The following is a 111,025-nucleotide window of genomic DNA, read 5'->3' on the forward strand; positions in this document are numbered from 1 at the left end:
TCTTGGGATTGGAGTAACGGTAGATGAAAAAACAAAGTATATGTATAAATTAACTGTGGCTTACCACCCACAGACTCACGAAGCAGGCACTTTGCCACTCTACGCCTCCAACTCCAAGTAATCATTTCCTTTCTTCACCACACTGTACTTTGAAAAACATTCTAAATTTTTTTTCCTACCAGCTAACAATTCAATTTTTTGAGCCTTCAGTTCCCCAAGGAAACCAGTTTAACTTCCTTAAATCAAGTTGCTACAGGGAGCCAGACAGTTTGAGTTGATGAAAACTGCACACAGTGTAATGCAATAAAGCTCAGAAACATGTCTCGATCGTAATAAAATAAAACTTATTCCTAACACCGAGTTAACAATTTCTTACGACTGTTATTCTTAAAAGCTATACATATTGATTTAAAAAGCACTAAAATGTTAATGACTTGCCAGCTATATGTCAGTGAATTCCTAAAAAAAAAACTATTTCAACACGACTCTTTTGAAATAAATCCTTAAGTCTGAAGATCTTACGTGCCAGTTCAGCTTCCCTGTAAAATCCTCATCTTGTGCCAGGAGGGGCTCTTGTCTATTGCTACTGCTTTTGATGAGTTAGGAAAAAAAGCTAAATACTGATCTTCCTGATCACCATTTGATACCTTGGATAGTCAGTTTCCACAACTCCGTTTCTGCACCAAGCTAAATACCGAGAATGATCTCAGCCTTCATTCCAGTTGAAGGCTGAGATTCAGCCTGGCACAGCTAAGCCACTGAGCAAGGGCAGAAACAATCACACATTCAAAAAAGTCAAAATAGCTACTGGTTTGGAATTAAACATAGTCTTATAAAGGTGGTAAATACTAGAGGGTTAGAAAAGTCTAAAGAAGTCAACAGTTGAGATCTGGCAGATTGCTCTCAGTGGGCTGGTAACAAAGATTCGACTAAAATGCAGTTGACTTGGCTACATCTAAATAAACGTACAAAAAGGCATTTGTGATAAAATACTTTTCTTTGATTATCATATTGAATGTTTATGTGCTTAGATATTACCCTAGATTTGCAAATGGAATGCTCTTGACGATTTTATATTAAAATTTAAAGCTTTATAAAACGCTATTTGACTTTCATAAGGCTATAAAATAAAGCAGAACTGTGTATTTTGGCACGGCTTTTCCAAACTAATTTTAAAAAGAATAACTTTCTTTTTTTAGCCCCATTGGGAAAAGCAAGTAAAGGAGGAGGAAGACAGAAGAAAAATAGAAAACTCCTCAGTTACTAACATTTTCATTGGGTCATTAAAAAATTAGAACAATCCCAAAGGGCAAAGAAGGAGACTGACTAAAACCGGAAGAAAAAAAAAAGGAGAGCTCTGTAACTGCATATAGTCATTTCTAGCTGTGGCAGAGAGAGCAGCTTGGATCTTCTTTTCCTCTCCCTTCTGCGGATCCCCATCTCCTACCAATTTCCCACGGTTTTGTAGTCCATCTCCCCCACATGCTTCCCCAGTCCCTCACAACTCAACAGAAGCAGTGCTGCTGCTTCCCACAGACACAGACAACAGCTCTTTGGGCCAACAACAACTTCTTTAACTCATACTTTGTGTGCTGTGAATTACACTACGCTGGCAAATAAACCACGCAGATATGAGGAGAAACGTTCCCGGCCAGCGAGTCTCTGATTTCTAGATTTGGCTCTTTATCCCTTGTACAGTCCAGATCTCAGGAGACCCTTTCTCTTAATATATTTTTTTTCCTCATCCTGGCCTGGCATTTGTCTTTTTTCCTTTTGACTCTGACAGCTTCTTCCTTCAAGATTCCAGGGTGTTAGCAGTAAGGGTCACTAAAAGGATGAAACAGAGAAATTCCTGATTCGCTGTTTCAGCACAAGAACTTGTCTGGGAAAAGCAGCAGCTAAAAACACTCATGAAAAGCTTTCTCTGAGGTTCTGTAGCCCTGGCTAGAGCAGGAGGAGGGGGAGTGTGAGAACTGTGCACATTCACTTCAGAACCAAGTGTTGAAAGTGATTTGGGTATTCTATGTTACAGCCAAATCCTTGTAGATTGTAGCTGTTCAGAAAGCCCCTCAGCATGCACACACTGGAGTTAGGCAGAGCTCAGCCAGCTTTGGATGGAGCAACCACACAGGCAGCAGAAGGCATTTTCCTGTCTCTGTACCAGAGTACCTGCTCACAAGGACTATTAAACTGCTTTGAAGAACACCATTTTTTAGCTGGACAAAACTTATCTTTTTAATCTTCCTCTTATAAATGACTGCAGAAAAGAGCCTACAATGGAAGGCGTGGAAAATCTAAATCCAAAGAGCTATCTTGTTGAAGACATAATTGGAAAATTTGGGGCAATTTGAGTATTATCTGACAAAAATACTCTTGCCTATAAGAAATAACATTTCATAAAATATTGCAGGCTAAACTACGAACAGTCTCAGGCTCTGACTAAGCCGCAAAAAGCATGAACAATGGAGGAGCTGGAAATTTGGAGATGATATTGTCAGAACAGAAAATAGTTTGGCCAAAGCAACACACAAAGATGGATAAATGTAGAAGGATGGGAAACTGGACACAAAGCTGAGAAAGCCAAAGACTCTCTTCAGGATAATGTGAGTACACACACATTCAGCTGTGAGCAGCAACAGGAATGGAACGGGATCAGCCCTTCTCAGTCTAACACCTCTGGGTTTGGACCAGTCTTCAGAAGGTGCCAAGGAAGGCGTTACTTGGAACCTCAGAAACTTCCTCCCTATATCAGTTCCTTCTTTCTAAACATTCAATAACTCCCAAAGAGGGAGACACCATTAAAAAAAGGGAAACTGCATCATTTATTGAGTGTCAGGGCTTTTTTTTGTTTTTAAACTGAAGTGAAAAGGCTTTAGTTAATCTCACTAGGAAAATGATATATTCCATGTACATTTCCATGGACTATTCCAGACAATATTTTGTATAGCAGCCCAACACAAATGCCCTACTTAATTTGGTTTGCTTTGAGTGGAATGTATATTACTAAAAATTAAAAGCACTTTTTCAAGCACTGCTTTATTTTTTTTTTTTTTCTTCCAAAATATCTTCAATGCTTTTTTTCCCCTCAGTGGCAGCATGTCATTAACAGAAAGTCTTAAAAAAAAGTCTTGTATTTCATGAAAATTGATAGATCTGTTTAATCTGCCTTCGAAGAAACAAATTTTCCACCCACTTTCAGGGGAAAACCTACGAGCAAACAGTAACCCTAAGTTGAGAAACTGACTGTAGCAGGGAAGCATTCACTTTCACAGTCTTTCAAACTATTTGCAGCTCAGTTATTTCTTGAAAGAATTCAAAAATTGTTTTAGTTTACATCCATAACTTGTTTGATAAAAACTTGCTGTAAGATTCAACCTTGCTGAATGCACAGCTCTGAAGCAGACAGGCAGACTTCTTTAACTTAAAAAAATAAGTCAAAATACAGAGGCCAGGAATGCACTTTTCCTCATCTACAAGGGATAAAGGAAAAAAAAATTAGATTTAAGTTCTGGCCACAGAGTTTTTTGGTGGGCTTTTGTTGTTGTTGTCGCTTGGTGGTGTTTGGGTCTTTATGCTTGGCCCTGTTTAGTTTGTTTTTTTTTTTTTTTTTCTGAAAAGATCATGCACCCTTAAACTACCAGCAAAATATTGCTAGATATGCGTTAGAGTAATATAGTTCTATGTCAAGTTCTATGCCTAAAGATTTCTTTATATAATTCTCTACACCTGCAGCCACAAACACAAAGTTTTAGGTAATATAGTCAAGTTTTAGGAGTACTAGCAAGACATGGCTACTTAAATCTCATCTACGAAACATGAATAAAGCAGTTTTGTAGAGGTTATGTTTAAGTTATAGAGTCACAGAATAGTTCATGTTGGAAAAGCCTTCTAAGACCAACCAACCCACCCCCACCATGCCCAACAACCACATCCCTCAGTGCCACATCCACACGTTTTTTGAACGCCTCCAGGGATGGTGATTCCACCACCTCCCCGTGCAGCCTGTGCCACTGCCTCACTGCTCTTTCTAAGAAGAAATGGTTCCTAATATCCAACAGATGTAAGTCTGTGGCAGACAGTGACTCCTACACTCCTCTGCCCACCACAAGACATTTTTCAGCCAAGTAGGGCAGAATACTGAGAGCACCTATTACACCAGCTGAGGTTGCCCTCTTTGCTACACTTTCTTCATGAAAAGGAAATTAAACGCTGTGCACGCTGACTAGGCTATGATAGGACTCTTAATTGTGCTGAAAAAGTCCTCCTAGAGCCTCAAAAATGAAACCTACAAAGCAAAACCCAACAATGGGAAATTGCGGCCAAAGAAGGCAGCCCGACGCCTAATGACAGTACTCCAGAGAAAGGAGACCTACAACCCATCCAGCCTCAGCGCCGGGCCGCAGCCTCAGCCGGCTCCCAGGGGCGCGGAGGCCGCCGCCCCGCCCCGCCCCGCCCGCGGCTCGCGCTGCCCTCGAGCGCCCCCGCGCGCAGCCGCCGGGCTCCCGCCCGGAGGAGGGCGGCGGGCAGCGGGCAGGTGCGCGGCGGCGGCTGCGGCGTGAGGCAGCGTTGGGGCCGCGTCTGCCCGCCGCCCGCCCGCCCCGCCGGCCGCTCCCTGCCGCCCCCGCGGCGCGCCTCTCCTCGTCCGCCGCGCCCTCCCGGCGGTCGGCAAGGCGAAGCCCACTCCGGTGCCCGTCGGCGGGTCCGTGCCTGGCGCTCGCCTCCCCTCCGCGGCACAGCAGCCCCGCTCAGCCTGGCCACCATGGCGCGCGGGAGGTAAGCGAGCTCCTTCACCTCTCCTCCGCGGGGTTGCGCAGCAGCCGGCTCTCACCCTCCCGCCTCCGCGGCACCCGCGCGGGAAGAGGGCGGCGGGCGACTCCGCCGCGGCCGGAGGAAAAGTTGCGCCGCGGAGCGCGCGGTCCTGTGCGGCCGCCGGTGGGGCGGGTGTACTTCCGGGTTCACACCTTTTTTTCCCTTCGCCTTCGGGCCGCCCGGAGGGGAGCCGCCGCGCAGGTGCCGGGTGGTGGCGGCTCCCTCCCGGGCGGGGCGGGGTGTGGCGGCGCCGCCCGCCGGGAATTGGGAACGGCGACCGCTGATGGACGGCGCCTCGCGCGGGGGGCAGCCGGGCCCGGCGGGGCGCTGCGGCTGCACGACGCCAGGGGGCGGCCCTGCCGCGGCATGGGGGGGGGGGGGGAGGCCGAGCGGGGAGCGCGCGGTGGGGGGCCGCGAGTGCGGGCGGCGGAGGGGCCGCCATCTTGAATGGCTCCCACCGCTCTGCGGGCGGCACGGGGTCGGGAGTGCGGGGAGGGGAGGGGGAGGCGCGGGAAGGGCGGACTCGGCAGGTAACGGTGGCGATGTGAACAAATAAAGCGCGGAGTGCCGCCGGGCCGCCTGGTTCTCCGCGTCTGCTCTCAGGGCTGGGGCGGGGGCGAGGCGGCCGCTGCTGCTGCTGCTGGGGATGCGCGGCGGTGCTCAGCCCGCCCTGCCTGCTCGCGTTTCGGCATGCAGCCGTGTTCGGGTACAGCGGTTGGGCTGTGGTAAATGACGCAACGTCAGGTAAACAGTGGGCTAATTGAAAAAATAACAGCAGCACGTGTAGGTGTTTTGTCCAAGGTATTACGAATTATGGCATGGCTCATGTCAGCCTATGAATCTGAGAACTCCAGGTTTGTGTTAAACCTCTTTCTGCTCTAACGTGAGGGAATTACCCGTTGTAATCTGATGAACATATTGCCCTGAGATGTGGTACATTCATGACATCCCTTCCTTAGCTTGTGTGTAGGTGTGAGCACATGGCGTCCAGCCTTTGAGCAGCAGGGAGGGCACAGCATTGCCGCGTGCCCATCTCTGTACAGATGGCACGCTGCTCTCTCACATGCATGTTCTGCTCCCTTTTCTTATAGGCCATGTGTTGGGGTTGGGTTTTCTCACCCCATAGCCTGCTTTGGTATTTCACCTCTTGCACGCAAGCACCGTGAACACTCAAAAGAACAGAAAAGCATCTGTCGTGAGCAACGTTGGTTGACAGGAAAATAATTGTAGTTAAGTTTGGTTGTAGTTAAGTTCAATGTAATCGTGTATAGTTTCAGCAGCATTCACATATAATACTGTATGAAAATGCAGTATTGCATGTTGGGTTCATTCCTGTAGTAGGCATTGTTTTACAGAACTACAGTGGTCACTTATTTTTAAAACATACTTCAAAAGCTCAAAAGCAAACTTGGTAGAGTTTGTAAAGAAGCAGAGCTGCGAAGCCTGTTTGGAAAACAATTTATAAGATGTGCAGGTAAGCCACGGTGCTTCAAAGAGTGACAGTGTGCTGTCCCCTCAGTACAAAGCAGTAATAATCTGTAGTGAATTAAATTGTTGCCTTAATAATTAATACAGCAGGAAGCCCTGTTGCCTTTACTGTAGTGAAGCAAATGCTGTGGGTAGCAGCAAGAGCAGTGCCTGGGGCTGGTGTTGATGCTGTAGCAGAGATGCAGCTGCAGTAGTGCCTGTATCGCTATGGCAGACAGCGGTCCTATTGAAAGCACGTTCTGCAAAGCGCGTGTGCCTCCATCCCGGTGTCGGCAGAGCTGTGCTTTTTTTTCTTTTAAATCTGAAAACGTGTTTTCTGGCATGCCTTAAGAAAAGAGGAAATAGTGGTAAGTACGTGAAGAAAGAACGCAGGCTCCCTCCGTCCTAGGCCCGAGCTCTCGCTGTCCTACTACCGCACGGACACAGCTGGCCGCCGGTCGCGCGAGCCGCTGTTGGCAAGGAGAGCCGCGTTTGGGCAGCGCCGCGGCGTCTCGCACGGTCCCGGCGCGGCGGGCGGGAGGCACTCGGTGCCCGCGCCGCGAGCTGCCGGCTGTCGCTGGCCGCAGTGCTGAACGCCGCCCGGCCCGGCCCGCGGCGCCGTGGGTGCTGTGCGCGGCGGGAGGGCGGCCGTGCGGGGCGCGCCAGGGCCGCGGCACGGAGCGCACCGCCGGCAGCCGTGTTGGAGCGCGCCGTGTCTCTGCGGCGCGGAATGCTGGCGGTGAGATCGATCGCGGAGCTTTCTTGTTCGGAGAATGAGTCCTTCCGGCAAGAGAGATTTTTATGTAGACAACTTACAAAGAATAACGTTACTTACGCAAAATGGAAGTGGAGCTGAAGCTGGCCACCGTGCAGGAGATTGCCGTTCGCTGCCTGTAACCGCACGTTTGGTTTATGAGAGGACGTTCTGAAAGCTGATAGCAAACCAGCACGTAGTGATGGGAGTGAAATAGCTGGTGACAGCGCAGAGAAAGCTCGGGCAGGCAGGTATCGGTCAGCAGCAGCATACACAAACACAAGGGGCTTCCCTTTCTCTCTGTAAAAAGGGACATCATGTTTAGAAAGATGTGCAACCCTAAGTATTATATTTTTTTATTTTTTCTCTTTAATGTGCTTAGGCATCTCCAGGGCAGTTTGAAAAAAAAAACAAAACAACAAGGTTTGCTGTTGTTTTGTTTTTTTTCCTGCACACAGACAAGTGTTCACTCACTGTCATTGCATGCTGGCTGTTTCCAATGCAGCTGTGTGATTAAAAAAAAAAAAAGCCACTGTGGCTTGATGCATAGGTGTTAAAAAAAGGAAAACAACCCGTGAGGTTGCGTATGAGAGGACAGAAATGTAAAAAGTATGCTGCTTTTTTAGCATTTGGCTTCTAAAAATAGAACCAATTGATATGCAAGGTCTTCGAATTAAAGGTCAAAGGTGACAAACCAGGACAAAGGTCACGCAGCTCATTTTCAAGCAATCAGTTTCTGGTTTTTTCATGGTTGAACAAAAGCTTAATTATACAGAAAAGCCGGGGCTGTGATATTAACTAGTCGATTTTAACAGAGAACTCGGGGTAGTTTTGCACTATTCCCTCCTTTCTGTGATGTGCTTTAATACTACATACGTGCTGCTGATGCAGATACGAGTTTGACTGCATCAATAAACGGCTTTAAACGTTTAATGTTTAATAGTTTGTTGTTTGTATTTACAACTCATACATGAAAACTGAGACCAGAAACTAGCCACTTCCAGTAATCTCAGTGGAAAAAAGTCTGTCCCAGTGCTATGTACTACAATTTCAATGGAGTTAGAGTGCAGGTATTTGCATTTTGGGATTGGTGCCTCTCTCAATGATTTCTAGCAAAGCGCTTCCAAGAAGTCCAGCTTGTGCTCTGCAGCATTTTGCATGGCAGTGGGCAGTAATTACATAGACCTGGAAACTGTTCATTTAATTACCGTGTATATGTGCTTGTCATTTTGCGATGTGCAGCACCGTATTCTTTCACTAACTAAGACTGAATTCTATTTGAAGGTATCGTTTCAGTACTTTTATTAATAAGACCACATATAAATCAAATCATATTTCCTGAACGTGTTTAATAAACATTATGTGGGTAATACTGGATATATGTTTACACCACATGCAGTATTGCAACATACGCCCATAAATTTCACTGTTAAAATTTGCATCCTCCCTGGTATTTTTGTATCCCATTACACCTGTCCTATTTTCTTCTTGACACTCAGTCTCCTGCACCTACTTTGATGTGTGCACTGACTTTTTCAAAGAGCTCGTGACTTTTCAGTTATATGCCACCAACATCCCTATGTAGTTTTTTTTCTGGTTTGAATTTATGAGCTGGCTGTACCAAAATGTATAAACAATGGCCACTGCATTACTGTATTTGCTTGGTTAAATGGTGAGTCAGAAGGCTGCATGTGTACAGCTACTGTTCCTTCCAGTTAAAATCAGAAAAATGCAGTGTGCCCCCCTGTGCAATCCATGCTTCTGGGAAAAAATGATAGTGGTGCTTAAAATAGTGAGCTTCTGTTTTCCTGTTGTAACCTTTGGTTTGCCTGTTTCATTCCTTGCTGAATCTCTGTATTCACAGCAGTATTTGCTCATTGCACTTTAAAATACAAATAACAGGGGAAAAAAAAAAAAGATCTCTATTAAAAGCTCATTCTCAAGTATTAACTCAGCGATCCGAGAAAAAAATAATGTAATGGCGTGTAACAATAAAATAGAAATATGTGCAAGGGAAAGGATATGCCACAGGTTCCGTGTAAGTTCCATAAAAACAATTATTAGCATAATGTAGAGTATTATTATTATACTTCAGCATGGAGAGGAGGTTTGAGCAAACCATGCTGAAATTATTGTACAAAATCAAACCAAAGTCTGTAGAATCTTTTCTTAATACAAGTCATTGTAGCACAGTTGCTTTCGATGGGCTGGTGTTAAACTCCTGGTTGGTGAGAGTGCTTTTGTACTAAATGAAAATTATAAATTATGCAGTTCATTACTTCTAAACTTGGTTAAACAATGGTTTTACATGGAGAAAAAGCATACAGAATTCTGGGTTAAAACTGTGATGTTTTTACATCAGACAGGAATGATAGACATTCAATTTGGTGTAAGCTTGGAGAATGGGGAAAAAAGGTTTTCCTTTAACTAAAAACTCAAATATTGAATTTGCCTTCTTACCTTTGTAGGTGTACACATCTTTCTTCCTTTAGCCTTCAAAATATCTCTCTGCAGGGCTTTATTTGTATTGTTTTGTTTGCAGAGAAATTTTATTCTCTGTCTGTGAACTTAGAAATCAATGTAGTTTCTCACACACAAAAATAAGTACAATATCTGAAAAACATACTGATCTACCAATAGATTTAGGATTGTGGCTTTTAAAGTTGGTGGGTTTTGTGGTTTTGTTTTTTTTTTACATAAAAGGAATTAGTTTAAAAGTAATAATGATTAAAAAAAAAAATCAGTCTGAAAGCAAATGAATGCCATCAGAAGGAAGGTTGTTTCTCATGATTTCATTTGCTTAGAAGCATACAGGACCTACAGTAAATGAATTTGTGGCAATTTCAAAATGCCCATGGTAACCATGAGTGGGATCAAAGCGCTGCCAACAAAAACGAAGCAGGAAAAGCAGCAGTAGGAGAGGTGTTGGTTGCACTTTTCTTAATCATGTATTTTGAAAATGTTGTCTTTGAATCTTATAAAACATGAGCTGCAACATATTTCATTGGTTTTTATGAAGTAATTACTGTTTGGCTGCTTAACCTTTGTACAGCTAAATGCAGACTGCATGAAATGAAGGATTAAATAAATGAAATACTCCTAAGAACTGGGGTTATCCAGTGCCTGTTTTAAAATATATATATATATATTGTTCAGGACATTCCTTTAGTATATATTATTAAAACTCTAAGTTAGATGAATCCTAAATACTTTAATGCAAAAATACAGTCCATATGAATATAACAGCAGTATTTCATTTTAAAGAGAAATCCTATTTCCTATATCCTATAAAAAAAAATTGCATCCTATTCAAACTGTAACTATCCTACATCAGATCAGTTACAAAATAGGACCCAATGAATAAAAACTGGGTTTTTCCTAGCTATTGTTTAGTGAATTTTCTTGAATCAGCAGTTTTGAAGTATTTCAGCATTGATGCTTGGAATTCTCACATGTGCTCAACATGTACTCTCTCGCCAATATTTTAAATAAATTTTTGCCTAGACTAAATTAAATTGTGAGAACATCCACATATTTTTTACCGGTGTAATTCCATAAGGATACCGACAGCTGAGCATCCATCTTCAGGAGTCTTTTGTTGTGCATTTCATTCTCACTATTTTACATAACGAAACGAAAACAGAAGAAGAGTTAAAACAAGGAGAACTCCCCAGGAACATATCCATTATTTAGAAGTCCACATTAAAGAACACAGGTGAAAATTCTTAGAACAAGTTAATTCAGAGTGTAAGGCAATGCTCACTCATGATTTCTGAAGCCAAAGTACGGTGAGCACAGTGCTTCAGCCAGCAGCCAACAACTGTAAGCAAAAGATAACAATTTTTTGATTGGTTAAAAATACAGACAACAAATTGGTTATAAAGTGTGTTTTCTAACTTAATAGAATTTGACCAAAATAAAAATTTAAAACAGTAAAAACAGATACTGCATGCTCCTCCTATACTTGGGTTCTGTATATAGAGGTTTTAAATTTTGGATGTATTTTGTAGCATTCATCCATTTAAGCCTTTACTGCTGATGAGCTCTGCTAAAGAGCTCCCTTAACAGTGCATGTTTTCCCCTGTTCCTCGTTTGTTACAGCATGAAGTATTGCTAGTTTTCTCCTCCTTCCCTCACTGTAGGTAGTGCTTAAAGTAGCCATTCCTGGAAAAAAAAAAACACAAAAACTTGTGGCTTTAAATCAGTCTGCTTGCTATCACTGCCTGTGAAAGAAGCAGGGTTAGCCTCTGAAATTTCATTTTTGACTTATTTTTCAAGGAAACCACATAACTTATTTAATGGAGTAACTATGTATGTCAATTTTACTTTCATCTGAGGAAATTGCATTTCTGAATCTCTCAGGCAGCAAACTTCCCCACACTAATGGGTTTATGATGTGAAAATCAAAACACTGCTTAGCAAAGAGACTTTTTAAACAAAATCATGTATAAACTTATTGATCAGTGGAAGATAGCAGTAAGAAGTCATAAAAAAAAAATAAACGATACAAGCTGCTAAGCAAGTTGAAAAGCAAGCAATGTGCTACTTGTAAAGAGGTGTGGATTGCTTTTGATGTCTATCAGTACATCTTTAATTGTTTTGCAATAATTCCATATGGTGTTCAGCTGCACCTGTATCCTTCTGCACACTGTGAGTGCAGAGCTGGGGCTGCTTTCAAATAGGGAACCTTTTTTTCTAAAATATCTTGCTGTTTAGAACTTAACTCCTAAAAGTCATTTATTATACAAAGTTGTAAAGTTCATGTAAATGCCAAAATAATTTCAGAACTAACAAGCATAAGTGTTTTCTTTCTTTTATTTTGTACAGTATAAGGGGGTGTAGGAAAGTTGGTCATCAGTCCTTTCAGAGCCCAGCCTGCTTCCCTTTAAGTCAGTGACTGAATTCTTGTAGATTGCAGTGGGATGCAGCAAAATACATACTGCTGAGTTTTTCATTTAAGCTGTCTGGATTAAATGAGTTCCTAAAATGCTCAGGCTCTTCCATACTAACATCCCTGGTGGTAAGTTCTGTGCATCTTACTGGGAAGTTATTTAAAACAACTACTTTATAAATAAATAGATAAAATTGCATGTCCTTCCTTCTACTTAATAATGTGGTATGTTTATGTAGTATTTTCAAACATGCAGTGCTTAGAAAGGCTTTGGAACACTGATAATGGAAAGAAGAGTAACGTGTTTGTGCTGTTTTCTACCACAGTTTTTAAGAACTGTGCTTTATTTTTAGTCCTTTCATAAACGGAGGCAGACTTCACGTCAAAGCCAAGAACAGATCCTTTACTCTATGCTTGCATATTTCATTATGTTGCATAAATAATGCAAGTAAATCCGAAAGACACAAAAGCCACATAGCCACAGGTTGGCTGAACAAAGAAGCAAACACAGAGATTGGACTATAGTGCTTGAAGGTGTAAAAGCAGGGTTAGGTTCAATGTAGAGCACAAGTCCACACAATTCTTACGAAAAACCCAGTTATTACCAAGGGGGAGGGGCAGAATTTGCTTTCTGCTGTCATTGCACAGAAAGGAAAGACAGCGCCACACCATTTTCCAATTCCCAGCATTGTAAGGGACACAGAATGATTGGGCTTGGGGGGAAGAGGAAGCCTGAGAAATTTGATTCTCATTTGTCTTTGATAATTCATCTTCTGGCTTTGCTCACTTCTAGTGGAATATTCTTCCCTCCCACTCAGGAAAAACAGGGGTCAAGCCACACTCTTCCATAGTGAAAAAGACAAATCTTAGATTTCTCTAAAAGAAAAGAGAATCCGTCTTACATCTAAATAGGAAGATACGTGCTTTGGTCGCATTTTAGTTAAAGTAGATTAACCAAAAGGTAGGAAAGGGTGACAAGTGGACAAGTTTGTAGCAGGTGAGTTTGTGCATGCTCCTGCCTCTTCACCTTTCTTGCTTTGAACAAATTTGGATAGCCTGGCTCACAGGATTACACAAACCCAAGGTCTTTTCCTCCATGCTTCCCGCTGTCTGTGATACTTGGTTTCTGCATGGTATTTTATTGTACAAACTTACCCAGGCCTCGCTCAGCTAGGTCAAAAGTGTACTTTCCATGGAGTTTTGGTAAAGCTAAACATCTGTACTTTTGTGAATAATTCTGTTTGGGATGTAGAATGTAGCTTTGTTAAAATTACACTGTAATTCTCTATCTGATTTAACTGAAAATATTTTTCTCAAAATGGCACTGAGTTACAGTTTTGAAAGGAAAGATACCAAACAATGTCTTTTTTATCACTTTTTAATATCATGTATCATGTATGACTGAGCGCTTAATTTGTACTATTTACACATAGGAAAGACAAGAGTCACTTGTTCTTAAGTTACCTACTAGCTTTAAATATTGATAAAGGGAAAGAACAGCTTCCACTGCCCTGCAAATCTGTGTCTCTTCCTTCTGTTGCCATCAGATGCACAGCTTGCTTGAGCGTGGTAAAAGGGAGGATGCTTTTAAGGATGCTTTAAAAAGAGAGACTCGGCTGGTTTTCATGCTATGTCTTGGTTATCTCCTGGCGTTTCTGATGAGCTAGGTAAGTCTCACAGCCCGTACGGTTACAGGTCACTTCACAGAGCCAAGTACCGGCATTTTATGGCCTTTTAATGAGCCGTTAAACTGGAGAAGAGGTAATTAAATATGGAACTCGGTACAATGTACACAGCACTGACTCCAGCTCTCTGATTCTAGGTTCCTCAGAAGACGATGAGGTCATTCAAGAAGGTCTCCTCAGGCTCAGGTCAGTCCTTTCTGTAGCATCTTACATGGCTCGTTTTGTATCTGTGAAACTGCAGTTTTGTAGTACTTCTGTCCCACTGCCTCAGTTCATTTACTTTTCTGAAAGAATCATTGGTTTCATCCACAAGCTTCAGAGTTCTTGCTTGACGTACTTTGAATACGACAAGTAAACCATTCTATAGAGGAAGTTGATTTGGCGTAGCATACCTTTGGGTACCTGCTGTAAAGTATGAGCCCAGATGCTCAGGAGCTGCCACAAAGGCGCGCTTCCCAAAGGCTCTGCTCAGTCGCTAAGATCCCAACTCGGCGAACTACTTCCATGGCGCCTTCGAATCGCTGCTGCGGTGGGACGCTGCCTTCTCCCGCCCCCACGGGCTCTCTCCCGGGCGCCCGCCCGCTTGCCGCGGAGCATGCGCGGAGCGGGAGGCGCGGAGCTCCCGCGGAGGGGAGCTGCGCCGCTGAGGGGCGGTGGCTGCGCGCTCTCGGCCCGGCTGAGTCCCGTAAGCCGGCTGGGATGGGTTCCCACCTGTGTGCGCGCCGAGGCACGCGGGGACTGCGTGGAACGGCGCTCCGGAGCTGAGGGATGCGTGCTCGGCGTCGGCGGACGCCCCCAGTCGCCCCCATTAGGGACACGGGCTGCCGCGCGGACGGCTCCCGGAGGGCGCTGCTGTCTGCCTGGCACTGGCGAGCGTTGCCTCCGCGCCTCCCGCCTCGGGACAGCCGGAGCGCAGCGGAGCTCGTTTAATTCGTTTCATGGTTAGAAAAGTTTCTCGGGGGCCGTTCGTTAAACGCCACCTTCCCGCCTCTGAGGGGAGCCGCTTTTTCTGGGGGCGTCGAATGGAGAATGGAAAGCGGCGCTCCGCGTGGGGGTGTGGCGGGGCACAGCCGCCACCTCAGACGTCCTCCCGGGGTGTTGGCGACGGAAAGCGGGTCCCGGAGCCGTGGAGCCGCTGCCGACAGCGGAGCGCGGCGGGCGGCGCAGAGCCTGCCCTCGGGCCGAGCGCTGCGCGGCGTCTGTGCGCGGCGGAAAGGAGGGAGCGGCTTCGGGCGCCTAGGTGAGGCGTTTTGGCGGGAAGAGCCGCTGCCTCGGGAGCTCCACCGCCATCACGTCGAGTCCCGCGGGTGGGTCGGGAGCTGGGCCGCGGGGCCACCTGAAACCGGCCCGGCGGGCAGCCTTCCGTCTTTGATCTCTTTAGTGGATCTTCCGGGCTGAGCGAGACCCGGGCCCGGGGTCCCCGCCCTCGGAGGCTCTGCCCTCTACACGCTGTCGTTCCCCAGCTCTCCGGGGCAGGGGGCGCTGACCGGCGTAGGGCAGGAGGGCGGCCCCGCCGACCCCCGCGGGGAGGGGCTTTCCCCTCTCTGAGAGGAGGACGGCTCGGATGCAGCGAGGCTGTAGCCGTGGCTCCGCTTCACGTGCAAGCCCGGGGTTGGTTCGGAGGCACGAGGAGTGCTGCCGGGTTTGTGTCGCTTTTGCCGTCATTGTCGATGTAGTTCTGTGTGGGTTTTCGGGGGGGAGGAATGGGGGGGTGTCTTTTTTTTTTTTCCTTTTTTTAAGGATAGAAGTAATCGGAGTTAGGACTTTAAAAGTTTTAGGAGTGTGGCGATTAAACTATCGCCGCTGGTTATGTAGTTTCAAGTGGGCTCGCAGTGCGTTTATGCAGACAACGATCCGCTTCCTGTAGTTGTCTTTATCCAAATTAGCATCTCTGTAGCGAAACGAGAGGACAGAAACACCTCTGTGCCTGCGGGCTGCTGCCATTCAGCTAACTTCGCCCTGACCCTCTCTATGGGCTTCTTCCCGTTTATTCCCTGGGCTGCCCGCCCCCTCCAACGGGAAAAATTAGGGCTGATTCTCAGCGAATGGGTTCTGTGAGGGCATCGCTGGGCGGTGCTCCGCTGTTCTTTCTTCATTCTTTTCTTTTTTTATTCTCTTTCTGTTTTCTCCCTCCCTCTCTCTCCGCAGCCCCCCGGCTGCCACAGCTCTCTCTCAGCACTTGAAAGGCCGATGTCCCCGCAGGAAATGAGTGAGCCGATAACATCTGACACCGCCGCCCGGTCCGGTGACCCCGACCTTAATTCCACTAATACTGGAGGCCTGAAAATCGCAGGAAAGTCTCCTTGCACGTACGCTCCCCCGTTTCACAAAACCTGCATTTATTTTGCAGCGTAAAAACATCACAACAAATATAAGTGCGGTTACCAATCCCTCGTTTTTATTAATCGAAAAAACATCACATAATTAATTTTATTTTAAATGGAAGGTACTGAGCAGGGACGTTTTGGAACATTTGATGGGCTTGAGCAGCTTTTGTGCCTGTTCATCTTACACGCTCCCATCCGAGGGGTCTTCATTGCCATGTGTATGGAGTGTTTTTTGAAAGAGGGGCAGAGGGAGCTCCTAATTTTGGGTCGTTCTGCTGCTCTGGGAGTGGTCTCAGACACTTCCAGCCGGTGTTGTAAGCATTTTTCCCGCAGGTGACCTGAATTTCTCCTCCATGGCTGAGGTTTCACGCGCGTTAACATCTCCTATATTTGTTACATATACAAATCGTCACGGCCATAAGATCCAACCATATAAAATTACAGAGATTTAATATGGTAAAATAATCGCTGTCGCACGGAGGGAGGAGGCTAAGAGCAGAGGGGAGCAGTGCTTGGAGCAGCTCGGCGCAGGAAGCCGACCGCAGAAGTAACCTCTGGGAAACGTCCGGCTGGAGGCTGCGGAGGAATTCAGGGCTGCAGCCCGCTCACCGCTGCCGGCTCGGCGGGGGCACCGAGGGGTGCGGACGGGTGATGGGAGAGGAGCGGAGCCCGAGGGGCGGGCGGCGTGGAAAGGGCGCGTGACGTGGTGACACGCGGGTAGGCGGCGAGAGAAAGCAAAGTCTCCTTTCGTACCTCCATGTCTACCTTTACTACGGAGGAGATGAGAGTGATGGGGAGCGGCGCGGCGCGCTCTTTCTGCGCGTTGAAGCCCGGCCGCGGGCAGCGCACGGTGCGCCCACCTGCGCGGAAGCACGGGGCCGCGCCCGCCCGCCTGCAGCGGGAATTTAGCGCAGCAGCGCCGGTCCGCGCTGTCTGTTCTCTCTTTGTCTTCCTTCTCTCGCTTTTTTTTTTTTTTTTTTTTTTTGCTTTTTTTTTTTTTTTTTTTCCGCCTTCCTCTCCAGCAAATCCTTTGCAGTTCCCCCTCCTTCTCTTTCTCCCCCCTCCCCACCGCGCTCCTGGGGAACAATCGCCGCCGCCCGAGGTTCGCTCTCCCACCAGCCCTGAAAACCGGGCTCCTATTTAGGAAGTCATTAATCACATCCCCTCCCCCGGAAAGAGATGGCGGAGAAACCTGTGAAGCCCAATGCCTCCCCCCATCCCCCTCGAGGAGCGCTCCGAAGGGCCGAGCCCGGCGCTCCTCAGGTGCCGCCCGGCCCCGCAGCTGCCGCCCGTGTGCTCCGGCCGTGTGCACGTGTAGCACCGCGGGTTCCCGCACGGCACCGCGCGGCTGAGCTGCCGAGAAGGAAAAAAAAAAAAAAAGGGAATGAAAAAAAAAAGCCGCGTTGGAAATGCCGTGTTCATTCATAAATTATTTCGGTGTGTCAGGCGCGTAGAGAAGGCGATTGGCTGCTGCAGCTTCTCCCAACCCCTTCAGGACCCGATGCGAAATTAGTAGCGAGAAAGCATGTAATTGGCAAAGTCACGTGTGCGCGGGGGGCCAGAGACCGAGCGCCAGAGAAAGGGAAAAGGCAAAAGGGGGAAAGCACGTTGGACCATGCGAGCGAAATTGGGGCTCGTGCAGACGCAGGATGTTGGGTTAAAGCAGAAGAGCACTTCGATCCAAAGGGAAAGTTTTCATCTCACGAGTTTGGAGCAGAGGGCCCGTGGGGCAACATGGCCGAAGGTTAATTTTCTTTTTCTATTGTTTTACTCCGGTTTCGTTCGCTCGCTCCCCCCGCCCTCCCTTACCCCCCCGCCCCGCATTCCCCTGTTAGCGGCCCGCGCACGGGGGCCGCCGCGGTCTCATTGTTCCGGACCGCCGCGGACCGCCCCCTCCCATTCAGCCCCGAGCGGCTCCCGGGGGCCATTGTCCGCCGACTCCGTCCGCCCGGGCCCCGTCCCGGCGGCGGGATGAGAGCGCGCCCCTACACCTGTCCCGGCCGCCGCCCGGAGCGCGTTCCGTGGAGCGATGGGCACACGCTGGGGAGCGGCGGTCGCCGCGCCGCACGTGCCGTAGCCGGCAGTACAGCCCCCCCCGTCCGCCCGCGCCGCGCCAGGAGGGACTGATTGGGCCGGGAGCCGCGCTCGGGAAATGGGATCGGTCTTAAAGCAGCAACACCCAAGTAACGTCCGAGGGCCGGGATGGGGCCGCGGATGGAGCGGTGGTGGCGAGAGGGGTCGGGCCGAGGCTGAGCCGAGCCGAGGCCTCCGGTGGACGCGTTTTGAGAGCTGACTGCCTGCTTCCTTACTCAGCAGCAAACGGGCTTCTGCCGCAGCTTGCTCTCACCGCGTTTCGTTCGCGTTTCTTTCTTTTTTTCTTTCTTTCTTCTTTAGTAACTAATTTACGCGTTGGCCAAAGGATGTTCCCAGAATTTAACTCCTCTTTGCATCTTTCTCCTTCTCTCTTCCCCTGCCCCCTCTCCCTCAGCAGGGGCGAGTAAAGGCGGTGAGGAGCCCGTGCGGCTGCCGGAGCACGAGGAGGAGGAGGAATCCCCGCTTTGGCACGGAGCCGGCCACTGCAAATGGTTCAATGTGAGGATGGGATTCGGGTTCATCTCCATGAGCAGCCGAGAGGGAAGCCCCTTGGAGTCCCCGGTTGATGTCTTTGTGCACCAAGTAAGAGCCTTTTCTGTCTTTTCTCCTCTTTGGTTGGGTGCAGCAGGGCTGTGGGCTCACGCGTAGGCAAGTAACGTGGCTCCCTCGGTATTTGGGAGCATCCGTAATTACAGAGTTGCCTTGGGTAAGTTCAATGGACAGCGTGCTGCTGGGATAAATGGCTTGTTGGCTTGTGCTCTGCAGCTGGAGATGGTTTTCCTTGGAAGTGCTTAAAAGCAGACTCCCGAAAGAAGAAATAAATACACTTTTCGTTTAGGTAACATTTGAATGCGTTTTAAAACACTGATTGTAAACCTCGAATTGCTTTTTAAAAGCGCATTTGAGATCAGTCAGTGAAATTAAGACATCGTTACGGTGTTGTTTTGCAGTAATTCAGGCCTGAGAGTGTCCCAGTGGTGCTACACTGGAACGTGGGGTTGCTTTGGCTGAGTTTTAAATACTCCCTTCCAGAAAAAAAAAACCCCAAACCAACCACTGCAGTGATGACAAAGTGAACCAAAAGCTTTCTAAGGCTTTGGGGAAGAGGCCTGTGGCTACTGGTTTGTTTCTAAGCACATCAGCGTGAGTGTGAGCACTTATGGCAGGGTGCCTTTGGATGGAGGTTGTCCACAAAGCTGTGACCCCAGAGGAGCTTTTCCCACGTTCAGTGGTTTGTGGAAAAGGTGCATGCAGATTTTCCTGGGTCTCGAGTGCTCAGAGCCCATATGAGATGGGCATGGGACCGTTCAAGGTTAGCCAGGGGCATGCCAAGGAGGCAGAAAGGCCCCTTAACTTTTGGCATGGTTGTCCATTTTCTATGACATTTGTATTGAAGGAGAGAGGGTTGGTTCATGAGGGGACAGCAGTTCCATTTCTCTATTCTGTTTGGTGTCTGTTTGTGCTGTCTTTCACCAGGCTTTCTCAAGGAATACGTTTAAGGGTGACTCAAATTTGCAGGCAGTGCTGCTGTGGCATGTTGTGTTCTTTGTGACCTCACAGTGTTACGCATACCCTGTGCTTAAGCTCTTGGCAATCAGTATCAGCTGTTTGCACTTGGAATTATGGGCCAAGCATGGAATTAAATAGTGAATTTATTACATCGTTGCAGTTCTGACTTTGTACTGGCATATAAATGCCTTCTCACTTAGCTACTGCTATTTTGCTTTTTTCTGTTGTTGTTTAAACTGAATTAACAATATACTTAAATAAGAGCATTCTTCCTGCTTCCCCCCACCATCTTCCCTTCTTCCCACGTTTTTAAGTAACAGCATTTGTCTTAGCAATTCCATAAATTTACTTCATAGATAAATGAAGGGGATTTTTTGTTTTTTAATTTTTTTTTTTTACTACATGTTATTGAACAGCAGCAATATTAATAAAAAGATACATTTGGAAACAGTGATATTCTTAGAGCTGTGAAAATGCAGAAGAGTTGATAACATGATGCAATTGAGTAATGCTGGGCATGGTGTACTGTCTTACAATGTACAGTAGCTGTAGAAAATAATAAAAAATTAAAAAAAAAAAAAACAAAAACAAGCATAGTGAATGTGGAGTTCTCTGTTCTGTTGTTTCCTCTCCCTGAAAGGATGCAGTTTTCTAGAGGCAGGATATATTAAAAGTATTTGTTGACACTTCAGCAACTTACAGTTTATCAATATTCTCAGGTTGTAATGCCAAATGCAATGAAAAATGGCTTCTTTCACTGTGCATAGGCTGTGTGCCTCAGTCCTTTTGAGCATTCCTCAGAGATATGCCTCAGGGAATTTATTAACGTTCTGCAAGGGATTGCTCTCTGAACAAAGATACGTTCCTCGCTTTTTTTTTTTCTTTCTGTCAAAACCTGCAGTGTGCATGAACTTCATATTTACATTATCTTCCTTCCATCAGTTAAAAGTAGATGTTTTTTTTTCTAGTTAAAGAGATGCAGAGAAGCAGCATCTACTTTGGTTCAGAATACAATTTAGATAATTTGTATTGGTGTACGGATTGCCGTGTGTTAGCTGCTGCCTGACCGATGGTGCCAGTAGCAGCCGGCGCATAAAAATGTCTCTGAAAAATCAGTGAAGTTATTTTACAGTACGGCTTTTACAGCAGAGTGGGTTGCTTGATAGGACCCTATTCTTACTAGCTTCATTCATTTGAAAAATTTGCTCATGCGAACTGTTCCTTTCAAGGCAAAGATGTGAGTTTATTAATCTGTTGAAGCAAAATATTGCTGTTAGAAACTGCTTTGAAAACAGTTCATCATTTAAGCATGCACGCTGTTCTGTGTGCATTCACCCTTCTGCAATGTTTCTAGCTACTACAATAATTTTACAGAATCAGTTTAAGTAGAGGAAAGAAGCCTCTACCTTGCTACAAGTCAGATTAAAGCTAGCTTGAAACCTGCAGCAATGTTTTCATTGCTTCATCTTTACCTTTTCTTGGTAAGATTATGTTCAGCTTATGAGATCTTGCTGTGAGCAAAAACTGCTTGGATGTTGAGTCAAAATTCTTGTAATAGTTTAAGCTCATTATGCCCAGTTTTTTGAGCTTGCAATGAATGATTTTTCTTTCTTCATGGAGTTAAGCCTTGGTTGTGTGCAGATTGCAGTCGTGTTTTTGTAGCATCAGTGCTTCACTAATTACACAATTATATTGATAACTATTTTTAGCAGACAAGGCTTGTGTTGAAACCCCCTCTTCTTTTTCACTCAGTGAAAATTCTGGTCGTAGAACAGCTGCAGCACTGGGTTTTTAACTCTACCTTTTAAGTCCTTCCTACAGTACTAATCATTGTGATTGATTTTCTCCAAACTACCTTTAGGTGGTTGTTACCATTCGGGTAATGAGGTACCTGCAGTTAGATGCGTTGTTTCGGGCAGAAACATGTCAGTGATTATATATGGGCGTCTGCGTGTTTGTGCAATGTATATAAGGCATGTCTACAAACATTTACTCTCCTGCTCCCCCTCCTCCCTCTCTTTTTAAAATAGCTTTATTCTGATGGTTTATATTTTGTCATGCGTTAAGGTTATTCAGTATGGTATAAAAGTACTTTTAAGACAAGCCAATGACAGTGTGCACCTCACTGAATTTTGTTTGGAGTTTGTCATTTTGGACTTTTAATAGGTTAGCATGGAGTGAATAATATAGCTCACTTCTCTTTTGTGATGGGATTCTGCACAGAGTCGTGTGAACAGCTCTTGCTAAATTTTAGATGATTTCTTTGTCAAGGGGTGAAACAGACTGGAGGAGGGAAGTGAGTGCAAACCTTCTGTTATGCACATGCAAAAAGTCTTCACTGCTGAGAACTAAGAAGAATTTAAGCTTTGATAGAAGAAAGATGTTCAATTGCATGTTCAAAATTGTACAAGCAACTTCAGTAAGTGTAACTTGCTAAATTCTGGCAGCACAGTGTAAATGCTGTGGATGTTTTCTAAGCGTGTTTTGTATAGATTGCTAGAGAAATATATTTTTCTTTAAGCACGAAGCACGTATGTTAAAGATGATACTGAAGAGTAGGGTGCTGAATGTAAATAGATGGAATTAAATGTTTGTGAATTTCAAGGGTTGTAATTTCATGTTCTGAGAAATGTGTTTTCTCAAGATGGGGTGGGTTGATGAGTTTAGAACATGTTTTCTTGGACCTGACTATAGTCCAAATTCTTTCCACATTGAGAGTTTGATCTAGGATTTCTCAACTGGGACCTTAAACGTGATCCTTCTTTGGGATCCTCTTTTATGAGATGGGGAGAGGAAGGAAGGGAGGAGCAGCATGCAGGAGTCGGTGTATTTTGTTTTCTCATTAAAAGAAACATGGCTGGTTTGAAATTTCTCACTTTCATCTGAACTTTCTTATGGCTGCTGCAAGTTACTGTTACTGCAAGATCTGATAACAATAGGAGACAACCTTTTTTTTCTTGCAGTGAGTCTTTCTTACAGTGTTCTGAACTGCACTGTTGTTTGTAGGTTATAAGTTTTGTTCTTGTATGTTACTGTTGCAAGTACCTGTAACAAAAGAAAGAGGGAAAATTACTGAGCCTGTTCAACTAAGATGCATAAGCAGTGCCTAAAAACTCTTCCTTTAATTTGGCAAAATGTTCTTTTTGATGATGAATCAGACGCCTCATCTTTAAAGTCCTCATATTTTTTAGCCACAGTTTAACTTCTTCTAAGATAAGGTTGAACGTGGCATAATGCATTTAGCACTGACTTTTTCAATTTCTATGACACATGATTTTGTGCTTTCACAAGAATGATTTCATTTATCCAGCGTATATTTTCCATTACTGCATCATCGTGGTAGGAGCCTGCAAAAGCTACTTAGTAGTTCAGAGTAACTGGAAGTTCTGGGCGAGCAAGAGGGATCAATATTACCTTGCTGCTTGTTGTTAAATGTGACATAGCAGTGCCCCCTTTGAAGTACAGAGGTTTCCATGCAGAGTCTTTTGTTGCAAACTTGACTTCTACCAGGGTCCAGGCAAGCCCAGTTCTAATCAAAACAAAAGTGACTAGCAGGATTTAGAGAGGGAAGCTGAGGAAGGAAGTGAATGCGGGGTAAACGTGTCTGCAGTGAGCACATGTATCAGAGATCCGGCAGAGATGAGACCTACTCTGAAGGTGTGTGTGTTCAGCAGACCCACCGCACGTAGAAGCTACGATGGGAGCTGGAGCCTCAGCTTTGGTGCCTCAGCAGGCGAGGCACAACACAGAAGACTCTGAAGCGTACAGAGAAAGTTAAATTACGTGGACTGTGTGTTTGTGGTGCACTGCAGCACAGCATTGTTTGGAATTTCTTTATTTATTTTGCTCTTCGACTGCTAATTAGTGCAAGTCCTATGCTTTGAGTCCTATCTATGGATGCATAGACAGATGGCAAAATACTTCACTAAGAGCTTGAAGATTTAAGACAGTTGACTGAGGAAACTTTTGGTATTGAAGTTATGGAATTGCCATCTGTGAAAATACCTTCCAGATTTCATCTATTTACATCTAAAACCAACGTTACAGTGCATTTTTATCTGCAGATATATATAGTACTTAAGTGAAAAGTTCCATTAAATCTAAATGGTTTAGGGCCAGATCAGATTTTGCTGAACAAGTTTAAACATTGTGTTCACAAGGAAAAATTATAAATGCTCTACAGACAGGGGCTTGCAGTGGAACTATTTTATCTTAAGAGAAATTTCCTTCTTTGACAAACAAACCCTTCCAGACCATGCTATCCTTTTCTTCAGGACTGAGGAAACTGTGCACAGGGGTTGGGGTGCTGGGAGGAAGAGGATATTTTGTCTGAGGCACAAACAGAAGATACCAAAGCAGATATAGGAACTAAGCTAAAAGGAAATGGAATTGTCAAAATGGGAAGAATGTTATCCTTGTCCTAGTTTGCAATCAGATTCCTAAGGCATTAAGTACTTCTAGACCCATTCTGATTTTTGTTTTACACAGTTACAACTTATACTTCTTAGACAAGTGTTGTTTTACTCGTTGTCCTTACGTAACCCATTCCAGTAAAGGCTGTAATCTTTCCCTGGTTACATCTGTGGAAGCAAAATTAGGCCCATGGAGTTTTCAAGAGGTGTATAAAAGTGAATATAAAGACTTAAGTAAGATGTTAGGAACCTAGGAACTGGAGAATAAAGACCATTTATGATGCTTCTCAAAAAAGGGTAGACTGTTTATGTTTTTCATTCTCTGCATTTAAGGGTGCTCTTACTACTTTTTAAATCAGCTGAAAGCTATCATGGCTAATACAAAGTTACTATAATCAGCTCTTATTAAGGGACAGTTATTTTCCCTGGACAAGAAGCTTTTACTTGCTGGTTATCGTTGGTAAAATAATGAATCCTTAAATAGCTTTGTATCAGTCATCACCTCTCCATGGTGGCCTGGGAGGTGGTTCTGATTGATTGAATGTATTTAGTGGGAAAAAAACTGATGTCCAGAATTTTTCTAATTATCCTGGATGTTCCTGGCTTAAAATGAGGGTTAACTTCCTGGGAGATGGCTAGAGTGAATTCCAGATCCCACCCCAGAGATGGCTCAGCTGCTTGCATAGCAGCTGTGGAAACTGCTGCGAGTCTTACAGTCTGCTGTATTAAGGGAAACTGGCACTGATTTTGATTTTTCTTAACATGCAAAGCTGTAACATGCAGCAGGTCAGCAGCTGCTCTGCAAGCAGCTGAATTGTCTTTGCAGTAGCAGTGTGGTGAACAGGTGGAGGTTGAAACTCCTACAGCCACCCTTCTTGGCGGGGGTCCTACAGCCACAGTTTTACATTTGGCGGCGCTACTGCTTAAATAAGCTTCAGGAGCTTTTATAGCACTCTCCCTGTTGGGCTAGCATAAGTGTTTGTGAAGCTGTATGGTGAACAGGCTGAGGAAATGTTATTCACATCTGATTCTCATCAGTTTTCATACCTGAGAAACCCCTTGATTCCCACAGTTAAGTGTAGGCAGTACTGGCACTGAGGAAGGGTGGCCAGGATGCAAACAAAAGCAGTTATGAAGTTAAGGTGAAGGTAAAAGTTTGAAGCTACTGTTGCAGAAAAGTGGATGAAACTGCAGTGTCCTCTGGTGCAAAATAGCAGAATTAGTATTATCTTCAGCAGTGTAGTGATAATGAAAGTCTTAGTGACTTCTCAAGAAAATGGACGCTGTGGGTACTGGAATGGGTACGAGTTTGAGTTCCCCTTGGAAATGGAATATTTCAAGGATCTTCTTTGGGCTCCACTTCAGATCAGTTGCTTTTTTTTTTTTGTGAACTTTTTGTTTGCTTTTGTTTTTTACTATTTACAGGTAAGCTCTGACATTGAAATGTAATGAATGCAGTTTTATGGTGATGACAATAATGTGTGTTTCTTTTATGAAACAGAAGTAAAACAGTAGGGGATGTTCATAATAACTTGGGTGTATCTTTTTAGCGGATAAATAAGAGCTGTGATGAAATTAATTATGAATTCCTTCACAGTCTGAAAAATATAGCTTCCTAATTAGTTATCTTGTGTTTATAACTTTGAAAGTTAAAGATACCAGTAATTTAAAAGTTGTATCTCTGAGAGTGTGAAGTATATTTTGGCTCTCATGTCATTACAGTACTCAAGAAAATCACACATACTTCTTACTCCAAAGATTAGTGCTAGAATTACATTTCAGGAAGGAGGGCAGTGGGAGGTGTGCTTTGGGCTGGCTAGCATCATAGGCAAGTATTTTCACCTGTTATAATTATATCTGAGTGACTACATGTATAGTCAGTATTTGAAGTATCAGATTATGTAGATGAATTCATAAGTAATATTCCATCAAATACCGCATCATACATTCTGCAATAGCAAATATGAATATAGCCAACAGCAGCTTTCCTCTCAAAAATAATCTGTTCTCATCCAATTAGTCATAGTAATTTACAGATATGCAGTGTTGAGGGATGTTTTTGTCCTAGATTGCTTTTACTAGAGTACCACTTGAGGCCACTTTGATATTTGTATTATAGAACCATAAGGAATGAAAGTTATAAAGTCATGTACCAAAATAAACTCTGGATTGAAACTGAGGGTGAAAAAGGATAGTCCTTGTGTTCTGTAGGGAGGCTATAACAAACACGAACATGGTTGTTTTCAAGTACAGGTGCCTTCAAAATCTCTTTATAGTGTACCTGCGCTATAACTTTTAAAGGTATTTCATTTTATAACTGTTTTTCAAGTTAGTAACCGAAATCTCAGTTGTTTTTATGAGCGTTTGTAATAATGCTATCTTGGTAGAAATAGGGTATTTTAAAATGCTCCTTCTGACCACGTGCAGTATTTTCTTTATATTAGACTAATTCTATTAGTAATACAAGAAATAGATAACTTTCTTAATCTAGAATGTACCTGAAAGACACAACCTGACTTCCTTAGACTTTATGAATAGACCACTGACTACTGCCAGTACTTAAGGGAGATTGCTGCTTTGCGCTGCTAAATTACCTGGTCTGAGGCACGCAGGTTGTGCGTTCTGAGAATTAGCCACTTGTTAACGGAAGTGGAGTAAGATCAAAGAATCACTGCCATTCCTGCTCACTGCAGGCTGTCTCAGATACAGAGTGTATATATATGTGTATGTGTGTATATATGTAGCAGTTAATACATCAGGTGAATACAAATTCAAGAATGTTTTCAACAGAAAAGACAGAAACTCGTCCTTAATATAATTGAATTATTACAACCCTTCTTTTCTTGGGGAAATTACAGTGCTGGTGGGGCAAACTCTACTCAGTCTTCTCATGTGAAGTGGTCCCATTGACCTGTGGGACTTGTTCAACAAACTGGGCAGCAATAGGGGTGGATTTTAAGCGAATCATATGAATGTTCTTACTGGAAGTATTTCATTTCAGTGGTTGGTTTTGTTTTGTTGAATGCACAAGCGTGCTTTTTATGCTCCAAAACTTGAGGGCCATGCTAGGGCTTGCTTCAGTTCTGCTTAATTAAAAGTTAAATTCATAGAATCACCAAGGTTGGAAAAGACCTTCAAGATCATCCAGTCCAACCGTTCACCTATTCCCAATAGCTCCCACTAAACCATGTCCCTCAGCACAACATCCAGCCTTTCCTTGAAATTATGCAGCTTAAGTAATGTATATACATGAGCTTGACAATTCTGTAACTTGTACGTAATTTTCACAATAAGCTCTTTTTGGTAATGTGAATGTATAATATTTAATGGCTTGCATAGCTAAATTGACTTGACCACTGCTCTGTCAAGCTACTTCAATGCAAAGTTCTTGGGCTGATCATCTGTCTAACAATTTATTGAAAAATTGTTCAGTCCTAAGCCTTTCCATCATAGAGGAAAGTGTGGTCAAATAAATATGTGAAATGCTCTGGTTTTAAAAAGAGCCCTTACTATGTGTGCTCACAAGCTCTGTTGAAGGGGAATTAAGTTCACTCATTCAGCTAAAGCACCTTGGAATCTTGAACAACTATTCAGTAATCCAGAGAAATTTGAGGCCACCCAAAAATCAGAGGCTCTGGTCTTATGATTTCTTGCAGGGCTAATAGGATGCAGGAGGTGCTGGAAAAAAGAAATCTGAAAAACTTTGTAACTACAGCACCTGTTCACAAGAAGGATGGGAACCCTCCAGGGGTTTGAAGGCACCCCTTCAAACATGCAGATCTCCTGCCTAGGCATAAGGATGGGCACTGACTTACAAAGAAGTAGCTGAATTCCCTTTTCAGAGAGGTGGGAGTGGGCAGCTGGGGAGTACAATATAGTCCTCAAATATCTGTGGATGCATTTAGTCAAAAAGTTTCCATTTCACCACAGTGTTTAACAGCTCTCCACTGCAGTAATTAAATTCTCATTTGGCTATGCCAAATGTTTTGTTTGTCTGCCCTGTTGCTTCTGTGTTAGTTAAAGAAAGCATGTAACATTTTTAATAGATGTTTTACATGAATCAGAATCACTTTTGCTTAATGATTTCACTTAAGGTGTTTTGTTACAAAACTGTTTTATGGTTAGGAAATGTAGGGTGGAAGTTAACCCTACAAGGTGGGGACTGTGAATGCATGGTTTCTCATATATGAGAAGTTTGTCTGAACTGTGGATGTTAATTTAACTAACAGGACACTGAGCAGTGCATCCTGAGCATTGTATGTGCTTCTGGTCAAGAAATTAATGCAACACAGAAACAAAGATAAGAGTGAAATAACTTGTTTTTAACTGGCTTGAGGAATTAGTGATTAAAAAAAGACAAACATTAATTGTAAGGTGATCTGGGTTAAAGGCAAATACGTGGAAAAAGAGTTCACTTGTTTTTGAATTCTGCATGTCACTGTTGACTTTATCAGCACTACGCACACAGAAATAATTGTGGGATTGGGCTGTAGGTGGTAAAGAGCAAAGATTTTATGAGGTACACTGTCAAGTTGAAACTTGTATTCAGGATTTTCAGACAGAAATATGGTACTTAAGAAGAATAAAATCTGTCATCCAATTTTGAAAATTTTTTATCTTGTGTTAATTTGTGTTTCTGGTAACATTTAACACAGCAGTAAATACTACAGCTTCCTTTTTATTTGCATGGCCAAGTAGTTCTCCTGGGCTATAGACCATTATCTGCATCGAGAAAGAAGACTATCAGATTCTCCTGGTGGCAGTGCCACCTTGGCCTCAAAAAGTTGTTTGGGTTTTTTTTTGGTTTTTTTTTGTTTTTTTTTAAAGCAAAATCTAAATATGATGATCTATCCAGTAGGAAAATGCTTTACATTTATTTAAATTCAAAACATTCCAGTTGAAAAGGTTCCATTAAATTTGATCTATTTTTATATTTTTTCATCAGAATTTAGCAAAGAAGTTTATACAAAATAAAAATGTATTTGACATCTTGCATTCAATGATTGTTTAGCATTTTTGCAAGACATCAGTATCCTTGTTACTTATACAGCAATATAACAGTATAGCTGATGGATTCTTTTTCCTCAGAATTGTTACATTAATCTTCATTAAGCAATTCTGTGTTTTTGGGGTTTTGTTCCATTTTTGTCGGTTGTCTCATTCTTTTGCTATAGCAGTTTTTTTTTCAACTGAAAATGATTGCAGTCTTACTGGAAACCGATAGCCAACTCCATGCATGCTTACATGGATTTATTGCTAACTTTCTTCACACTGAAAAATGGTCATCTGAGGAAGAACTATTATTTAACTGGAAACAACTGTAAATGGACCAAGGTTATGTTAAAATGGCTACAGTTGGAGCAGTGTCCTTCTTCAAAAATTATTTTGGTGTTCACTGCTTCATAGTGTACTCAGTGTTTAAAGTTTTGTGATCTATGTATAAATAGTTGTTTATACGAGTCAGTAATTGTTTCTGTCAGTACTGCTCTCGATAAAACAATTCTTTGCTTACTTATAATTTGTTTTCCATGTATCTGTAATTTAATATAGATTCTTTATTAGTAATATGAACCTCTTAGAAAACAAGGGAATTAAAACAGCTTTGACCACAGTATATGTCGTGAAATGCACCTATGGTATATTTTAGCTTCTTGAGAATTATTGAGGCAGTAGGCATGAAATAATTTAGTTGTGTTATAATATTTCTGGTTTTAGGACAATGAACATAATCTACATGGTAAATTGTTAAGAACTGGTAAACCTTTGCTTTGTTTCTGCTTTGTCCTCCCTCCTTCTACTTGACTTGCATTTTAAAAGTACAGGATACTTTTGAAATACTTCAGGGTCCAATTGTTACTAATATTAAGAGAGTAAGTGTTGAGCCTGGTGAAATCGGTGGCAAAATGGTCAAGAAGTTACTGTAAGAACAATTTTTCTCAAGGATTTTTTCTTTCCTGACAGTTTTGTTTGGGAGATTAGATACATTTATGTGATCAAACTTTTCTAGGTGAGGTTGGCTGTGGTTGATTTTTGTGTCTGCCAACTATCATTCAATATAGATGTTTTTACTAATGTTTGCTAGTGTTTCACAACCTTTAAAATTATCCCAAAGGTAATTATATAATAGCAAATGAAGTGCAGTATATTTGAATAATAGTCATTTCTAATAACTACATTTTTATGAATTTACCACGTTACTGAATACTCTTCTAAATTTCATGTAGCACATTAAACTGAAAAGCATGTTAAGAGAAATGTGACTGCTTTTATTTACACCTTACATGACTGAAAATATTCCACTGACTTCCTTTGTTTCTTTTCACCAGGGTCTTGGTTATTTTAAGTATAGCTTTCCAATTCTATGGACATGTTGAAATTCCTGGCATTTCAGGTCTGAAAGAGGATTAACCTGAAGATATTCATTTAACTGAAAATATGTAAGAGAATAAAGAAGTGTACAGGTTTTTTTCCACAGAAGTTAGCATGTAGAAAGTTTGTCATTGTTTCCCCCTCCTCCCCCCCCCCCATCCCCTCTTTTTTTTTTTTTTTTTTTTTTGATCTTTTAAATGTGTCGGTATTTAATTTGGAATTAATCTGATTTGTTTGAATTTTTAATAGTCTTACACATTGTTCCTGTGTGCACACTTGCATGTAATTGTCACACAGTGTAAGATGAAGTACAGAAAAAGCAAATTATTTGCTTTTATTTATTCTGCATGGAAGTCAGTTTTGAAACAAATATACATGCTAAATATATATGAAATATAGTAATCTTCCCTTCCTTTAAAAAAAAAGTTGGAAAATCTGCTTATTGTAAAAGACGTATTCAGTATAGAAAATATTTTGTGGGAAAAGAGCTACTGAGATTTTTGAAACGTTCAATTTCCATCATTTGAACAATTTTATAAAGAACTTCATGGTAACAATGTTATTCAAATATTACTATCACAGAGCTACATTCAACCTTTAAGAAATCAGAAAAATGAGTGGATGTGCAAAATAAAAATATTCATTATGAATTAGTACATGAACCCTTAAAAACAAGGCTGCTATGAATACCTTTGTCTTTTACTGCATTAGTGCCTATTTCAAGAAGTATTTTTAACAATGTAGGTCAGTTTGGGTTGTGCCGCATGAAGGAGTGGCAGAGACCAGTGCTTATTGTCACAGTGGTCTTCAGATTTGTCGGTCCCCTTCTGGATCAGTGCATTCCAAATCCGCGTAATGAGGATCCAGAAGGGGCAAGAAATACAGATTCTGAGTTTCAGTTTTTCTACTTGCTGTCAAGATTTGCCAGTCAGACTGCTGTGCTGCTGTTGGTGCAGATGGATGAAAGAAAGCCTTTGGTGCTGTCAGGAATTCTGTATTTTCTCCTGTTCTCATTGTTTTATTTCTCATGGACTGAGTTGGTAGTATCCAAGCAGTGCAGGTTGCCTCTGACAGCATGGAAGTGGTTTGTGTGGAGCTGCTCTGTTGCGAAGGGGCTGCAGGATAAAGGCTATTAGCACCTCTGTTTGTTTAAAACACCCATGCATGGAGGAGCTGCAAAAATGTGGGCTTTTTTTCTTTTTTTTCCTTTCTGGTCTGAGATCATCACTGTGACCTGTCAACAACAGCAAACCGCTACCAAATACAAGGAGCAACGCAACTGAAAATGCTGTTGTTGTCAGCTGCACCTCTGTAAAATTAATCCGTCAGTTGATGGGAAGACGGAGGTGATCCCAATCTGCTTTTTCATGCCAGCAGCCAAACAGGCAGGCAGACTGCTGTGTTAGTGCTTTTAACGAGCAATACGACTCCATTACCAATGTTAACGTCTAGCTGAAGGAATTCAGCTATATTAACCAAACGGGCACTAGAAGCAAGGCGCATTCCAGCTCTGTGGCTGGGCAGCCCTGCGCGTTGGTTCCCCTCAGGGCCGCGGGCCTGAGCCTCCTTAACGGTCGCCCCGTGCGGCGCAGGGGGGGCACAGGGCAGGAATTCGCGCCCTCCTGGCTCAGGTTGCAGCCCTCCTGCTCCAGCCGGGGTCAGGCTGCTCACCGCCGTGTGCTCCTCGGGCCATTTGTAACTGCTCCTCTGCCTGCAGCTAATGGCGCTGCTGATTGATGGACAGGATTCACAGATTTTCTTTTTATTAGCCTCTTAACACGGCCTAAATCGTTTCTTAAAACAAAATTAGCACATAGCACAGAGCTGGAAGTGTGGTTTAATATTTTTGAGAATCTAAACGGCGGGGCGTCAAGGCACAGCAGCTACAGCCTGATGTTGTCCAAGGGGCCGGGGCCGTGCCGCTGCAATTAATGGATTTAATGCTGCTCGTTCTTTTCTGAGCCCTAACACTCGGGCCGTCTGCCTGCTGCTGCTGGAGAGGCACACCTTTTCCCTTCTGCGTGGCCAGCTTACGGCCAGCCACTGAGCAAATCAATCTATTGACAGCACCAACTGAAGTCATGGCCAATAGATAGCAGCGCCTTTGTGACTACCTCCATTTATTTTCTATTGGTTGCCGCTGCTCGTGCTAGCGCTTACCACCAAGGCAGCGTCTGTGTATTTTAGGGTCTGTGGAAGACGTGAGCTGGGGCTGCCGGTACCGGTGGCCGTGCCCAGGCCCGCGGGGCTGCCCACCAAGATGGCGGCAGCAGGAGCGCCCTGTGGCTCCGGCTTTGACACGGACGCCCATGGGGCCTAACCCTGGCCTGGGGCGGCTTTTTGGCATGCGGGCCCCGAGCGGCTAGCGCCAAGTTTTGTTCTCCCTGCCCCCTTCCCCGGCAGAAGGGGAAGAAAACGCTTCTTTTTCTTTCGCTGCTGTCGTCACGTGATTTCCCTTCGTCAGTCACGGGGGGTGGGGGGCGAAGGTGAAGCGGAGCGGGGCGGGCAGGGGAGAGGCGGCGCGGCGTTCCTGCGGCTCCGCGCTCGCCGGGTCGCGTGCTCGCGGCGCTCGCCGTAACGGCCGTTGCATCAGGCGGCTCCGCGGAGCTGAGACCCGCGCGCCCCTCGGGCGGCTCCGTGGGGCCGTGCCGAGCTTTGAGGGGAGAAAAGATAAAAAGGCAGAAAGAAACGCGGCTTTCCCTACCACCTAGCCGCTACCTAGTGCCGGGGAGGCCAAGCCACCCACCTAGCCCCGCCGGAGAGCGGCGATAAGCGTGTTTACGGGCGGGGGGATGGTGCCGTCCTTTTTTTTTCTCTCTTTTTTTCCTCCCCCCTCCCCTCCCCATTCACATTGAAACCTACTTTGAAGACGCCAGCACAAGCGCCTTTTCACGAGCATATGAAACCAGAGAAGGGTTACATTCGTTGGCGGCTGTGTGGACGTTCAGGGAGAATGCTCAGTGCAGAGTTAAATGTAGATAACGAAAAAAGTTAGAAATTTGGTGATTTTTGCAGTAAATAGGTGGATTTTCCCCTCTTCGTGATCAAACCGAACATGGTAGCCAGGAACATGCCGTGTTGGTATATCTGTACTTAAACAAATAGTCAGAATTGTAAAACACCCGTTTTTACCAAGAACTGGTCAATTCTGTTACAACTTTTAAGCTGTTTCCCCTCACGGCTTAAAATTTCTCTTCAATTCAGCTCCAGAATGTTGTAACATGACAGCACAAATGAGGGCTTTGCAAAATATCCAGCAGAATTATCTGCTTTTGTTTGTTTTGAAGGAGAACACAGTCCCTCATGCTACAAAGTCATTCAGAAAGATTAATGATTGTAGGATTCCAATCTTGCAAACCCTTGTTCTTTGAAAGAAGAACTGTTCGTGTAAATAAAGGTTTCAAGATTAGAGCCTTAAATGCAACTTTTATAACTTAACCCCTTAAAAAATGGTCTGCTTCAGCCTGGCCTTGGGCAAAATTTCACATGGACTCAGTGGGATTTTTTTTGTCTGTAGAAGGACTATAATTTCACTGTTTTTTGTTGTTGTTTTTATTGAGGAATTGTTGGTCTGTTAGTTCTTTATTTTTGAAAGTAAGGAAGTGTACGTATGCATATCTAGATTTCACATATCACATTTAAAAGGCATACATTCACGATCAACAGTTTTGCAAAGGAAGTATAATGAAGCAATCTTCATTAGTGTGGGTCTCAGGATGCTGTTTTTTTCCATCCGTGTTCATGAGTTGTGTAAAGTTGTTTTGCAGGTTCTCCAATTGTAGTTTGTGATACGTTAGTATGACAGAAAAACCCTTTTTAGTTTATGTTTGAAAAATTTAAAAAATGTATTTTCTGGCTTTGAGTAGTGTGCAGTGATTCGCTGCTTTGGGGTAGAATCTCCTGTGGAATGAGTTTGATGTAATTCCATTGATTACAATAAAACTGTGTCATTTGCTGCTTCCTCCCCAGCCAACTCTCTGTAATCTCATCTGTTCCTTCTGATAACATTTTTGTTTGCAATTTTTTTAGATTCGCATGTTACCAAGGAAGTTTGTGCTGACAGATCTCTAGGCTCCTTTTGGTTGTTTCAAAATACACTCTTGCAGGGATTAAAGGTTGCTTTACTTGTATGGTTGGATTCAAATAGGTGACGTGCTTTGTGAAAGTGTTTATCAAGCAGAGGTATTTCATGCTTCAGATACAGATAATTTTGCCTTGGGTTTTCTGTAATTTTGATCAATTCATGTATGGTGCAGATTTTCAGTTAAACATAGGCTTGTTTTACAAAATGCAAGGATGTTTTTACTATAACTGGATAACTGGTTAACTGGAATATTTAGGCAACATTACATTTAGAGTTGGCAACTTGTTTTAATCTTTCTTTGTAACTTTTTTTTTTTTTAATGCTGATTTTGAACATTGCTTTTACAATCTGCAAAGTGATGGAAAAGCTTTTCAAAAATCACAAATCTCTGGAAGTGCATTGTCACTCCATTTGCTGGTGCTTTAATGACATTTTGGTTGATACACATCCAGGGTTTTTTTCATTCCCATTTTTGTGAGCCCCAGAAATATGCTGCAAGTTTGTTTGTAAAGAAATTAAGCCTTTCTATTAATTTTGAGGGAAAAAAATAGTGGCTGAAGATATAATACTGTTTTAGGGTTGGTTTTTGTTTGTTTTATTTTTTGTTGGTTTGGTTTTTATTTCATTTGGGATTGGTTTGTTGTGGTTTTGGTGAGTTTCTGGTTTTTGATTGTTTAGGTTTTGGCTTGATTTCTGTTTTGATTATTTTTAAATGTATTTCTCCCCTTGAACAAAACCTATGTGTGTTTTTAACCATGCAGTTTCAGTATTCCCTTAAACCATCTCACTGTAGACTTACGCTAGAAGCAGCAATCCCACCCTTTCCTCTTCCACATGCTCACACTCTTGTGTCAATTCCAGTGCCCTGTTCAGCTGCAGGAGGAATTACAACCCATTGCTTTTTGACTTGAAAAAGAGTCATTCAGTTTGCATGTTTAAATTTAATTTGTATCAGCAAGCTCCTAGGATTTTCCTTTGTTATACAAAGACTTGAGGACAGCAGTGGATGTATGCAGCTTGAAAGAAGGCCAAATGCTACTGTTCCACTTGTTTTTGGGGCAGTGGCAGAGTACAGCTTTCAAGGCAAAATTATATGGGAGGACTTGTTTACGTGAACTTTGTTTTGTTCTAGTGGTAAAACTCACTAAGCTAGGTAAAAATGGCAATTCTTCTGAATCATGTTTTGTACAAAAGAGTTCCCTTAGTGACCGCTGGAAGAGTTGGAGGAATTAAAGTCTTGGGAGAAGACCAAGGGCTGAGCAAGTCTGCTCGTGGAGGGATCTTGCAGAACCTCTGCCCTTCTGGTGGCTCCTTAAAAGGAGGCACTTGCAGTCATGCCCTACAAACAGTAGGAATGTCTATTTCTGTAAATTTTTTTTAATAGAAGTATTTGTGATTGAGTTTCCTTTTGCCGTGGGCAACATCCAACTTGTGAATGCCTGCTCTCATATAACTAGCAGACACAACTAAACTGTTTCCCTTGACTGTTTATGTTGTTTGCATAATATTAGAGCCAGGCTCAAGTTAAATTCCCTTATTCTACATGCTTTAAACTGTCCTTTTAAACAACCAGCACCATGTTAAACAAGCCATCGTCAGCTTCCTTCCTGATGTCTAAGCTCTGAAGTGACCTATATGAAGTGTTTTTAAAGAACTACTTCTTAGGCACAGGTACATGTTTGCCAGTAATGGTATTTGTGTAGTGCTGCACAGCAGTGTTTCTCTGTGCCATACCTACAAAGTTACGTCTCTCACTACACCGCACTTGGCTGACTATCAGGATGCTGAACCGAGTTGTGTGCAGGTGTGCCTTGTGCAGCAAGTTGCAGGGTGGACTCTTAAACTGTGAGAGTAGGTAGGACTGGCTTCTGCCTATGAGATTCAAGTTACTGAATAAAAAGCATTACATATATGTTAAAGGAGCTGTTAGCTGTTATTTCTCAGCGTTGTCTGTGCCGTGCCACCAAGTCAGCAGGGGCAGCCACTGCCTGTCTGGTAGCAAACAACCTCCTAAGCCTGGCAGGGAATGCACAGCCACTGGCAGTGGAGGGAATAAGAGATTTGGCAGCTCTTTGCCCCATTGCTGACCACTGGGGAAACAGCTGAGTGTGGCTGGTTTGAATTGATAAAGAGGATGCCCTGCAGTGTTGGGGAATGCTTGTCATGCACAGGTGGACCACTGCTGCTGAGTGGATCCTTTAAGTACAACTCTATGTTAATAGCATTTGATCAGAACCTTACTCATGAAATGGTCTTTCATGTATAAAATTATCTATGGGTTCAGTGTGTAACTGCTCTTCCTGTAGGTGCAGCTGGGTATTTATTTTAGAAGGAAAAATTGGCATAAGCCATTAAAAAAAAAATGCATTCAAGCTACAACTTGTAATTATGAGGAAATTGTTAACCTTTTCAGTAACATTTGGTTATGGCATAGGATATGGGTTGATTAAAGTCACTTGGAACTTTCTGTTGCAAGCAGCAATTTGTGTGCATTGTGCACTGATGTTAAGTACCCACTCCAGGTGGATCGCAGCTGTGAACAGTTACCTTAATGCAGGACTAACCAAGAGAGGTAGGGCTGTTTCTGCCATACAGATAAGATGGAGGGGTATGTCAATGTTGAGTCTGTTATAGCAAATTGAATTACTTGGCACATTATTCAAGCAAAGACTGAGTTAAGTGAGCAAAATACAATTTATCTTTATTTGTTCTTCAGATTGTTATTGATTTCCAAATTTCAGGTAGTTAGAGTAAGTAACCACAGTGACATCAGCTGTACACGATTTATCCTGTTTTCATTTACTGGGGGAGGATGCAGTGAAACAGATGAAAAACTTAATGCAAGAAATGCAGCTGTTTATAAATGTATTTTTAATGGAAATGTTAACTGTGAAAGCCATGTTAGATATAACACTGACTATGAAATGTAAATTTAGTTTTGATTTGAGGGTATTTGTATAGCATAGACATTACCTTATTGTTCCAAATGATTCAATATTTACCTTTTCTCAGCAAAAAAATGTATGAATCTCTAATTTTACAAAGAAAAAACTTCATAAACTATTTTGTCTCCATCGGCTTAGCAATTGTGGGGCAGCATTTTATGATGAATTCCTGATTTATTTATTCTTACTTGATAAGCACTCCTGGAAACGTTGTGTTGGTGAGAGAAGGCTTATTTTCCTCACCACCTATTTTAAAATTCTTGAGAGTGATAAGGAAACCTTACCTCAGTTAGAGCCGTGCAAAGTGCTTGCTGTGCTGTAGGCATTTTTGCAGGCTTTCCTTCATCTTCTGATGGTGCCCCTCCTCCATTTTGTTTTTGTTTTCCACGACTTTTCTGGTTGTGCTCTCTCTTGACCCCTCTGTGTGAGCTTGCAGCCACACAGGACACTGGCAGGATCAGAGAACACCACTGTTGAACTAAAGAGTGAATGCACAGTCAGGAAAGAGGCTGCCAAGGTAGCAGGAAAGTGAGAGTCTCTTATTTATCCTTAAAATGACATCCTTAAAATGAAATCTAAAACGTGCTTTTAAGCTAGGGCTTGAGGTTTTGTACAGATTATCACAGTTTTAGTACTGAATGATAGCAAGGCTATTTGTAAAAGATCACCAAGTAGTTTATCTGTTCAGTGTCTCTGTTGTTGTTTTTTTTTTTTTTGTAACATCTTTTGTGGTTTATTACTGCAATCCAGAAAAAAATAATAATAATAGTTAAAAGCAATCTATCTGAAAAGGTAACCAGGCTCTAAATTGAATGATTATTTCATTTCCAATTTTGAATTTTCTACAGCTTTCCAGCAATTAAAGTAAACTCTTGGAAAACATGACACCAATTTAGATACTAATCATTCCTTTCAAATAAATGCCTTTTATATTATCTGTTCCTGAGAACAAATGCCTTATTTGTCCCTTTCTGGTCTGTACCTAAACTCGCTTTTTCATCCACAATTTGAAGTCAATTTAGTCTCTTTAATAATGGCATTTAAAAACTGTCATACTTAACCTATTTCTTGGCATCAGTAATTTGGGCTCTGCGTTCTATAGAATAGTGCATTCACTTAGAAATATCTTCTTGTATCTTTTTTGTGGTAAAGTGTATTTACACCGTGCCATCTGAGAAGATGAGCAAGCTGTTTCAAGTTGTTTTAGAGAGTTTCTTCAGCTGAACAGGAGAAATGTACATTTTTCTCGTCCTTGAATCTCTGAAGTCACATTCATCTTTTGTCTGACTTTCATCTTCCCTTTGATAGGATTTTAGAAGGACCATTTGTTAACCATGTCAGCTACCTGAATGCCAGGGAATGTATTGTGAAGTTAGCATTGAATTTCCATCTTTATCAGTCATGAGTTTCCTGGTACAGTGTGAGGAGGCATTCACAAATTTTGTGAAGCAGGCATGGTATCTGTTCTTAGAATCAATCTCTTGAATACTGTGTTGCAATGACTTATAAGTAAGCTTTCAATAGGAAATAAATATATTGCATTAGTTTGCTATTTTCTGTATGTGTCAGTCTGCTTTTTACAAGTCTTGACTGTGGATTCAGTTTCTTGGTAACTGCTTGTGGATTACGTTTAAAAAGCTATGCAGATATTTCTGAGATCCAGAGGCAAGACGGGATTGTTGCTGAGCTGCGCTCACAGACGCTGGGGCACAAAAGGGCACAGGTTCTTGCTTAAATTAAGGCATGGATGATCTGAATGTAGTTGCTGCAAGCAGCTGGCTGATTTATAGCAGAAAGTCTTCCTTGTTTACCAAATCAGTGATGTTCTGCAGGCATTAAAACTGCATCTAGCATAAAGAAAGCAGGAACAAGCTGAGACAGCGGCATTTCAGCCTCCGTGCTCTGTGAAGAGTAGCATGGTATTCCTTACCAGTTTTTCCTCTTTACTGTATAAGGCACACCTGGCAGAATAGCAGGTGCTCAGCATCATTCTGGTCAGGAGTCTGAGCACAGCCAAGCTGCCTGGTGGGGAGAGATGGGGAGGGATGGAAGGTCATCAGACAGATGCTGGGTGATGCTGTGCCACTTTGCTTCAGAGCCAGAGAATGACCTCGCTAGGTGCAATGTGTCTGTCAGCAGATGTAGTCAGGAGCTTGGGATAAGGGTATTTTCTTTTAATTCATTTATTCCTTACCTTTCTGATTAATAATAGAAGATTGCAGAGATAGCCTGTGGATATTCTTCTTTCCTTTCCAAAAGGATTAGGTAACAGTAAATTATAAACAATATGGAGTCCTAGAGTGGGTGGGTAAACCCATGCAGGGTTTAGTTTGTACTTGTTTAAGGATAGCTTTGCAATAGGTTTACTCCATGCAAGTGGGATAGGGGCATTTGGGAAGGTAGTGCCATGCTGCTTTTTGTCAGCTGTGTGGTTTTCAATTGGTTTGAACCACGGGTGAAACTGTCCTGAGTTGCATATTGCTTGGTATGATTGAGTGAAGTACTTATGCAATGTGGGAGGTAACAGCAGTTCACTAAGTACACATGCAAATGCCATGTGTGGATGCACTGACTCATGTTAATGTAATTACCTCATTGTAATTGAGTTAAGTACAATTGATTTAACAGTAGTGAAGATGAGCCCACAGTTACAGTCTAAAATGTAAGTTCATATTTGATCTTCAAGGTTTCTGATATCTGCAGGAGGTTGCAGATTTCCTTTGTAATATAGTAAATGTAAAATATTCCTAACTTGAGCCATACCCGTGGTCCAAGTGGAACTTACTCAGGACGGTGATTTTTCTTTGTGTATGTTTTCAAAATCCTGGGTGAGCTATAGGTAATACACGTTTTGCAGTGGGAGAAATCAGCACGTTGTGTGTACAGCACTGCTCTGTCTGCAGGCTGAGTTTGGATACTGATTAGTATCTGTGTGGGTTTTTTTGGGGGGTGAGGAGAGTGAAATCTGTTGGCAGTAATTTTTAAGACCCGTGGTTCAGTGCTCAGTAATTGTGATGTTTTTCTCAGAAATATTTTTCATTCTTGCTTTGTATTTGTTTTTAACTACTATGAAGCTCAGCTCTTTACTGAGACTTATGCCAATGGCAGTTACCATCTCTCATTCAGTATGCTAGCATTTGCTAATCCATGACGTTAAGTTAAGGCAGTGGGTTTGTCAGTGGCAGTGTGAAGGTGGTAGGAGGAAGGGACAGAAAAGAATGAGCATTGTGATTCATCTGCTGTTGAGTAATGAAGTTAGGACATTGTATCAGATGTGAATTGTATGAAATTGGTATATTAATACAAACATTTATTCTCCGGTGAAATGTGTTTTTACTTTGAAAATCTCATCTAGAGAAGTCTGTGCTTCTCTTCATAATTATTGACAGAAGGATTCTGTTAGAAATTCCAGATTTTCTGTGAACTGTTCAGCCCTTTCCTTTTGAATTCTTAACATAGTTTATGACTGTTTTAATGAGACAGCCCACAAAGAAAAGCATTTTAAAATTGTCTTTATTTATTAAACTTTGTCTGTCCTTTAAAGGTTCAGGTGACTGGTACTCTGAAGTTATGATGTGACATTAGAGTTTAGCCTGTTTAGGAGAGCTGCCGCAGAAGGAACAGTCTTTAGTCTTTTTGCACTGGCCCAGACTCTCATGAGACAGGCAAGCTGTACCTGTTTAAAAGTGTTATTTGTAGAGCTAATTTTGTATGGTGTAGCTGCTTAAACTGATGATGACTCAGGTGAATGCTGGAGTTGATACACAGGAATTGCATCTGGAGCTGAGAAGAGCAAAATGGAGTGACTCCCTTTTACTGAGAACTTAATTATTTAAATTAAAAATGACTTTAATAAGTTTACATGAATAATTCTAATATTTTACTTTTACTGTCAGTATAGAAATAGTTTCTGAAACTAGGTTGCCTGTATATATCTGCAGAGATATCCATATCCCTGTCATTGTCCATGTGTAATCCTAGAAATTTCATAAGATTCAAGCTACTGTATAAAAGCCAAGCATTTTTGTTTCATGAGCAGCTAGTTTGTAATTTTTACTTCTATTTTTAAAAACCAGAACATCATATTTAACCAAAAAACTTATGTGGGGACCTTCTTGTAATGGAGCAAAAGCCAATAGCATCCAAGTGTTACAAGCATCTGTGAGTAGAACATGTTACAGTGTAAAAGGTAACTATATAAGGTACTATAAATCTAAACACGTTATTAATCATATTTCAATTTCTTTATTAGAAATTCTTGTCAAGCACTGATGTTGAAGCATGTTAAAGAAGCTAAAAATATGCCTTATAATTAGAATACGACTGAGTCAGAAGGTTTTCAAGATTTGGGGGCAGGCTGTATCAGGAGCTGCGCAGCGCTACCATCTGAGGCAGAAAAAGTACATGGAACAGATGTAGCAAATGTTCATATTCATGCCAGGTTTTTAATGCGGTAGTAGGTAAAGTCTTTCAGATCTCAGAGGAGCATCGCTGATGGCCATCTCTCTAGTAGTAATAGTGTCAGCTCTGAGATGTGGTGAATGAATCCCCCTTTGGCTCGGCGGGGGTTTGGAGAGCTACTGGAGTGCAGTTAGTGCCGTGCCCTTTTCACCAGGCAACAAATGACTGCTGCTGGTTTTGACTCTGAATGTGATAGACCTTCATTGCGTGTGGTATCACTGAAGGAGCGATGGTAGATCAGCTAAATACATGGAAGAAGGAGGCAGCAAATCACAGGCAAAGCTGTGAACTCTGTGAAGCAACTCTGCCTGCACAGGCAGCATTCGTGGAGCTGGGTCTTCCAGTTCTGGAAAACAAGAGATCTGGAGATTTTTGACTAAGGACAGACCTTAACAAATACTGCAGTACAGTTCTAACAGCACAAATCAGTCCTCATTTTTACTGTCTGAGCAAGCTTTTCAGTCAGTTTACATTATGTTAATTAAGGCTGAAAATAACACTACTTGGCAGTGCATCGGTATCTATTTGGTAGTTTATTGTTCAACTCTTCTCAATCCACACTTGAACTGAAAACATGAATGCTTTAGTCATATTCATTCTTGCCTATTCAGCTGTTCTAGTTTCAGTGACTTAGAGGAGAGGGAAGCATGGGGTGTGGAGAGTCATGCATCCTGCAGCCCTGTGTCTGTGGCCACGGTGCCTCTTTGTGCATTTTGGTGTCCTGTCTGCCAGGAGCTCTTCTCAGAAAACTCTTTCAAGTTTCTCATTGTTAGCTTCAGGGACTTGATCCTATGGAAAGAAAATCTGAGTAGTTAATCAAGCTAATTTGTGTTAACTTTAAAAATCCTAACTTTCTTATTTTCTTATTAACTTGTCTTAAAATTTGTTACCTCAAAAATATCTTACCAGTCTACAGAGCAGTCATTTGTGCACCTGATTAATCTGAAGGTGTTTCTTGAATGAAATATTCCTGTGTCCACAAAACAAAGCCAGCCATAAGAAGTCCCACAAGGTATATGAGCTGCAAAAATTTCACAAGTGACCAGCCGTGAATGTGAGCTTATGTTTTCCTTTTTTTCTTAATGATTATTCACACGACTTAATGGTCATTTCTAAGTGATCTGGGGGATACAGAAGTACTAAGTAGCTATAACGAGAGAAGCTGTTTTGTTGATTTTTTTCTTAAGAGCCACCGTGTGGCCACCATCCAGTTGTAGTGCTGCACAACAGCCAGCTGTTTGTGCATGGTGAGCAGCTCCTGTAGTCTCATGTGTGCACCTCTGTAGTCATGGTGTTCACTGACGCTAAAAGTGGAGGTGTGAAAGTGTGGTTGTCTTCTCCAAGCTGCATTGCTGTGACTGGCTTCTGGGATTAGTGCAGTTCTTTAGGGGTACAGCCATTAATAGTGTATTTTTTGATTGTTCAGAATGCCAAATAGATTTACTGGGTTACATTTGTGAACAAAAATGCTCTACCACAGAGTATTTTCTTAGATGGTGTTTGTATGATTAGAGATGTATTTTGTTATCCAAAATGGGTGGAACTTTTTTTTTTTTTCCAGAGGAGATCTTGAGCTAGCTTGGGTATCAATACCTTATTTGTCATTTAGTCAGTGACATTCTCATCTGCTCATCTATGCCTTTAATCCTGCACATGTATTCTAAGAGAAAGCAAGATTCTCTGTTGTTTATGTTCCCTTCTGGCTAAAGCAGATCTGTCTGCTCCCCAGCTCATCTCTGTGCATCAGTGTGCAAGCAGGGCTCTCAGGCCTCATCTCTTGGCAAGAGGAGAATGTGCAATCCACATCTGTATTTTCTCTGTTTTGTTGTATGCAGCCTAGATGACAACTGATAGATCCCAATCCACCCCTTTCATATCCATGGCAATCTTCTGAGTCGTGTGGAGACGGTCTTTCCCAGGCAACAAACAGGACCTGAGGAAATGGCCGCAAGTTGTACCAGAAGAGGTTTAGATTAGACATAAGGAAGAACTTTTTCTCTCAGAGAGTGGTCAGGCACTGGAATGGCTGCCCAGGGAGGTGGTGGAGTCACCGTCCCTGACAGTGTTCAAGAGGCGTCTGGATGAGGAGCTGCGAGATGTGGTTTAGTGCTTGTGGTAGCAATGGTGATGGGAGGATGGTTGGACTAGATGGTCTTATTGGTCCTTTCCAACCCTGTGATTCTGTGATTCTATAATCTTTGACTGAGTGAGCAAAATGTCACTTAAAGTGAGTGCGGAGATAAAAAAAAAAAAACTGTGGCTGCTCTGTTCTCATCACAAGCACTTACATTTATCTTCACTAATTTGGCTTTGTAGTGCTTTCAGGGGTTTAATTGAAGGGCAACAGTAACAGTTGTTATTGTTGTTAGCCAGTGGGACTGTCACTTGAGTCCATAACCGTCTACTTGCTACTACTCAAGGCTGTTAAAAATAATTTTGGGAAGTGTTGTGGTATTTTTGGATGTGCTTATGACAGTGGTAACAGATCCTCCGTGTGTGTTGACTCTTAAGCATTTAGCATGTTCCTACTGGAGGTCTTCAGGTTATTTCATGTAGCAGTTTCATCTACTGTCTCCTGAAATTTCACTTAGCAAAAGCTGAATCATTCCCATACATAGCTTTTTTTTTTTTTTCCTGGGTTTTACTTCATTGCATCTCCAAAGCTATTTGTTGCTAGAACTGAAAGTCAGAAACTGCATAAATGGATGCTTACCTGTTCAGATGAATGTATTGCTAGAGTTCGTGTAACCACAGTTTAAGTAATTGCTCAACAGCCTTCCTTCTCCTGGTTCTGTTAGCTTCTTCCCTAGGTAGGCTGTCTTTGGAAACTGCTGGTGAGGGGGCATTTTAAGCCTTCAACTATTTTATTTATTTAATTTATTTATTTATTAAAATCAATTTATTGAAATAATTGCACATGTGTCTGAAGACATTAATATACAGCAGAGAGGCCCCTTGCCCTGAAAGTATTGAAGGTGCTGGGCATGTGCATCCAGTGTAGGTAGGTAGTGCCTGGATGAAAAATGCCCTTGTGGTTCAATACTGCAATGTATCTGCTCTCCAATAGCATAATGTGTACAAGAGATCTAGAGCTAGCTTTAAATTGCATGTATATACAAGTGCATAAGAATTGTGATAAGGGAAAGCTGAGTTTGTATAGTCAAAAAGAAAAACTGTAGAGGGCTCTGAGATTGAAGTTGCAGTTGAAACTCCAACCCCATTTTATTTATCACAGTTTAATTCATATTTATCGAATTATGTGATCATCTCCCAGCATCACACATTGTGCTTTGAACCACACATGATTTTATCTGCATGGTCTGACAGTGATAGTAAAAACGGGAATGGTTTTAAACTAAAAAAGGAAAGATTGAAGTTGGATGTTAAGAAGAAATTCTTTACTCGTGTGCACTGGCGCAGACTGCGCAGAGAAAGCTGTGTACATCCCATCCCTAGAGGTGTTGAAGGCCAGGTTGGATGGGGCCCTGGGCAGCCTGATCTCATGGTTTGTAGCCCTGCCCATGGCAGGAGATTGTAACTTAATGATCTTTAAGGTCCCTTCCAGTCCAAACCATTCTGTGATTCTGCAGTCTTACATGGCTGTCACTGAAAAGTCCAAATAAAGAAATAATACATTGAATTTATTGTTTTCACCCACAATTCAGCTATGTTTCTTGCATGATAGTTACTATCTGATGTCTCTCTGGTTTTAGCCTTTGAAGCTTTCAAACAGTCCAATGAAAAAGGAAGCTTGGAATTTGTTTGCTTCTAGTATTAAAACCAAACAGTCAGGGAGCAGGCAACTTTGATTGGATTCATAAAGGAGTAGTACTGATAGAAACTGTATTATTATTTTTTTCTTTGTCCCTTTATGGTAAGTTAGTTTTTTGGGAGGTTCTGAGCTGTTGATGGAGGGGAGGTACTGCAAAGTCAGTGTCCCTGCCTTGTGATATCTTGGTCTGAAAAGGGATGGTTAGGACAGAAGATGTTTTCGTGTTGTTAGTGGAGTAGAATCTGCACTGATGATTGTAGAAAACTGAGTATATTGCACATGGTGTTGGGGCCCTACAAAACACCAGGCTCTAAATAAAGAAGAAGAGGAGGGTCTGCGGCTCAGGTCATGACATTGAAAAGATATTATCAAATGATGGAAGTAGACCATATGTTTGTGTGTGGAAGAATTTCTGTTGTGGAATATTTGCCTTGTAATTACATCAGAACTAATCACTTGCCTACATTTCATAGCATAGCAAACTCACAAAAGCAAACAGATTCAGAGTTAGAGGCTAATGATTCTGGGTCTCCTCTTCCCTGTAAGTATGTATGAGAGTTGTGCTGACAGATTGCAAGAGGAGTTGGCCTTAAGGAATTCCTTCAGATCATTGTACTGCTGCTGGTCTGACCCGCTTTCAGGAGGCTTTGTGAAGCATTTATGTTCGTTGGCTTAGCATGGTACAACTGGGGTGTAAATTGACAGATTCAGTATTGGAATCTAAAGTAGTATTTAAGCAGTCTTGCATTATGTAATCTGAGCAGAAGCACGCATTACTGTTAGTTGATTAATGCGGCATATGCATGACACTCCTATTTCACAATTGCTTCCTCACAAAATACAGTTTGGTAGTGATATTATTTTAAAAGTCAAAAATTTTAGGTGTTCCTGAGTACCACAGTACCTCTGGTAATAAGGTTTATCCTTGGCAGTAAAAATCTTATCTTCTCCAATAAAGGACTCTAATTTCTTCCATTTGCTTTGGACAGGTTTTACATTAAATGCTGTTTTCCCATTTGTATGGTGGCAAATTCAGAGGTGCTTCATTGAAACCTGGGAAGAGTTCTTTGTTAAGAAACAAATGAAAATCAAACTGGTTGTGCTTTGGTAACAAAATGTCTTCCTCCAAGAACCAGCAACTTCCATTAGCTTTTAAAATGCAACTATTTAGATAACTATCTCACAGTGAAGTTGTAAATATGCGCCAGAGTAATAAGTTAAGTTAATTTTCCAATCATCAACATTATCTCCTTCCATTGCTATGTATTTCTAAAAGTAATTTAACTTGAAGTCACCCCCTCATTTCCTGTTAGGTCCAGACCGTTAGACATTTATTACTGGTTTTCATTTCTCCCTAGTTCTTTAAGTATGATGTGCTTAGATGATCTTCCACTCTCTGTTCTGCAAAGAAAGTGTTGAAGGTTTGAAGTATAAAACAACCAGATGCTCGTTCTTCTTCAAAGACAACTGTTGTTTTATGCAGGTATTGATTAGGTCCTTCAGATACTTCTGACTTTTTTTATTACCTCTCTGCTTTATGAGCAATTACTTTCTTGCCCCACGTTTCATCATTTCTGCCTGCATTAAGTTTTGGTGGTGAGTTTGACTTTTGGTAAATAAATATTCTAAGCAGTATTTTACTTTTGTTTCACTTGCGTATTGACATTTTAATTGAATTAAAAAAAAAAAAAATAGCAAAAGTAGATTCTGAGTTCCAAATGATTTAACAATCCATGTATTTGCTGGTGATAAGCCATGCCCGTATGATTTGTGCAGGACCTTGTGCAGTGCAGTGTGAGTCCTCAGCAGGTGTTGAGGACATCTGTACTATAAAAGGAAGAAAAACATTTGCCCAAAAACTCGAGAACAAGTTGAGAGAGGTTCCTTTTTACAAGATAATGGATTTTTATCTCTCGATTGCTTAGGGCATAGTGACTCTCAGTTGGCTGAAGTATCGTATGTGCTTGCTTACTTTCTCGCTCCCTTTTTCACAATATCTTTCAGGCAGCTTTTTTCTTTCTGAAGAATTAGAAGAGGTTGTTCAAGCATGGAAGGGCTTTACACTAATGCAACTGATGGTGGCTTTCAGAAAGCATCCTCCTTGTTGAGGATATGGATTTTCTGAGGTGAGGATCCACAAGATTGGTTTCATAAGTCTCTCAGGCTGTACTGTTCAGTTTAGGGCCTGGTGGTGGTAGTGTGAGGATACGTAAATGACCAATGAATCTTTGGAAATTTGGTCACTCCTTTGTTCCTCCTATCCAGACAGGATATGAATGGTTGGTTCTTTGGGCTCCAGTCCACAGATAGGTGGGACCAGCCAGGGTAAGGGAAGACGAAGGAAAAAAGGAGGTGGTAGCAGAGATGGACTTCTGCTTCTAGGGCCTTAGCTGCACCTGTGCTTTCACAGCCTAGGAAGAGAGACAAATTTGTTCATTAGCTTTGAGAATCAGTAACCTCTGTAACAGTTGGCTACTGACGATCCAGGGATGGGTTTGAGCTTGAATCTCCAGCCAGGCTGTTGCCCCAGCTCACTCCTTGTAAGCTTCACCTCTTATCTTATGATAGGGCCCAGTCCTTCCATTGCCTTATGCTCTGCCTCTTGACCACTTCAAGGTCTTGAGATCCAGCAGGATCCAGCCACATGCATCTTGTTCAGCTCCATCCTTTCCCACTTCTCCAATCCTACCCAACTTACTGTTCCCAAATAAGATCCGTTCTGTCCATGGTATGTTTGGCTTGTAACCAGTTTAACCTGCCAGCATCGCCCCTGTACTGTCTACCCACAAGCTGCTTTTCCTTGGTAGTTGGTAGTTAGCTGTTACACCACGCTTCAGAAAGAAGGAGACAAATGATAAAGTTTTGGTATGTTGTGTGAGAACGTGGTGAGCTGAACCGTCTCTGTACTAACACGTTAAGTCATTTGTAACAAACGCTTGCTTTCATGTGTCAGTCTGTGGCTACTGTAATTGCCAATTGTGAAACACAGTCTTCTCACATAAAGTTAGGACACAGAAAGGCCTTTAAACCTCTTTGCTTTTTCCTGGTATTATTTTTCAGCCTTGGTTGAAATGCAATTTAAAGGTTAAGGACAGCTTCACAGAGATTGAAGTTAAGGGTTTGCAGTGTGAAAATATGGCTCTTTTCCAAGACACTTCTGTGCAGGAAAAGGGAAAGGTGCATGTAAGGAGATCCTGTTACACTTGAATTAGCACAGCACAGTCTGGGCCTGATGTGTGTTTTTTTTTTTTTTAAATTATACGTAGTCTCTTGAGATGATAGGAGGTGGCAAGGAAGTGCTTTATATGGCTTTATATATGGCATAGGGATTGTCATTGCCATGCTAGGAAATGAGTAGAGAAGCACAGGAACGAAGGCTGTAGACAGAGTAGGGCAGGCAGGGAAAATGAGTGTGCTGCAGCTGCTTCTGAAAATATGGTTAATGACACCGAAGAGTGTAGTAAATCTGGAGGAAGTTGTGGTTTAGTTTTTAGGTGAAATAACTGTACCATTGACTTAGTGCTTTCTACAGGAGCAAATTCTCAGCGCGTGGAAAATGCAGCAAAGTATGTGGGTTGTAAATTGCACCTTCCTGTGCTCTTGCAGTTCCATCTATGCTTATGGGACTCTGTGTTGAAATTGGCTGATTTCTAGATCTTTTAGGGGACGACTGTGTTCGCACTGTATTTGATGTATTTTTAACAAGAGTGAATCATAGCCATATTGTGTGCTGTCTCTCACCATTAAACTCATGGGAGAAGTGACAAAAGGGAGAAAGCTCTGTTAGATTCACCAGGCAGATTTTGGTCCATTTGTATCCCCCGTAGAAGAAATGAGAGAACCAGACTTAGTGGTACTCATGGATTTTCTGGTGTTCCACATGGTTTTTGTTTGTTTTTTGGGTTTTTTTTTGGTGTTTCAAAGAGTCTTGATGCAGTCCCCTACTCCGAAAGAAAAGGCCCAGGACTTATTGTGGCACGGCCATTCTTCTGGTAATGTGAAAAAAGCTGCAATAACTGCTTGTCTTGACCTCTGCCTGGGTGGTTTGGGTTTCTAACAGAAAAGAGGCTTAAAAAATACTCTGCCCAGAGCCTCCTTCTAATGAAAATTAAGAGGATAATCTGTCTGAGCAATAATATTCATTTGTTCCTAATTGTTGTAGAAAGACCCTCTTGAGTCTCTGCTAAACTGCCTTGCAGCAGATGAGGGTACCTGTAACAGAAAAAGGCAGCTTCTGCTCTGTGAGGTGACAGCAGTCAGGTCAGTGTGGCAGTTAGTGGCAAAGAACCAAAGGGAGCAACCGCATCCTGGGAGGATTCATGCAGTTCCATAAGATGGTATGGCCAGGCAGCAGTGAGGGCAGTGGGATGTGTTCAACCATTGAGAGACAATGAGGAAAAGATACTCCTCAGTGGTAGACTTTGGAGGGTATTAAAGCCTCCTAGAATTATTGGTGTGGTTTCAGGGTATCACAGAGGTAATATAAGTGACATAGTGGTGAGATGCAATCGAAAGAAATAGTGTGCAGCGTGGGGCGGTCTCTCCTTACCTGCCACAGCTACACTCTCACACAGCAGCTTCTGCTGAGGTGTGCTGGTGGGTTTTTGGTTCTATGGAGACTTATTTCATCTGAAGCACAGAAAAAAGCCTTACTCAACCAAGAATAGATGAACGGTTTTCTTTCTGGGTCGGTAGTGTGAGGCTGAGGTTGGGGAAGAGGAACTGTCTCTCTGAACCATCTGAACTGTGTCCTAAAACTGTTACCTTGTTGCTGGCATGACTGGTGAAAAAACAAGTAAACTAAGAAGTGAGAAAAGAGACCAGCATCATTTTCATGGTGACAGAGAAGGAAAATTGGGTGAAAGAGGATGGTATGCATTGTAACATGAATGCTCTGAGTAAAGGAAAGGCAATAACTAGTATTAGAAGACTAGTTACATGGGTGCTATGCTGCGACAGAAAATTGTTCTTACAATGGTTAGAAAGCAGGGTGAGATTGGGGAGAAGCAAATGAGATGTTTATTATCTAGATTCTTTCTGTGACTATACAAAGCTAGAACAGCTGGTGCTGAATGTGTAACCAGATATAGAGGCAGCAGAAACACAGTCCAGTAGCATTTGTGGCCTGAATGCAAATACTGAAAATTATGCAGAAAATTAGCAAAGTTTTGTGAATGAAGTGGTGCTGTGTAAAGAAATAAACAATGCAGTGGAGTATGTTTGATCAGATCACATTGGGAAATAAACATGACTGACCTGCTGTAGACGTCTGTCTAAGGATTTATATACAGAGAACGTAGTAATAATATTACAAGAAATACTAGTTGGAATATTATCATTAAAATTTGACTGTATTAGGCCAGGCTGTTATTTAAGCACAGATTATAATTATATTGTTACAATGATGAGATATTTCTGGACATTATATTCTCTAGTTTTCTTCCCAGAACTGTAATTCAGAATAGAAGTCATGTTATTCACAAAGAATTTATGACATTATAGAAAACTGATTGTTTTAAAAAACATAGACAAGGCATGGACTTGGTTACTTTGGTTTAAATCAGGAGATAAAAAGTCAATAGCTTATTTTTTTTTAAGGCTTAATTTTGTTGAATGAGGAGAACCATTCTGTGGACTTGGGTAAACTGACCCACTGGAGGCTTAAATGGAGAAGAGGTTCAACTTGAATACCAAGTAATGAAAAACAAAGAGAATGTTGAGAAATTACATGTCTCTTTCTAACAGAGGATTGAGTGTCTCCTAGCAGGGCTGTTGGTAGTGAAAAGGTAAAGTGAAAGGAAGGAAGAGCAGAGAAGCTAAGAAAGAAATGCAAGACAGAAACAAATTCCAAGTAAATAAGGATGTGAAACTGTGGTGTGCCAGCTGCACTGCTGTACCTGCCTCAGTACCAGTTCGTTCTCTAAAGTTGCATGAAATTGCTTCCCCTGCCTAGTAACTGTCATCTGTGTGTTGTATAGGTGGCTTTTCACTGACTGACACCTGAAGTGCAAGTCTTTGAGAAATGCCAGAAAATCTTAATAGCTTTATTTTTCAAGTAAAGTTAGCAATATTTTTTGTAATCAAACTGCAAATGAGGTACTGTAGTAATGTGGGTTGTTTGTTTGTTTGTTTTGTGGTGGTTGGTTTTGGGTTTTCAGTTGTTTGATGTTTTTGGTTTTCTTTTAACATTAAATACTAAGTTGCACATCCTAATTTCAGTAGCTGCAGTGTCCACTGTGTGCACCCTGGAGCTCATTGAACCATTCTGTGAACAGATTTAGCTCACTGGAAAAACAGAAATCTATCCCCATTTCCTTTTCCTCTTACTCCTCCCCCTCACCTTTTTCTTTTTTTTTCCTTTTTTTTTCTTTAACTGAGTTTGTTTCCTGTCAGATTAGTGGGTTAAATTGGCTTATGGGGAGGACTGAGAAGTGCCAGATTTGGTGCAAGATAAGCCTCTAGGAGCAGGAAAAGACCTTTAAGGTCAGTAGGAGCAGGGAGTGGGGAGGGAAGAGTGGCAAGAGGTTAGATTGTTGCATGGATGGACGGCCTTCGGGTTCAGAATAAATGCAGAGCGACTTGCTGCTCTTTGAGAGGCTATTGTTTAACACAGTGGATTTTTTTGTTTGTTTTAGCATTTGGTCTGCAAAAAAATATTATCTTTACGAACATCCTAAAATGAAGTTTGGTGGACACTTGCAGCTGTCCTTTAGCCTGGCTGGGCTTCAGGATGCTATCCCTCGTATCTGGATTTAATTGTGGGTAATTTCAGAGGGAAAACCATTTTCTTACTTTGTGAAACCCAGCATACTGGTGGCATCTGGTCATTGTACGGAGCAATCAATCAATCACTAGATAAAAAGAGGCAGAAATGAGAGATACAGAAAATAAATGATCTAAGCAGAATTGCCACCAAATAACTCCCTCCCCCCAAGAATTTAATGCCTGCCCCAGCAGTTGTTTACAGCCCCAGCTAGAAACGGCAGAGAAGTGCTGAGGAGGCACATGCTGGGAACCTGTTCTCTTGACTCCCTGGACATATTAATAAAAAGCAATGCACACTGAATATGAGAGATCAGACCCCTGGAACCAGCCTGAATTCCAAACTTCCTCTCTTTTGTGAAGCTGGGGGAGTGTTGCAAGCACTCCCTGACACTGTCAAAGAAATGCTATTTTTCTCTGGGATGGTCTTGCTAATACAGTTTATATTTGTTTTATTTTGGGATTTGTTTCACACTAAGCAATACTTTTCAGGAACCTGTGATCGTGGGTTTTTCACTCCAGTTTTTTTTTTTCTTTTGTAGTTATTACTGTCCCAAAGTTCACAGCTTTTTGGGCGAAGCTGCTGCTTGTAAGGAGATGCATAAGATGTTACACTGTGAGCTAAAATATTAAGAAATAATTGGAAGTCTTTTTTTTTTAAAAAAAAAAAAAAAAGAAAAGAAAAGAAAAAAAAAATCTTAAATGGCACTGTCAAAAAAAAAAAAAAAAAAGACAAACACCAAACTGTCTGAAGCCACTGTATTGACTTCTGGTAAAAATAACAGCAAAGTCTGCGACAGTTGAAAGAGGGAAAGGGGTAAAATCATGGTGCTTTTAAGTTTTCTTTCTTCGTTGGCAGTGTGCCCATACAACCCCATTCAGGGTTCTAGGAATGGTTCACTGACTTGAAATTCTGGCTGCTTTTAATTGTGGGAGTTTTATTTGTTTAAGTAATGTGAGGAAAATACTGAGTTAGGACTCTTCATGTTAAATGATCAACTTTACAGGCATTTTTTGTCCAGCTCTTCATCAGAGTTGAGAAAGACTCTTAAGGATTTTAAACTTTTTTATTTCCTTATTCTTTTCTGGTTTCCAAATGCCAATTTTTTCAGTTGTTACTGCACCCACAGAGAATCTGAGCAGACTGACAGTGTTGTACACATTCACGTAGTAAATCAAAGTACACTGAATCTATCTGTAGCATTGATAAGCTGTTAAGGTGCATTAAAGGAGGGTGCTGTGCAAGTCATTTGGACTGTGTTTGTTTTTTTTTTTTAATTTCTGCTGCTGTAAGAAGTGCTTGGGGAAAAAAGCATTCAGAAAATGCTTCATGGTTTATGAAAGCATGATAATTGTACCATAACTTCAACTTGTAAAGATACTTTAAAAAAAACTCTTCTAGGTATGCTTTATTTGGAAGTAAAAATTCTGTTGTTAGAAGCGAAATGACAAAAAATGGAGACATTTTAGGCTACTAATAATGTCCTGTCTTAGGTTGTACTTCAAGTGAGTACTTCTTTCTTTTGAAGTAAAGCAGAAGATACAACATTACGTGCATATCAGATATCAGCCTCTTGGTGTTTATTTTATGAACTGAGACTTGGAAGGGAAAAGGTCTTGCTGTGAACTTACCTGTATGTTCGTTAAGTTGTAATTAAACAAAAAAGCAGTAACATCTGTGCCATATTCTGTATTAGAGAAAAGTTGAGGCTTGTGTTTATTTGCTTGAGGTTCCCTTTGTGATAAGTAGAAGCCTGTTTTGTAATAATGGCCTGATTTTGAAACAGTTAACTGTGTTAACTGTTAAATGCTTTATTTGGGGACAAAATACTTACCTTTTACCAAGATTTCCCTCATGGCTGTTGAGGAGGTATGGGTGGGCCTACAGATGGATTAATGGCACATGCAAAATCTGTTGTTTCAAGCGGTAATGTCATCTTCTGGGCATGTTCTGAATTTTGGTGTGTCTTCACTGTGGCAGATTCCTTTACTGCTGTGCAGACATTTCAGAATGGAGGGCTTGCCCGAAATAGTGCTGGGTGGTTTATTGGTGTAGAAATACTGTCTTCCCTGTCAAGTGTTTGTCTTAACACTTAACCATGCTTAAAACATCTTTGGAAGAGCCACATGTGCTAGAGCTGTGCAACTGGATAAACAAAAATAGCCAAAAAATTAGCCTTTCTCTAACCAGTGGAACTGTATTGATACTTTTCACTGCTGGAAAAAAACAAGTAACTGAATCTCTCTGTCAGACTAATGCTAGAAATTTCTTGGTGCATTATGAACAGTTGTTGCTGGGTAGACTTGGCTGGTCAGGTACTTGAGCTCTTTCAAGCAAAGATGCGTGTGTTCTTTGACGTGGTTTTGTTACAAAATAATTGGGAATATTTCTTTTAATTTTTCATTTAGTTTAGCAGTGCTGCAGAAATGCTGTTCTACATTATACTGTGTACGAGTGAGCTCCAGCGTATCTGAGTCATAGAGAGTGTGGTCGGAAAGGACCTCTTGAGGTAGTCTAGTCCAACTTTTTGTAGAAGGCAGGACCTTGGGTTAAGTTATTCAGTGCCCTGTAAAGCCGAGTCTTAGCTGTTTCCAGCAGGGAAACAGGGAAATGGGGAACTTGACCACTTCTCAGGCTTCCCTGTTTAATTCTTCTTGTACTGAGTGACTTATCCTTATATCAAATTAAATTTCCCTTAACACAGTTCAAGCCTGTTGCTTCTTGTCCTGTCTTCAGTTATCCTTGGGAGAAGAACACCTCTTTCTTCTTTTCTGTATGGACTCAGCTTTTGTTCTTGTGCTCTGTTAAAAGTCTGTGAAGATAACGTTGTCAGCCTACAGGGGAAAACATCTAAGCAGCTGCCAGACATAGGATTTAGATGCCAAAACAGAAGTGCATAGTGCTATTTTGTGTGTAAGAGTGTTCCAGTCACTGCACGGGCCAGGCAGTGGTGGCACAGCCATTAGAGGTGACCCATTGCCAACTGCTGTATGAAACAGCAGTTGAAAGTTTGTGGGGAATATCCTGCAGTACCTAAGCTGGCTCAAATGCCAGTGTTTGCACAACTGATTCTCCCTCTGGATGTCTACTCGAGATCCACTGAAGATATTGGTCTGTTGTCTGTTGATGTCACTGATGAAGATGCTAAAGAGTATCAGTCCTAGCACTGACCCCCTGTGGGACACCATTTATTGCTGGTCTCCATACAGACACTGAGCCATTGACCACCACTCTCTGTACTCGATCCTACAGCCAATAAATTTTGGTGGTAGGTAGGTAGTTGGACTAGATGATCTTAGAAATCTTTTCCAATCTTAATGATTATGTGTATCTATCATGTCAACACATTCTCTAGTTGGACATGAGGGCAGTGGATATGACTTAGTCAAATGTCACTTGGCTCTCTTTAACATGTAATTGAGTGGGACTGCCCCTGTGGTGAAGATTCCCTCTTTAATTGTATGACATAGCCAAGTGAGTGTTAGAGAGCTGATAAGTATCAACCAAGAAATTGCTTTCTTTGCTGTAAAGAGTTCATGAGCAGAAGAACAAAACGTGTTTTGTAACACTTATACATAAAAAACAAGAGTGCGTTTGGAAATGGACAGAGATTTTGTAAAATATTCTGTAAGCCCAATTGATCTCATTTAGTGTATATCTTCTAAAATAAATGGTTAGTACAAGCAGTGTCTATTTCCCAAAAAATAAATCGTCTAACTTAACTTGACAGTCGTTTTTATTTAAGAGTTAAATTCATCACTTTGGTCCTGGGTTACAAATTAAATATTGTATGTAATTTATAGGAATCAATATTAAAATTTTCATTACATTAAAATCAGTGGTGAGCTTCTGTTGATTTCAGTTGATCCAAGATCGTGTTGCTACTATGTAATATCAGACAACATACTAGTATTTATTTCACTTGTTCTTGTGTTAATGATTTCCTTTTCTGTGAATGAAAATACAGATCTGTACTTCCCATTTCATTTTAAAAGATTTTTCACTTACAGCTGTCCTAGAATTTTTAAGGTTGCAGCACTTCTGTGCCTTCTTAGATCAATAGTATTCAACGTAGATGAGGAAAATATTTCAATTTTGTTCATGCTGAAAAGAAAAACACACTGCTTGTTCAGTGTTGAACAGTGTTTTCAGTGTATCCAGGACTAAAATTTGTAGTATTGTCTGCTAGCTCATGCAGAGGAAGCTGTTACTCAACCTGTATATATTTTAGAATAATAGACAGAATAATTCGTCCTGTTGATTATGAATGTAAATATTGTTTTTAAGACAGTGTTAACCAAGAGTGTTTTTCCTATTTGCAGAGCAAGCTTTACATGGAAGGATTTAGAAGCCTAAAAGAAGGAGAACCAGTGGAATTTACTTATAAGAAATCTTCCAAAGGCCTTGAATCAATACGGGTAACAGGCCCTGGTGGGAGCCCCTGTTTAGGAAGTGAAAGACGACCCAAAGGGAAGACAGTACAAAAAAGAAAACCAAAGGGAGATAGGTAAATACCTTACTTTGTTATTTTACCCTTCTTTTTTTCTCTTTTTTTGCAAGTTTTTCTTGAAGTTTGATATTTTCAGCGTTTACTGATTTGTGAAAGGAAGCTGTTCTGTGTAAATGTGCTTTTATATGTAGCATAGTAACTTGATTAAGGCTATTAAGCTGTACCTGTACAACTACATAAATCACTCTCGTGATTGGTTTTTGTTGAGAGGGTTTTATTGAATTAGAATTCTGCAAAGGAATGTAATACTGCTTTGACAATACTGCAGATGGAGTGTGAAGACAGGTTGATCCGAATACAGGTGAAGTAATGTCATGTTTAGTTGAGAACTGTGCCTGCTAAAGAGACTGTGTGCAGTGACATTTTAAGTTGTGCATCAGTAGTTCTATAGAGAAGGGTTGAAACTAATATTGGTGAGGTGTGTATTACTTGGTAAATAATATTTTTACTCAGTGAAGAGGGTACCTAACATTTCAGAAAGTCAGAAAGGTTAGTGTCTGAAGTAGTATTTGTAATAATATTTTACAGGTTAATGTTTAATCTGTTTATGTTTAATCCAGAGATGCAGTTATGCAAGTGCAGCAGTCTGACTTCTACTGTTTTACTTTACTCTCTGCATCTGATGGCATGACAAAGTTCTGTAATTCTCTTCACTATGAGGCTACCTGCACTTTATTTCCTAAGGACAGCCTTTCCTCCCAAAAGCACTTGTATTTTACATGACTCTCAGTTTTACCTGAATCTTCTTTTTCCTCATGACGTTGCCAAACCCAATACGTCATTGCTGAGATTAAGGGAAAAGCATAGCTTGTGAATATACAGCCCGTTCAGAGCATCAACAGCCAAGTTTTCCCTGCAGTAAATGATTTACAGCATGACAGAGAAATGGCTCTCCTCCATTGCAAATTCTGGAACTAAGAATACCTTTTGAAAACTATGGTCACCCAGAAAGGAGGCATTGTCCAGCCTCTAGAAAATAGGGATGAAACTATTTACTGGATACAGATGAACACTGCTTGTCCTTACCCTCTGTTCAGAAGGCTTCCTCTTTCTTCTTCTTTTCCTTTTTTCTTTTTTCTTCTTTTCTTCTCATTCTCTTCTTTTTGTTCTCATTTTTTCTTGTTCTCATTTTCTTTTTTTTTTTTCTCATTCTCTTCTTTTTTTTTTTTTTTTTTCCAGTTAAGGACTGGAGTCAATATGATAGTTGTCCCTCTATCACTTCCTTTGTGAAATCTGAGGACCATGAACAAAATTTATTGTTGCTGTAACAGATCAGAGTCCATAACCACAACAAGGGTGGACTTTGTAAGCAGGATAAAGCTTCCTATTTGGTTGGTCACCGTTTCTGACCTCTCAGTGTTGTGTTGCATGCAGTGGCTGTGACAAATCTTTTTTTTTTTCTTTTTTTTTTTTTAAGGTATGCTTCCAGTATTCATAGCATTATTATCATTGTTAATGTATTGTAATGTGGCAACAAACAAAGGCTACAGTCATTGTGCTTTTCTTCTGTTTATTGAATATCTCTGCATGAAGAAAGACAATCCTTGCTTCAAAAACCTTAGTCTAAATTGACAGGTCATAAATAGACCAGGAAAATTAATATATATTTAAGGAGAGAGGGATTTGAACAAATGTAAATCTCTGTAGTGCACAGGGTAGTCAATGCAGAGGAAGTGATACTTTTAGAATGTAACTCATCCTAGGAAAGCATCTGAAATATATGGGATGAGCCTTGCCTTGTGGTTGTCATGGACTTCAGAACAAGCCTAGCTCCAACACTGTTGATATTTCTTTTGCAAGTCTCTAAAGATAAGTAAGATGAATCCTACTTTTTTCGTTTTTTCAAATCTAAAGCATAGTCAAAATTGGGCAGATATATCTTGGAAAACATTGTTGATGTTCACCATACTATAAAGAAGGAAAAATTCAGATTTACACTGAGTTAATTTGAATATGTGAACATAGGCAAAAGCCCACCTCTGCCTTCAAATTCTTACTTTCAAGTGAGTAAGACTCCAAAAAAGCCTGAACGTTGAACTTCCTGAAGTAGTACTGATGTTATCTTTTGATGATGAACAGTGTCTTTCTTGAAGGAACATGATTTTGTTTTAACAGCTAGCCAATGGACAAGTGCATCTCCAGTATGCATAGTGGAAGATTTCTTATAAGATTTCCATTCTGCTGTGAAAACTGCCTCTGTTTATGAAAGTTATTTCCATGTTCTGGTGTTTGTCTCTTTTCCATACTACCAGTATAACAGCATGAGGGGCCAGCCTCACTGCAGATTTTGAAACTTCTGTTTAAATCGATCCCATGGCTGTTAGTGATAGGGGCAGGATTCAGGGCAGAAGGAAAGAATGGCAAAGGCAAGAGCAAGCAAAACATGAAGAGGTGAAAAAAGCCGTGGTGCTGAGGTGACCAGATGTTGCTGGTTTGTAGATTTTTGTGGTATTTCCCCAATAGACTTGGTCTCTCAGTAATTTGCTGAATATTGTTGCTGTGGGGACATTGCTTTGATAATAATTCCCCCTCAACATTACTGTTGGCCACGTTAAGTTTATAACAAGGTGAAGGAAAGGTATGTATATAAAGCTCATAGTTGTACAGGCTACTTTGGCACATTTCTCAGCCAGCATGCTAATACACAGTAGTCTGGGGAAGAGAAAGTCTTTTGTAGTCTGCATGAAATGAAACTGTGGCCATAGGCAGCTGGCAGGCTTTAGGTTCCCAGACCTTACTTTAAGCTTTTGTAATATCTATGTGTGTTACGTGCTGGTTTTTTGTTTGTTTGTTTGTTTGTTTGTTTCAAAATATTAAGAGTAATTTGGAATAGAGCGGAGGCATCTGAATGATGCTCTGCTGGGATTTAAGTCTTACAGATGCATAAATGTGAAGGGGCAGCTCTTGGCATTTGACTACCTAAGACACCCAGGGATTGAACAGGCTGCACAACAGGATGCAGTTCCTTTCCTAGGAGCCCTTATCATTTACTGACCACATGTTTTGCTTGGCATTGGTAGTGATGTGAGTCAGAAGTACGTTGTGCTGCTCTCTAAGAATGACCACCAGGAGCTGATGCAAAAAAGATAAATCACTCTGAATTCTTGTCTTAATCATCTGCTCCATAACTTGTAGACAAGTCCATGAAATCTTGATTCAGAGCAGAATAAATAAAATTGGAACTTAGCCAGCCATTGTAAGAGAATGTTTGGAATAGGGGAAAAAGAATTTTGTTTTGTTTTGTTTCTTTTTCCCCAAAACACTTCAGTGTTTGTAATTAACCTAGAACAAAACTGTGTGAAGAACCATTTTATCACTCTGAATTTTATTTGTCTTTCCTTCTTTTTTGTTTTTTTCCCACATGTATACCTGGAAAAATATTCTTTAGTATGTAAATATTTAAATAAATGTTACTTCTAGGTCTTTGTCACAGTATTAACAGTGAACGTGAGTGATGATCTCAGGACTAGAAGCTAGGGCTATCTTTGAGACCTGAAAATATTATCCAGTGTCTATAAATATTTCTGATTCAAACTCAAAGTTTGATATTTTTTCAGCAGAGTGTTTGAGTTCTACCTGATTGGATTGGCACTTAATTCAAGTGGAACATTTTGGAGGGGGAGAGGGACAAATATTTTTTTTTTCTCTTGTTTGGTTTTGAAGTATTTACACCAAAATAGAAACAGTGACTGAAGAGGGAAAGGACAAGAAATAATTAAGGGTATAGCTCCATCTCCTAATTCCAGTTTATAAAATTTCAGTCCTGTGCTGTCCTCCACTAACACAACACTTGTAGCTGAGTTGCATCCTTCCAGCTCTAATGAACTGCATCAGTAAGTGGTTTGGATTTAAACCTGTAGCAAATGGGGTGTTCTGAGATTTTGATTTTGATGTGAAACATTCCACCGACTTGCTTTTACAGAACAAACCTGCAAGTGGTGCATGAAGAAGGGAGCTGAAGTCTGCTAGAAAATTAAATATTGCCACTGAAAGGACTGTACATGCTGAATTTTGTTCTAGGCATGTGGCTGGTGAGATAGCCATGTATTTGTAACTCAGTGGGTTAAATTGTAAGGAACACTGCAGCACGGATGTAGTGCTTCCAAAACCTTTTCCAATGTAGACAACTGCTAATGAGAGACAACTAAAAAAGAAGTGTTTTTTGTGCTAAGATGTATTAAGTGATATTTCTTAGTAATTCTCAGATATGACAGAAAGCATAATTTCCAAATATTTCTAAATTGCCAGCTGAAATACAGCCATTTGAGGCAGAGGGCTGTATCAAATAATAAATACTTCCCTGATGAACTGTCACTGAAATTAGTTTGTGTCTGAGTCAGAAAATGAAGTCTGAAGGCATTCTGCAGATGATCCAAAGTTAGGTTATAAGAAAATTGCAAGTCTTTTTCACATACTGCATCTTTAAGAGCTTATGTTCTTCACAAGCAGCTCTTAGAGGTGATGGCACTGTGGTGTACTGTTGAGAGCGTCTGGGCTGAAGTTAGAACTAGGAGAGCTGGTGTAGGAAACAAAAGTTATGAGATACAGTCATTTCAAATTTCAGATTATATCAAATTCCATCTTCACTGGCTAAGTCATCCTCAAGTGTCTAATTCTTCTAGAAAAGCTTTCGATGGCTCAAGCTGAACTGGTTTTTGTGATGGATATTAAATAATCTGGTTGGTACAAGCTGTGAAGGAGAACATGGACCTAGTAGGAAATGGAAGAAGACCATAAAAGCCATACTTACAAAATGGTGGGGACAAGGAGGCTGGGGAGAGCCCTTCAGAAAGGGGTAATTCCACTCCTGCTTGTCTTACCTCTCTGCCAGCCCCAGAATGCAGCTGTCCCCTGGGGACCCACTTCAGGCCTGCCATAGCATCAAAGGGCATCAGGAAGTGAGAGAGAGCAGCTGCACGGAGGATGGATGAAAACCTCAGAGCTTTTCCCTTCGACACAAAATGGTGTCAGAATCTAACTGTCAAAAGGGCTGAACTTTACTGCTCCTCTCCTAGGTAGACAGTGTGTATATTTCTTCCCTTTTCTAAAGGGGAAGCTAGCAGAGAAGTCATGCAGTTTTGTGCACATTTCTTAAAAATGCAGCCTTAGCAAAAGGACGTTACCTGAGGATGGCATGTCAGAGTTTAAAATGTGAATATCTCCTTTTCCCTGGCTGTCTTTCAATTAGTTTTAGATAGTAAGAATTTGTTTCTTTCCAGTTTTCATTCTTCTTTTTGCTGTTTTTCAAGTGTAGTGTGTTTTGTTCGCTGTTTGCTTTTTCTGAGCATCCCAGGGATTACACCGCATGTGGGGATTGTGCAGACCACCACGGCTTTGGTTCTTTTTCATAAAAACTCTCATGAGATGAGGTCCCTGTGGCTTAGCACACAGTTTCCAACAGAAGCAAGTACCTAAAAAGAGACTGTAGGAAATAAGAAGGTTTTGCTTTCCATCTCTTGCATTTAGGGATCTTTTCAATGCCATCACCTAATCTGCACAGGAAGGATAGATGGTGCTTCAAGTGCCTGAGAAGAGCTGGACACAATTTATTTCTTTAAGCAAAATTTGAAATTATTTGTACAGAAACTTATATAGTTAAGAATTCACACTTCCTTAGATAATAGGTGATAAACCAAACTCAGATATCCTTTCTTAAATGATCTTATTTTCATTCTTTCTAGCTATGCCATAATAAGCTGCCAAAGTAATACAAAGTACAGGAGTAATTCAGCAGCACAATGCTGCTTTAAATGAAACAAACCAAAAACATTAAAAAAAACAAAACAGAACAAAACCTGAGAACTTTGCACTACTGCACATACTTCCAAACACTTCAATCTTTGCTGGACAGTAATCACTAGGGAAAAACGTACTTGGGTATTCTGTACTTTCTTCTGTGTGCAGGCTAACCACTTTTTGGAAGGTGTAACAACAGTCCTGGTTTTTCTTACAGGAGTGGGGTAAAACCAGAGGGCTTAATTAAGAGAGTTAAAAATAGGAAACTTAAAAATAGCTGTCACTTGATGTTTTGGAATGGAGGCTTGAAAGCTGGCTTGGAGATGTATCTCCAGGGCAGGGGGTTAATCTTCCCTCGTCTTTGTGCAGAGCCATCCAAGTCTAAGTTACAAGCCTCTGAGAAGTGTTACTGCATATATTCATTAGACAGCCCTTGTTAAAATCTCTAAATCATCCATCTGTGTTTAAGTGAGCTGAGCAGCCACAGACTGGCTGCATACCAAATACACAGGCATGCTTCCAGGACTCAGCATGTCCAATGTGATGAGAATGGAATCATATATCCAAAACTGGGTATTTTCTTCAGCAAAAGATGAAAGGAAGGTGGCTTAAGATCATAAATACAAAACAACTGCCACTAACCAGAGTGTATAGCAGCCAGCATCTGTGGACAGTACATTGTTTGGCATGATTTTATCTTCAGACTGGGGTGTTATATGTGAACTTCAGTCTTCTGGAAGTGCTAGCTGCAGGAGCTATGGAAGAACAAGTACCCAGAGCGAGAGCACAAGCTGGAAACCCTTACCTTCCAGAAGAAAACAAGCTTTGGCTCGCCTGGCTTCTACCCCTAGGTCTAGCATGCAACAGTGGGAGTTGCTTCCTCAAAAGATGATGACTTTCTCTTCCTGCCTACTTCCGTTTCTCAAGCAGTTGCAAGCCAGGATGCAGAGCCAAAAGATCAATTATTGAAATGCTGGGCCAGGCAGAGGAATGTTACAGTTGTGCAGAATAATATATGCGTTATTAGAATAAACGTTTGTGTTTTTCAGAAGACTCTTAGGAAATCACATTCCAAATTTCAGTTTTAGAGAACATTATTTAATTTACAAAGCCAAGTGCCCACGAGATACAGGCTACAAAGCTTGATTTGGTCCCTAACAAGCTGCAGTGCCTCCAGACGAAGATCAGTTAGTAATTTTGGGGTACCCAGGCACATTGCTGTAGTGGCAATGCAGGCATTTCCTCATTCATTGAAAAGGCTGCTTTTTGTTTCACATGTTTTTAACTATCAAATTCACCAGAAGGCAGCTTGAAAGTAAGGGCTGTGTTTTTTAGATCCCGTGCTACTCGTAAACTCCCATGGCCATGCTGTGCTTCAGCCTAATTGCTCAGGTGAAGGCAGGAATTGGGCTTTGCAGTTAGGCACAGGAATCAACAAAACACAGTAAAATCCATACTTCCTTTCAATCATACGTACCTTCTGGTCGGGCTACTCATGTGTTTCAAGTGAATGCACATTTCTGTGCTGAGGAAAGAGCTGGAAACCTGATGGCAGGTTTGACTGATTTTCACCAAGTGGTGTCTAAGGCTGATTTTCTTCATTAGGAGCTTGCAGTACGAACGGAGTAGAGACTGAATAAAGTTGTCTGTGGTATCTGCTTGTATGTGTTCACAGTTGAGAAGAAATAGGCCTCAAATTTTCTATAATGTTTGTAATAAATACAAATTTGTTGTTAAAGTAAGTAGATAAAATTCTGAGGAAGTACAAGGAACAGATGAAGTGAGTAGGCTGGTGTCAATTTTATACAGCCTCATGTAGCGTAAAGCTATCCCTGCACAGCAGATGGGTTGCTTAAGTATATACGCTGTTTTCAGAATGCAGAATATTTTTCTTTAATTGGATGTCTTCTTGAGCCTTGTGTTTTCAGAGTATCTTGCCACCTTTCATCAAGTGATGAGCTGTCTCCCATTTACAGTAAAACAACAGCATATATTTAAGCCTGTGCTATGGTGTTCTCTTACATCTGATGATCAAACTGGAATCTTCCCTTTGGGTCTGGAGGAGCAAATTGCTACAGAGTATCATGGACATCTAAACTTTTTCAATATGCTGTGCTGCAAAAAAGCTGCTTAGAGAATGAAGCTCTGGAGCTGCAACCTATAGAAGAAAGAGAACCTTTTCAGCTGCCCCAGTTTAATTTGCTGCTGTTACAATCAGCTGCTGGGATCCTATTGCAGTTGGAGGAGCTTATGATCATATTCCATAGCCTGTTCACCTTTTAGGAGCTTAATTCTTCCCGTAGCACTTGCTTGTTTTTGTTAGTTGGACAGGCATGTGCTTTACTTTTGAGGAGATTTTGAGACAGAATAAGTTAATTTATATAACTAATGGCAGAAACAAATGTTTTTGTTTTACATTCTGTGTCTGTTTTGAACAACTTCAAAACTTTGAATAACTTAAAAAAGAAAATCAAAGCAGTACTGTTTCTTTCAATAAGACAGGATCTCTTCATTGGAAAACACTTCTTATGATCATCTCATGAGAGCTCATTTTGCACAGATGCATAATATTGTTAATTCAGAAGAAAAGAAATGAGAACTTTACAAAACATACCAACTGCTTTTCTAGTCCTGTAGTAATGATTCACTCAAGGAATTTGGAAGCAAGAAAGAATTGAAGGGTTGCACATTTGGGAATTTTGCATAAATTGAGAGATTATTATATGGAATAGATGTTAGCTTCAGTAAATACAAAGCATCATTTCAATTTCTAGAAATCTTGCTAATATAACTGGTGTTTTCTTCATTAATTCAAATTTCTTGCTGTTGTATTTCCTTACTACTAAATTAATATACTTCTTTCAAGTAGAAAGAAATAATAAAAAATGTGTATGCATTTTCAGGGGCCAATTCAGTAAGTTCTTCAACCTGTGCTTTGAAAGGAATAAGGAAGAGGATAATATTTTAAAAGGTTTCCCTGGCTGTAGAAATTTCTTTCCAATTTGATGTTGACCTGACCTACTGATTGTGCTGCTTTTTTTCCTCATGTGTTGCTCTATATAACTATTGGCCAACTGAGAACAGAACTGCTTGCAGCAGGGCAAACAGTCCTTCAAAAAAGATGCATACAATCTGCTGTATTGCACTGGTAAAAATGAAGCCCCAAATCCATTTTATTTCAGAAAAAGTTGCATTTCCTTGCTTCTTTTGGTGTGTTGGACTCCCAGCATCATGTAGGAAAGGTACTGAAGGCACGTAATCAATATATAAACCAAAAGGACGATTGTAGTAGTGATTTCAGACGATGGAGAAAGAAGTGCCATCTTAAGTAAACTGCCAGGGAATTGAAAGCTGGACAAACCTAACTATAGCCTAGCTGCTAAGTGAGGTATTCCCAAAACATTGCCTTTGATTTACTTCTGTTGGCAAATCTGAATCTCTTCCAAAGGAATAAAAGTTCTGGAGCCCTTTAATACAGTAATACAGTAATATAATTCCAAATTGCAGCAGCTGTTTCTTTTATTAGCTGTGGCTTCATGTTTCTGTCCTTGACACTTAAAGATCAAACCTGCTTAAATATGAATCATTTATAAATGTGCATTTACTTCAATATCTTATTTTGTCAAGAAGCTCAGCAGTTCATTATGTAAGAGGAATGTGTCACAGAGGTAGTCATCTCTGTAGTGGTGCAGTCACATTGCAGTTATTGCTCTGTGAGTCCCTCACCTCTGTGAGTGTGCCTACAGTGTGCTGGAGTTCTTCTCAAACAGGCAATAAGACATATGCTACGTCCTGAAAAAAGCACATGGTTTTAAGGGCGTGTTTACATGAGGAAAGGTAGTTTTATTTAGGCAAAAAGAATGAGGTCCTCTATCCAGAAGCAGCAGAACAGAATGGGAATTTGCAGTTACTTCTTCTGATTATATGGAGCTTGTCAGAGAAGAACCAGTGGAGCTCAGAAGGGTCCTTCAAGCTGGCTGACTTGGACAAGATGATACTGCAAGGTCAATGAATAGGGAAGAGATTAGGAAAGAATAGGGACATGCAAACAAAGATGGACTTGAGGTAGATCAAGGATGAGAGGGAAGAGAAGAGTTTGAAGAGGAGAAAACTAACTCGGACTCTTGGCTGAGGGGGGCATAACATTGAAGACTGTGTCATATGAGAAGCATAGATTTCCAAGTTGTCGTCCAAAAAGTTGATAGGGAGATCTTCAAGGAGTGCAAAGAGATCAGAACTGAATCGGTTTCCTCCCTTTTAAAAGACTGCCATACTAAGTTAACAGCTGATGTGTGAGGAGCTGACGCTGAGGTGGGAACAAAGCACCTGTTTTACAGTCCTGTGGAGGCTCAGGTGATTCCAGCATATCTCTTCTTGCTGATCTGAAATGAAACTGGCCAGCCCTCTTTTGATGCAGCCCTGGATATAGTTTGCCTTCAGGGCTGCTAGTGCTTGCTGTTGGCTTGTGTCAACTTTTCATCCACCAAAAACCCCATGTCCTTCTCCACAGAGCTGCTTTCAGTGAGTTTTCCCAGTCTGAATTCAAATCAGAACTGTGACCAAGGTGCAGCACCTTGTATCTGGCCTTGTTAAACCTCATTAGGGTCACACGGGGCCACTTTTCAAGCCTACCCAGGTCCTTCTGGATGGTGTCCCTTCCTTCTGTAGTATCATCTGCATCACTCAGCTTGATGTCATCTGCAAACTTGCTAAAAGTGCACTCCCACTCTCTAGGTTGTTATAGACCAGCATATATAGAGTACCGGTTCCAAGACAGACCCCTGAAGGAGATTTCTTCCATTGCTGTTAATAATTCTTGTTTTCTAGTCCTTTCACTGGCTTTGTTGCTGTTCTCTGCATGTGCTTGAGCAACTCAATATCCTTGTCACAGTGGAGGACCTGAAACTGTACCATGCATTTGAGGTGCAGTATATGCTTTCAAGGGGCAGTCGCTAGTCCTGCTGACGACGTGATTTCAGCATGCTGCTGGCCTTCTTGGCCATCTGGGCACACTGCTTGCGTTCAGCCCACTGTTGGCCAGCACCCCCAGATCCTTCTCTTCTGAGCAGCTTTCCAGCAGACTTTTCACTCTTCCCTGAGCTTGTGTTGCTGAATCAGGATGTTATGACCCAAATTCAGGACCTGGCACTCAGTGTTGTTGAATGTCATGTCATTAGACTGAAAAAAATATTAATACAAAAATACAAAATGCTTTTGTATTGTGGTCAAGATCTAGGTGAATTTTCATGTGAGTCTAGGCACTGTATAAACTAATAGACTGAAGAAGTAGTATTAAACTATGATGTTTGCTTACAAGCAGTGAGAAAAGACCATGCAGGACACCTAGCACTCTGTCCTATAGTTCAGCCAGTGAATGCAGTATAAATTATTTCTTGCTCTTCAAATGCTGAATCTGTGGGTAAAGAGTAGAAATTAGCCTATCTACTAGGTTACTGCTTGCTTCTGTTTGATATCTTACTGAAACACTGTAGAAAAAGGGTGAAGGGACTGATTTCACATACGTGTATAAGAACAAAGGTGGCTATAGCAGAGCTGGAGAAATAGCAAGCCAAGGCTGGCAATATTGATGAAGTAGATGGAGCTGGATTTGCTCAGTAACAGACCAGGGGAATGGTTAAGGAGGAAGGAGTTGTGAAGGGTCTCTGTGAAATATGGGAATGAGCTAAACAATTTCTTGTCTTTGATCTCCATTCATTTATAATCTTACAGGTTTTGAGTCTCCTGGCACTATATCTTTTACAATGAATAGTTGAAAGTAAAATAAAAATCATGTAAATGGCAGCAGTCTGGTCCTGAATGGCTTTCTTTAGCCTACAAGTTTCTTGGAGTTTTACTCTTCTAGCCATTGGACAGCTTAAATGCTAGACATTTAATTTACTTCAGACGGCTCTGAAAACAATAGCAAACCACAGACTGCTCTTATTTCTTTGTCTGCAATTAATGTTGCAACAGCCTTTACATCAAAGTTTAACCAGAACGCTTTGATTTCTCAATGATAAATGGATATCTTCTGACCAATATAGAAAATTGAAATAGCTGAACAGTTCAAATTCAGCTTCAGATTTGCTAGTGTTGAAAATTGATGCCTCTACCTTTTTGTTGGGCTAAACTAATAACACAAAACAAAGAGAATAGCGTGTGTGTCAGTGTGTCTGTGCAATGAGATTAGTTGTTCCAGAAAATTAGGCGGTTTTGTTTCTTCTGTTAATAGAAGGCAATCATCGGTAGTTGGCAATAGGATTAGAAATTGTGACTATCTCATATACAAAGAAAAGTCTTATTTATTTACTCTTTGAAAGGTTTATTCACGTTATTTTTCCCTGAGTTATGCATAACAAAAAAACTTCTTTCTAAGGAGTATTTCAACAATCTTTGATTTCTTATTGATTGGGTTAATCTTTCCAAGTTTTGGACTTTGATATATGTTGGGGGAATCATGGTTATCAACTCACATAACTGCTACTGGCAATATGTGCCTGCCTCTTCTCTTAATAATTACTTAAAATGTGCCAAGCACTTGAATTTTTGTAAGTAAAGGAGGAATCCACAAAATGTTTTAATTTACTTTTAATTAAAGAGAGCTGTGGAATTTTATTAAATATGAGAATATTAATCATTTCAGTTCTAGAATTTTTGTCATGTGCACATTGTGTAAACTACAGTTTTGCTTTGAGCTCAGAAATGAATTGTTCTTGCTTTCATATTTCTAACTCACTGGAACCTCACAAAGTTATTGTTTTCCCTTACCATCTCTGCATTTCATTTATGCTTAGAAAAGAAATGTCTTGCATGTTTGTTTCTTTGGGGTTGTTTTTTTTTTTGTTTTTTTTTTAATGAGAGCTGTACTCCCATTGTCCAAACAAGCAGCAAGGAATCTGTTGTATAGCTGATTATAGCAAGAAAATGAGGGAGCAGTCTCACCGATAATCAGTACATTTGTATTAAGTGGTGCTGTTTAATTTTCTCAGTTAGTTATGCTTTACCTTCATTCCTAAAAGAAAACAAATCATGTTTAAAAATGCCTGTTGTAGAAAAATATTACTTTAGGATATAAAGATTATAGATATTTAAAACATACGTTGTACATTTCCGTAGATTAAAGATGCAGGCTCTCAATTCTCTCCTGTCTAGAGCTTTTCATTTTTATCTTTGAAGTTTGGTTGTTATCCTGTGTTGGTGCCATTGTTTTTATTTTAGTATCCTACAGAAATGAATTTATAGTGTATAGTCTTTTATTTTTTCTTTATTAAGAATAGTTGTGAATGTAACATATCAACAAGTTTATTTTTATATGGTTTGTGGAGCTGGATTTTGGAATTTGCTTTTTTAGTGGTTCTTTTGTGGAAGAGGAATCTTTCAGGCATGAATTGATAGTCCAGATCTTTTGAGGTCTGTCTGTGCTAACCTATGACCTCCGTTCTTACAAGGTCAACATCTGAGGGCAGGAGATTAAGGCAGTTAAAAGATTGGAATGGGAACTGGAATGGAAAAATTAGCCAGCACATTTTGGGTGGAAAACATCAAAGTCATCAAACAATTTGCTTATTTTAAACTCAGTTTAAGGGTAACAAGCTAATTGTACCATGTTTGTTGATGCAAGCAATTTATATTATTTGAGGAGATTAACTGAAGAATTTTTTTATTGGAGAAATGTAACGTCTGCTCAGTATAAACGTGCTAAGTATTTTGTATAGTAAATGCCTTTGACTAACATTTTTTGGTTTAATCATTCGAGATCTGATCCTACAGTCCTTGTACTTAATTAGCTGTATTTCTTACAAGCTGCAGTATAAGTGTTGGAAATCTGAATCTTATTTGCGATCTGCTGAAGGCCCCTCATGGCTATTGCAGAATACAGGTGCTGTCTGTACATGAGAAAAAGTTATGACTCTGGTGCTTAAAAACATTTGCTATCGTCTCTTTTTGTTCTAGCTTTTCAAATGTGAATTCCTTTCCAATGCAAACTTGTCACCAAGGAATGTTCTTTCATAGATTATAAATGGATTTAAGGAAAATGGTCTGTTTGTTCTTGCCTGTCATAGTTCAAAATTCATTAGTTTGTTTTAAAAGAATGAGGACTTAATCTTTCATTTGTACAATCAGTTTCAAAGATGATACTATCTAGAGAAAGACAACTTTCCATGTCTAAAAATTAGGTGAGTTCAGGCATATATGTATATATATACATACACACAACCATTTTTTCTCTTGCTTGTTTGAAGTGCATATAAAAGGGGTTTCAGTGTCACATGCATAGAAGGACTACGTGTTTTGTTCTGCAGTCCCACCTAGCAGAGAAAAATAGTTACGGATCTCAGAGCTCATGTTCTGACCGATAGATTCGTTGTGGATTCTGGTGCTACCCCTATAGCTATATCTGCTTATTAAATGAAAGCGCTATAAAATACAGCTAAACTAAGGAGATAGCCGCAATCTGCAACTCAGACTTTAATCTTCACATATCATTGTCCTTTTAATAGTAGGGCATACGTGAGATTTAAGCACCTTCTCAAGCTTATAACTTTCCAAACAGTTCATGTGAAGGCCAAAACCGTCCTTTTGCATTTTTTAGCTCTGACTTGCACCTGAGGGAAATGGAGAAAAAATGGTCACCCTAATTTTTTCTGTCTTTTACGGAGGAAGATCAGGGAAAGCAAGAGAAACTGCAGTGGGCTGCAGCAGGCCTCAGACTGTCCCCACAGACGCAGTACCCTTTGGCTTCCTTCCTGCCATCTCACTGGGCTGCTGGAGAAGCTGCACCAGATGCGAAGGCTACCACAGCCTGGGGGAGCTGCAGGCGTGGGGGAACAGGGAGCGTTTGGTGGGGCAGGAGCAATCCTAAGGGCTGCTTAATCTCACAGCCTGCTCCCTGTTCAAATTCTAAGGGTAAAATGAGGTTGCTTCTTATCAGCCATTTTGTGACGCTTGCCAGCCCTCCCTGTGGTTAAATAAGTAGGCAGGATGGGCAGGTGCTGAACTAATGCTGTTGTAGAGAATGGCTTCGGTTACTTGCTTATGAGAAGCTGTAATAAGTGCAGTGAAATATACGTTTTTTTAAAATCTGGAAGACCTATTTTTCAGGTTTTTTGTTGGAAGCGTGTATCCCCTAGTAGCAATTCAAACATCCTGGCTATAAGCCTGCTTTTCTTAGTTTTCTTTTGGACACCCTTAAGAAATAATTTATAGATGACTAAGATTCCTGTAAATGGAGAGTGAGGTGCAGGTTTTGCATCCCTTAATTTCTAACTCGGAGTACTAAGAGCTGCCTCCAAGTTTGTTAGGCAGTAGCTTGCAGGACAGAGTAGATTGCTGAGTTAGAGGGAAGGGGAATTCAAAACAATTTTTGCATGACTCAGAAATTGTATTTGACTTTTTATGATGAAACCTTGCTTCATTTTTGCTTTTTCTGTGTGAAAAACAGGTAGACAATATTTCTCAGTTTCCTTGCACATTCCTTTCACAACAAAAATTTGCTGCTTAGCTAGAGAAAACTCGTCAGAATTGCTGCAGATAGCATTTTGAGGCTTATGTGTTTGTGAGGGTTGAAATTTCTGCCAGTGCAGCTGCTCTGATAGATTTCTGCCTGCAGACTCCCTGTGCTCTTGGAATCAGCGTCTCCAAATGGACTCTAATTTGCCTCAGCTGAGTCATTTCCTTGCCACGAACTGCCATGAAGAGACAATTTCTTCTGCTTTGCTTTCTAGGGTTTAGCCTGCACTGCCCCCATTCTTTTCAGAATAAGAACCGATCAGAAAATACCTTCTGTAATAATGCATTCAAGTTCAGAGGGTTTCAGAAATACAATTTATTGGTGGTCTTCTTAGTTGAAGTGGCTGTTGGTTTTTGTGTTTTGTGTTTTTGTGTTTTGTGTTTCTCCTCTCTTGGTAGCCGCTAATTTGAATGAAAAGCCAACAAAGAATCACGTTGCTTTTCTTTGTAAGAGTTAGTTGCAATTGTCCTCCAACTGCCAGGTGAACTGAATGTCTGAGATAGTTCAGTATGGTGATGGCCATCCATAAAATCTTCACAAGTACATCTTAGCATATACAACCTGTCACTCTTTTTTATTTAGTGACCCCCACTTCTTGCTTAATTCTTGTGTAAAATATTTACACAATATGAATTAATATGAATTAATCAAGTTCGAAAGCTTTTGAATTTGTCAGAATAATAATAGCCCTTGGTGTAAAGTGTAGATGCATTTTATAGAAGGCTGACTTCAATTACGAAAAAATTGTAAAAAGCTTTTGTACATTTATATTGTATGTGTATATTGCACACTCTTGTTATTGTATGTGCATATATTAGACTTATAAAAGGTTGCTCATGCTGAAAGATGACTTAATCAGATCAATTCAGAATGAGATATACACATTGATGATGTCATCAGTTCAAAAAAGTAGTTTTTATAGATGCAAGGTAAAGCTGACACAAACAGATCAATGTTTTTTTTTTTCCTTTCTACTCCAAACTTTCACCAAGTGAACTAGTAGTTGTGTAATAAAGTGATACTGTGGAATTCATGGCGAGTCCCAGCTTTGTAACCTGGCTGCTTTACTGCAGTCATTGGTAGCCAGGATCGTTCATGGCTAGCTGCAAAAGGTGCTGTGTGTGTTGCATTATCAGAACTTGTTCTAACCAGCCAGCAGTCCTTAATCTGTGTCACACTGTGTGCTCTGTTCTCCCAGTTCTCTCTGTTGGTGCATGTCAGAGTGCTTAATTGTACATAACTTGTGTACTGCAGGATATGGTGTTAGGCAGAGTGCTGCTGTACCAGCACATTGGTTTTACCTTACTCTCTTAGACCAGGCAACAGCAAAAGCAGCAATGTAATGACATTGCATTTTGCCTGTGTAAGGTCAGTTGAGAGTTTCCACAAACCTGCAAACGTTTTGTGAACTCCAGATTATAGTTTATACTGTATGTGAAAAAGTCTATGAAATACAAAGTGCTATTAGTCTGGGAATTACTCATGATGCTGTATACACAGTAATCACTGTAGTGGAAACATCCATCTGCTATAATGAGATGTGTTGGGAAGGGGATACTGCCATGTTTCCTTTCAGTGGTAGCAGGTGGTAAATTTGCTTAAGCTTGCATATTTTGTTACCCTGTAGAGGACTGCAGTTTGTGGCATATAAATCCATTTTCAATTAACTTGGAATTGTTTTTTTTCTTTTTTAAAACAGATTCTCACTTAGTTAAAAAAAAAGATTCCACAAGGACTGGTTTATGTATAAAGACTTAAATCTGTTTCCAAAAAAAAAAAAAAAAAAAACAAACAAAAACACAACACTTTTACTAAAGAATAGCTCAGATTTGTTTACAAAATGCTTGTTTCCTTGAAGAATCTAGCTGTGACCTCTGCAATGGGTCGTGTACATCAGTAATGTAAAAACTAAATGTGGTGTTGAGGAGCAGAATCAGGATGGAAGTGATGGTGTTAAGAACTAGAAATGAGGTAAATGAGGTCACAGGATAAGACATCTGTGGGGTTGTGGCTGACAGGATTGAAGAATAGGGGTGAGCAGTGCTCAGCTCTTCATGGCAGGTAGTGGAGGCAAGGCTGGCATGCAGGGAGCAAGGGTCTGGTTCTCCTGGATGCGTATGGAATGTTGGAAGACAGAGGCTGCATGGTGTGTGTGCTGCTTCTGTGTGGGATGTGGGTGTCTCCAAGGACAGCTCTACGACTTTCCTTTCATGGCCTTCCAGACAGGTTGTTCTGGTGCTGCTGCCAAATACACATGAGGGCTGAAACTGCTGGCATGACCCGGCAGCGTGACTGGGAGGACTCTCCTGAGGATGCTGTAATATATACAGCCCTGGAGACCTGTTGGCAGAGTCTGCCAGTAATTTAATTTTGCCTGTGCTGCAGGCTCTGTCTGCGGTGGAGGAGAGCCTCTGTGAAAGAGCTGCAGGCCTGCAGCCTGTCCAGGTAGACATTCCCCTGCAGCTAGATGGCTGTGTGCCCCTCAGAAGACGGGCAAGCTGTGGAGGTAGCCCTGGCCCTAACTTCAGGCCATGCCCTTTCTCAGGTATGAATCAGACTTCTTCAGAATTGGACAGTAACTTTTTTGTCAGTAACTTCATACATGATGGAGCTCTTAAGTGTGCATTAAAAGTGTACATTTCGGTTATTGTCAGTGGAACCATTGAGCATCCTAAGATTACTTTTTCCTTTGTGTATGCTTGTAAATTATTTATGCTTAATTATCAAAATTATAACCACTGCAGCAGCCTTTGTCAATTATTACACAGCCGTATCTTGGGATTCTTTCTCTTCACGTGCTTAGATCCTCTGGAAATACAAAGTTTATTTTAAATAAAGTTGAACCCAGGCTTGCCAAAGCTATCTCCAGTGATTTCCCCCAAACTCATCAGTTGTTGCTGCTTATTTGTCCCCACTGTGCAGCATATGCTGAAGAAATACTGGTCTCCCAAATCACAGGGGGTAGAGAAGAGATGACACCTTGCAATAGCAGCTCAGCACCTGATTCATCTGTCTGCAGGCCTGTGAACAGCTCGGCATGAAACATGTAGTACTCCTCGCTTTAAGTCTTCCCTGCAGCACAGAAGTGGCCGTTCTCAGGTATCCTGGTGATGGATTGCATTGGGAGCACAAAACCCAAAGACAGCTAGGTTTGGCCCAGCAAAAATGCTGGAGGTGCTAACAGGCACTGGGTGCTATTCTGGACAAGGCTTGTGCTATTCAAGCTGTACGACCATCAGCAAAAAGTGTGTATAAGATCCAATTGTGCATCAATTCACTGCAGGAACAATGTGCTGTGTTGTTAGAAGAGCTGCACCTTTTGTTTTTCCTGATCAGAGAAAGAAAACAGAGTGGGAAACACAAATCCTACCTATTTTAGATGCTTTAATGCCACCTGACCGTTAACTCATCCATTAAACTGTAGTGTGAGGTGGGGAGGTTAGGAGAAGTGAAGCTTTCCTAAGCACACTGTTTATTTAAGATTGAAAGGGAAGTTTGCAGCTGACCAGGAGTGCTTCAGACATCCCATCTGCCTAGATGAGTGCCTTTCAGTACTGCAGTGACCAGGTTTAATTCATTGCTAACTTATAGTTTGGAGGTTGCGTATGAACAAGCAGTACATGTGTGATGGTTCTCAGCTCCCTTCCTTCCTTTAGCAGTCGCTCCTCAAAACTTGCAAAATCTGAGCAGCAGGCTTTTAGGAGTGCACTGTATCATGCTATCACAGCTCTTCCTTCCCTACCGGCTTCCTCTAAGCAATCTGTTTATTTTTTTCTGCCTCTGTTGCATTAATTTGAAGTGCTGTGAATGATTTGAAAACAATAGGAGATGCATATTAAAAAGTTTCCAGTTGTAGTGTTCTAGTATTTCACATCAATGCTAATAGTTTAAGTGTGGTATGGTTTCAGGCTTCAATTTATTAAAATGGTAACCAGTCTTAAATAGGATAGAGCTGATTAAAAATAAATTCACACACTGTAGCAGAAATTATATTCCTATCCTCTACTTTTTTTCTATGCATCAGTGATAGAGTATTTCTTTGTAATGTAGAGAGGAGTTCATGTTTCAGGTTTCTTGGTGACCATTCTTCAAAGGAAATTTTTTCACCGAGTGTAACAGTAGGATTATATAAATGGGGTCTTAAAGCTAGTAGTACTGCAATGCTGAAAAGTGTTCTGAAGTATCAGTAACATATACTCTGTGAAGCCCAGTATGTAACCCACTAAATGTGTTTCTAGGCTTCCAAAAAGGGATAGTGAATATTCCCCAATGTTTCCAAACATACTTATTTTCCTACTGTTTACTAGGAATGAGTGAATTTTCAACATGTACTCGTAACTACTGAACAGCTCTGAAAGTATTTTATTAAATGTTTATTTGCTAAGTTGAAAATGCAAACCAGTTTTAATGCAAATCTCTCAATTATCCCATTACCACAAGAAGTGAAATGGGTATTCAAGTCCTGAAATTTTAATGGCCCCCTTATTCAAGATGTCTTTAGGTTTTCTTGCTGTCATCATTATTAGAAGAGAGATATCAGCTGAACTAATTCATGCTACAAGACTTCACAGGAAAAAAAAGTCTGCATCTATTTTTTCTAACTTATATGTGTGTGATACTAACTGTGAGGGTAAGAGGCAGGGCCAAAGTATGGAAATGCAAACTGCTGCCTCTGAAGGAAACAAAGCAGCAAGGAAGCTTAATGTGCTGAAATCAAGGGAGGTGTATCCATCTCCCTTCTATACTGAGGTGACAAATATCACAGGCTTTGTAACAGCTATCACCTGGGGATATTAACTTAAGGTTCAAGAGAGCTCATGAAAGAAAGGCTTGAAAACTGCAGGCAGCAGCAGCGCAGCCAGTCCGATCTCAAAATGTGTCCTACAGCCTTGCATCCTATTAATAGAAAGACTGGGAAAAATGGCTGAAATGCAGTGTGTTTACTGGTTGTAAATTGTACCTTAGCTTTATTGTTTTACCTTACCTAGCAGTTGTGTTTTGTCAACTGGGTGGTTTTCTTTTTCTCAACCAATGGAAGTGTGCTAAAAGTAATCTGTTTGGCTTTCAAAAATAATTTGTTGTAGTGTATAACAGAAAATTACCAAGTAAAATAAGCTTCATTACCATGTGAACTCCAAAATGGGCAAAAACGAGTTTGCCGAATGCAAAGCTTTATTTCTGCTGACACTTTTCTCGTTCCTCTGTGAGTTACAATTTGGAATTAGAAATATTTTTAATTTCATCATTATTAAACTGCTGTATCTTATGCATTGAACCCCACTGAGCCACTTGGTAACATTTAGGAAAATGTTATGGCCTTTAAGGACAATCTTAGCAAAGAAATCTTCAAAATTATTTTTCTTAGTTGCACCTTTTAAAAGAGACAGGATTTAAGTTTGGCCTTCTTCTTGTGGGGAGAAGGTAGGGGTTACTGTATTTTGCCTTTCCCCCTGACTTGTCTGTCCTGGAGTTCCTCAATTCGTTGTTCTCCCTCACTGGCTGCAAGCTGTGGTTGCCCCAAAGCTTTTGTGTTGCATTACAGGCTCCCCCAGAAGGCGTTTGGCTGGCATTTCTCCTGCTTTTGGGGAAGTGTCTGTAGGAAAGGAGAAGCTGATCTTCCTGACCGTGTCCGGAGCAGCTGGGGGAAAGAAATCATCAGGTCACAGGTTGCCTTCCTTAGTTCATGCTGCAGCAGGCTTTGTTCGTGCTGTTGGGCTTCAGGTCCCTCCTGGCTGCTGTTGCCAAAGGCGCACAGGCCAGCTGGGAACAGCAACAGTATAACAGATATCCATGAGTTGTGTGCCTTCTTCACCCTATGAGGCACTGACCTGTGGATTTGGTGAGGGGATTTCCTTCCTCAAACTGCCAGAGTAGTGCGAAAGCAAGTAAGTTCAAAGAGGTTAGAGAATTTTCTCCATAGTATTGACTGTGGCTTCTCAGCCCCTTTAATAATCCGGTCAACCCTGATGCTGTAAAAGCTTCTGTGTAGTTTCTGTGACAACAGATAAGTGTTTGCAGCATCCCTCTAATATCAGTTATGACTTCATATACTAGACTTTGATATAGCAGTCTTCTTGAGCTGCTATATCAAAGTCCACCTCCAGAAGAAAACAAACTACTTTAGCACTGCTACTCAGTGCTGCAATTCAGACATTCCTGGCTACAGTCTGCTGTTCATATGGTGTGGCTTGCTTTTCTCCAAAGGTAGGCCCATTGGAGAGGAAGGGCTTTGCACTTCTCTCATCCCGTTCCCATCAGCACGCACCACACCTGCAGTAAACAGGGAGAAAGTCATCCCCCCTCCCATTCACTGATCATGTTCCAGCAGTGCCAATGAAACCTGCTAGAAGGCCAGGTGTAGTCATTTGTGAGCTATCTTTACTCGGAACTCTTCCTATTTTAATTCTTCTCTCAAAGAGATCAAGACAGGGAAATTTGACCACGTTTTCAGAAGGTGATGAGTAACAAAAATTACGCAAGCACAGTTTGCCTGGATTGGGTAGGAAAGAAATTACATTGTGACTGTTGAAGAAGTCAGTGATGATTACTGGGGTGATTATGGTCTGCTGGAGCAAGATCTAAGGCTGCATGGAAGGAAGAAGCTGAGAATTTTCAAAGAGTATACAGGGAAGTGAGCCCAAGGTAATGTATGATATGCTTCATTAGGACACAGGACTTGGTTCTACTCAAGGACTGATAGATCAGGATTTTAAGGAGGGCAGGGGGAGAGTGGGGGAGTAGAAGGGACCTGCTGCTGCTGCTAACAGCCATTAAAAAATACAAAGCCAGCTGCTCTCAGAGCAGAGCTTGATCCTTTCAGTGCCTTTAGCAGCGCAGTATATATTCAGAGGAGGGGAATTCATGAGGCCCTATGGACCTACACCATGGCATTACACAAAAATGCAAGCCTGAACAATGGGTGGCCTCAGAGGTTCCATCTGGCCTGCCATTAACAAGGTTAAAGTAAAGTGGGCTGCTGTGTCTGTGCTGCACACAATTTACACTTCAGATGTTTTAACTTCGGAGCCGGACTGGAGGGAGTGCAGTTCTGACTGCACATGGCAAGGGGCTTGTCACATGTCTGGCAGACGTATTTGGCATTGATGCTCTTTCACGGATACAGCAATGTTATTTGGATAATTTGTAAGTACCCTTTTCAAAGTGAAGGCCAGCTCTTTTGACTAAGTCATTAAAGATCTATATATTCAGTCAACAAATGGGAATTGCAGTCGAGTCTTATTTTCTCAGGATATTTTAAGAACATAATATTAGCTAGCAGCATAGAGGAAATGTTGCAACTGGTATTTCTAGCACAACAGCGTGGAAACTGCAATCCACTTTTCAGCTAAAAGGGATACTGATACATACATAGAAATGTATTCTATTGTAAAGCATTGAATTTTTGGAACTACCAAAATACTTATCTGGTAGTGTTAAACATGGTAAATAGTTTGTTTTCAAATTGGGATATTTGCACTTTAATAGGTTTTAATAATGCTGATCATAACTGTAAGCACTAGTAAATTTAATAAATAATCAGTTAAAAAAAAACAAATACACTACCCCATTATAGTACTGCAATTCTGAAAATATATTTTAGTCACAGTCTTGTACTTTTCAAGACAGCACACAGGTAGACATCTTTCCAGTGCTGTAGAAAAAGCAGAGATTATGGCTGCTGTGGGCAGGTATCCTTTACATTTTATTCTTGATTCATTTTTTTCGTCCAAATTGCATTGAGTTGCCTTAAAACAATATAGAACCCCTAGACTGCCTTCATACGTGTGTGTTTGATTTTTTAAAAATCCTATAATTGACCAATGAAAAAACAGTTTATAAGTTATTACACCTGAAATATTTTAATATATTGCAGTGGTTATTGTTCTGTTGATATCAGATAATAGTGACATTTTTACTTCTATTTTGTGTTAGCTTTATTCATGAAGTAAATGATACTTTTGTAGAGAGGTAGTGCTATATCAAGAAGTATGGACATGGCTGAGAGAATATAGTTGTAGCTGATTTTTGGATAATTTCTGTGCTGACCACTAGGAAATCCCAGGTACCAGATGCTGTTTCATGCTGCAGTTTCTCTGGCAGCAGTACGTGAGGGGATGATGGGAATCTCAGTGCTGGTCTGTTCCTCTCCATCTCCTGCCTGGGTTTATCACACCCATGGTCATGCCAGTGCAATGGCTTTTTGCCTCAGAGCTGGAGGTGTGAGGTGAACCAAACTGAATGAATACTGCAAAAATGAAAAGCAAGTAGGTGAATTATCTGAAAACTTCTGCTGTGAATGAAATGCAGAGCAGCTGAGCTGGACTCCTGGTAACTGCTTACAGTGCTAGATGGCTTGCAGTGCTCAACCATGACCTTTGGCAGATCCCTGCACCCTGCTGGTGTGGCATGCTGCTGCTGGTTTGTTTCACTGCACGGAGTGTGAAACCAGAAGGGCACCACAGGAGCAGTCACTGATGCTGCCAAGACAGCAGTGGTGGCACCTGGGCTGTGTAAAGCAGTGCATGAATTGGGAGGAAAGCTACACAAATTAGTTTGTAGAAGGCATTCTGATTCAGGCTTTTAGCCATGATGGAAGCATGTGCCTTCCTTATCTGATTCTTCTTTAGTGCTTCCTGCCAGACTGAAAAAGATGTGTGAAGAGTTTTTTCTGCACTTACTCAGTTTATTTCAACAACCCTCCTTTTCCATTTAATTTTTGAGTTGCAGACATAAGAGGAATGGCTTTTCACAACTTGCTTATGACTACTCATCCTGGTGGTTGGACAGCAGTAGGAGGGCTGTAACATGGAAGACAGCTTCCAAATCAGATATATATTATCTAGGATGTGCTTGAGTTTTGTTCTACCTCAGTGAATTCCAATTGATTTGTGACCTGTTCACCATAAGGCACTGTACTGTTGTACAATGATTATTTTCTTAGTTTACCATACGTAATCCAGAGGGGCACACTCATATCCTCAAAGCTATGAGGAACCTGATTGCCCGAGAGGTCCATGAGTTTCAGACATTTGAATACCTGTAAAAATTTGATTTTACCTGACCCCTAATCCTTTGGAAATCTATTATCAGCATCTCTTTTTCAGATCTAGTTCCCAAAAGGTTCCTTCTGTATTTTCTCTCGCTGATGTCATTTACTTAAATCTCCATCACCAGTTTCAAAGCCTGATAAGACTTCCCCTGTAGGAAGTATAGGGACTGTGCTTGAGGTTGAGAGCCATGGGTGAGAGCTGCAGTTTACCTTCAGTCTGGAGTTAGTTGGTATCAAGTATTTATTTACAGGTTTGTTGGATATTTAGAAGTTCTGTAAGGAGCAAAGTCAAAGGGATCTGTCTTGACTTAGGAGCATGGCTTTCTGGCCTTTCAGTTTTTCAAGAGGGAGGCTGGTTTAGTAAACAGGTTGTTCCTGGAAGTATCCAGGAATACTGTGAGAAACATCAGGTTATTAAAGATCTGGGCCCTTAGTCTTAGAAGGCTAAAGCTGCATAGGTATTATAATTTTTGATCACACAGGAGGCATTGGGTTCCTAGGTGCAACATTTGAGTGCTGCCTGGAGCCTCAAAGAAAACTGATGTATGTGCTGTCTAGATATACTGTGCCTTGTATCAGGTGGGCTTTCTACAGGACAACTGGAAAATCAGTGCGCTGATAGCAGAATCCACAATATTGTCAGGTTGGTTCCTGAGTCTTGGTTTGTATGACCCAGAACATTTTAACCTATACAAAAGTCACCACATATCTAGAAGAGTTCACGCTGTGTGTGTCTGAATGCAAGGTCCTTTCTGTCTGGAGGCTGTTGTTCTCTACAGATGGTGGCCTTTTGAAGAAGGATTAGTAGTAGATCCTTCTTGTGAGATAAGAAACAAGGGTTGCTCTTCTCCACTGTCTCAGGGGAGCAGATATTGCTTACCAGATCCAGCAGGAGGCCACCATGTGGAGGAAGCACCAGCACAAGATGCAAGGATACTGAAACTGAGGAAAGGCAGGCAGGGATGAAGGATCTGGATCTGGGCTATGCAGGCTAATGAGTGCAGTTGTAAAGCATACAGCAACTCGTAAGACTGCTGTTGGGATTTTTTTAATGATACAAAAATAGATATCCAGTATTGGCATCTGAGTTAATTAGTTGTTGCAGGGAGCTGGTTTGTGGCCCCCCCTGTGCTAAGGAGTGACTGAGGAAGGGCTGGCAAAATCTAGAGAGGCTGACGTGGGGCTGCAGCCCTGCTCCAGTCTGGACTGTCTGTGATTTGCCTTCTCCTCCAGCTAGCAACGAATATTTATCCAGAGTGGCAAAAAATAGGTCTAGTTCTTTGTTCAGCTGCAGTATATTTGGATCTTATGGAAGGATACTTGCAGTTTTTCCTGTGGAAGGTACTTAACCACAGGAAGAAACTAGCTATTAGCTACTGTTTCCAGTAAGGGTTAGTATGGATTCCTGTGAATTTTGACATTACACATTCCAATCATAGCCGCTGCAGTATGTTCTTGTCAACTTTCTGTGTCTTCTAACTTGCCCTCAGAACCCCAGATTGAAGGAGGGCAGACAGGCTGACAGCATAACTGAGTAATCGTCTATTTTGCTAGAAGTCAGGATTTACACTCCTAAATGGAAGAAATGTGAACTGTCCCCCCCCCAGAAATTCAGTATCTTGCTGACCTGTGCATACTTTGCGTAAATGAATGCAGAAAAATATTTATATGCCTTCTTTGGTCCCCCACCAAAAGTCAGATTGATCATGAGCAACTTCTGGGCTTGCATTAAAAATATGTTGGCCTTTCTGCCTCTGCGTGCTTCCAGTCTTAACGTTTCAATTTTCCTGCCCTGCACAGTGAATGCTGCTGGATAACTAAAAAGCCGTTTGGTTTAAAGTACAGATGAAATGTTAAGGCACAGACACAGTAGTGGTGTTAATCACTCTTCTGCTTTGTGACTGCTTTCTACATTGTAAATTCAGGGCTTCTGTAATTGAAGTTGTGACTCGGGTATGAATTGCTGATCAGAACTACAGATAGCTGGTTATGCTGTGCTTGGCAAGCATATCCATCTCGTCTTTCTTACTGTTTTTCTTTGGCTAGTGCATGTGGTGTCCGAGTAGTAATCTGCCATCTGCACTGATCATAACTAGGTGTTCATATCTGAATTGTTCTTTATTTTCAAACGTTCTCTTTAAGTCTAGGGTTCCAATTTTATATAAATCTCTTGAATAAGATTTCATTGGTCATGGCAGGAAAACTGATGCTCAGCCTGTAAACGTCCTTCTTTTGAAACAGTTAACTCATTCTTTCTTAGCTTGGATGGCTGAGTATGAATGGCCAGAAGAATCGAATATGTCACTCCTCTACCTTGGCCATAGTTCTTTGGCTTTGCTATTCTAAATATTTTGTTGCGTTATACTTTCAGGTGTGACATCAGCTAGCACAGACAGATTCACAGGTGAAACTGAGGTGCTTCCTGCTCATGCAGTACGTGAGGGAAGAGCCTGCACTGCTGTAGTGTGACTTTTAAGTACTCATACACAGTGAGAAATTCTCTTCTCAGTTACACTATTAAATTTAGCCAAGAACAAGCTCCCTGAAGTTAGCAAAACTGCTCTGCGTTTACATTTGTGTGACTGACAGCAGAATTAAAACCATTAAGATCGTCTGTTTCTGGATGATGCAGTCTTTTATTTATTTATTCATTTATTTATTTTTAAGTTTTCTTCATCTCATTGTTAGCGTTTTACTGAAGTGAACCACATAACACTAATCATGACCCAGAGGGATAAAGTGATATGGTTTACCAGGTATTGCAAAATGCTTTCATTAATGGTTGATTATTTATAACAGTACACAGAATTAACAGACTTCAGAGGAAGAAATACTGAGCTCAAACTCATGCCATCCCGAGACTAAATCAAGAAAAATGAAACACCAAATTTTGAATTAGCAGTGTTGTTTTTATTGTGCATAAATGCGTGTTTTGTTGGTGATTGTTTTTTAAAACAAATAATTATACAGAGAATTAGCAACCAAGATTGTTGTAAAATAGATTGGAATAGAAAAACACTGAATTAATTTACTTGTAATTCTCAATACCTGCCTCAGGTAGGAATTAAAAGCTTTAACATTTGAGTCTTAATCCTTTTGCTGCCGAAATCCTCTTTTCACGCTTTGCTGTTGCCTCTGCATTTTGATATGAAAAGCTTCAAGTTAAAATCTTAAGATGGTGTAAATCTCTTTAAAATGTTACACAAAATGCTGAGTTCAACTTCTCTTTAGTAATGTCAATATATGGAGCTTGTCCATGTTAGGTGTGTTAGGTGCAAGTTTGGAAAAGTAAACTAGGAACTGACTACTTTCTTCCTCAGTCAGTAGATCACTGTGATGCAGATTTCTCTTGGCACTAAAATGTGGCAATAGAGCTACTGAATAATCTAATTCTCCCTGCAGGTATTGAACATAGGAACTTGCAGCACAGTTTCATGGAAAACCATCCACCATGTTTGTTGGCCTTTTGCTGGAAAGGGAAGCCCTGCATGTATTTCATGTGACATGAGTTATTCTATCAATTCCATGAGCTCTGGAATGAACCCCAAAGGGATAACTGACTTGGCCTCATAACAACAAATGTGGTGGTAACTGTCCTTTATTTCTGAAGAATGAAGATGTGAGGTGCTGGTCACATTCTGCAGTCCTTAACACTTGTGAAGCCTATGCTCATGCAAGTCATTTGATCCATGATAGGACAGCTTTTTTGAGAATCTACTTCAAGATTGGGATTTCAGTCAGTGCCTACTTTTGTTGTCTGATACTCCTGAAACTTTGTGTGTGATACTGTTATAAGAGATATTTGAAGTTACGTGACCCTCAGACTGGTTATGAAACTTGTATTTGCTGTTAATGACAGAATAAGGAACGAGGGGGAAATGGCAGTTTTTTACTACCAGTTCCCAGTAACGTAATGGGCTTTTATCAGGACTGTGCACTTAGCTGTTGTGTGGATGTGGAGGCGCTGCCGCTGGATCTGTGCTGTGTGGATCTGAGGCAGATCAGGGTAGGCATGCTGCGTAGCTCAGGAGCAGCACATCTCTGACCCAGGCAGAGCAGAGCCTGTGCACCATTACCTGTGTTACTGAGCCACGGTTCAGTACTGCAGGCACTGAGAAGCAGCTTCACACCAGTCCAGGTCTGCCCAGTGCTGCGAATGGGTAATGCTGGCAAATACATGTCTCAAGTCTGGGCACACACTGCAGGGTACCTGTGGTAAATCTTTATGGCAGCCTTTCCACCAACATGAACTATGGAAAATAACTATTATTTTTAAAAGTACTGCGTAGATAATTGCTTTGATGGAAAATCCTTTTTTTCTTATTCCCACAGAAGTGAAGGCTTACAAATATTCAAAATATCTGGGTGTGTGGTTTCGTGATGCAAAAAGATTAACAGTAGGCTTATTTGAAAAAACAGCATAGCAGCTCGTGTTGGAAATGCGTGATATATGAGTGTTTAAACCATTAAACCATTACTGATCTTAAATCTGCTCTATCTGGATGGGTTGGAGCTGTTGAAATACACACAGCCTTTCCACACGGTATTGATACTTCTGGATCAAAACCCTCTCTGGTGTTATGCAGAAAAAAAAGACCTCATTTTGTAAGTTGGTATTTCAGGAGTTCCTAACTGTCAGTGTAAAGAAAACCCTTTTATTGTAAGGAATGAAAAGAACATCCAAAGCATTCCTCCTTGAGGATGCATTTCATAAGGATTTTTTATGTGATTTATGCAAAAAATAATTTTCCTTCATGTCTCTGAAGAGGGCTGAGTGGATAGCACAGATAAGGTTTCATGGAAAGCAAGCAAGAAAGGAAACGATATTGTGGAGGTTGTTTTTTAAGAGCTGGTGTCTGTGTAGTTCTTTGTGCTTTGTGAGCCACCTTCCATTTCATTGTTCTTCTTGTTTTTTTGAGGAAAATAAACGCTTAAAAACCATCTTTCAGTAAAATTGTATTAGCAGATTATAAACAAATTTCTTTGCTCTCAGTGAAGCTGACCAGTGCCCCAAAAGGCCTGGTTTATCTGACAAATCCACTGCGTTTTTGTCAGCGTCTTTGTTGGGGGGGTGAGGGGGATGGGAAGCCCACACAACAAAAGACCACAACCTATTGATATGGCTTCTAGATGCGGGGGGAAAATAGATTGATTTAGAGCTAAGCACGGAAAACTATTCGATCTGATGAGTTTACGATTGAGCATTTTTGTTTATTTATTTGTAATGATAGTATGCACTGTCAATATTCTACCCTGTGTTATTGGAAGCTTCGCAGAAGGTGAGTTTGTGTCAGCATGCTGGGGCTAGCTGCAAAATGAAAGAAAGCAACCTTAAAAAAAAAATGGAGGGATCTTGTTTTCCTCATTGAAATTGAATGGCTTCAATAACGTGCTGTAGGATTAGCCAGAGGAATAGATAAACACTTTTATTTTATTTCTTCTTTATTTCTTTTGAAGAATCACGTTGGTATTAAAAGGCTGTGGCTTTTAATCTCAAATACATAGAAAGGCATGGTACATTTTCACACTGAGTTTTACTGAAGAGTAGCAGCCTGCAGTTAACTTCCCAGCATGTCACCCCTGCGCTGCCTTTTCTGGGGCAGCATTGTGGGCACAGGGTTAGGACAAATCTAGATGTGGCCCCTGCGTACCACGTTCTGGATTGATACCATACAATTTTGCAGTATGTCTGACAGAAAATAATTACAGTTTTGAGATTCAAATAATTGTTGATCTTTTCTCCTGGATTAAAAAAATGAGATTGTTGGTTTTCTATCTTAGCATCACTCTGCTTTCTGGGTACACCGTAAATGCTCTGATGGAGAAGCTAGATGCTCCTTTCTCTACTGTATTTAACAAGATAATTTTGTGTGGCCTTGAAAGATTAAAAATACAGTTTTTGAATACTAATGCCTCATTAGACCATTCTCAGAGTTACTTGTATTTCCGCTGCATTCAAAAATAGCTTAAGAATTGCGACTTAAAGAACAAAATAGCATAAGAACTGAAAAACCCTTGTTTTTGTTTTGTGAGGAGAAAAAATTACCCTCTGGGCATGAGCAGGCAGCACACAGATGCCCAGGGCATTTTGTGTACATCACACTGACTGCATTTATCTTGAATTAAAGTCACGATCAGTAGCTCCCAGGCTGTTTGAGAACCCCTCTCAGCCCCACAGAGGTTTTTGTGACCCAGTAGTGTCCTTTTGCGCTGCCTGTCCCTAGGTCTGTGGGGCCCTTGGAGAGTAAAACACCTCCATTTTGTCTGAGATGTTTGTTTCTGTTACATCAGTCAGAGCTGAAGCTCCCTTCCCAGCTAAAGAAGGAGGCTGAAGCCATCTGCAGTGGATGCTGTTGGCAAGAATGTCCTTTCTTCAGGTAGTTGCGAAAACAATGAAAAAAAAAGACAGCATATCTAGCCAGGTATGGCTTTAAGCATTCCCTTGTAATTATTTGATCCACTTTCACTGCTTTGCTGGCTTTCAGCACGTTGTGAAAACATCATACTTGCATACGCCATTATGAAACCTAGCTGTTTTTCAAAGCATTTGAACTGCTGGATGAAGCATTGTTTACCATGGTGCTGCTTTTGTTATCTGATAGCATTCCAAAAAATAGAAAGGGGAGCTGGTGTTGGGAATATCACAGTGAATTATTTCAGACATTCTGCACTCTTCCTCCTTACTTCCCTTTGCGAGCTCCATCAGATATGAAAACCACTACCCCCAAAAATAGTCACTAGGGCAACCCTAATGCTTTTCCTCCAACAGAGTGGAGCCACACAAATGATCCTCCTCTTGTTGTATATATTGGATTATCATCCAAATCATATTACGTGAAGCAGAATGAAGAAGCAAGCGGTTGTGCTTACCCTCCTTACTGCTTAGCTCAGCTGAGCTGTTGTTGTGAGAAACGTGTTGGTTTGATGGCTGTGTTGTCATGCTAAAGGTGAGAGGGTTAGAGAGTGCTTGCTTGCTGACTATGAGGGGACTACTGGGACAAGGCAGAACAGCTGAAAACTGTATTTTATTTTGTTTTTGCATTTGGTTGTTGTTTGGAGTACTTGTCGTGAATTTGTGGTCATCGGCTTTTTGGAATTAACACAATAGATTATGCTGGAATCCATAGGCTTTCTGCTTGTTCATTTGTTTCTTTTGTGTGTAGTTCTGTGTAAACACAAATCCATAGCAAAGGAGAGTTTAGAAGTGTGTTTAATCTTGTGATATGTTCTTTCTTTATTAGTAGAAATTAATGCTACTGGTTTTTGGAGAGTACTGAAATACAGTGCTAGATAAGTTCCTCAAGATATTCCTTCATTAAAATCTTCATCCTTTTTGTATCATTGACAAGTCCTGATCCCCCCTTCCTGCCCCTGCTGTAGTGAAGGAAGGATTCCCATTCAGGAGAATTGCCATCTCTCTATTTACATTGTTGCATTATGTTGAGCCTAAAGCTAGCAGTAAATCGTGAGAGGAGATTCCTTTTTTAGGAATCTTTCTTGCTGTTGCCTTTTTGTAAGGGTTGTTCCTACTCTAGAGGCACTTCTAAGGGCTTCTTGTGGTTTATTCATCTCATGATGCAATGAGCACAGACAGCTTTACTTTGTGTCTAACTTAAATTATTTCCATGGTGTTTCTGAAGAAGTATTTACTGCAGTTGCACTTAGGTAGAGTTTTTGAAAACACAGTTGAGTGAGAGCGTGCTGATTTTCTTAGCAGGAGCCAGCTTGCGTGTTGTCCTATGTATTTGTAGAGATAGCACTGTGGATACATAAATCTGTGTGCAAGTATCTACATTATCAGTTTTCATTATGTTGTAATGTAGGTTTATACGGCACAGACAAGCCAAGAGCTGAAGCATTTTGGACAAAGGGTTAATACCATACCTTAATGTGCATGGATGCTGCCACGTGGTGTCATTTGTGAGCTCCCGAGATGGCTGCCCATTTCCTTTGGGTGTAAATCCCTTGAGAGGGAAGGCTTCTGAGTGTGGGGTGTGATCTCTTCTCTTGGTAGGAGTGATTGACAAGGAATGAATACATAGTTAAAAGAAGGGAGTGAATACCACCCCCCTGTTTAAGTCCAGGCACAGCCAGGCTGGCACATACGTATTCTAATGCGACACTATAGCCAGATGCTTGGGTTGGTTAGTCACAAAAAGCATTCCTGAAAAGGCAAATCATAGTTTAATTACAGCGGCTGCAGACAGTATTTTATTTTACAGTGACATTTTACAAGGGATTTGAATAAAAGCAGAGAATATTTTGCAAGTAAGATGTATTGATAAAAATATATGCAAAAGGTGACTGAGGCCTCTTGAGTGGAAACGGGGGCCCTGACAGCAGGTTCTTGGTCAATTGGTGAGGTGAAATGGTTCACTGAATTGGATAACACAGCGCATACCATAGTGACTGATTAAATTGATTTGTCCACGGCTACCACCTCCTCTGCTACTGAAGCCCTTTAACCTATTTTCAAACTTTTTTTGATGATCCTAAATAAATGTGATGTTACAGAAGGAAGCCAACACAAATGCATTTGCAGCTATAAAATTCTGTGTTTCATAATCAAGGTAAAATGCACTTTTTCCTGAAGGCACGCTCATGAGTGATGTTGTATTATGCTGTACTTAGATTTAAAAAAAACCTAGGAATTAGTTCACTGCTAGAAGCAAACTCACAGGACATTAATAAATACCATTCTTTAATATAACCTTCATTATAATAAATACCACATTTGTGAAGTCCTAGCTGTATTTACTGGGGGGAGAGAAAGTAAAACATTTAAGAGGTTTTGTTGTTGCTGTTCTTGTAGGGGTCTTGTTGCTGTTCCTATGTTTTTCCAATTGCAAGTTTTACTGTCTTATCATTTTAACCAGAGGATGTTTAGTAAACCTGTCAGGGAAATATAGTTGAATGCCTGTTAAGACTGAATGCTGCTGTTAAGCAAGGCCATTAATTTAAAAATACCTACAATGATTTGGAAAAAAAGCACTTGGTTAATACTGTTTATTAACTTAAAACTTTTTATACTACAAGGAAAAAGGCTTAATGTTTCTGTCTTAAACTAGGATGTTCATATTTTACAATATGTTTAGTATTTTTTTGCTAGGAAGATGTGTACGAAATGACAGTGGGGCATCTACGTATTCTCTCCTTGGCTGAAGGGAAGCTTTACACTTCATTTACTCATGAGTTATTCCATACTATGTACAGGCAGACTAATGCTGGCATAGCCTTCAAATTTCTCTGAAAATCACGTAATTCTGTACGCTGATGGTGAGGAAGTAGAACCATTTCACCTAAAATTTTCTGTTAGTCTCTTGAAATAAAGATAGGGTTAGCATCTTGCTAGTAAGGAAAAAGAAATATAAATAGAGAGGCTCTTGGGACTGTTTCTTTAGAGCGGTTCTGTGAACTTCAACAGCCATTTTGTAGCCTTTTTATCAATTACCCAGTTTTTACCAGTAACGTTTTTATGTAGACAACATATATTCTGTGAGACACCAGCTATACATACAGCTTTGCATGGGCAAAACTTCTTGGGTTTATGTAGACTAACAGTGATTACTGAATGCAAGCTCAGAACAGTGCCATGGTACTGCCCAGGAATCTGAACGTTTTGATGTGGGCTTGAGCAAAAGCACGTTGCATGATTATATATATACCTGCATTTGCTTGTACATAGAGTCTTCTTGAATTCTTCATGCTTGTACCAAGCATGAGTATTTGTGCTATTTTCTTTTTAATTGATTCTTGCAATTAAGGGAAAGAAAAAAAAAATCATTATTGGGTTAGTTCTCTTCAGCAGAATGCTAAGATGATAGTTGATTTAATCCATATGCATTCGGTGCAAGTATTTGTAATACAAAAAAAAAGGAGAACCATAGAAAAATAGTCAAAGTAAGAAGTCCAGTGGTGGACATGACCAGCATAATTTCATCAGGTAATTATTTCCCTGTATCAGGTGTCAGATTAATATAACTCAAGGGTTCACATTCCTGGTGCATGTTATAAAGAGGGAGTAAAGAGCAAAGAACTGTTGGAGATTTCTTGATAATAAGATTAATAGAAGTGTTTACATTTGGGCCATTTTAAAGACTTGCTGTTGCCCCTGCAGCTTGGAAGAGGTGCTCTGCCGTGTGTCTGCCTCTGGCAGCTGTTCTTTTGAAGATGACACCCCAGGTCACCACCACTTGCAATGCGGTTTGGGAATTCCAAGAGAAAACAAACAAACCCTGTTTTATGACTCTTGCTAGGGCTCTATTTATTTTGTTTTGAATTTAAACCATAAAAGCCATTACCAACCCTCTGAAACATAAGCATCGTAAAAGCTTGGCTGCAACCCTCCCCTTGGTGTGCCTTAACTGAGGCAGGGTTTCGGACGTGATCTCGTATGAGGCTGAAGAGTTTTGGGGCACAGAGTATCAGAGAAAAGGCAGCACATTCTAGGAGACATGGCATAGTTTGAGGCAGCTCCTTAGGAAAGGCCAAACGTCTTTTCTCTGTTTGTTTCTCTTTATGGCCATGACCCAGCAACTCGTGAACTGAAACATCACCGTGAGTGAAGAGCTGGGTCCTGGTGGCTGCCCCCTCTCCTCACCCTGCTCCGAAATGTCTGTCTTGTTGGGCATATGAAGTAGTAGCTCACAGGAGTTGAATGTATAAATACTTGGGTAAGCAGAGCTGTTTGCTGCAGAGATGCATGAATATTTGGTGCCCTCTAGTGGGGTCGGAGCTATGTCTGAACCCCAGCATCTCTCCTCTGGGGAGAGCCAGGAAGAAGGGCCGACGCAGGGTTTTTGCTTGTTTATTTGATTTTTGCATTCAGGATTTTAGCGTTGTATTCATGAAATTCTCAGTGTGCAGCAGGGTTTCCTAATGTAGTTGTACATTGCCAGTGGCTTTTTTGACAGCGGGATCCTTGCAGTGTTGTTCTCATGGTGCAGGGGCTCATCTTAACCACCGAGGGCACTGAGGCATCTAAAGGCTTTCATCAAAGTATAATTAGGCCCCTGCTTGTGCTTGCCAACAGATTCAGCCCCTGTCAGCCAGTAGAAAGGTCCCGCAAGTTAGGAGCTACTTAAGGCTGATCTTTTTGTTCAAGGAGTACCAAGGTTTTTCATAGCAAGATACTGACTGATAAGGACTATGGTAACAGAATCCATTTCCCAGTAAGTATTTGGTTTGTTGTTTGTTTTTTTTGTTGTTGTTGTTTTTTACCAGCATGACAAAGGGGTGCATTCCAAGTGTGTTACTTAAAAAGCAAAACTGCTTGTGGCAGTGGGATGTCAGTGCAGATGCTCCTGCTGCTTCACCAGCAGACAGGTTGCCCTCTGAGTTTATGATGCATAAAAAAATCTTGACAATTTCATGCTGCATTTTATAACCAGCTGTCTCTTTTCATTTCTAGATGCTACAACTGTGGTGGCCTCGATCACCATGCTAAAGAATGTAGTCTACCTCCACAGCCAAAGAAGTGCCATTACTGTCAGAGCATCATGCACATGGTGGCTAACTGCCCCCATAAAACTGTTTCACAACAGCCCACTAGTTCTCAGGGAAGACATGAAGCTGAACCCCAGCCTTCCACTTCTGCTTTCCTGAGAGAAGGGGGAGGAACGTATGGCTATTCATCTCCATCGTATTCTCAGGAGGGAAGGTCAGAGATCTCAGAGCGTTCAGGCAGGTCACCACAAGAAGCTTCTTCAAGTAAGTTATCTGCATCACCCGAAGAACCAAGCAGAAAGGGGCCTTCTGTTCAGAAAAGGAAAAAAACTTAAAGCATTTTCCGTAACTTTCCATTTTCTTTATCCTCTTGGGATGTCTACCTCATGCAAGTACAGGGGAAATAATTTCATTATCAGTAGCTGATGTGGAATTTTAACTACTGTTGAGGAACTGTGATTTTTTTTTTCTTTAATAGACAAATCACTCCAAGCAAAATCCATTTGAGCAGGGTGCATTGCATTTTACCTTCTGTATGTGTGTGTGAGTGTGCACGTGCGTGTATGTATACGTATCTATGAGTATATATTTTTTTCATCAGGACACTCTCCAGCTCCCACAGTGTTACTGTGAAGCAATAGACACAGTACCCTTAAATGTTCCTGAACTCATTCCCAGAATCTGTTTTCAAACATGTTCAAAAAACAAATAAGAAAACCCAAGAAACCTCGCAAAATGAAACAAACCAAATCTGAAAAACCACACTCAGAACTAAGATAAAGACTGTTACTTTCTTGTGAACCAAAGGATATGTTCATATTTTAAAGCTGCCATATGGTACTAAAGATACTAAGACATCCCCCAGCCATCAATTTGAGTTACTTTCTTTGTCATCTCCACAGAACATCACTTTCCCCATTCCCACCCCTCCACCCCCATGCCTCAGAAGGGCAGTGTCACAACTAAACATAGCTCTCATTGCCACCGTCCTTTGGTGATGAGGAGTTTAAAGCTCCAGAAAAGACAATGAATGTGTAGTTTCTGTGCTGGTTTCTCAAAATGTTTTGTTAAAGTAATATGAGTGTAACTGTAATTTAGATGATTGTTGTGTAGGGGAGACTGTGTAAGTTGTTAAAGAACAAACCTCTTTGAGTGGTATCGGGATACCATTCTGTTGAACCTTTTGTATTCTGTGAACGTTTAGGGGACCTTGGTGGCAGTAGTAGCAGCAGCAGCAGCAGCAGCAACTTCTCTTGGCCCCAGGTAGTGCCCTGCAATTTGAAGGGGACTTGTCCCTTATTTACTGTTGGGAGAATTGTGTAGGGATTTTTGTTGTTGTTGTCTGTTTTTTTTCTAAAGAAAACGAAATGCAAAACTAATAAGATCCTGAGATAAATAGTTCCTTAAGATAAAAGGTAATTGGGTACTCACAGTTGCTTAGCCAGCCTCTCTTTCTGATGATGCAGCACGTGTACATTAAAGAAGGACAGGTGCCTGCTGTGTACAAGCCTGAGTGAAAAGGCACCTGCAAACTTGCCAGAAGCCATGGACATCACCTGCTTCTTGTGAACGGGGGACTGCTGCTGACCAGCCATGGTCTGGTGTGTGCTGGGACCACACACTTCTGCATTACAGAGGAGGAAGATTGGTGGTCTCAGAGTGAGACTCCCTGGGCTGCAGCCCTTGCTGGGGGTTAATAGAGTTGGAGCCTGTCAAAACTTCAAGTCACTTCCCATTTGTAACTTCTACATTACCAAGTCATACGTACGATAACATACTTTGACAAATCCCATTGCAGATGTAAGTTAATTAGAGAAACGTATGTAATCCTTAGCATTGGCAATAAGCACAGGCTGTTAAAGCTTGAAAGAGTCAGGTAGGTTTAAGCTAAGATAATCAAACAGAAGAAACAGCCCGCATGGGAGGCTGCAGTGAGCCCAAGTCCCAGATGTTGGAACTCCTGCAGCCGGTGGCTCACTGTGTGGCCGCTCCCTTCCCAACTGTCCTGCCGGTTGAGACTTGTACTGCTGCTGCTGCTGCTGCTTCAGTAAACAGGCAGTAAGAAAAAGCCTCAGCAAAGGGCACAATTTCCAGACAATTATTTTGTGTGAATTCCTAGCCAGTGTTTGCGAGAATCTCAATGGTTTGTACTGAAGTTCTCAGTGTGCTAAATGCAAAGCTTACCTTTGACGATATTGAATGTGATATATCTATAGAGAACTTCCTTGCCTTACGTGAGGATAGTAAACCTATTTAAATTATGTAGACAAATCAAAGTGGCATTGCTTAACCTTCTAGCCGGTGTAAAAACCCAGGTTAAACAGCAAAGATGCAAAACTTAGGTCACTTTGAATGTTTAAACCAAAGTTCCTTATAGAAATAGGCAATTGTGGATTTGAGAACTGGTCATTCCCTGTTTATATGTAAGAAGTTCAGAGCTGAGATGAGGAAATATTTTCAATGGGCAGATTTTTATTGGTGCTGTTTGAAATCACTGTGTGCACCGAAGTCAGACTGAACTGCAAAGAGCACATACCAAACCCTATCTTATTGTTGATAGCTTAAGGTTTTATTTTTATATATTAGAATGTTATCACTATTACATAACATACTCAGGACAAAGAACTTTGCTCAGGGAATATACCATGTAATGTTGTTTTTACTTTACAGAATAGTCTACCGACTTACTCAGAACAAACCAGATAGACTTAGCCCTTTTTATCTCTCTATAAGTATTATGTACTGATGTTAGTAACTACCTCTGAGTTGACATAGACCTACATTTCTGATAATCAGATTTCAGCGTTTTGTATTATAAGTTCCTGTGAAGTGAAAAAGTGGCATTCTGTACTGGTTGCTTATGTGAGCATATGTGTCTACATTCACAGGGTCTGAGCTTTCAGAGAAGCTGCACAACCACAGCTCCCACTGGCTTCGAGTTGGAGTTATGGTGCTTAGCTTTTCTAGCAGGGGAGGGGGTGGGGGGAGGGGGAAGAAAACCCACAAAGACATCAAGCCCACTTTGTTTACATAGGCGACAATAAAATTATTGTTCTGTTTACAGCAAAAGGCTACCTCATATTTACTGCATAAACACACCTTTGTGCTGCTCTGGCCTTAAAGGTGGCTGTTGATCTATGGTACATACTTTTTATCTGTACTGAATATGTAACTGATGTTTCACCACTGCATACTTCACGGCAAATACTTGTTTAAGATGAAGCAACCATTTGAAATGATGAGAAGTTTCCAGACATTTCTTTAGAAGTTTTTATTTTTCTGTCTAAAGGATGATGGGCACTGTTCACAAAAAATATCTCCCAAGCAGACAAAAGTATACATGCCTGAGTTAAACATAGCAGAGCAAGCTATGGCAGGTAACTACTTACTTAGCACTGGGCTGCTGTAGGAAAAAAATAAAAAATAAAAAAAATGTAATTACACTCCTTCAATAGGCTGCTCCAAATAAGCAAATAACACTTGACTGGAAGAGGCACAGACTTGAATTTGGGATTCTTCCTTCAAATCTAAGGATGTAATTAATATTCTACAGCATTGGCTCAGCCTTGGTTTCCCCTATTCACCAGCCCGTCCTTGCCAGAATGCCTCACAATAAAACTCATTTCAGTAGAAAGAGCTCAGGTACCAGCTCGGAGAGATGTATATTTCTTCAGACAATACTGGAGATGAGGTTAAACCCGAAACAAAATCTCTCCATCTCCTTCACTCCAAAACACTCAATTTTGATCTAACCATAAGGGACATCGTGAGATACTTTATATTCTCCCCTGGGGAGAGTTAATGGAATCTATTTACAAACTAAAGAAATTAAGCCGTGAAGAACATTTGGAGGAAGAGCCAAATAACTTTTTGCTGTAGCTGCTGGTAAGTCTGGCACTGTAGTACCATCTGCAGTATTTTGCTTTTAGCTAGCTCTCAGGGAGTGCCAAAGAACACATCTGACTCCTACTTTTTCCCTTTGTAGGCCATCTTTTTCAGCCCAGCTCTATTCTGCACCAGTGTTATCCTGGAGTTCCTGCTTAGTCATGCATAGTTTTGTGAATAGAGCCCCATAAAAAGTGTTTATAGATCTTGTAACATTCTTTGTAAGAAGAATTATAAAAGAACATGGGAAATCTCATTGAGTCTTAAATTTAATTTAATTAATTTATCTGTAAGAAATGTTTATCATAAAAATATATATGTATTCCCCTGTGCTAGATATAAAAGTAATTGGGAAGATGCGTACATGTGCAGGTGCACTGATTTTAATTTTCTAGAAGTCTTAATGAGATTTGAGTATTGTTTTAGAAACAAGCAGAGCCTCATTAAATGCATCAATCTGATTTTGCTTAGTTTATCAACAGCCTCTTCTTTAGGATACGTTGGTTGTGTGCGACCCCGTTACAACCGCCGACTGATAGCAAGAGGTTGCTTTATGAACACACCCTTCTTTCCAATGCTAAAACAGAGCTGTAAATTAACAGCTTTGGTAGTGTTTTTGTAAGAATGTTGAAAAGTACCAAGGTATTTGCTACCATTCTATTTGAACCAAATGGAAGAGCAACCAGCTTTACAAAGGATAATGGTTTTGACTACCTCTTGGATTACTAAGTTAAGCAACAACTGGCTGACAACCATCACCAGACTGGCTTAAACTAGTATGCGTTGCTTGTGGTAATAATAACAATAACCATACTAGAGACCAAAGTGAACACTGATTTCTATATGTCTTTAATACTGTGTCTTATCTAGTGTTTTTAAATTATCTTCTGTAGTATAGATTACCTCATTGTCCATTTTGACTTGTATGTTGTTTACAAGGTGAAATAAAGGAAAAAAAATCACTTGCATTCTATGTTTTAAGAAAAAGACAGCGAGTTGACATTTTGAAGATCATTTCACCTGTTTACTGTCTTGAGGGACTAAAGCACTGATTGCCTTTCTACATATCATGTATTTTATATTCTCATTTCATGCCTAATGTCTTTTTTTTTTTTTTTTCCTGTCAGTCATGGATATTGTGAGGTTTAAAAGAATTACTTGATTGAAAATAAAACATATAACGTTGGCATTTACACAAGGCCTTCGAGATTTTCTTTATTTGGATGATTAAAAAAACCACTGCGGTCAGTGTTCACTTAATTTTAGGATATTAACCTGCAGAAAGATAATTTGCTGTATGTGTTGTTTGTGGGGGATTTGTGGAGGGATGGTGGAATGGTGAAATAAATTATTAGTGCATACCTGGCTCACACTACCAGTACTGCAGAAATTGCACCCCAAACCACTTTCAGCTATTGAAATTAAACTGCAAGATTATAGCTTTGGCTTCTTATTCTCTGTGAGAATGCAGCGGTCATTAAAGTTATCAGACATCTGGGTTGTTCTCTAAGATGAAAAACTTTCGGTATTTAAGCCTTATCCTGTCTCTATTATTTCTTTCGTAATCTGCAAGCTCACATGTATCTTTTATATGCTAATTTGAAGTAATTTTAGGTGTTGTTTTTCAGAAATGAAGGGGCTGTCATCTGCCATTACATGGAAATGTCATCTCCAAATTACACGAAGTATCTTAGCGAATTCTATAGCATTAGCTCATCATTTTGCACTAAAAAATGGGAGGACTTCAATACGTCAGCTGCATAGCCATTGTGCATCAGTACAATCTCTACCAGTATGGGAGATTGGCAGCAAAATATTACAATCTCTGAAATACAAAGTAGAAAAGCATCATCTACATTTCCAGTTGCATAACTTTTTATTTTTATTTTTATTTTTTTTTTACCTCTGGATGAGTGAGCTGTGAACATGTGAGCTATGAACATGTTCCCCCTCTACTTGTAGCCTGATATTTCCTTCTTGACTAGTGCAGTACACAAATTTTAGATATAGATTATCAGACGTACCATGCCAAGGAGAAGAAATGCTTTGGTTGAAGCTTCCTGAATAGTCAACAGAGTAACACCAAACTCACAGGCACAGCTTTTTCCATTTGCTTACCTGTTATGTAAGTCTTAGGACATTTGCTTCTGAGACATTGCCAGGCTTTCTGTAACCCTCAGTCCTGAAACAAATCAGCCTTTTTTGAAAGAATTGTGTTTTTTCCAGTGAAGTGTTGGTCCAGGAGCTGTGGGCAAGTCAGTCATTTCAAAAATATTCTTAATTCATGGAAGGCTCCACATCCATCTCCCTCTCTGCACGAGTCTTCTTGTCCCTGATAATAAAAATGTCCCAAATGCTTCACATGCTTAACTCTCCTGTATGCTTACGCAGGAAGAAATTCTGTGGCAGGGGTAAGGGAGTTCTTTCTGTGGATGTCCTGCTCCTGTTTGTTGGTGTAATTTAGCTGATGCCTTGTAATGAAGTTAGATCATAGAATGGCTTGGGTTGTAAGAAACCTCAAGGATCATCAAGTCCCAACCTCCCTGCCACAGGCAAGGCCACCAACCTCCATATCTAATACTAGACCAGGCTGCCTGGAGCCCCCCTCCAACCTGGCCTTGAACACCTCCAGGTATGGAGCATCCATCTCTCTCCATCTCTAGATACCTCTTTAAATAAAGGCTTTACCTCCTACTTCTCTGTGAAGGGCTCAGCTGTGCCTGGTGGCATCTGCAGCCACAGTGCTGTTGACCCAAGTCAACCAGTCAACTCCTGCGGGTTACACAGTTCCTACTGTGTCCTACAAGCGTTGCCCACTGCACAATTGCACAGTAGCTGCCATTGAGCCCCACACACACTTTCAGGTTGCTGAAGCTCAGTTAAAATGCAGCTGGTCAATTTTTGCTTCCTGCTGTTGCGTGTTTCGCCTCAGGTGCTATTTGCTGTGCTTGCTGTGCAGCACTTAGCCTAGATATGCTGGGCCAAAGCAGCCAGACAATTCATAAACCTATGAAAGTGAACTGATGACATGACTCCCATTTTACCAGCCAAAAAAGGGTGGATGAGGTGATAAAAAACACAACTACTGACCTTTGTATCCAGCTTTAGATGCTTACAACTTCTTTGCTTTTTTCCTCTCCTCCTCTCAAGTCCTTCAACTTTGATGCTCTGTCCGACTCTGGCTTTAAGTACAGTCTCCTTCCTTTAGCCACAGTATGGCTCAAAGGCTTTCCTTTTCTGCATACATGCATGCTGTCCAACCATTTCCTATTCACATCACACCTTCCTTGGAGCACACCCTGCAGCTGCTCCCAGGAACATTTCACATGGCCAGTTTTTCCTTTGCACCTTTGGTGTATGTGTTGGTTCCATGCCACGAGTACACACACTGCCTCAGTGAAGGGCACGTGTCTCCTCTGTGCTGTATTTGCACACCATTACCTAGAGGAGCTCCCAGCCCTGGGACCACCATAGCTCAGGCTTCCTCTTGCAGAGCTGTGCATTTACTGCCTACAAGGACATGAGAGGCCCTGTAGCTGAGCTCAGTCCAGACTAACCAACACTGGCACAAAGGACAGACCCCATTATCTCCTGCAGGAAGCTCTGCTGTAGTCACAAGAGCATTTGCACCCATAAGAGCCTCCCTCACCTTCGAGTGTAGCCAACCAGCATCTCCTCCTGACTTCTCTTAGACAGTTTTATCCACAAGCCCCCAAAAATTTCTCAAATCAGAGCTCGCAGTGGTGCTTTCCAAGGATTAGGACTGATTACCAGCTGTCCCTACAACTGGAATAAGCTGTGCTTCCTCTTGTTGCTAGCAGCTCACTAATAGCAGCCTACCCATCTCCTTCATCCCTCTTAGCTGTGCTCAGGACACCTCTGAAAACAAAATGGTCTGGTTTGTATTCTGTGAGCCTTACAGCCAGTCAGCATAGACTTGTTTAAAGAGAGCTGCCCATCGTCATCTCTGGTACTTCATTCAGCTCCTAAGTCTAACTCACAGAACAAAGCCTGCCCGCCTCTTTTTACATTGATAACAGCTAGGCAGGAGGACACAGTGGGCACAGGGGACAGAGTGGAAGAAAACACCGATCAACACAGATGCTGAGCAACACAAAGTGCGGTTGCCAGAAAATCCTGTCAGTCCAGTGAGACACGTGAGAACATGCCATGCTCACCCAGAGGAAAACCAAAACCCCCCTTTTCCTGGGAGGCCACTGCCACAGAGCACAGGCTAGAAAGAACTGGGGCAGAGTAGAACAGGAAGGGCTGAGAAGGAGGAGGGCAGGAGCCTCTGTCAGCTGGCTTCACATGGCTGAAGAAGTGTGGGCAGCTCATGGGGGCTGTGGGACTCCCACTGCCTGTACTCTGCCTCATCCAGCACCTCCAGGCCTATCCAGATGGGTCCAGCTCTCTGGTCTGAGCCTGGTTTAGCCCCCCATCAAGTCAATACAGAAAGGATTTGGGTCACTATAAGCTTTTGTCAGAAGGGTTGCCTGAATTAGTTCTTCTGTTTGAGATGAAAGGACGAAAGAGGTTCATCTTTGTTCTCCTGCTGTCATGACCCCATCCCATCCCTGTCGCTATTCTCTGGTTCTCAGCAAGGCCCCAGCACCAGGTCATAGGTCAGAGAGATCTGCGAACTGCTTCCCTAGGGAAACCTGAACCGGCTCCAGCACTTCCAGAAAGGAATGGAGTCAGTTGGTGTCACTGAAGTTAACTTGCAGCAGCTGTCAGAAAAAATGCATCCTATATACACAAATAGACACCGACTAACCAAAAGAGAATGGCATCTGTGAATCTGGGGGCATGTAGGGTTATACGTTGTCCTCCAGTTCTAAGACTTGTGCCCGAGTTCACTGATGAGCATTCTGCTCCTGGAGATGTTACCATACAGCACAGATGAGCCCACAGACAAAAGCATGATTTTGAACAGAACCGAAGCACTCAGACTGGGTGATAATATATCATACATAGTCATATATTATACAGGAGTTTACACAGGTCTTCCTTTTCTTTCCTTCATAAAAACAGGTTAAATAGGAAAAAACACTGATACAATTGTTGCTCACATGGAGCAGGATACAGACCTAACATGAGCCATCTGCCAGAAAGAGATTTTCTTGACTCACAGTTTAAGATCTAAGCAAGGAGAAAATGTCAAACCATCAGCCCCGGCACACACTTATCTCAGTCAGCATTCTGTGAATCTGTGGTTGATGTATTCTACATAAATCTGCTTCCCATCCAGAGCACAAGCGCCTGTTTCAGAGGTGAGCTTCCCCACAGCTGCCAGGAGGATCCGCTGAGCAAGGGATGCCCACATGCACCGTGCAGCCCATCCAACAGCAATCTAACTGCAGGGTTGCTGCTACATATATAGCATCACATAACACAGGTCAGCAGCCCACATGAGCACATGCTGCTTACACAGGAAATTCACCCTAGGAATTAGGAGCTGGCACTGCACATGGTGACATCTCAGCTGCTATTCTTGTTGCTGTCCAAAACAAGCCCAGATGCCCATGGCACAGACCTATGCCAAGAAGAGGATGTAGCAACTCTCCCAGCTATCTGGATGGCACTGCATATCTCTGTTCCAAAGCACAGACAAGCCACTGCTCTGAGCTGCATTCCCACAGCTTGTGATATGCACAGCCTCCATCCACACAGAGTAATCTCTTGGTGGTCACTCCCACAGCACCAATACCTACACACCATACATCACTGTACTACCTTTTTCCTCTTTCCCACCATGCTTTCAAGCCATGCTTCTGATGGAAACCAGCAACAGATAAAAGAGGGGGGAAAAATAGCATTCTTTCCCTCACATTTTCATAATAAAAGTCCATATATGTTTACACTGCTCTTCCAGATACCTTCTCTCTTGAAACAAATAACAGAGAGGTCTTCTGTATCTCTGCAGAAGCTCACAGGACAGGGCTCACATCCAGCGGCAGAGACTCCTTGAAGAGGTGAACCTCGTGCAGCCATTGCACTGGTGGTTCTTCCTCCAAGAGGGCACCCACAGCATCTGCTCTGCTCCAGTGGAGAACAGGTGCCCTCAGGAAACACAGGTGATGTGAAGATAAAGGAGTGGCAGCACCCTGCATGTCCCATCCACCTGTCCCCGAGGACAGGGCTCATCTGCTGCCGATGCCTACGGTCCTCTAGTAACAGCCTGGGAGATGCTTTTTTTTTTCCCCAAGACATTCCAAGATGTCTTTTTCTTTCCATAGCACAAGCCACAGCTGGGCTTGAATGTCAGTGTTAAGTCAACAGAGCTGGTGAGGAAAACAGGAGTAGTGTAATGGAGTAATTAAAGGGGGATGGCTTTCAAAACTGATGTTTAGTTTAGAGCTGGAGACTGCCAGATGACAGCGGAAATTCTCCAGCAGCATTTCCCTCTTTGGAAAAGAGAAATTGTTTTCCCCCTCACTTCAAAAGCCCCTCATAGATTTCCTGTACTGTTTACGTCACCATCTTTATCAGCTCAGCTCTGTTGGGGATTTCCATTACTTTCTCAGTCAGCACTTTTCAGCACTTCTAATGCACTGAGCACCATGATGAATGCGATGCAGGAGCAGAGCGGTGCTCAGACCTCCTGCTCTGAGACTCGCAGAGTGCAGCCATCATTCCTGCCAGGATGTGATGCAGCTGCAGACTGCAGCACTGATTTTCCTGCATCTTTCTTCAGTGGAGAGTGGGGAATACGAGGAGAGATAACACATGTAAGCGGTGTTGTACCTGTGGTACACCAATAGCCACGTGCATCTTTAATGGGAGCAGCCATACAGGGAAGGTATTGCAGGGATAAGCACAGATCTACCCATTATTGATGTGATTCTGTTTTTGCAGTTCCCCCCTTTCCCAACAAGGTTTACAGTCATAGTTACGTCCCAGTTCCTCACCCCAGCTCAGAGAACCATTCCTCCAGCCCTGCCCCAGGAACCTGCAGGACTGTGCTGGATTTTTTTTTTATTTCTATTTTTTTGGCTTCCTCCATAACACTGACAGCACCTGCAAAAATCGGGCAGCTTTTATCCTCAGCAGAGACTGCTGTTCATCTGCATTCCTTCCTTCTAACATGAAAGTAAACCAATTTGAGATTAAAACAATGTAAGGAAATGTACAGACAAACTGTAATTAGCACCTGTTGAACAATTTAGGAGAATAACATAAGAAAATACAACCAAAAAAAGACAACCACATATCCACGAGTCCTCTAGGACATGACCCAAGTATGCCCATCAAGGAAAAAGGAAAAAAAGAAATCCAACCATGCCAAAACAGCAGGGCTCTTGGTCTGCTGCAGGCAAAGGTTGATTGCAATTAAAGGACATCAGAGGCAAACAACTGCATCGTTGCAGGGAAGAAATTCTTAGCAAACAGGAGTTTGAGTAACGTGATTTTTGCCTTTGACATTCAGGTAAAGATATGTGGTATTTCTCCCACGTTCTGTAGGGTGCTGTACAACATATTATGTGCTTGGAAAATAAAAGAGAGAGAAAAGAAAAAAAGAAGTTTAATGTTCAACGCGTTCTAAAAGGAGCAGTAACACATTATAAAAGTTATTTGTCCAACATAACAGTAGCTGATGTCAGCCTGAGTTTTTCAGGGACTCTGATTAGAGCTGCTGTTGCTAAGTATGCAGGATGGACATATCAAAACCATATCAGATGAGCGTGATACAGTTTCTTTTGCTAACTGTCCCTACTGCCAGATTTGTTTTAAAGAAGGAAAGAGGGAAGGGAGCAGGACAGAGACAGCCCACCCGACACCTCATCTGTTTGCATATGAACTTCAGTTCTTCGTAGGGCTCCCAGAAGAGCAACTCAATCTTCCAGTCCTCACAACCAAGTTTTTAATTTTTGACATAATTTTTTCATTGCAATTCCTCCTTCTGACACTTGCAAAAGTGAAACATTCATCTAAGAAGGACAGGATTACACAGCTACATAAGCTACGCACCTTGCACTCAGGCACGCTTACCTCCCACAGTCAAGTCCACCATTGGCACACTGCACACAAACACAACTCCAGAAGATTCCCCAAGTGCAGAGGGAGCCCACAGAAGATGACTCTAAGGCAGCACATCCACACACTGACTTGCCCTTACAGGCTCTGTTCACCCCTCTCTCCTCACACTCAATCAAACGAGTGAACTATCTCCACCTGAGCTTCCTCCTGCTGCTGGCTTAATGTTGAGGAAGAAAACCTGCTCTCCCAGCCCAGCTCTCATCTTGCTCCCAGCTGTGCTTTCTCCTTAGGATCGTTCTCCTCACCATTAGAATCAAGGAGGAAACCTTCTGGGCCCTCCATGCTGTTGGCACTTGCCTCCAGAGCCATGAAGGTACATTTCATACACACCAGGTCCTCCATGGTGCCAGAAAAGCACCAGAATGTAATAATAGTTCAAGGGCTGGAAAGGCTCTGGTGGGTCTCTCCACAATGTGGTGGATCTGAGCTGCAGTATGCAGGACAGGTTGGCAACCAGCAGCCTACAGCCTACTAGGAAGAGCTGTCTATGCTCTTAAACTACACCAACTTGCATGTGGAGCAACAAGTTAATAATGCGGGAGGAGGGGGAAGGAAGAGAATAGCTTTGTGTTTAGAGACACATATATCTGATTCTCACTCCTTTTCCCTTTACACAAGCTTTTGCAGTATAAGAACCTTCCCAGTCTGGGCAAATATGACCAGTCTAGGTTTTATTTCTATCAAGATACATCTGTCATCATTGGTCACCCCCACATGAATGGAATAAGAACAGAAAAGTGTTTTCATTCAGTCAGAGCACTTGTATACTATCAGTTTTGCTTCTTCCTTTCATCGCTGTCATTTTGCCTGCTGCCTGTCTGTTGCACATCATATGGAGGGAAGCCCACGTACACGGAACAATGAGAAGACACAAAATGCGGCAGATGCTGTGATCTAGGAAATAATTTTATTAAAAAACGAAGGGCAGCATGCTTTCTTCAGCATTTAAGAGCAGAAAAGATTCATAAAACTTCTCACTACTTTTGCCATGCAGTGTCTGCACTATTACTAAATTTCACCACTTTCTGGAACAAAGCAGAGCACCGAGGACCAGCGAACAAAACAGTATCGATGCAATAGCACACACATGGACGTATTTCGAGAGGTATTGCTTTTGATCTGTTCTTTGCTACAAAGGATGATGGGGAATTGCTGTCCCAAAAGCACTTTGCAGAGGAAACCAGGATGTTGCCATAACGGATATTAATCCCCAAGGAGAAAGCAAAGGAAGAACACAAGCACAGCAAATTGCAGTGGCCAGGCAGCGTTCATCAGAGGCACCCGATTGCTGAAGGAGGCACCGGAGATCGTAACCCAACTTACATTCATCCTTGTGCAAAGCTGTAATTTCTGCTCAAGTTACAGCTTATGAGTCTTAAAGAGCTTCCTGAAAAACAAAACAGGTGTTCTCAGCAGACACAGTCATGGCGTGGCTGTAACTTGGATTTGCAACGTACACATTTTATGTTCATTATGTGCTAAGGAAAAGTTCTCGTGCACCTCAAACTCACCTGATCTTTAAGCTTGCTGAAAATGCCTTATCCTCCCCATAGCCATAATGACTGTCAACTGAAAAGCATTTTGCTCCATTAAACAGCCCAACACAAGCCCATCTGCTTCTGCTGCTTTGTGAAGGGTCTGCAGGGCTCTCCTTCTGAAAAGAAGTGTGCAGACAGTTTGCCAATCAATACCCAACAATTCTGCAACTTTTGCTATAATATCTCCTCTCGGTACTCTCTAATGACTCTCTTATCATCCTGCTCTCAGGAAGCTTAAATGTCAGGACTTATTAATTAAGATGGTTTGTCTTCTCTTATTAATCCCTTAAGTACTGAGAACCCATTCCCCTTTAATCAAGAGCAGCTGGGACCAACGCTGCACAAGAGACGGGAGAGCATTTTACTCGGGCGTACTTCCCGTGACTGCATTTCTGAAACAATCACTAAAGTAATGGTCGCTGTTTCTCCAGGAACACTAAAATGTGTCACTGTGATTTCACTTCCCAAAACTCCATCAAAACGATCCCTCAGCCCACATCAAGCTCAAGGTGAACTGTACTGAGCCCAGTGCTGCTCGCGAAATTGCCGCCTTCCGCACCTGCAGGTGCTGAGCCTTCACTTTTGCACTAGGGTCTAAGAGGGTGCCAGAATTTACTGAAGGACAGAGCCCTGCCAAAGCCTCATGCGTTTACCCAAGTGTCTGTTATCTCATGGTTTTGCTTTCCAGTGCATCTATCAAACAATGATAAGGACATTATGATTCAGCTGTGCTTGTTTCTTAAATGGAAATAGCACAGGATAAAAAACAAGGTTTTTGCTATTTGCATTCCACTTCATTGCACTGCGGTTTTTAATTCAAACACATAAGCTACTAAAAAAGAATCAATGGCAGAAGTTCTATGAACCACACAGGCCATACTTAAATATTAAATATTTTGGATCATTGATCCCTCAGTTCTCAGAGCGCTTCTCACCGCAAACACCCATTGGGGGCTGGAGCTGGGACCTGCAGAACTGCAATCTTTCTTGTAGTGAGGGGCTGGATCATGGAGCCCAACCCCTCTGCCAAATCAGGCACCCTACCACAGGTGGCACAGGTAGGCTTCCTGTTGTGTCTTGAATATCTCCGTAGAAGGAGACACCACAGCCTCTCCAGTCTGGCATCCTGCTCCAGTGCTCCATCACTCTTAGTCTAAAGGAGTTTTCTTCCCCCCAAGGCATCCTGGCTAACAAAACAAAATATCTGCTCCTATAATTCACAACTGCTGCATAGTAAAAGCTATGACCAACATAATATGATTTAACAATTTAGAAGCATGCACTGTTTTATGCTTGATTTCCCAGACACACCTTGGAAGGAGCCAGCAATGGGTTTGCAGCCTGTTCTCCTCCACCTGTGCACACCAATGCTCCTTTAAATCTGAATTATTACAGGATGCTTCTACCTACCTTCTGCAGCAGTGATGGAGAGTGCCTCATTAAGTACAGAAAAGCAGGCTGCAGCCTGTTTTAACCTCTGTTGTCTCGGAAACAGCCCTATTTGAAACAACAGGTAAATAGACTTTGCACATTGTGTACAGCAAGTAAACATTTGCTATTCATTTTACCCATTCACCCACAGTGTTTAAATTTCCAGCCACATATTTTCATGCAGTAAAACGCATTGCTTCCTGTAGTATAACACAGTTCTTTCTCATCATTTGCAGTGCAATGCTCTGTTGGCACAGCACAAGGCTGGGCTCTCACTGCTGGCAGCTCACGGGGCTGAGGTGGGAGGCACAACCTGCACAGCTCTCCTCAAGTCCTGCTCAGGAGCTGCATTTTCTCCTGGCACTGAATAATGTATAGCAAGACAAAAGAAACAAGTGTGGCATAGAGGGAAGAAGAGGAAGGAAAACCATTATTTGTACATCGGGCACTCCAGGCTTCCCGATTATTTCTTTGCTAATCTATGAGGTCTATTCCAGTAGTGAAATTCCTCTTCAAAGCATGAAAGCGGGCAGAATTTGGATAAAATTACATCAGGACGAGGACATGGCTGCCTGTGTCTCCCTGCTGAATAAAATGATTCCCAATTTCTTTCCTGCCCTCCCAGCAGCCAGGAGGCACACCCAGAGATGCAGGCACCCTTCCTGGCATTCAGCGCAAAAGCATTTGTTCCCTGCCTGTGACAGGTCCTCAGGTTTCAATCCAGGAAGGGGCAGGACTTCGTGTTATTTTCACCAGGGTCATTTATGTGATCTTTTTTTTGCTCTGCCACTAAAAATCACCGCAGCATCCTTCTTCCAGCTGGTGTGTTTTATCCTCTGGAATGGGATATTCATCTGGAATGGGAACATCCCTCCTAACGCTGAGCTCAGAACTGTTCCCTGGAGCAAAGCACATCGCTACCAACCCATGCATCTCTCACCATTTTGTAACCGACTCAGCTTTTCGATCAACTTTGTGAAACAGCTTTTGCAAAACCTGCAAGTATGTACAGAATTGTTTTATTTATTAAGCCTGGTTGTGCTGTAATCTAAAAGGAATGTGTTTTAGATGTATTATCCAGGTTCCTGTAACAGCACTTGTTGTGCTTTAGTCCCCATCATTCACAGCACTCCCTCTCATCTGGAAGCTGAGCATGCTTTGGGCAGCATGGACCATCCAGGATGCTGGATCAGAGGACCTGCAGCCTGATTACCATCATGGAATTGTTAAGGTTGGAAAAGACCTCTAAGATCACCTTGTCCAACCATCAGGCCACCCCTACCATGCCCACTAATCACATCCCTCAGTGCCACATCTACCTGACTCCTGAACACCTCCAAGGACAGTGACTCCACCACCTCCCTGGGCAGCCAGCACGAGCATACATATTTCTCCCTTAGCATGAATTTTATTGCACTGAGAATATTTGATGTTCCTTTCTACTATATTCAGTTGTCTACAGCATCATAGTCATAGTATTTGAGTCAAGCACTAAGACGTGACATACTTTCACACACACAGTTGTGTTCTACTCACCGACCTTATTTTACCCCAGCAAGCTCCCTGCTGATTCCATCTATCGCCCTGGTTTTTCAGGGCAGTGGCTTTAGAAGCTGTTTCAGCTCTTACTTACTTACAAATAACGTGTAATGGCTGCAAGAGACTCTGTGCTTCCTACACAGGGACTTCCATAGCATAGGTTTCGATGACAAGCAACAACTTCCAGCTGAAGCCAAGGTGCTCTCTTTCACACAGAATATGTGGCGTAAAGACATCCCACACCTATTAACACAAAGTTGTAAGCATGCCTCTCCTCAGTGAGACATTTTTAATCAATCAAAACTGAGCAAGCCAAAGATACACCGGTGTGTTATTAAACCCACAGGATTTAAATTCACAGAGACAGGAACACTACCAATGCAGGTCACACTTCTGATCATTTAGGTGCACATTTTGATATGAGTTTTTGGATAGGGAACAAATGGTTCACATACCTCAGGTGCAGGGTGGTTCAGGGCTTTGCCAGGACACAACACTAAAATGAATGACAGAGCAGAAACAGCCTCTAACACCTCAGACTGCTAAAGAGCTCATGCCGAGTTTCTGACTGTACCTAGCACAGTTTTGTGCAATACAATAAATGGAATCCTATCTACCTTCTGTTTAGTTAAAATACAGTTTGTTTCATGACAAATTTCAGGAATTGGCAAAGCACAGACTGATAGCTACTATCTATGCATCTCCATAACCCAGACAGAGCTGCTACAGGTGCCCAAAAAGTTCCCAATGCCTCCCATTATAGGACTCGTTTTAACAGTTTGACCTGAATTTCCTGAATCAGCTCTACGTCACATATTGCTGTGTGCAAAGATTAAGCCAGAACAAATCAATCATCCCATGGACAAGCCTAAGTAAAAGTGCACTGTTTTGCTCATCTTAAGAAAGTAAATCCAGAGACCATAGTGGGCATCCTTCCCTTAAGAGGCACTGGAAACATCACAGCCTTGTAAAGAGATGTATATTTGGTACCAATGGGTTGCACACCTTGGATGCAATTTCATTAGACTTTGACCTTCTCTCGTGGAAAAAAAAAAACAAACAAAAAAACCCAAACCAAACCACCAGCAACAAAAACAACCACCAAGGCTTCAGTATTAACATACTTACCTACAGAAGTAGTTAAGGTTTGAGGCGACATTACATTTTCAGGAAACACATTGATGATTTAGTGAGCACTGTGGTGATGGGTTGATGGTTGGACCAGATGATCTTAGTGGTCTTTTCCAACCTTAATGACTCTACACATTTAAATATTTTGACAAAATAATTAATAAGTCATTATTACAACCGTGGAGTCAAGCTGTCAGGTTAGGAAGTGTCAGAACTGAAAGCAAATACCTACCAATGTACACAAAATAGTAGGTACTGTGTCACAGGAGACTTACAACAATGACAGCACCTAAAAGAAACCACAACACCATAACTTTGGAAACACAGTTTAAAAATCTCCCACTGAAAAGCACTAAGGTGCTAAAAACTTCGGGAAATGAAACTTGAGATACTCCATCTCTACACTCATCAGACCACTGAGCCACTGGACTCTAAATGTATGACATCAAGAGCTGGAATAAAAACAAAACAAATATCTGCATCCAGAGAACAGAAACAAACCCACACAGGTGTATTTATTTCTTTATTTAGAAGTAAAAGCGTGACATTTCTGTCTACGAGCCACTGACATATGGCGTGGTAAATTCAAAGACAGAAAGATGTTCTTAGCTTCCAGATTCCTTCCTCTCGCCCTGGAGCTTTGTCCAAGCTCTTACACATCAGATGACAGACTCATTCAAGGCAGCCGCTGCAGCTCCAGCTTTTCAGCTGACGATGCTTCAAAGACATCATCTTCAACACTTTCTTCTATTGGCTTCATCTTTGCTGAAGTTCTCAGGTAGGGTGATGTCCGGCCTGGGCCTGCCACAGTGCCAAAGAAATTAGCAATTAATTTAACAATACATACTTGCTATTCATATCGATCTGT

At 41.5% G+C, this 111,025-nt stretch overlaps 1 protein-coding gene across 6 annotated transcripts; it reads left to right on the forward strand.

Moving 5' to 3' along the window:
• The first annotated feature begins 4,635 nt into the window (after positions 1-4,635).
• Positions 4,636-95,575, forward strand: LIN28B (lin-28 homolog B). 6 transcript variants are annotated; one of them, XM_048937128.1, is made up of 5 exons: positions 4,636-4,773; positions 13,744-13,792; positions 18,425-18,609; positions 56,665-56,849; positions 92,559-95,575. In XM_048937128.1, exons 2-5 carry the CDS (start codon positions 13,759-13,761, stop codon positions 92,926-92,928), a joined length of 774 nt encoding a protein of 257 aa, XP_048793085.1. In that variant the 5' UTR covers positions 4,636-4,773; positions 13,744-13,758; the 3' UTR covers positions 92,929-95,575. The 6 variants fall into 6 exon arrangements, with proteins under 6 accessions (XP_048793085.1, XP_048793083.1, XP_048793084.1 ...); XM_048937126.1 differs by having other exon boundaries at positions 4,644-4,773; positions 13,469-13,792; positions 18,422-18,609; XM_048937127.1 differs by having other exon boundaries at positions 4,647-4,773; positions 18,422-18,609.
• Positions 95,576-111,025: the final 15,450 nt, after the last annotated feature.

Source organism: Lagopus muta, chromosome 2 (genome assembly GCF_023343835.1).
Source record: "Lagopus muta isolate bLagMut1 chromosome 2, bLagMut1 primary, whole genome shotgun sequence".
In the NCBI taxonomy this organism is placed as follows: Eukaryota; Metazoa; Chordata; class Aves; order Galliformes; family Phasianidae; genus Lagopus; species Lagopus muta.

Bases quoted from the DNA above. Each gene is read 5' to 3' on its own strand.
- LIN28B (XM_048937126.1), top strand. From the start codon at position 13,759: ATGAGGTCATTCAAGAAGGTCTCCTCAGGCTCAG. The intron at 13,793-18,421 runs GTCAGTCCTTTC...CCTCTCCCTCAG, and splicing joins GAAGGTCTCCTCAGGCTCAG to CAGGGGCGAGTAAAGGCGGT. The intron at 56,850-92,558 runs GTAAATACCTTA...TTTCATTTCTAG, and splicing joins AGAAAACCAAAGGGAGATAG to ATGCTACAACTGTGGTGGCC.